The sequence below is a fragment of the Peromyscus eremicus genome, chromosome 1 (genome assembly GCF_949786415.1).
Source record: "Peromyscus eremicus chromosome 1, PerEre_H2_v1, whole genome shotgun sequence".
NCBI classification, from domain to species: domain Eukaryota; kingdom Metazoa; phylum Chordata; class Mammalia; order Rodentia; family Cricetidae; genus Peromyscus; species Peromyscus eremicus.
The window spans coordinates 1,787,133-1,930,968 of record NC_081416.1 but is presented as its reverse complement, the minus strand read 5'-3'; the positions used below and the strand labels follow the sequence as shown (position 1 = coordinate 1,930,968).

Here is a 143,836-nt window from a genome sequence, read left to right as displayed (position 1 = left end):
GTTTATGTTTTGTGCCTAGTATCTGGCATGTACTTGTTAAGTATACAATAAATATTTATTGATATAACAAGTACACATTTTTATTGTATGTGTGGTATATGCATATGTATATACAGTAGATAGCTGTTCTGTCTGTGACCTTGAAGCACCACTCCTAGAGATGCAGCAGGAAACTGCTCTACCTGCCTATGACCTTGAAGTACATGCTCCTGGGACATGGTCTCTTGGTGACCCTTAAGACCTGAGATGCATGTATGTACAAGCTCTCTTCTCTGCCTCGTGGTTTTTGGATACAGAACTGACTCAGGTGGTCGGAACAGCATTCCAGAACCTGTGACTAGTATATTCTGAACAATGAGTTTTCCCCCTAATAAATTCCCTCACCCTTTAAACAGACTCTGTGGATTTCTTGCTATATGTACATGTTCATATGTGTGATGATATGCTTGCATCTATGTGCAAACGTGTGGAGGCCAGAGGTTGCCATCAGGTGTCTTCATCTGTTGCTGTCCACCTTAGTTTTTGAGACAGAGTCTGTCATTGAACCCAGAGTTCACTGATTTGACTAGACTGGCTGGCCAGTGAGTTCTAGACACCTCCTGTCTCCACTCCTCACCTCCCCAACCCCCACATTCCCTGTCCCTGCTCAACCAGCACTGGAATTACAGACAAATGCTACCATGCTTGTCTTTTACATTATTTACGTTCGAGACAGGCTTTCACTATGTTGCCCTGGCTGGCCTGGAATTCGCCATGTAGACCAGGCTGGCTTCAAATTCAGAGATCTTCCTCCCTTTTCCTCCCAGGGTGGGATCAAAGGCCCACACCTGGCATAAGGATGCAAGGGATCTGAACTCACGGCCTCATGCTTGTATAATGAACACTTTACCCACTGAGCCATCTGCCCTGCCCAAGAGACCTTATTAATCTGCATTCTATTTTAATCTCCAAACCTTTTGAGGCTGAACCAAGATTACCTAGAAATAGGTAAATGGAATTATTAGATTACAGGTATTTTCCCACTACTTTGTGCATAGTAGGGTCCATGAGTGACTTACTGAATAGGCAGTTGTCAGATTCAAAGGAAACTCCACTTCCCCAAAGTCTATGTTAGACAAAAAGCAGCATTCCTCAAGAACTTGAGAAGCCAGTTCCTCTCTACCAAAAGGAGCCATTTCTCTTATCACTGGCAGAAGGGACAAATATGTGTGGTGGCTATTAGCATGCCAAAGTGCATGCTGGCCTCCAGGATCCCTCAGCATCACAAGTACCTAGCTCTTTTCACCCCCTCCCCAACCCTAAACTTCTGCAGCTCATGGGCTTCCCTCCCAACAGTTACTCATCCTTGTAGCCTTGCTGTCTCCCCCATGCCCTCTCTTTCCCCCACTCTCTTCATCTCCCACTCCCCCCAACCCCACCCCTGCTCCTGCTCCTCTCATGGCTAGGTCCAGTCTGCTGGCCATGTTCAGTCTACTTCTTCCTCTCTCTGCTCTGGACTGTCCCAGATGCCTCTGGCGGTTCTCTCTCTCATATCTACAATAAAACCTTCCCCTTAACCATACAGTTTATACAGCAGTTGTAAATGTCCCCATGCTAATATTCTAGAACTTAAGTGTGGCACTATTTCACTCTTAATGGCATTCCTTTTGGAAGAACACAGCACTGAGGGTAACATCCAGACCTTCCTAAGATAGTTATTTCAGTGAAAAAGATAGTCTCCAGTTATCATCCTCTCTGTACATAAGAGCAAAGAGAATGCCCTTTCATTAAAGGTGTGTAGCAGGAATCTTAAAAGTTCTTATTAATAAAATCAAACCTAAGCCAGGTATTGGGTTGAATACTGGAAGATCAGAGAAGCAGAACAAGCCACAGCTAACCTCACCTGGCCAACTTCTCAGCTGGTCTTGTTTCCTCAGACTGGAAGCTTCTGTGTCCTCATCCCAATGGCTCTCAGCTGAACTGCTGCTCGAAAGCCTGAACGCTTAACCAGCCAACTGCTTAACCAGGCCAAAATGCTTCTAGTTTCTGGTCCTCACATCTTATATATCTTTCTGCTTTCTGCCTCACTCCCTGGGATTAAAGGCTCACTTTCTGGGATTAAAGGCGTGAGTCACCATGCTTGGCTGTATCCTTGAACACATGGATTTCTGCCTCTGGAATGCTAGGATTAAAGGCCTGTGCTACCACTGCCTATCCTCTTTAATATTGTGGCTGTCCTGTTCTCTGACCCCAGATAAGTTTATTAGGGTACACAATATTTTGGGGAACACAATACCACCACAAAGGTGGACACAGCTTCTACCATTGGAGCCAATCCTTGTAGATTAAGATGCTGGTTCCCTCCTCCTCCTCATTATTATTACTATTGCTATTGTTAATATCTAGAAAACAAAGCTTGCAAATCTTTCAGCAAAGGCAGTTGAGGTCCCCATATCTCCTTCTTACATAATGAGTCCTATCATTAAGACAGCACCAGGGTGGGAGAGGGTGGCAGCTAGCCAGGATGGCCTGTAACATTTTGATAAACAAACATCGTATTTATCAGAGTGGCTCCCCTGTGCTTTCTTGTGTAAAAGGGCAGGGAGTCCTCCCTAGGCCTGGATATAGTTTTCTCTGTATGAGCTAAATCTTTAGGGCCACTAAAGGAAAAAAATATGTTTGTACTCTGCTCCCTGGTTACCTAGGCTAATTTACTACACTAAGAGGTCTTAGAGCTGTTAATAATATACAAATACAAATCAAAGAAGAAATTGTCTCTGTTAATTGACTTTTGTGATGCTAATCTAAGACTCACTGGCTCTCCACATCGCAGAGCAACTATTTATTCCACACTGGAACAAGTGACTTCAGAGAAAGCAAAAAGGCACCAGAGTTGGGGCTTGAAATCACTGCTGGGTTTTTTTTAAGACATAGCCCATCTTCCCTTGGCTCTCGTTATGAATTTGGAGACAAAGGACACAAAGAAAGAGACAGGGAGAGACTCAACCATGGCAGAATAGTCCAAATGTGCTCTCAGGGAAGGCCCTGCTTGGGGATGCCAGGTTCCTTGCCCCAGAACTGATGGCTATGACAAGATTGGTTAGAAACATACGGTTAGATTCTGTACTGGGTCCAATTACAAGCTACACTCACTCATTTTAAGAAAGAAAACGTGTATTCTGGCAAGGTGGGATGAAACTTTAATCTCTGTACTCTGGAGGCAGAGGCAGGCAGACCTCCGTGAGTTCCAGGCCAGCCTCTTCTATATAAAACAAGTTCCAGGTCATCCAGGGCTACATAGAGAGATCCTTTCTCAAAAAGCAAACAGAAAAGGCAAATACATCCAGTAAACATTGTTCATTGACATCCCTGGTTCAACTCTTGTTGTCTGTGATCTCTGCCCACAGAGAAGGCACTGATCTTCCATCAATTTAACAACAATGAATGGTAGAGTTCAGTGATAGGGTTTCTCAGGCCAGCTTTGACCATCAAAAGGATTTGGCTTTGACCCTTATCCATTCCCTCTCACTGGAAGCCATTAGTCACCTATAGCAACAAGTTTGGGACCTGAAGATACAAGTTCATGACTGATCTGAACATCTGCAACCTCTCAGGTTTGGGCTCAACCTTTGCTCTTTCCGACTTGTCCTTAGTCCACATGAGTAACCTTTGACTCTTCCTTGAAGATGTCAATCACAATCCCCACAGGAACTGTGCAGAGAGACAAAGGGTTGAGGGTCCCCTGCATTGCCTATTCCAAAGCTTCTAGTATGAATAGTTAGTTCTCAAGAAATTCCTTTTCCCAAAGTCCGGCATGTAGACAAAAGTCAGCATTCCCTCAGAGACTTAAGAAGATAGTTCCTACTTGCTAAGAGAAGCCATTCTCCTTGTTGCTGGCAAAACGGACATATGGCTCTTCTATTAGTCTATGCCTATGGTGCCTATTAGCATATCAAGGTCTATGCTAGCCTCTAGGCCCCCTCGCTCCCTACTCGCAAGTACCTGTTATAAAGTCATCCTGGCTGGCACATCCCATCTCCTACTCTAAACCTCTCTATCTTCTGAGCTTCACTTCCCTGACCCTAGCTACTCTGATTCCTATTTAACTCAGCCATTTTGGCTCTGAGCCTTCTTGGGTCCCTTGGTTTCCATGTGCTCTCTTTGTTCCCTCTCTCTTTCCTTCCTCTCTTGCTCACTCCCTACCCCCTCCTCTCATGGCCTGGATCAGTCTGCTGGCCCAGTTCAGGCTGGACTCTTCCAGATGCCTCTGGCTATGCTCTCCCTCATGTCTACAGTAAAACCCTTCTCCTTGGAGTGGTCATGTCCTCACTGTCACTCATCACTATCATCCCATTGTTTGAATTTTTGGTTCTTCACAAAATGTTTCTTTCCCTTCCCCTGCCTCCTTTCACACCTCCCCTCTCTTGTCTCTTCAGTGATTGGAGATCAAACTCAGGGCCTCAGGTACACCAGGCAAGTGTTCTACCTTTGAGCTACAGCCCCAGCCCTCAAGGTTCTCCTTGACTGAGTTTCCTCTGGGACTTGGTGCTTTGGAGTTTCCTTCCTTCCTTCCTTCCTTCCTTCCTTCCTTCCTTCCTTCCTTCCTTCTTTCCTTCCTTCCTTCTTTCCTTCCTTCCTTCCTTCTTGCCTTTCTGTATGAGAAGAATAAGAGAAGTCAGGCCTGTAGTGCATGCCTAGAATTCTAGCACTTCAAGGATCTTGAGGTCATGGCCATCCTCGGCTACAAGGCCAGCTATGTGAAATCCTGTATAAAATAAGTAGATAAATAGAGTAAGAGAAGGAAAACTTGGACTTAGAAGGTGAAGTTCAAGATTTATTTACCTATTCTGTGAAATGGAGGTGATGATTCCTACCTTAGAAGGTGAGAGGAGATTAGATGGGAAGTCAGTAAACATGAATTCTAAAGCAATGTTCCTCTACAATCTGTGAACTCAGCTTACTGGGTTGTTGCCACTAGTATTCAAATGAAGTAAAATGAAACAGAATAGAAAAGCTCGACATACGTTGTGCATAGTAGGAGGGAGCACTTACCTGCAAATCTCTTCTTTGTGTCTCACACACATATGTGGATAAATGTTTGTAATCACTGGCATTGGCAGCCTAAAAGGACCTTCTACAGTGGATCATAGAAAATGTTACAAAAGTCTTTCTCTAAGAGTTGATAGGTTAAAGTATTTATCGTTAACAATTCTTTTCAGTTTTGAGGTTGAGATCTCTGAGAGACTTAGTAAGTCCCCCAAACTCTAATCTAAAAAGATCAGGGACCTCAGGTGGGTGGGTGGGGGCAGTGACACCACACTGAAGACAGCCTGGGAATTAACATTTTTGTTCGACTTACGTAACGCTTCAAAAAAAATTAAAATAAAGTCTGTCATTTGTAAATGACAAATGTGTATGGGGGGAAATCTAAATTTTCAACTTCTTTCCAGGATTTGGAGATTGAACACACAAGGCAGCTGCTGTATCCTTACTCCTAGGCTGCCTTGGTTCTGGACGCCACTGAAACTCAGCTGCCACCCACTCCTTGACCTAGAGTCCTTCCCCATCACTCTATTTTGTTTCAAGGAACTACAAAGATGGACTGTCCTCATGAGTGATGAAAGAGGAGCCAAGGTCTCTGTGCCTGTGGATTAGGACCCCTGTTCCAACACCAGCCCTAGGAGAAATAAAGTCTGCGTTAAGAAATGTATTCACTTTGCTTGAAAGGTCATTACCAGCCCCAACTTTTCCACTCTGGTCTCAGGTCAGATGTTTTCTTGGCCAAAGTAAAATTCCATCCTGAATGTTTCCCAGTTGTCTTGAAAAGTATTTGATTGTATCTCTTCTCTGTGATTTCTCCTATGGAGTTGCCTGTCCAGAGTAATCTCTATGGGAAGAAGACACTGGGCCAATGGGCCTCACTGAAGTGGGCGTTTAGAAAAGACCATCGACACTAGGTGGCAGTGGTGCAGATCTAGAGACAGGCAGGTAGATCTCTGTGAGTTTGAGGCCAGCCTGGTCTATAGAGGGATTCCAGGACAGTTAGAAATGTTATACAGAGAAACCTTGTCTTGAAAAACAAACAAACGAATAAACACCTCTTATATTTGTTTCTACAATAGTTGGAGGTTAGAGAAAAATCGCTTGGGATACATTTTGCGTCTAGAATGGTCACAGGCAATGCTAGCATCCATAGCATGGCACGTATGTCATATCTCGACTGTTCCAGACAAAAGGTGTAGGTAGCTCTGGTGAGGCTTTCTCCAAAGTGTTAGGGAGCCAGCTGGGAGCCAGGGGCTATGCTGACTCTTTTTTTTTTAATTATTGTTTTAATTATAAAACAAACAAACAAACCTTTGCATAGGGCTGGAGATACAGCTCGGTTGGCTAAGTGCTTACCCAGCATGCATCCTGAATGAAACAGATGTAGTGGCCATACTTGTAATCTTAGCACTCAGGAGACAGAGGCAGAAAGGTCAGAAGTTCAGGGTCATCCTTGACTACATAACGAGTTCAAGGGTCAGAGCGGGTGTCTTAGTAACTTTTCTATTCCTGTGCTAAGATTCCATGACCAAGGGAATTTATAGAAGGAACATTTATTGGGGGCTTACAGCTTCAGAGCATGAGTCCACCACCATCATGGCAAGGAGCAGGCTAGCACGGCACTGGAACAGCAGCTGAGAGCATACATCCTGATCCACAAGCACAAAGCAAGAGAGCTAACTTTGGAATGTCAGTGCCATGGGCTTAAGCCCGCCCCCAGTAACAAACTTCCTCCAGCAAGATCACACCTCCTAATCCTTCCCAAACAGTTCTACTGACTGACGACCAAGCATTCAAATTTATGAGCCTACAGGGGCGTTCTGTTCAAACCACCACAGTGGGCTACTAAGATCCTATCTCAAAAACAAACAAAAATACTTATGCATAATAAAAATGTTCAAACAAGGTAGAAAAGATAGCATAAGGAACCTTCACGAATCTATTACTCACATCTGACAGTCATCAAGGCTTTATTGTGATACATCTTTCCCTCCCTTGTGTATAATTTATATACAGCAAAATGCATCAAGCTGAGGGGACAAGATTGATGACTTTTAAAAATACTTATGCCAAAATAATTTCAAATTTAGAGCAAGCTAAAAAATAATACAAAGAATTCTCATATCATGTTTAGACTAAAATTCCTCAGAATGTTAACATTTTAAACTACACTTGTTTTCTCATATTTTATAAACGCATAATTGTTAACATTTTTTCTAAACACACAGAGCTATTATTATTCTGGACCCTTTGTAGGTCAATGACTTCTGAGAAAGGTTTATGAGCATGTTATCATTCAAATTGACTTGAGTTGTAGAACACTTTCCATATTCTAGAAAGTTCTCTGGTGCTGTTTGCCAAAGGCAATCGTGTTCTTACTTATTTTTATCACTATCGATTACTCTTGCCTATTCTTGAACTTGATGTAAATGGAGTCATCCTTACTTTATTTTTACTGAATTATTTTAAAGTAAATCCCAGATCTTGGGTTCTTTCGTCTCTGTGTACCCTGCATCTCTAAAAGTTACGGACATTTTCTTACATAATCATGATTCTGTTGTGATTATGTAAAAAGTTTTCCTAACAAGGTACTTCCCTCTTACAGAGGAACATGCCAGCTTAAGCAAGAGGAATGACTTGCCTAAGGTCACCCAGGAAGTATCTTGAGAGAACAGACAGTTTCCCCCCTAACTCTGCAGGGCCTCTTTGGTCTGTTTATTGTCTGTGGGGGTTACCTATTCAGGCTCCTAGCAGGGCTCTGGCTGCTGAGGAATAGGAAAGGCACCGTTTGGTCTGACCTGTTGTCTCTTGGGGGTGCTCTCTACTGCACCCCATGGAGCATCCTGTACTGCTCAGCCAAAGCAGTTTTTTTGATGGATGCTGCCTGATGCTTCCGGACTGCCTTTCTACAGACAGAAGAAAGGGCACCCTCAACCCCCAGTGGCCAAACAGATGGAGACTTGCAGACCAGGCTTTTTGAAGGCTGCTGGGTGCTTCACTTTCAGCATGAGCTAGACTTCAGAAGCCTGCTGAGACAATGCATTTGAACGCAGAGTTGACAGACGCTGTTAATATTTCAGATCATATTTGCAGATGAGTTCTAATAATACACAAGCTTACATTTGAACAAAAAAGAGGAAAGTAAAACCCCCAATCAAGCTGCTCCAGTGGGAGATGGGAAGAAACAAACTTAAAAGAGTGGATTGCTCCTTGGAAGGCCAACATCAGACTCTCTAGGAACAGACTTTCAAGTCTCTGATCAACTCCTACTATTATGCTTGTATTGTCTCATGAATTTCAAGGGCCATGTAGCCACTGAATAAGTAAAAAAATGTATTCACAAATCAAACCTTATACCTGTCCCAGAGGACAGTGAGGATGTCTTGGTGGCTTGTTCCTAAAATAGCTTTGGATGGGGATATTTGTATGGAAATGGATTTTCAGAAAAATATGTACATCCTAATTACTTAGAGATAACTTTTCTCTTCTGCGTATGATGGGTTGGCTACTACAAGGTTTTCAAGTTGTTATTCTTTCTAGACAAAGAGATGATGTAGAAGTAACCATCTTATTAAATAAAAAAGACACAGAGCCAATGTAAAGATAAAAGCCCAAGAGGTCAGAGCTAAGAGCCTTACCCTTCCTGCTTCAGCCAAGAGAGAGACCTACTTCCTGTGTGTTTATCTTTATATAGACTTTCTCATTGGTTATAAACCCAACCACATAACCACCTTGTCACTGCCTGTCTGTACAGACCTCCAGGTCTTCGATGGTTGGTATTGAGATTAAAGGCGTGTGTCTCCAATGCTGGCTGTATCCTTGACCACACAGAGATCTACCTAGCTCTGCCTACCAAGTACTGGGATTAAAGGCATGTGCCACAAATGCCCAGCTCTGCTAAGGCTTGCTATTAGCTCTGACCCCCAGACAACTTTATTTATTAACATACAAATAAAATCACATTTCAGTACAAATAAAATATCACCATAAGATGAAGGGAGGACCTCAGGCTGGGGAAATGGCTCAGCTGGTAAAGTGTTAGTGTTGCAAGCCCAAGGACCTGAGTTTGGTCCCTAGAATTCATGTTCAACCTAAAAGAGGGGAATGTAGTGAGGTGTACTTGCAATCCTAGTACCTGGGGGGCAGAGACAGGCAGACGCCCTGGGGCTCACTAGTCAGCTAGCCTAGCCTAGTGAGCAAGATTCTGGCCAATTGCAGGTCCTGTCTCAAGGAAAAACAACTGAACAGTACCTAAAGAAGGGCACTGAAGGTTGTTCTCTGGTTTCCACATACATGTACCTGTACCCATGTGCATGCACGTCCTCCACCTTCCCTCTCTGCATACACAAAGAGGACTGTGAGGACTAGCCAGGGTGGGATTGGGGAGACTGGAGGGGAACAGTTGAGGCTCCAGCCCTAAGATTACAAAATTTCATTTCATCCTATTCTTCTCCCTCATTAGGAAGAAGCTTGTTCCCCTACTCTGCAAATGAAAAGCATGAAGCTCTGTGGGAGCCCACAAAGATTCCAACCTGTGGTTTGACTCAAGGTCAAAGTCAGAGTTGATGTTGCTCTCCAAGGCTGCATAATAGGGTGCAAAGGTATGCATGGTTACTAGGTGTCTTATACTTCATGGCCTAATCACAAGATGCTTTGCCATGGGGCGTGGTTACCAGGTGTTTTGAAGGGTCTACTCTTGGTTGTATGCTGTGCTTTGATCTTGAAAGGGGGAGGTCTTTTGCCTCTCCCCTTGCTAGTATATAAAAGGCCCATTAGACATAAACTCGAGGCTGCTGGGTCTTGACCCAGGGTCCTCCCGAAGCTATCTTGGGTTTTTGTCTTTTCTGTCTATGTCTATATTTCTCCTTATTACTTCTCAATTCCCCACTCTCTGCTTCAAGGGACCCTTTGCTAGATTGGGGCTGAACCCCAACACTGGACTCTGACAAAATTCATGGAAAGTCTGAATAATTTCTCAAGGTCACCGGGTGGAGACAGAACTCTGTCTCGAACCCTTCTCTCTACCTGGGTTCTGTTGACCTGTATCCCAGTTTCTTGGCTGTGACTCAGCTGCACGATGTCTCTACTTTGGCCTGTCACAAACCTCTTTCTCCTAGCCGCTAGAATTCTTTCTTCACTAAAGGCAAGGACTTTAACTTGCCTGTTCCTGGTAAAGGAGTCAGCAACGCATCCTCCTAATCCTGCCCAACACCAAAGAGACGAAGGAACCCCTGGTACCCCAGAAAGGACTTCGATCCTCCCACAGAATGATGGCATTCAGAGACACAGGGGCCCAGAGGACTGGAGAGAGGCTTTGTACTGTATTTCATTTCACAAACACAGTGAAAACAAATCCTGCTAATAGGATTGCAGACTCTGCAGGCCTAGGCAAGTAATTCTAAGGAAACAGGAAGCATCTTGACACACCTGGGGATTGATTGCAAGTCTGAGACAAGGACAGGCACCCAGAAATTAATCAGGAGAGCTGCCTGCCACTAAAGAGAGGAGTGGAGGCAGGGTATGAGGCTTCTGGTTTGGGGACTAATTCTCTTGCTGTCCCATGGTTCCCAAGAATGAAGAAATTTCTAGCTGCTCTCTTTTTCAACCACACCAGACCTTCCCCAAGGATAGGGAATTCAGCTGATAGCAAAGGAGGGGCTTCCCCTGGTCCACGTGTGACACACCTGTGGCCCTATGGCTTTCCCTGTGTGACTCCCTGAGGAGGCACTGTGCCTTCCGGACCCGAAGAGCTCATTCTTCCAATCTTGGCCTGGTCTGTCACCTGTAGCTCTAATAAGGCCAGCTTTGGTGTTTCTCTCTGGATGCTCTGGCGGATTTGTCACCATGGACTTCTTATCTTTCACTTTTGCCACAGCCTACTGTGGTAGGGAAGCTGGGAATGAGCAAGCCGGGACCCATGGAGCTTGATAGATGCGCTGAGGAAATTAGGGGGAGGGGGGTGTAGGCCGCCTGTGCCAAAGCACTTGTGTAGCTCGCAAGCTCTGGATCTTTCAAGTCCCCACATTTCTATGTAAAGAAATCTATTACAAGAAGCCCACCAGAGATGACCACTCAGGCACAGTTTATACCCAATTGGAAGTCTTTATTCTACCCAGCCGGGACTATACTCAGGTATTTGGGACCAAGTGTTGTGTTTAGCGTAAGGGGTTTTTAAAGACAAAAATCTCATCCTGGTATCTTGCTTGGTAGTTGCAGGGGGAGGTCTTACGCAAGCAAGCTGTTTAACAGAAGCTAAGTTAGCTGTGGTATCTTGACCTTGGGTTCCTAGAAAAGAGTTGGGTAATTTTTCATGGCATTCTCCATCAAGGAGATTGAATTCTAGTTAAACCTAAAATGGCCTCAGCAAGAATATAAGATGGAAGAATCTCTTCCATCTTTCCCTGTCCAAGATCCATGAATATGAAATCCTCAGGAGACATCCAGATCATCATGAGCTTACCTTTGACTTTCTAGCCTATGTTAAGATTAAGTTTTCCAGAATATTCCATGCTCATACAAAATTTTTCCTTTCCTGTCCTTTCTTTGGGTAATGGCTACAAGTCTTAGCTCTCTCGTTCTCTCCCTGCCCTAGCTCTGGGGAGACCTTCTCTGCCTTGTCTGCCCTATGGAATCCAGATAAATATCGCTCATCTGTTGGTATCTACTTTAAAACTATTTTATTTATTTTTATGTGTGTGGATGTTTTGTTTGCATGCATGTTCATACACCACTTGAGTGCCTAGTGTCTAAAGAGCCCAGAAGAGGGTGTTGGATCTCCTGGAACTGGAGTTACAGATAGTTGTTAGCTGCCATGTGGGTGCTAGGATTCAAACCTAGGTCCTCTAAAAGAATAGCCAGTATTCTTAGCCCCTGAGCCATCTCTCCAGCCCCGGACATCTACTTTTTAGCCCATCTCAGTGCTATGAACTAAAAAAAAAGCAAGGCCCAATGTGAGGTGCTTGGGATGTAGGCAGTTCTTAGGAGTGGTGAGTGCTGGGTCCATTTCTGAGGTCAGCAAGGTCTCCCTGAGCCACAATACAGTCAAAGAGAATGATTAGTTTCATTCGTTTTCAGTTTAAGACCCAACAGTAACTTCTATGTGCTGCCCCCTATTGGTGGGAAGCAACTACTGCTTCCTTAGTATCATCCATGTCTCTGTTCCCCAGAGCCAAAGGCAGAAATAAAGATGGAGCTCAAATCTTTCACAAGGTCCATCCCAAGCCAATGAAAATACTGTGTGTGGAGGAGAATTGGGTTCCTCCAGGAGAGGTGGATAGTAGTGCACATGCAAAAGTCTCCTTCTAGTGCAGAGAGGCCCCAGGCTCTGGACTCACAAGGGGACAGCCTGGTGGCATAGAGTTGAGAGGCTTGAGCTTTGCTCAGGGTGTGTCTGTAGTCCTGATGTTTCCTCCTGCAGACCATTATGCAACCCTCCTGCTAAGTTTGTTCTCTGGGCCAACTGTCTGGGTACAAGGAGAGCAGAGATAGGCTCATCTCTAAGTCAACACTGGAACTGTAGAGAGGCAATCACCTGGAAACAGAAGATAAGTAGGAGTTAGCAGGAACTTGAGAGGTTGGTTGGTCCTTTTCTGCTTTACCACATAATGCTGACAGCTCAGAGTTCTTTGTTTGTTTTCATTTATGAAGAGAACCTCTTAGCATTATGAAAGTAATTGAAGAGGCAACATGGCAATCAAGACGAGCAGGCACTGAACTGCAGGGATTCTGATGGCTGAAGGTCTGGATTACAACACCTGCCCTTTTCTCTGGGGGGACTCAGACACCCAGGAGCAGCACTCAGGCTGTGTATGTGACCCCATACACTCATGACACACTCATGCTGCTGACTGGGTCACAGGGGGGCACCTGACCAGAGTGGGACCAGCCAGAGTTCTTCCCTATTGAGTTTTCATGTTGGAACCATCTGGAGGTAAGAGGATCAGAGATGTGAATTAGAAGCTGTGTCCTGGCATGTTCTCAACTGCGTAGGGGAAACTGGGCAGAAAGTGAAGTCTTCAGGAAGAGGCAATGGAGTCCTTAGTCTCATTTGCTTCTGTGGCCCAGCTGCCATTCATCTTTTCATGCTTGGGTGAGACAACTTTTGTCTGAATTGAACTTCTGCTACTTCAGACCAAAGTATGCTATGTTAGTCATCTTCCCACCACTGTGACAAAATACCTCAGAAAGTCAACCTAAAGGAGAAAAATGCCTATTTTGGCTCAGAGTTGTAGAGGTTTTAGTCTATGGTTCCTTGACCCCATTGTTTTGGGCCTGGATGAGGCAGAATCAGAGTGAAGAGTGCATGGGAGAGCAAATCTGTTCATCTTGTTGTGGCTGGGAAGAAGGGGAAGAGAGAGAACGAGAGAGAGAGAGAGAGAGAGAGAGAGAGAGAGAGAGAGAGAGAGAGAGAGAGAGGAAGAAGAAGAGGAGGAGGAGGAGGAGGAGGAAGAGGAGGAGGAGGAGGAAGAGGAGGAGGAGGAGGAGGAGGACTAGGTTCCCAGTCTCCTGGGGCATACCCCAGTGATTCATCCTACCCCACCTCCAGTTCCCACCACATCCAGTAGCACCACCAGATGGAAACCAAGCTTTCAATACATGAACTTTTGGGATGGGGATTTAAGATCCAACCACAGGAGCTGGAGACATGACTCAGTGTTTAAGAGCCATTGGCTGCTCTTCCAGAGGACCCAGGTTATATTCCTGCACCCACATAGTGGCCCACAACCATCTGTGACTCCAGTTCCAGGGGATCCAATGTCCTCTTCTTGCCTTTTCCACAGGCACCAGACATGCATGCAGGTGAAACACCCATGCACATTATACAGCAACAACCAAACCATACAGTGCTGACTCACAGGAAAAACCCTTCCTAAGCACTCGAGAGACAAGGAGCTGTTGTCCTTCAACCCCACTACCTCCACCTGCACCTTAGAGGACCTTTGCTCCTGGAGGAAATTGCTGCAGCCACTGTGAAGTGTACATATTTAGATTCCACGGAGCTCACAGGAAGCAAATGAACCAAGTACAACTTGGTGGGTATTTCTGGTGTTCTGAAAACCTCCTTGTTGTAGCCTTTGCTCTGCTGTCCCTCCATCCGACTTGGACAGGCCTATTCTGTCTTGGGAAGCACTAGGCTGGGGTAGAGGAGTACTAGGCTTAATTGGGGAGCACAGGCTGGGATGGGAACACTGAGTTGAGATTGAGGAGCACTGAGCTGAGATGTCCCTTTCTGGTCACATGATGTCGGGTAAACCTCTGAGCCTCTCTGAGGGTTTATTTTCTCATGTATAAAGTGGGGAGAATGCTAATACATGACTCATGAATTTATTGGGAACAAAGTTCTAAATTTAAATGCTATGACTACTGCCGAGTGGAAGCAGGCCACGTGGTTTGACAGCTTTTCAATCACTGGGTCTGTTCAATACCATTTAATTGCTGAGTGGTCATCCCATGCCAGTTCTGTTTGGGGATCATGCAATGAGCAGGACAGAGAAGAATTGTCCTAAGCAATCAGTGTCTCTACGGGGACAGCAGAGCACCAACAAGTACATCAAGAAGTAAACAATTTAGAAAACCTTGTATGGAGAGAGTCCCAACAACAACAACAACAACAACAACAACAACAACAAAAGGCTGAGACAGTGAGTGCTGTGTGTACTTGAAAAGGGGACATTCTTACAAAATGTGAGGCTCTTGGTGTCCATAAATATAAGCACAGAAACTGAATGTGTTATTTGTCTTCTTGCTAAACCCCAAGAGTCACAATACTTCTGAGCACCTCTTTCTCAGTTCCATTTTGTCCTGGTCTACCAATCAGACTCTTATCCCAGCAGCCCTGCTGTGTAGCACTTCACAGTTTACATATTTTGTGCATTCTCATTTGGCATTCCCACAGACCAGTGGGGCAGGTGTCCTGTCTCAGAAGGAAGAGTGAAGTGACTGGATTGGTGTAGCTCTTGCCCCAGATCCTGAATCAAGGTTTCTAACTCAAAGTTGGTGTGACTCCTACAAAGCCACTTGTGTTTTGTTCTTTATGAGCTTGTTAGCACAGACCCGTGTGTCCCTATGAATCTAAGGTCAGCATTCATAACCATCAGTATCTTGCAAACTGTCAGGACATAAGCCTGAGCTCGTTGGCCTTGGGCCACAGGCATGCAAGTTCTCCAAAGAGAACAGCACTAGTGGCTCTCACCCACCACTCTTTTCTTATCTGAACGTCCACATGTCCTGGAAGAGAGATTCAATCTGTGACCACTGGATGTCAGCACTGATCTGTGCTGGATAACCGAACCACTGTATGGGATGGGCAGAGCCTGCTTCACCAGGGTTTCAAGTGGATCCAGACAAGCCTTGACCAGAGGCAAAGTGCATATTAGCTACATATTCTAAATAAACAGCTGGGGTTTCTCTGGCCCCATCTCTGCAGGCTGCTGTCCTTTTCTCTAGCTCTCTGGACCTGATCTTTAAGAGAATATGTTATGTGCCACCCACAGGCTTGTGTGTTGAATGCTTGGTCCTTAGATTGTGGTACTGTTTTAGGAGTTTGTGGAAACTTCAGGAGGTTGAACCTGACTGTCAGAAGTAGGTCACCTGGATTTTGAAAGTTATTCCAGACTTGGCTATTTCCTCTTTCTCTATCTGCTGTCTTCTAGAATATTCTTCTAGAAGAATCTCCTCTGCTGCATATGTCCATCAACATGGTGTTCTTTCCAAGCACATGGAACTAAGCAACCAGAACCAAACTCTCTGGAACTGTGAATCAAGATGATTTCCCGGGACCCTCCTCTCTTTCATCATGTAGTCTGAGATTCCACACTTATTCAGATATCCCCAGACTGGCACTTGAGCCTTGCCTCCCCTTACCTCATCTCCTGGGAGATGTTTTGACTTAGGGCAGACTTCCAGGCCAGCAATGTGGTGTGCACATCACCAGGGGCTCTATCCTCATCGGCTGACTGAGACTAAGCAGTATGGTGTACACACCAGCCGTGGGCTGTTGCTCACTTGGTGAATTCTGGTTTAGCCATTCCAGGACCTGGAAAGGTCTCCAGAGTGGATCTGGACAACTTCATCAAACTGCTAGTGGACCACATGGTGGGACTTCCAGGTAGGAGACGACCCTCTGTTCTAGCTAGTAATAGGCAGAAAGCCCCCATTTTCTCTTCTGTCAAATGTTAAGATGGATCCTGGGGGCTTCATGACCACCTTCCTTCAATGCGCTTTGTTTCTCTGGTAAGCTGGGCTTAGGGTATGACCTGAGCAGACCTATTATCTCCTTTGCTCATGACGAGAGAGGTGGCAGAGCCTTGGCTTCCCTGGGCAGTGAGTCAGAGAGGTTAAGTCTTAGGGTATAGACATGGACAGACTGATAGAGAGGTTGGGCAATCTTCTGAATTCACAGCCATCTTTAGGTAAATCCTTGGGTCCTGGCAGAAGGATTTCATAGGAACAGAAATATGGTGACAATTATGTGGATGACTGGTAGATCAGAGGGAGACCTAGGAATGAGGCCAAGTTGAGAAAGACAAGTAACACCATAATTCTTCTCTCTCTCTCTCTCTCTCTCTCTCTCTCTCTCTCTCTCTCTCTCTCTCTCTCTCTCTCCCTCCCTCTGTGTGTGTGTGTGTGTGTGTGTGTGTGTGTGTGTGTGTGTGAGAGAGAGAGAGAGAGAGAGAGAGAGAGAGGGGGGGTATTACAGGTTACTGCTGTGATAAGAACATCATCCTAGCCTTCTGGCTTCTTTCTGTTCCCTAACTGTCCTTGCCATCCTGTGATGGTATTGTGTTCCCCCAAATATTGTGCACCCTAATAAACTTACCTGGGGTCAGAGACAGAACAGCCACTAGATACAGAGGCTAGAAAATGGTGGCACTCACACCTTTAATTCCAGCAAACCAGAGGTAGAAATCCCTCTGGATCTCTGTGAGTTCAAGGCCACATTGGAAACAGCCAGGCATGGTAACACACGCCTTTAATCCCAAGAAGTGAGCCTTTAATCCCAGGGAGTGATGGCAAAAACAGAAAGGTATATAAGGTGTGGAGACCAGGAACTAGAAGCATTTGGCTGGTTAAGCTTTTAGGCTTTGGAGCAGCAGTTCAGCTGAGATTAATTCTGGATGAGGACTCAGAAGCTTCCAGTCTGAGGAAACAGGACCAGCTGAGGATCCGGCTACCTCACCTCGCCAGTTCCTCAGCTGGCTGTAACCCTGTACATTGCAAATCCCGAGGCTGTTAGCCATCTTCAGCCTCCTCAACTCCTTCTAGTCTTTTCCAGTCTATTTTTTTTCTTGCTTGAAGGCAGGGATGGAGTTCAGGGCCTGGAAAGGACTAGAGGCAGTACTTGGGATCACTCACCTGTTCAGCGTGGTTGGTGCTGGCCCAGAGTCAGATGCAGAAAGTCCCAGCGTGTGTTTTTATCTTCCCTCCTTCCCTGTCTTTCTTCTTCTTCTTCTTCTTCTTCTTCTTCTTCTTCTTCTTCTTCTTCTTCTTCTTCTTCTTCTTCTTCTTCTTCTTCTTCTTCCTCCTCCTCCTCCTCCTCCTCCTCCTCCTCCTCCTTCTTCTTCTTCCTCTTCCTCCTCCTCCTCCCCTCCTCCTCCTGCTCCTCCTCCTCCTTCTTCTTCTTCATCCTCTTCCTCCTCCTCCTCCTCCTTCTTCTTCTTCTGTTGAGCTGTTAAACTGTATTTACCAGGGGTGAGGAGATGGCTTAGTGAGTAAAGTCCCTTCTGTTTGAGCATGAAGATCTGAGTCCGAATCCCTCAGCACTGATGTAAAAGCTGGGTGTGGTTTGTAACTCTAGTGCTGAGGAACCAGATAAGCCTCATTCAGTGGCCATCTAGTGTATTCAATCTGTGAGCTCTGGGCTCAGTGAGAGACTCTTCCTCCAAAAAGAATAAGATGAAGAACAGTAGCAGAAAACATCAGTATCAATCTCTGCCTACCTTTGCATGTGCACACACGTGAATGGTATCCATATACATACACGCACATGTATGCACTATAACACACAGACATACATAGTCACACAGTTACACACACACACACACACACACACACACACACACACACACACGCACGCACGCACGCGCACATGCACAGATCCGTTCCCCAGATTCTCTTAACAGTTGGATGGCAAGCAAACTGGGTGGTAGGGAGGCCTGGGAGCGGGTGACGGGCGTCATGGCAGGTGACGGCTGCCCACTCGCAGCTGCACAAGTTTCATCTCATCTCACCATGAAATTGGGGTTTTCATGAGGAAATCACGTCAAGGTAGGCAGTCTCTCTTTTGTGAGACGTTGCACGACTGCTCTTGCATGCAGCTGCTTTCTTTTCAGACAATCTGCAACAGCAGAACTCCCCAACACAGTCAGTTTCTGTTTACGTTATAAATCTGATTTTGGAGGGACAGTGTCTGACACTTCTTTTTTAGAGCTTCAACTTTATTTTTCCTAATAGATGAGAGAGAGAGAGAGAGAGAGAGAGAGAGAGAGAGAGAGAGAGAGAGAGAGAGAAAGGAAAAACAAGCAGCCTGTGTACATGTTAAAGAAACCAAAAACCCGGGTTGGGGAGGATGATGTAACAGTAGGAATTTAGGCAAATATTAGATACTTTCCTCACAGCTGTGACAAAATGCCTGACAGAACAATGTAAAGAGAGGAAGGGTTTATTTTAGCTCACAGTTTCAGAACTTCTGGCCAGGGAAGGCACAGCAAACGTTATGACATTGGGAGCATGTGGCTGGGCCTCCGCACGTCTTGGTGGCCGGCAAGGAGCAGAGAACGTCCAGGACCAGAAAGTGGTGTAACCCTCAATGCTCTGCCAACTAGTGAGCTACTTCTGCCAGCGCGGGGCCACGTCCCAAAGGTCCTACAACCTCCCCAAACAGCGATACCATCTGAGGACGGAGTGTTCAAACAGAGCCTGTGCAGCGCATCTCAAACACCCAGTGGGGTCCCAAGTCTCTTGCCAGCTTTGATCAGTAAGTAGTAGAAGACTAGGTTGTTGTGTTGAGAAGGATTCTGAGAGCAAGTACAGCATCAGAGGGAAAGGACTGTGATTGATTAGTGATGTCTATCAGATTGCTCAGTGTGGAAGAGTAGAGTGGCAAAGGAACCATTCCCGTATGAATCAGAGTAAGTTTCCTCCTAACAGAGACCCCATTTCTTCACGGTATCTGCTAATTGTGAAAGCTATTTTAATGTGACTATTTTTCATTTAACTATTTTGCCAACTGGGTAAAAACAGTAGGGCTAATCCATTTTCCTATTAATGAATTTGTCTGTTTTATGTTTACTGAACAGTTACTATACCAGGCTGTGTGAGACTCCCTAAGGATATGACTACCAGTTTCTTTCTTTTCTGTTATACATGCTGCCCCTCATGTGAGAAGTGTGATCTAGTTCCTATTTCCTTCCATATGGTCATTCTTAGCGACTTGCTTGGCTCACAGGATGCAGCTGATGTGATACCCAGTGACTTCCAGAAAGTCTTAAGCAGGCTCTCACTTTCTGCCTGTCCCCTTGAAGCCTTTGCATTCTGAGATCTGCTCTGCCACTTAGGAATCAGCTGCTCTGGAGAGACCATTTGGAAAAGACTTGAGGCTGGAGGAAGGGTAAAGCTGTAGTTATTCCACTGAGGGGCCAGCTATGTGAGACACCACCCTGGACCCTCCAGCTCAGCTTCTTTGCCAGCTGAATACCACTAAGCCACTGACACAAGACGGTGTAAGACACTCTGACTCCTCTTATAGTCATCAAGGGAAAAGCCTGATGTTGGAAATGACTAAGTTTTGGGGGTGTTTGTCATGTAGAAATATTCTGTTGTGTAACCAGAACATTGACCTGGGTTTTTGTAGGGCTAAGTAAGACCCACTTTTGATCCACATAGGGTATAGTCTTTTGGGAGAGATAGACATCTGAACCAATAAGCAAAAATGTGGTGAAACCAAACATGCCAGCTTTAATGGTGACCTAAAGAACAGGAGATGTCTCTACCTAACAGGGTAGGGAAGCAGACTAGCAGGGACTAGTCTCTTTGTTCTTTGACCCCAATGATTTGGGGCCCATTGCATGGAACACAAGAAGTCATTTTTTTAAAAGGAACATTCAAAATAGGAGAGAAGGGACCCCCATCTCAAGTCTACATTAGATGACTGGTCCCTTCTGGCTGTACCCGATAGGTCTGGCTGTGGCTAAGTACTCGAGTTGAGCCAATCAAGTTTTCCTCCTGTTGAACCAAGTTTCAGAGACTGGGTGTCATTGGAACCAAGTCATGATGACAGGAGCCCTCCTAGTGCTGGGCTTCTCAACTTTGGACTTCGGCACTAGGGGCATTTGGACTGGTCCATTCCTTGCTGGGATGGAAGAAGTGATCCTGGGTGCTTTGCAGAATGTTCATAGTATCTGTAGGGCTCCACCCAGTGAACATTGCAGCATCCAACCACTAATCATGACTGAGTGTCAGTGTTCCCTGCATGGGGGTGGGGAAATCACCTCTCATTGAGAACTGTTCTTCTAGAGTGATAGCCCCCAAATTCATGAGGGATCCTCTCTTGTCCTTATTGAAAGGAAGTAACCTTTGCTATCTAAGCTGTCCCAGAACCTCCAGTAATCTGAGCCAGTGTCCATATCCTAGACCATACGGTACTGAAGGTGGGGATGGAGCTGATTACACAGCTAGGGTAGGAAGGGTTTGAGGAGCAAGAACCATGGGCGCAGGAAACAGCACCTCAGAAGCAACCCTGTGGCTGTGGCTTCATGCAGAAGTCAGGAGTGGGCTTCAGGCTGCAGGGACCAGCCATACCTTGCAGGTCATACTAAAATATGCAGGCCCAGGGACTGTGCCCCTGGGAATGGATGACAGTGCTTCCAATAGGACCAGAGGGGCTCCCACCCTCTTTTATCATCTAAGGGTGGAAGAAACATGTCTTTCTGGCTGCCCTTACGAACTCTAAAGAATGAAATTCTAGAGAAGACTGATCCCTCTTGAGGAAGTGTCATTTCTAGAGTTTAACCTTTTTGTTTCATAGACAAAAGAAAACAAAGACTTGAAGATGCATTTTGAATTGTGTTGGGTCTCACACAAAGACGAAGGGGAGCTCTCTGTCTTGAATGAGTTAGATGACAACTCAGTATCACCCACTGTGCGTATGTGAAGATGTGTGTGGGTTCCTTCAGGTCAGACTGTTTCAGGTCACAGGAATGTTGTGAGGGAGCACTGTATGTTTGCAAGTGGCCCAGTGGAGACCTTTTTCTCTTTCTTTCAGACTTGGTGTCTCTCAGCTCCTAGCTCCACATTTCTTACTACTTCCCGGGAACAGATATTTCTCTTTGTCTCAAATTGAAGTTCTGCAGGAGATGGTCAGGTTGGCTCAGATTCTGGTATAGGGAAGTTTTGGGTTGTGGGCAGTTACAAACACTACCTTGAGGACTGACTGTATTCATTCTCATGTGAGTGAGGGACAAAGCATGGTGAATCTTTGAGGAGAGAGGGTCTCAGAAAAGGCTTCCTAGCTCCCTCAGAAAGGGATGTCTGGTCCCAATAGAAATGTTGGAGTTAGAACTGTATACAATTGCAAGCTGGTGTTGGACCTAGAAGTCTAGCTTCCAAACAGCTGGCCAAATCCAGCAGCCTTGGACTAGGTGCACCCAGGGGAGGCCACTTCTGAGGAATTGGCTTCCAGGAACAAGTTCCCTTGGGAAACTCTGCAGGCAGCTTAAACCTCAAGAAAACTACTCATTAGAATCTCAGGGAGCTGTTAATTGCCCTGTCCGGTCGAGACACAGTGTGGCTGCGCCAGCCTGCTGCACAATAATGAAGTCTCTGGAAGCTCCAGACCTGGACTGGCTGCCTGGGCTCCCTCCTGCCTTCTCTTCATTCTCTCACCAAAGACACTGTGCTACCCCCAGACTGTCGCTGCCCAGAGACCCTCACTGCAGATTTCAAACAGAAGTCCCTTGGGACGTGTCTCTGTGGCAATCATATTCTCCAAAAGAACACGCAGGGAGGTCACGCCCAGCAAAGGCTTGTTTAGCTGTGTTATCCGTGTTTTCATCTCAAAGTTATGTTTACAAAGGGATAAAGATTAACTGAGAGTGATTATACACCCCTCCTCAGAGAAGTATGAAAGTCCAAGAAGTTCATCCTGTCTTGGATAAAGCTGTGCTTCTTGGTTGTCACGGCAACAGTCCTGCCTCTCGGCCTCCTAGTCCTACACTGGAACAGGGCAGTTGCAATCTTCGGGACAGTGCAGAGTGGGTAGAATGACCGTGTGAGGGGGAATTGGGAGGTCTATGTTCTAGTCTTGGTTCCAGGGCTTACTAACCAGCCCTTTGGGTATGGAAGTGACAGACTAATAGATCCAAACATCTAGTAAAAACTAGTAGAACTTTGCAAGTAAGAACAACCCAGGGAAAAGTGAAAGGAACCTTCAACCTTTTAAAGAGGATTTGGCATGCGAAACCCCTTGGCACTTGCCACATCCTGTGGGTGAAAGTGTGTGTAGGGGGGAACCTCCTCCCGAGATCACTGAGGACGCTGGATCAGAAGAAAGACTGCCTGCTTACACTTAACCAGCAGGGGGCAGCATGTAACCTATACTCAGGCAAGGGCCTGGGATTTCCAGTCTGGTAGAGGTTATTCAGGGTGGCAGCGGCTGAGTTATCAGAGCAATTGCCAGGTTGGGGAGTGCCTGTGTTTCCAACAGCGATGTCTTAACTGAGATTTACTGTGGTATAAAGATGACTGTGTTACCACTTTTAACTTCAGCGGCCTTGCCTTGTCTCTCCAGCTGTTGAACTCCATGAGCATTCTAAAATTTTCTTTATGGTTTTGATGTTTTTTCTCCAGTTGGCCAGAGTTGGTTTCTAGCAACTGAAATCAGGACCCCTGACCAGAACCTTGATGAACTAGTTAACCCATGGTCTGCTCTTCGTAACTAACACCACTTTGAGGCCTCACCTAATTGCAAAGGTCTTTAAGGAGTGCGGTATTAGTTTGGTCAGCCCTAGAGTTGCCATAGAGTTTCTCCTTCACCTTGAATCCTGCTCCATAGGTCAACGCTGAGGAGGACTCTGAAATCAAACTTGTTAGGAATGTCTCAGCCACTAAAAGCACCTGCTTCCATGGCTAAGGACATGAGTTTAGTCCCTAGGACACACATGGTAGGAGAGAAGTGACTTCCTCAAGGTGTCTTCTGACCTCCAGTTACATAATGTGGAATATGCATGTCTACACACACACCTAAACAGTTGAATTTTATTGATTTTTTTCATTTTATTTTTATGAGTATGGGTTTTGCCCACATGTTTGTCTGTGCTCCCTGTGCATGCAGTACTCGTGGAGGCCAGGAGAGGGTCTCCAATCCCCGGGACTGGAGTTACACCTGTGGTTTTGACACAGTTGCTGGGTCTGTGCTCCCTTTGCATGCAGTGCTCATGGAGGCCAGGAGAGGATCTCCAATGCCCGGGACTGGAGTGACACCTGTGGTTTTGACATAGTTGCTGGGAATACTGACTCAGTGCCTCACACTTACGTAGCAAGCACCTGGCTTCAGAGTGAGGCTGTTTAAAAATGTTCTATGGTCATGGCAAGATCAGTGCATCTCGAATCCCCTCAAGGCTCCACCTCTGCAGAAGGCAGCTGGCTTTCCGTGGTTCTCATCTCCCCACAGCATGGCCTCTCTGACAAACCAGATAAAACCCAGCACCTGTAGGATTTGCTGACACTGTCTAATAGCCCAAGTTCAAAAGTCAGAGAGTTGGGCCTGTGGTCAGTGGCAGAACTGGCAGGCCCTCAGAAGTCACCCACACCAACTTTCTCTCCACAGTGAATCTATGGCTGGAAGAGGGGTTAAGGGACTTCCTGAAGCCTCAAAGTGACTTAGCAGCAATGTGGGGATTCGCCAAACATGATGGCTGCTGGGCCACTGTTCTCCCATGTCATCTCTTCTCATCCCTGTACTTGGAATATCTCACTCATTAAACTACCCATGGCTGTTGCAGCAAATGACTGAACATTTGGTTTCTTGTAGTAATGCAAATTTCTCTTCCTGTTCTGGGAGTCTACAGCTTGACATGAATTCCACAGGGCTAAACTCAGGAGTGGAGAACTGTGGTCCTCTCTGAGGCTCTGGGACTCCCCTGAGATGATAGAGAGAATTTGGCACATGAGTCTATTAGTATTATTTACATTATTCCCTGTGTAGGGTAACCATAATTAAACTTGTTCACATGCATATGAGTATATATAAAGCTTGTGGAATGGTAGATTTCCACATGGGTTTTCCAAACATTCTTACTGTTGCTTATTCCTCACTTCATGGCTTCCCCTGCCTTACTCTTTCATCCCTCTCCCCATTTAAACCTTTGTCCCAATCATCCCACTTTTCTCCCTCACATCACCTACGTTCTGCTATTTCCTCTTCCTTCAGGAGTTTTTTGGCCTTCCCCACCAATGGTCCCTTTCAGGTTTCCCGCCAAGCCAAGCCAGTCAGTGTTCAGCATGGAGGAGAAGGGACTTATGAGCTTCCCACTCCTAACTGAGGACCTGTTAATTGCTGATGGCTTCTGAGGGAAGGAGAGTTAAGGTTTTATAAGGGTGTTTCTGGCCCCCCACCGATGAGTATATGGGTAGTACAAATTTGACTTAGTGGATTATTTAAAACAAACAAATAAACAAACAAAAAGGATACAAAGTCGGGAGAGGGTGGGAAAGGGGGAGCAGCTTTAGGAGGAAGATAGAGGAATGGGAAGAAGCCTGTTTCCAGAAAGAGTTAAGTAAAAGAATCCATAGAAAGCACTTGACTCATGTCCTGAACCTGATTTAAGTTAGCACACTCTAAATCAGACCACTGAGTAGGGACTGCAGGTCTTGGCTATCCCCGGAAGCTGGTGGGTGGGTGTGCAGCCTCCTCCTGGGCTGCCCCCTGTGCTGCCAGTCCTGCCACAGGCTCAGTTATGTGTACTTGCTCCTCCTACTCTCCCAAGTGGAGAGACCTTGCCTAGACAGCTGAATAGGTGCTTAGTTGGTATTGCTGGGTGGAAGGATGAATAGACTGGATAGAAAGATGGGCTGGAATAGACTAGATAGATAGACAGATGTAATGGATGAACAAAATGGAGGAATGGGTGGGTGGATGGGATGGAGTGGGTTGAATGGATAGAAATGATAGAGAAACTGATATGATAGATAGGTAGGACAGAATGGACGGGTAAAATGTATCGGTAGGTCAATGCAATTGATGGGACAATAGAATGGGTAGATGATGAAACAGATGGAGAAAAGCCAGTCATAGTGGTGCATGACTTTAAGCCCAGCACTCAGGAGGCAGAGGCAGGTGGATCTCTGAGTTCGAGGCCAGCCTGGTCTACACAGTAAGCTTCCAGACAGTCAGAGCTGCATAGAGAGACCCTGTCTCTAAAAACCAAAACAACAACAATAATGGATGGTGAACCAGACATATGGACAGATAGGCTGGACAGATGGAATGGCATGGAAGGATGATGAAGAGTGTCTAGCTGAAGTCCTGGAATTAGATATTCTCAGTGGCCATAGCACCTGGTGATTATACTCACAGCCATTTATTTTTTACCCATTTGACCAACTGTGCCCTAGCAGGGCAGATCTACAGGACAGGACCTCTTGACAGTTACTGAAGACTGTATGATAAAAGCCCCCAGCATTTCCCCTCCCCTTCATAAACCACTCTGTTGCTCTCTAATTGACCTTGAATGAGGTGGTGTTTACAGCTGTGACTTAGCAGCCATTGATCTTGCATTGATGAAGCGACCAGCTGAGCCAGCCCCTGCAAAGGAGAAAGACAAGCCCTGGGACAAAGAACCCCATGTCTCTAGGCACTCGCCTCCCCGCCTCCCCACCTCCCCACCTCCCCACCCCCTTTGCTCCACACATCCACAGTGTGTGCTTTTAAATAAACAAACAAGCAATTAATGAATTGCTGCAGGGCCAGAAGAGGAAGTGGGTCCAACTCTGTCCCAGCAGTAGGGCAGGCTGGCACAGAAGGCCCTGAAGGGGCATGCCTAGCCTCATTAATCTCACTGGAGAGGCCTGCCCTCCTGCAGCCAGCATCACAGAGCTGCCGGTTTGGGAAGTTGGGCAGCAGTGGGGAGCTCTTTGCATCTGCTTTTTTTTGTGGTTGTTCCAGTACTTTACTGTGGCCAGGGGAAGATCAGCAGCCCTGGCTCCCGTTGGCTGGGCCTGGATGAGTGGGCTAGGCAAGCTACTTTTGGGGCTTCAGATCACTCATCTGGAAAATGAGGAGGCTGGAAGAGAATGGCTCTTTTCCTAAACTTGTATTTATTTATTTATTTGCTTAGAATCTGTTCTTGAAACAAAACCTAACTAGGTCACCTCTCTTCCCTACAGCACATTAACGCACACTGAGTGGAAAGGTGGGGTAGGAGAGACAGCAAGCTTTTTACTCCTGCCCGGTTGACTCCCCAGTCTGAGTGTGGCTCCCTGGAACCTCTCTGCTCTGCAAGGCACTTCCCTATCTTACTCAGTTCTAACTGGGGTTGTTACTCATCAGGAAGACGGCTAGCAATAGGAACCTGACAAAAGAAGAGTTGAGGGTTTTAGTTATTCATTTATTTGCCAACAAGAATTCTGGAGGCAGGTGGTCCAGGTTTGGTAGGGCAGCCCCACAGTGCAGCCTGGGAGAAGAGATACAGGCTCCCTCCCTTTCCCTTCTGTTCCTGAGTCTCCTGTCCCTCCTGTCCCTGAGCCCACGGCTGCGGATCTCAAATTGGACTTGTGGTGTGGTATGGCTGTTGAAGCTCCAGACATCACATTCCCATTCTAGACTAGGAAAGGGAGGAAAAGAGAAGTGGATTGGCTACAGCAATCTAATCTGTGCCCTTTTAAAAGCTTTTCAGTCTCCAGCTGACATCTCCTTGGCAAGAACCATGTTGCATGATGACTTCTGGCTAGAAGAGAAGACAGAAAAAGTTTTCATTATTATTTTTTCAACCGGGTGTATTGGCATCCAGAACAAAAAAAAACAAAACAAAACAAAACAAAAAACAAGAACCCAGGTTTTGCAAATAAGGATGATGAAAAGAGTGGAGGAACCATAGGAAAAGCCAATCAAACAAGCTAGTAGCTGTTGAATGTTTGCAAAGTACTAGGCACTGTGCTGAGAATTATATTAATGCACAAATTACCTCATTTAATGCTCAACGAAACAAGCATCCACGCCCACCTTTTAGCTCAGGATGTTGAGGCACAGAGAATTTAAGGAACTTGGCCAAAATCCTCAGCAAATAAAAGATACAGATTTTAGCTCAGATGCTGATGCTGGAGCCAGAGCCATCAGGTGACACTTTTATAGGCGAGCTATGACGTCAATAACCTCCAGGACTGTCCAGTGCAGTTTCAACAGCTCTCAAAGAGAGGGGCTGGAAGTGCCGCAGCCTGTGCCAGAGCCTGCTCCGGCAGTCTCCTTATCGACTGTCCTGGTAAGAGGCAGCTCCGACGGGCCGGGCAGGCCTTGGTGCCCTGGCCAGAAGGGAAGTATTTTAGATATGCTTTGGCAGCACTGCAGGGACTTGACACGCAGCAATGATTTATGAAACAAGATTAAAGGAGCTAAATATATATGGCTGGCACAGAGAGAAGAGGGCACTGAAGGGAGAGAAGGAGGTAGCATGAAAGTAAAACAGAGAGCCTGGAGTGTTCCAGGAGTCTTAGAGAGGGCTGCAGCCTGGAATGTTCCAGAAGTCTTAGCGGAGGCTGCCACAGCAGGATCACTGCCCAGATCCAAAGGAAAAAGAAGTCAGAGTCAGCGTTGGGCTCTGTGGATCCAGTGTTTAGAGCTTGACGGGCATTCAGCTCTGATACAGTAGGGGATGCTTCTGTCCCAAAGAATAGAAGTCAGGCCTGTCACAGTGGCACACTCCTCTGATCTCTTCACTCTGGAGGTGGAGGCAGGAGCATTTTGCAAAGTTCAAGGCCAGTCTTGGTGGCATAGCAAGACCCCATTGAAAGCTCAGTAGTGCACATCTGTGATTCCAGATCTCTGGAGGCAGAGGCAGGAGGGTGGCAAGTTGGATACTAGCCTGGTATACATATGGGGATGGCTGGTGCCTAACAGTGTAGAGATCTGTCTCCAAGGGGAGAAAGTGGCGTCTGTAAGTGGAGCTTCACAGTTGTAGGTTGCAACTTTTCTTGGGGTCATCTCAATGTTATTCCATTTTTCAGATGAGAAACCTAAGGCAGGACAGCTGAAAGTGAGACAGAATAAGGAAAGCCCAATTTCCACTGGTGTTTCCACTGTTAACAGGCAGCAGGATCTGGTGGGACAAGCATCATTTATATCTTGCTCCCACCAGCAGCTTCCTTCAAAGCAAGAGAAATGGGCAAGTACAGAATGCCAGGTCCCCAGTGGTTTCTGGGGGTGGTGGCAGCAAATACCTTGGACTATCTAAGCTCTCCTCTTTATTTCCCCAGAGGGCACCCAGCAAACTCTGTCCTCTTAGCTCAAGCTTCAGGGCAATGGCATTTCTTGCCTCTTCATGATTTCTTTCTTGAACTGAGCAAAATATTTCTCTTTCTTCTCCCTCCTCTTCCTTCTGCATCCCTGCCCTCCCCCACACCCCTTTCCCTCCCTTCTCCCCCAACCATCTCTTTCTTTCCCTCTTGTACTGGGGATTCTGTCCAGGGCCTCACACAGATGCAGCAAGAACCGTATCACTGAGCTAGTCCAGCTATTACCTGTGCAAAAGTTAAAGCACACTGCTAAAGAAGAGCTGGTCTGATTGGTAGTAAAATGTCCTCAAATTTAAGAGACTTACACAGTCCCTGCCAGAATCAGATCCAGAAACACAGGGACACAGAGACACAGGGACACAGGGACACAGGGATATAGCAGAGAAAACATGGCTCCTGTATAAAAAGCCAACATCCTTCTCTTGGGACTGTCTCTTCATAGATGTCCAGGAAGTGACGTCCATGTCACATAGTCACAACTAATTCCATGGAGATGGCCTCCTGGGTCAGGTGTTCTCCAAGGGTGTCCGATGTTATGGTCAGTTTATTCACTGGGAGAAAAGGTCCCCAGAGAGAACCTGGGCTGCAGCACTCAGTGTCTCTAGGGCCAAAGACTGATGTTTCTCAGTTCTCATTTATCAACTGGAGATCGGAAGGTTAGAGACCTGGCATTTCATTTTGTAACTAAGCTTCTTGTTTGGGCATGAGGGAGGCTTTCTGGGGTCTTGGTAACATACTGTGTCTTGATCACTTTTGGGAATTAATTGTTGTGTACTTCTTATTGAAGTCTATTCCGTATATGGAAAAAAACTCTTTTAAAAGGAGCATCCCAAAACATTTAGTCTTCAGTTTTGGCTGTGGCCGACTACAGTATCTCCAATGACATTCTCTCCTTTTCCTTAGATGGTAATTTGTGATGTTTTTTGAGACAAGATTTCTCTGTGTAGCCCCTAGTTGTTCTGGAACTCACTCTGTAAACCAGGCTGGCCTGGAATTCACAGAGATCCACCTGCCTCTGACCCCTGAGTGCTGAGATTAAAGACTTGTGCCATCACCACCTGGCCTGTTTGCTTGTTTGTTTGTTTTTTGTTTTTTTTACAGTTGCAGTCCCTTTTTAATTTTGCAATATTTTATTCTCTCTCTCTCTCTCTCTCTCTCTCTCTCTCTCTCTCTCTCTCTCTCTCTCTCTCTGTATGTGTCATAGGACTTTTATTCTGTGTGTGTGTGTGTGTGTGTGTGTGTGTGTGTGTGTGTGTGATAGAACTTTTATTCTCTCTCTCTCTGTCATAGGACTTTTATTCTGTCTGTCTGTCTGTCTCTCTCTCTCTCTCTGTGTGTGTGTGTGTGTGTGTGTGTGTGTGTGTGTGTGTGTGTGTGTGTGTCTCATAGGACCTCTTTGTTCCTTTCCCCATATGACCTTCTCAAATAAGTCTCTTTACACCTGCTTTTCACTATTACTCATCTATTTAGTTGGCTTACTCTGAATGGATGGCTGAGCCTTGTTTGGGCTGTCCAGGCTCTGATTCTAGCCATTCTAGGAGCAATATCTCAAACAAGAATATTAAAACAGCTAGTGAACCATGCTTAATGCCAAAACACATATCTTAAACCCTTCAGTTCTAATCTTCCCAGCTTTCCTTTCTCAATCATAAGCCTGAACAATGCATCTGAAAAGTGATTTTATAGTTTCATTTGCAAAAGGAAATTCTTTAAGAGAAACAAGCAAACTAGTTTGTTCTACTTAAATTTAAAGCGTTTTTTTTTAAATTTAAACTTTAAACCTTTGAACAGTGTAGCTAAAACCAATGAATTACAGAGACACTTTGGTGTACTAAGACATTTAAGTGCATCTATTAATGCCCACACTGGAATCTGTCCAGTGCGTACTCTCCTTTACCTAGTAAACTCCAACTCTGCTTCTCACTGACTGGTCCTGAATTTCTTATCCATGCATAAGTCCAGATCCCAGCTGCACCTGAGTAACTATCTCTAAGGGGAGCTTCTCAGGTTCCACAATCCACAAGGTTGAATTGTGTCTCCTGTGGCCAAGGACATTTCCACACTTACCTCCCCCATAAGCTTCTAACAGGTAGTAAGTACCATGTCATTCTCTGCCTAAGAATCAGGAACAGTCTCCAGAGCAACAGCATACTGTAGGTAGGGCTGAAGGTCCCATCTTCCTTGAAGGTTTGGAAGCTATTATTTAAGGAAGAGGAGGAGGAATGCAGGAAATGGGAGGGCCAGGGGCAGAGCAGCTGGTAAGGGCTTCCTCATGTAGCTGAAAGACAGTTTCTGGGAGAGCTCTGGGTTCCCAGAGTAGGTTTTGCCTGTATGTATGTCTGTGTGAGGTGTCCTATCTCCTGGAACTGGAGTTACAGACAGTTGTGAGCTGCCATGTGTGTGCTGGGAATTGAATCCAGGTCCTCTGCAAGAGCAGCCAGTGCTCTTAACCATTGAGCCACCTCTCCAGGCCATTACCTTGTTTTCTAAACCAGTGGAAGACTATGCTGGGGATACCTTGCCTACACTTGTGGGTGCCAGATGGAAGCTAAAGCTGTCTCCCTGTGTCCTTGGATACAGGTCTCCCTTAGCAGGATAGGTGGCAGCTCCAGGACCATAGTCACCCAGGAAGTTCAGGTGCCCAATTCTCCTCCCCCACCCTATCCTTGCTTGAAGCTCAGACCAGCCTCCAGCCTCTGCAGTAATGGGTGGACCAGGGCAGGATAAAATTTGGTGGTGACTGATTTATGTACTCATTGTATGCAGATGATCTGGCAAGAACCATGGACCTCTCCCGGAGCCCTGATCCCGAGCTGGGTAGGAAAGTGCCACAGATATCTCTACCCTTCATCCATCTCTGGCTTTGAATGGCTTTTGTTTCAGGCCCACCCATGAGAAGGAAGGAGTGAGAAGTTATGGGTGAAGAAACATGAAATGCAATCTCTTCTTCTAGTCTAGGATTGGTATGATTTTTTAAGCAAACTATGCCCCAGCTTCCTTCTTGAAGCTTTGTGGTAAAGGCCAAGCACGTCACATGTAGATTGCCAAATGCATACCCTAGAGCCTGTCTCGGGCTTCCCACGACACTTCCCTTGCCTGGCCTGGGAATTTGGATTTTGACCAAACACTCTGGGCACTCCTGAACCAAACGTTGCTCTGGCAGGTTGAGGATTCCAGGCCAGTTCCTCCTTCCTGGGCTCCCTCTTCTACCAGAGGGGTCTTACGCCTGGAGCCTGGCTGGAACTCAAGGGAGGGAAGGGTCACAGGAGCAGGACACTAGAGCAAGGACAGAGCTTGTACACAGGGGAGCTGTGCCCGCTTTTGTCACTAGTAGCTAGACCGGAGCGAGCCCTCTCAGCCACCTGGGTCACCGTCCTTTCTCCTGGGGACACGGCAGAGGCAGGCTCGGACCTCTCTCTGGACCCAAGTGTTTGCAAAGAAGAGGAGAGGGGTGAGAGGGTGGATTGAGGGAGGGAGGGACGACTGGAAGAGGGAAGGAGGGGGAGGAGGTGGGAGAAGGTCAACAAGCTGAGAAAAGAACCCTCCCACAGAGAAAGACCTCTCCCATTCCCAGCTCTTGCTTGTGCTCTGCTCATCCCACAGACCTCCACCTGGATCCACCCTCATCCTCAGGACCTCAGGAAATGCTTACACTGTCCTTTTGTCCTAAAGTACCATTGTCCTTACCTTTCAGGCTGGTAAGCTGAGGTGTAGCCGAGGCGCCCAAGGCCATGTTGACTAGTAACAGTGGAGACTGGCTTGGAACCCTGCCTGGCTCATGTTCATACATTGATCCCTGCCGTCAGCTCTCTCTGCCCACTGTGACTAAAGGACAGATTCGATGAACAGAGTGACTCTCCTTCGACCTGGAGCAGCTGCAGCTGCACGGGAAGACCCTGGGATGTACCTGGCTCCCAGTGCATGGCAGGGGGCTGCTTGGGTGTTGGGAAGAGTGGGACCTGGGGGTTCTGCCCTGCTGAGGAAGACACCCAGGGTCAGTATCCTGGCTCAGCCCACAGCCTCACTGACAGGTTTATGACCGAGCTTTACAGCTTCCAAGCTTAGTCACCGGCTGAAGTCAGGCTGCTCAGAAACAAACACATAGCAAAGCTGTGACCCAGCCACCCAATCTGGGAGAGGCGACCCACCCTGGGCAGAACTGGCAGTGGGGAGGCAGCAGGCTGAGGTCTGGTGCGTTTGTGGTGAGCCACATACTTGTCCTTAGTTTTCCTTGTCTTTCCTTTGGAGCACTGAGGGTATAAGCAGCAGATGCCTGTAGCTACCTGAGACAACCTGACACTTACCAAGAGTGTGGGATGTTCTGTCCCCTAGGCCTCCCTGGGGAGCTCAGCCTGAAGCAGGGAGGGGAGAAAGAAAGAAAGAAAAAGGAAGAATTTAAGGTCCTTCTGGCTTCCAATTCATGAGCAGAGAAGAGGCTAGGCCAGGATCCAAAACAGTTCAACCCAAATTCCTTTTCCCCGGCTGCTCTTTCCCCATACACAGCCTCTATGAAAACCCGACCTTCCCAAATCTCCCTATTTGTGACCCATTGCTAAACGTGACCCAGCACTGCAGCCCTCCATCTATCTGGGTTTGCAGCAAGCAGAGATAGGGAGCCATCAGTGGCTTCTCTGCCCAACTGAGCACAGTCGGGATAAATAATACCGCTTGGTAGCAGCCCTTCCTGCTGTCTGGGGCTTCAAGGACAAGGAACTTCCCTTGCTGCTGGCTGTCCCTGCAGTCACCTTATATCCCTGTCCCAGGCTGGAGAAAGGATCAGGAGCCCAGTTAGCAGGAAATGTTTGGGGAGAAAAACCTCCAGGGAGCCTTGAACTTGCCTGATTCCTTTGGGTTATGGCTTAGTGCACATGGGTCAGGCCCTGAGCACTCAGTCTCCAGTTCCCTACCTGACTCATCCAAGATCACATCACTGCTCATTTGCCCAGGGGACTGAGTTGTCCATCCCTGACCTCCCACCCTCCCCAGATCTCTTGCTGGGGTGAGGACACCACACCAGCCCCTTGCAGCAAATAACAATCATATCTTGCTCTCTTTGGGACTTTCGCCTCTAAAATACAGTCCACTTCTTTCACTTCCTTTTTTCCCCTTTCGCAGCATGCACTGGTGTTTTTTATGGTAGAATTACTCTTGACTTTCATCTCATTGTCATGTAGTAAAAGCTGCTGTGATGCTGCTAAATGAGGACTGGATGTTCCCAGACATGAAGGCAAAGGGCATCATTGGGAAGTTTGTGACAAGGCTGGTTGAATCTGTGCATCTGGGAAGCTCTGAGATCTAGGGGACAGTTGTCACTATGTCACATCCAAATTTACATGACACATGTGTGTGCATCATTGCGGGGTTTTCCTGAAGCAGCAATAAAACCCGTACTTAGGATATTAGTTCCAGAGTGTGCTAGATCTAAATCTCGACTATGCCACTTACTAATTTTATGATGTGGGCCAATATGTAAGCCTCCAAGTCTACAGCTGTCAGATGTGAGAGAAGAGTGCCTGCCTCTCAGAGTGGCAGTGTTTCCAAGTATATTGGTCAGGAATGGCTGTGTAACCACCAACCATCCTATCTCAGTAGCATACAGTAATGAACGAGCATTTGGAAAATTTCTGAATCTTGGCCAGACTATTCACCACTTCAAGCTGAAGGTCTGGGGGACTCAAGCCCACTTGTTGAGTCTCACATAGCCCAGGACTCTTCTGACAGCAATGACAAGACACGGAAGAGAGTCAGTACCAGTGACTGCTCAAGCACATTTCAAGCCCTTACATACTTACGTTCCATTGGCTAGAACAAGTTCCAAGGCTGAGCCCAAGGGTAGAAACAGGGGCATGTACTCAGTCTACCAGCAGGACGTGGTAAGGGTGAGGATGTAGAGGTGAAGAACCAGGGATGATGCTCAACTACAGAAGAAGGTTCAGCTGGTTCAAAACCATGGTTCAGTTTCTGGCATGTGGCTGGCACTTAGGAAAGGGGACCCCCATCACTGCTGGGCTCCTTGTAGTTCCTGCAGAATATTTGCCTCAGGCTCATTCTGGTGATAGACTCTAGGTCTCACTCTGCATTGATGAAATGTCACCACCTTACCACGCTGCTCTCCTTCCTTCTGCTTTCAAGTCACGAACATTCCACAGCCTTCTCTCGTTCTCTGCACCCTACCTTTAAACCTCGTCCTCTCCTCCCACATAACTTTTTCAATGTTCATGTTTTACATTTGTGTGTGCATATGCATACGTACATATAAATTTAAATCTATATTCTGCATATGAGAGAAAACTTGATGTCTTTCTGAGCTTTTATTTCTCTGGCATAATGATCTCCATTTTCCTACAAATGTTTTGATCTAATTCTTTGTTGCAGATGAGCAAAGTTGCATCCTGCAAATGTACTGCATTTTCTTTCTCCTTTCATCTGTTAATGGACCCCTGGGCTAGTTCCACACCTCAACTATTGTGGGGAGACAAAGACATACCCATTGAATGCCACTGGTCTCAAGTGAAATGTGAGATAATAAATGCCTTAAATAAGTTTTTGGGAAGTATGAAAAATGTGGAAGGAAGTATGGAATGCCTTCCAGATGGCCTGGCTTGGGTACATGCAGCTATCTATCTATCTATCTATCTATCTATCTATCTATCTATCTATCTATCTATCTATCATCTGTCTTCAGTGATCTACCCTTAATTTCTGCCATTGGGTCCTTGAGAATATAGAGTCCAGATGTTTAAAGCACACCCGTACTCCCAGATTCTCTTCTCTTCCCAGTTCATCCTGGAGTTCCTTACTGGGCACTTAAGGTTGTATAAAGAAAGCCCTTTACTTTGAATTTCTCTTTCCTGACCCCTTCCGTGCCCCTTGGTCCCTGTGACTCAGGCAGGCTTGTCAGCCACTGGGAACATATTGCCAATGTCTCATTAAAATACTGAAATCTCTCACCAGATGGCAAAAAGTGTGAGTCAACCAGACTACAAACCGGCCAGGAGCGCTGTCCCCAGCAGCTCAGAAGAGGCAGTCATGGCAGAGAAGCAGATGAGGGCTTAGAGGGGACGGACAGTGAGAATGATGACAGACCTTCCAGCCACTCCAGAACAGCACCGTGGAGGGCAGGCAGCCCTGTGACCAGAGTTCCAAGCAACCAGTGTGATAGGAATGGCCCTGTACGTGTTTGTGACAGTCCTCACACAGAAGGCCTCTCAAGCGGTGGAAAGCCAGGAAAAAAAAAAAAATGAAAACTACCCATGAATGAGTTGCTAAGACTTCCAAGGACTCCATGAATGGAGCGTCTGTAATGTTTGTCTCAAAGAAGTAACCGGTGTAAGTAATATATTCATTGCTTTTAAAAATTGTTCTGACAAACTAACTGGCAAGAACTTAAGGCAGGGAAGATTTATTTGGGACAAAGTTTGAGCCCATTATGGAGGGGAAAGTATAGTGGAGTTCATGGCAGCAGTAACACATGGCTTCTCACATCACAGTGGTAATGAGCTTGTGGGGAGATAGTTGTGACAAAACCATGACAAGTAGCTTCACCAGCATAGAAAACAGAAGATTATAGTCTCTACAAGGCTCTGATGGGTGTATTAATCAATGACTCACAGCCTGGGTTATCTGTCCTTTGTGCATGCCCTCACCCTGACCTCTGCCCACAGGCCTTCCCAGTGTCTCCTCACTGCTCTACCTGCCCCTGCCCCTGCATGAGCCTCTGACTATCATGGGGGCCTCCTGTGATATAGAACTGAAGTGTTTTCATGCTGTACCCCTCTTTTCCCACCTTGAGTCCTGTGATGGCTGACTTTGTGTATCAACTTGACTGGGCCACTAAATGCCCAGATATGTGATCAAACCATTCTGGGCTTTTTCTTTGCATGTGTTTTGCAGAGTAAAGCAGATGACTTCCTTCATGCAGTTTGGCCTGTTCTAGCACCTTGCAGGACCGAGTGGGTCTCAAAGGTTGGCAGTCTTGGAAACAAGAGGCAAGCCTGCTGTTTGGACTTTATGGTGACTGGATCTGATCTACCTCTTCTTGAGTCTTGGGATTTGGGAACAGTGTTCTGGATTTTGTTCTGTGGCTCTCCTGGTACATAGTTGCAGCATGAATCTTAGAGAGTCTTATTAATAAAATCAAACCTGGGCCAGTTATTGGGGTGAAATGCTGGAAGGTCAGAGAGACAGAACAAGCCACACCTCGCCGGATCCTCAGCTGGTCTTGTTTCCTCAGACTGGAGGCCTCTGAGTCCTCATCCAGAATTGGTCTCAGCTGAACTGCTGCTCGAAAGCCTGAATGCTTAACCAGCCAAATGCTTAACAAGGCCAAATGCTTCTTGTTCCTGGTCCTCACGCCTTATATATCTTTCTGCTCCCTGGGATTAAAGGCTCACTTTCTGGGATTAAAGGCGTGTGTCACCATGCCTGGCCATTTCCATTGTGGCCTTGAACTCACAGAGATCCAGAGGGATTTCTACCTCTGGAGTGCTGGGATTAAAGGCGTGAGTGCCACCATTTTCTAGCCTTTGTATCTAGTGGCTGTTCTGTCTCTGACCCCAGACAAGTTTATTAGGGTGCACAATATTTTGGGGAACACAATACCACCACGTGTTGTGGGTGTGGTTGAGTTTTTTGTTAGCTTGGCACAAGATAGAGTCATATGAGAAGAAGGAACCTCTGTTGAGAAAATGCCCCTATAAGATTGGCCTATGGGGACATTTTCTTGATTAATAACTGAGGTGGGAGGGTCCAGGTTACCGTGGGTGGTACCATGCCTTGGCAGGTGGTTCTGGGTGGTGTAAGAAAGCAGACTGAGCAAGCCACAGGGAGCAAGCCACGGGGAGCAAGCCAGTAGGTAGCATGGCTTCTGCTTCAGTTCCTGCCTCCAGGCTCCTGCCAGGTTCCTTGTGTTCCTGGGCTTCCCTCACTGATCTCGTGATCAGGATGTGTAAGCCAAATAAATCCTCTCCTTCCCAAGTTGCTTTTGGTCGTGATCTTTATCACAGCAATTGAAAGCAAACTAAGAGAGTAGACCTCTAGTATCTGACTGGGGAAGTGCTGATCTCCCTGGGTTCCAGCCAGCTGGCTATGGACTCTACTCAGCTTCCTTAACTGTGTGAGGTGAAGAGATAACTCTCTCTCTCCTTCCCTCTCTTCCCCTTTCTTCATTCCCTCCCTCCCCCCCCATATTTCTCTTTTTCCCCCTCTCCCATACACATATTAATCCTGTCTCTCTGGGGCACTATGGCTCAAACAGCTCTGTTTGCACAGCCTGCCCATTGTGCCTGCAGCAAGCACTCGTTGGTGTTCAGCAAGGGCCCCCAGACCTCCTGTCCCAGGAAGCCATGCTTCAATCCTCATATTTTTGCTGCGTTCTCCTCTGCTTTTGTTGCCTTCTCATGATGTTGCCAGGCTCAAAGAAGTATCCCTAAATGGAGGGTGAAGTGGTCACTGCCTGCGAGTCACAGGGGGAAACCCACAGGGGCTGAGTGGCTGGGTTTGGTGGGTAATAATTTATGTTGCTTTTCCCAAAGACTAGAAGCCGAATGTCAGGGCTGCTAATCCATCTCCTTGTGGCTCCCAGATCAACCCACAGGATTAAATTCAGAATTGAAATGCATCAGTCATTCTGGACAGGATGGCTCAGCAGGCTTAATCTTTCTTCAGGAAAAGGCCTGCTTGAGAAGGCAGTTGGGATGGATACTGTTAGGGTGCTGGTGTCTGCGGCAAAGTGAGCGATAGGGTCCCTGCTACTCCAGGGCTTATTAAGGCATGGCAGCCTGTAGAGTGTGGAAGGCCAGAGGACCCTTCAGGGTCTCCTCTGGCCTCCATCCCCACAGGAAGCCTTCTTTGAAGTCAGGGGCCCTGACCCCTGCCCACACAGCTTCCACCTCCCTTAAGCCTCATGTTGGTGGCTATCTGTTTTCTGTCCTTTTATCCTAGGAAGTTCTATGTTCCCAACAGATAGAATATGAGATTTCTAGAGGGATCCAGGAGGGAAGGCTCTTATGCAATTTCTCAGGCCAAAGCAGGTGCCCAGTATATAACTCTAAACCTAGGGCACCCCACAGGGAGGATTCCCTCATAGTAGGATGTAGTGGTATAGAGTGGTTAATTCCAAAAGGGATGTTTAGGTCCAAATCCTAGCTCTGACTCTTGTGACTGTGGGGTCCAGGCAAGACACTACTTTGGAATGTCTTATGGTTGTCTATGAGATGAGAAGGATAGTGGTTCCTGTCATTGAGGGAGGTTCCAATTAAACCGGTAACACTTCAAGTGATTAAAATCACAAGGCATAGGGGCAGGTATTTAGACTGTGGTGCCTATTATGAATAATTGTGACCAGTGATAGGCAGGCCCTGGCACTTCTGTTAAATGAGATAGTATGTGTGTAGTGTTATCCGGAATGGGATATAGGGAAGTTCTCTGAATTCTCCTTCCCTCTTCTTCCCTTATAGTTGACCTATAGATTCCAGACTCAAGTAAGAAAGCTGTGAGAGTGAAATCAGCAGGGGAGATGGTCAGAGAAAACACCGCCTTATCTCAGGGGGCCTTATAGATAGGGGTAGCCCCATTCGATCTCAATATCGGAAGTGAGACCATGGCCCAATGTCAGGCCTGCTAATGGTTCTGGGCACTGCTGGCCCCACAGAACTGGCTGCCCTTCACATCATGGTTCCTAGGAAGAACTCATACAGTGGACTCCCAGCCCCCGTACACAAGCCCAAGGTTACCTCTGTTTTCATTTTCTCCAGCTCAGAGTGAGCACCAATCTTCCTCCTGACCTGGAGGCTACCTTTACTTCCTTCCTTTTTTTGAGGCCTGGGGTATTTGATTGAGCCATGGGGTGCCTGGATCCATGTCTGGCCATTATCCTACATGTGTTTATGGAGAGATAATTATTTAAATTGGTAGGCAGAGAAGAGCAGATGATCTTCCTTGCGGTGGGTGGACCTCACCCATCAATTGCACAGAACAAAAAGACTGCTATTTTCTGGAGTGGACAAGTATTTCCTATGCTTGTCACCGTCACTTTTTCTTTTGCTGTGATTAAACACCGTGGTCAAGGAAATTTATAGGAGGAAGAGTTTATTTGGACTCAGGGTTCCAGAGTCAATCATGGCAGGAAGCATGGCAGGAAGCGTGGCAGGAAGCATGGCAGGAAGCGTGGCAGGAAGCGTGGCAGGAAGCATGGCAGGAAGCGTGGCAGCAAGAAGCAGGCGTGGTAGCAGGAACTGGATGCTGAGAGCTCACATCTTCAAATGCAATCAGGAAGCATACAGAGGGAATGGGAAGCCGTGTTAGGCTTTAAATCTCAAAGCCTGTCTCCAGGGATGCACTTCCTCCATCAAGGCCGTACCACCGAAACATCCCCAAACAGTGCCACCAACTGGGGACCAAACACACAAATGCCCAAGTCTGCGAGGACATTTCTTATTTAAACTACCACACTGCCTTATGGCCTTTGAACTTGCCGCTCAACCTGAAGACTGTGGGACTTCACCTGCATAATCATGTGAACTAATTCCTTATAATCAATCTAGTCTTTCTCTACAGACAGCCTTTTGACTGTTTTTTTTTTTTTTTTCTTCTGGAGAATTCTGCTGATCCAGTTCCTTGCTGAGGGAATCTGGGGTTCTCCTTATAGGCCCATAGCATCCCTATCATTTATCCTTATTATTCTGTAGGGGCAAAAAAGCCCCTACAGAAGAGGCTTCTCCAAGGTGCCTGGGCTTCAGAGGGGCCCATTTTTAACATCCCTGTGCCAGTGATCTGGATACCCAGGCGTCCCGGGAGATCTGTGGGCATGCGTGGGGCACACTGCACATCCTTCCCCACTGGATGCCCAGGCGTCCCGGGAGATCTGCGGGCATGTGTGGGGCACATCCTTCCCCACTGGATACCCAGGCGTCCCGGAAGATCTGCGGGCATGCGTGGGGCACACTGCAATCCTTCCCCCACTGGCTTCACTTACCAAGAGGACCCACAAACGCCATAAGGAAAATCCAGCAGCATACTTTGACCTGCTACCTGGTACAATCCTCTGCAGGAGCAGCAATGGGGCCATTAAGAGAATGATGACCTCAATTCGGAAACAGTGTTTGTTGAGTTGAATCTTCAGCCGGCTCACTTTCCTCATACGAGTGGGAATTATATTTGGATTACATTTTCACAGCACTGAATGCGTTAGTGGGTTTCTGCTTTTTGTCTTCAGACAGGGGACATAACCTTCACTGAGGCGGTCTGCGGGGACCTGGACAGCTGGTATAGCGCAGAATGCTGGCTGACCGCAGGGGATTAGGACCAAACACAACCCGTTTCGCACTGAAAATAAGCTGATTTGTTTTTTGTTTTTAAATAAGCCTTATTAAAAACTGGCTGTCACTCATGTAGGATCTGTGGAGAGCGTCACCAGGCGTGGATATGACTTTCCGGGCTTGGCAGCCAGCAAAGCTGCTTTTAATCATCACCCCTTCTTGCTACAAGCTCAGGAATCTTCCAGAAAGTTTAACTACCCAGGGCCAGAAACTATAATCTTGTTGGTGGTTGGGTATGGGCAGCTGCAGGCCCAGTTGTCAAGTGGCAGGGACATTGTGTGCCTGCTGGTCGACTGCCCTTCTCTCTACAGCCTTCAGCCTTTTTGTGATCTCTTATGGCCATGGCCTTTTCCATCACACACAGCTTCCCAGTGCAATGACCTCACCTCATTCTTCCATTCCCATCCTCTCCACCAGAGACTCCACCTGCATTTTAAAACAGACCAGCTGTAACCACAGGGTATTTGGTTGGTGTCTGAGAGACCTACAAAGTCAGAGCTATTTCTTCCCTGTCAGTCTCTCAGAGGTGTGAATGGTTTTTCTTGGTGAGTGACACACGATGATATGTATAATGATGGATGACAGTGTCTTCCCTCTGGGCTGATGGCATGCATGTTTGAGCATTTTTGTACTAGACAGACCCTAAATTTTGGAAACATTGGGGGCATTCTTTTAATTCTTTGAAAATTTCACACAATGCATTTGAACATATGTGTGCCCCTAACGCCCCTTCTTTTAACCCTCTCAATCTTCCTGTTGCTTCCTACCCAACTTTGAGATTATTTGCTGTGGAATATTTGTTTAACTATGCAAAGATATTCTGCATTTGTTTAACTATGTAAAGATGTGTTGCATTTTCTTATGTTGCAGAATATTTGTTTAATTATGTAAAGATGTGTTGCATTTGTTTTTGTTGTAGAATAATTGTTTAACTATGTAACTATGTGTTGCATCTGTTTAATTACATAAAGATATGTGTGGTTTTTTTTTTTTTTAACTCTTTGCTCTTTGGGGGCCCACCACCCAGCTCCAAAATAAATACATGAAGTCTTATTCTTACTTGTGAATGTCCAGCCTTAGCTTAGCTTGTTTCTAGCCAGCTTTGCTAACTTAATTATCCCGTCCACCTTTTGCTTCTGGGCTTTTACCTTTCTTTATTCTATATCTCTTTTTTTCTTACTCCTCGGCTGGTTGTGTGACTGGGTGGCTGGCCCCTAGCATCTTTGTCTTCTTCTCCTTTTTATTCTCTCTGCCTGCCAGCCCTGCCTCTCTCTCTCTCCTGCATAGCTATTGGCCATTCAGCTCTTTATTAGGTCAATCAGGTGTTTTAGACAGGCACAGTAACATAGCTTTACAGAATTAAACAAATGCAACATAAAAGAATACAACACATCTTTAAACTAATATTCCACAACAAATGTGTTGGTTTTACCTTGCCTACCTAAGGTACCTGGTTGGTCTTGTAAAAAGCTGAATGGCCACTAGTGAGAGAGGAGGCATAGGCAGGACTTCTACACAGGGCAAGTTAGGTACAAGGAGGAATTTAGGTTGGGGGAGAAAAAGAGACACCAGGGAGACATGGGGGGGGGGCAGACACAGAGGAAGCAGGAATGTAGGACATACACAATGAAAGGTAAAAAGCCCCAAGGCAAGACATAGATGAATAGAAACAGGTTAAATTAAGTTAAAAGAGCTGGTGGGTCAAGCCTAAGCAAAGGCCAAGCATTTATAATTAATAATAAGTCTCCGTGTTTTTATTTGAAAACTGGTTGGCAGCCCAAAGAAAATTCCAACTACAATTATTTCTTCTTCTTCTTCTTCTTCTTCTTCTTCTTCTTCTTCTTCTTCTTCTTCTTCTTCTTCTTTCTCTGTTGATCCAGTTTGTGTTCATATGAGTCAGTGCAATGGCCAGGATGTATTATCAGATTTTTGAAAAGCAAGTTTCAGGATATGTACTATAGTTTTGTCTGGTAGGGAGGGCTGGGAAGCTGGTAGGTGAATGTCTATTTATAAGCAACCCAAAAAAAACCCCACAAAAAACCAGGAAAATAAAACCCACCAATGATGTGCAATGACAGTAATCCTCAGACGGGAAGGACTAAGAGAGGGGAAAAGCCATAGACGCATTATGGATATGTTTTTTTTTTTGTGTGTGTCTATGTGTGGAGAAAACTCTAACTTGTTCTGGGGAGAAGCTACTGTTCTAAGCAATGAGGATTATGTTCTGGGGCTCTGTGGATGCGTGTGGATTCCTAGGGGTCAAAACAGGACACTCCACTACCCAACTCTCTGACCCCCTAATCCCCAAGAAGTGCCTGCTGCTCCACACAGGTGTAGTGTTGGAGGTGGGGTAAATGTGAAAGAGGGCACACTCACATAGGTATAATATTGGAGGTGGGGTAAGTGTGAAAGAGGGCACACTCACATAGGTGTAATGTTGGAGGTGGGGTAAGTGTGATAGGGGCACACTCAACATAGGTGTAATATTGGAGGCAGGGTAAGTGTGAAAGAGGGCACACTTGCACAGGTGTAATATTGGAGGCAGGGTAAGTGTGAAAGAGGGCACACTTGCACAGGTGTAATGTGGGAGGTGGGGTAAGTGTGATGGGGGCATAGGTCCAGCCAGTCCCTAAAATCCTTGTATCTCACACCTCCATCCACATTGGATGCATGATGTACATGAATAAACAGGTTCGCAGAAGACTCAGCTGCTACAATCCAAACACTGCTGGCTGCAGCCCTTTCCCTACTGGCTAGACATAATCTCTCAGATCACGTGAAGCTGATCCTTAGGAATTTTCCCTGGTCCACAGTCTCTATTCTCTCAGAGTGCTCCCTGTCTGAGCTTTGCAGGCTGAGCTCAAAAATGCAAAGTGACTTAGGAGCCCTAAAGGGCTCTGGCTAACCCTTTCTCTGAACCTGAACAGCTTTCCAGGCTCCTGGAGGTGGGCCTCCCTCTTTCCAAGGCACAAAAGCTTGCCTCTCTTCGCTCTGGAGTGGATTCTTCCTCAGGGATCATAGCATCTGGGTCAGAGTCTTCCTGGGGATGAGTCCTGCCCCATGGGAATGAAGCTGAGCCTTGTCTTGGCAGGTGCCTCCATGGGGTTCCAGACACCGTTATCAGAATGGCTTCCATAAATGTATCCCTTAACATGGAGTGGGCCCACCCTAGGAGCTGGTAGTTAGGTGAGTGCCTGACCTGTGGCCCCTGCTTGGAGCATTGAAGATGGATTGAGTTTACATTCCCTAAATGTTTTAAAATATATACTAGTGTTTGGACAAGAATGGTGTGGGCTGGGGTGAAGGGAAACCTGACTATCATGGAGTAAGGGAGGCTCCTGAATATGTTAGGAAATTTTCATGCTCACAGGAGAGCATAGAGCCCTTGGCTTCTTCATTCCAAACAGACAGGAAGCCCATGTGGGGCTCTGTCAAGGGATCAGTGTTGGGGTTCAGCCTTGACATATTGAAGGGTCCCTTGAAGGGGGAAGTAAGGAATTGGGAAATAATAGGAAGAAATATAGATGTAGATGAAGAGAAAGACGGATTCACAGGATAGCTTTGAGAGGGCCCTAGGTCACTACCCTGCAGCCTCAAGTTTATTCATAATGGACTTTTTATACACTATGAAGAGGAGAGGCAAAAGACCTCCCCCCTTTCAAGATCAAAGCACAGCATACAACCAAGAGTAGACCCTTCAAAACACCTGGTAACCATGCCCCCACGGCAAAGTATCTTGTGATTAGGCCATGAAGTATAAGACACCTGGTAACCATGCCTTTGCACCCTATTATGTAGCCTTGGAGAGCAACATAAACTCTGAATCTCACCTTGAGTCAAACCACAAGTTGGAATCTTTGTGGGCTCCCATAGGGCTCCCTAGTGGGGTGATAGCCTAAGGACTCATGGGGTGGAAGCCTGCTTCCTCAGTGTCATGGACAGGCCTGAGGATCCCATTGTTCTTCCTCCGCAGTAGTGTCCAAGGGTGAGCTACAAAGGGCACTGCCCCAAGGCCTCCGTTCTAGAGAAGGAGTGTGAGGTCTATGACGAAGAGGCTTCTGAGATCCCTTATGTAGGTGGAAACAGGGCAGGGTTCAGAACGAGGAGTCCACTCTCTGCATTACTTGTGAAGGTGAGGGATAATGAAAGGGTGAGCAAAGAAATCTGGGAACTGGAGATGGCTGAAGGCCAAGGCATCTAGCCTAAATGCTGTCTCAAGTCCAGTGACAGGAATGGCAGGCGTAGGGTGGCACGTGGGCAAAGCGTGACATGGTATACCTGCCACTTGGTCCAGCTTCTCTCCCCAAACCAATCACAGAGCTGACTTCCTTGGGTGGTTAGGTACAAGATATTTCCCAAAATTCCACCTCCTTCCTCCCTTTCTTGAAACAGGGTCTCCCATAGCCCAGGCTGACCTGGAACTTATTATATAGCCAAGGATGACCTTGAACTTCTCTAGTCTTCCTACCTCCACCTCCTTAGTGCTGGGATTATAGGTGTGCCACCTGTCTGTGTGGTGCTGGGGTTTGAACCCAGGTCTTCCTATATACTGGGCAAACACTCTACTACATGAGCTACAGCCCAAGCTCATCACATTTTCATATTTTAGACAGATGTATTTTTTTTTAATTTTGCGATACAATTCAGTTCTACATATCAGCCACAGATTCCCTTGTTCTCCCCCCTCCCGCCCCCCTCACCTTCCCCCAGCCTGCCCCCCATTCCCATCTCCTCCAGGGCAAAGCCTTCCCCACAGACTGAGATCAACCTGGTAGACTCAGTCCAGGTAGGTCCAGTCCCCTCCTCCCAGACCGAGCCAAGGGACCCTGCATAGGCCCCAGGTTTCAAACAGCCGACTCAAGGCAATGAGCACAGGACCCGGTGCCACTGCCTGGATGCCTCCCAAACAGATCAGGCCAATCAACTGTCTCACCCACTCAGAGGGCCTGATCCAGTTGGTGACCCCTCAGCCATTGGTTCATATTTCGTGTGTTTCCGTTCGTTCGGCTATTTGTCTCTGTGCTTTATCTAACCTTGGTCTCAACAATTCTCGCTCATATAAACCCTTCTCATTCTTGCTAATTGGACTCCCAGAGATCCACCTGGGGCCTAGTCATGGATCTCTGCATCCAGATCCCTCAGTAGTTGGATGAGGTTTCTAGCACGACAATTAGGGTGTTTGGCCATCCCATCACCAGAGTAGGTCAGTTCGGACTGTCTCTCGACCATTGCCAGCAGTCTGTTGTGGAGGTATCTTTGTGGATTTCTGTGGGCCTCTCTAGCACTTTGCTTCTTCCTATTCTCATGTGGTCTTCATTTACCATGGTTTCCTATTCCTTGTTCTCCCTCTCTGTTGTTGATCCAGCTGGGATCTCCCGCTCACCCAAGCTCTCTTTCCCTCGACCCTCGCCCTTCACTACCCCCACTCATGTCCAGGCTGTTCATGTAGATCTCATTCCATTTCTCAGACAGATGTATTTTACAGAGAAAAAAATTCAGGGATGTAAGCTCCTTTGCATATGATAGCATTGTGTCACTTGTGGGTCTACTGGCAGTCAGCACTGGGTAGGCATGGTCCCCGGCCAAGCAAGCAGGCTATACGTTGTGACTTCTAGTATTTAAAAAACCAGGGGGCATGAGCCATCTGGATTCTGGGGAATGAAGGAGGCTAAGGAATGGAATGTAAGAGTAGTTACAACCAGACAAAACCAGGGTTGGAAGACTCCAGTGTGGGCAGGCATAGTTTTCTTGTACATAGTTCTCTTGTACAAGTGTGCAACCTGGCAAGACCCTCTGCCCCAAACATACCGAATTTGTTCTTTGGGTAGAGTTTCTAGCAGTAGTTACAAGACCACACCTCATGCAAAGGGCTACCCAAAAGGCACAGCTTGGTTCATGCTCTTGTCCTGCCCGAGGGCTTTGCTCCTCCTGATATTTATGTTGTGGATGAAGAGTTTTACAACCTGTTCCTGCTGATGTGGAAAAGGGGCTCATAGAAACCAGGAAGCAAATGGTTCCAACAAGAGCACATGGTTTAAACAATACAAGACAGAATTTAGTTTTCTCTTTTAGATGAAGCAAATCTGGAGACAAATCTAGACTCCAGAGTAACTCAAGGTCATCCCTAAGAAGCAATCCTTCCGTGGTCCAATACAGCTGCCTAAAGACCTGTATACAGTTCAAGTCATGTATAAAGTCTGTATAAAATCATGCATACAGTTCAAGTAGAGGCATATATGGGGAGAGTAGGGTATTACTCTCTGTGATCCTCTTTGGATGTCATTTGTGATTTGCTTCACTTGCATTTCATTGTTTAGAGTTTATCACAAGGCTGCACCTAGCTGCAGGGAAAGCTGGAGAGTGTGTAGTCTTCGGGTTTTTATTTTTGTGTGTGTGTATTAGGGACTAGGTTCAAGGCTGTGCACATGTTGGTCAAGGGCTCTACCACTGAGCTATATCCCTACCTCTCTGTTTGCTTTTTATTTTGAGACATGGTCTTACCAAGTTGCCCAGGCTGGCAAAGAAATCACAAGTGCTGAACTGAATCCTTACTAGGAGGATGTGATGCTGCTAGTGGTGAATCCGGTGGTGATGGAGGGAGGGTTCTTGACAAAAAGGGGCAGGAGCATGGGCTAAAGTAAGTGCTAGGGGACAACATGCTGTGGGGGTGGGTGAGAAGCAAGCTCAGTACAGGGATGAGGGTGGGACCCAAGTGCAGCTGACCTGTAAAACTCCTTGAACGCTGGGGAAAAGAATGACTTTTCTACAAGGCACAAAAAGGCTAGCCCCTAGAGCTGACTGAAAGCCTCTCCAGACCGCTAGATTATGGCCCCTTCCTAGAGCACTGTGAGCCACGGAGTTGAAAATGACAGCGTTGTGTTTTCATCATCCCACTCTGGTGATAGACACCTGAAAGGTGTTGGCAAGGCCAGGCTCCTGCTGAGGATGTGGGGACAGTGTCTTCATCGCCTCCACCTTTTGATGGTGCTAAACAAGTTCTGGCACTCCTTGGCTTGCAAACACATCGCTCTAGTCCCTGGCCCTCTCGGGCATTTGCTTTTTCTTCTCCACTTTGTGCGTTCCTGTACACACCACCCTTGTGTCATGAGGACCCTGGTTATTGGGTTAAGGCTTCTGAATCTGGAGTGCCTGGTATAGTTGATTATACCTGCCCAAACTTCCCTAGGAATGAGGCCAAGTCCTAGAGCTGGGAGCTTCAACTCAGAGGGACACAATTCAACCTAGAACTGCACTTTCCCTCATAGGCTGGAGCTCCCCCAGGCCACGGAAAAGACCCCAAGCTCACACTAGATTCCATAGCTCTAACCACTGTGAACCAAAAAATCCCATTTCTCCCTAATTTATTAGCTTTTCATTGATCTACTGCCCTTCAGTTCAGGGCCTGACAAACACACACTGTTTTCCTACTGACTCTCAGCCAGGTATGCAGTGGAGAGCTTAGCCAGTTGGCAAGGAGCACACCTGGGCCACGGAGGCTGGTGGGGATGTAGCCAAGGTTTCCCCTTCAATTTCTTCTTTCCCTAGCCATGGGGGCTCTTCGGGCAAGAGTTGGATGATGGGCTGGTTCTGCAGCTCTGGAGCCCATGGCTACCTACTTCTCTGCCTTGGCCTCTGTGTCTAGTTGCCACACCCTTTTCAACACTGTGTGTGTGTGTGTGTGTGTGTGTGTATACATGTGTGCACCCATGTGTGCATGCAAGTGCAAGTATACATGTATGGGAGCATATGAAAGCCGGATGTCAGCCTTGGGTGTTATTCCTTAGGAACCCAGGAGCCATTTACTTTCATTTTGCTGTTGTTTGTTTTGGACACAGTGTCTCTCAATGGGACCTGGGCCTTACCAATTGAGCTAGGCTGGCTGGCCAGAGAGCCCCAAGGATCTGTCTGTCTCTACATTCCCAGTGCTGGGATTACAAATGCTTATCATTACGGCTGGATTGCTATATGGTACTGGGGACAGAACTCAGGTCCTCATACTTGCTGACTGTTGTGGGGGTGGGGAGTGTTGATGCCCCAGCCAGCAGCAAGATTTCTTTCTTGGTGCCACATCAGTCCCCTGCTGTGTGTCTAAGCTGCATCATTTGCTAGGGCTTCTGGGACACTGTTACAGTCTAGGTGTTTAAGCAACAGGCATTTGTTAGCTTGGTTTGGGGGTTTGAAGTACAAGATCCAGGTCAATAGGACTCCTTCTTTTTAATCCTCTGTTGGTAAGAGAGTGTGGGTCCCTTGCCCATCCCCAGCATCTGCCATTTCTTAGTTTGCAGAAGCACTGCCTAGCTCTGCCTTACCCTCATGGGATGCTCTCTTCTTGTGTGTGTGCCTGTTTCCAAGTAAAAGGAACATGGCAGGTCCCAAGCAGAGACTATCAGACATGCCCAGAAAACTGAGGCCCTCAGTGCATGTGTGAATGTGAGTGTGTAGACAGGGAGTCCCAAGAAAGAGGAGACACTGCCTTTTCTTAACAAGACAAAGCCAAGTCAAGCTTGACCTTCCCCAAGGTGAGAGATTAGGCTGGCCTGTGCTGCAGGGGTGTCTGGTCAGGTCATCTTATGTAGGGTGATTGATGCTTACTCTTACTGGGGAGGGCTGAGGTAGGAGGTGGAGATGATGCTCTCTAAGCAGCCACATGGGCACAACATCAAGGCATGGGTCATTATCACCAAGATGCTGAATTAGATCACATCTGCTGTGATTTTGTGTTAAGTTGGAGGTATACAGAAGTATGCCCAAACGGAGCTGGTATCCTCTGACGTCTTGCTACTTATCTAAGTGTGTCCCACGGGTCTGCAACATCGACCCTGACTAGGGGTGGCCTCTTCTAAATGCAGAGTCTTAGGCCAGGCTTAGGGAGTCGTTACTTACTGTTCCATAAGACTGTAGGCATGTATGCTATCAAGTACACTGAGAAGCTCCAGCTGGGTCTTCCCTGAAGGAAAGTCCAGCTCTTAGGAGTTGCAGAACATGTATCCAGTAGCTGACCAATGGGGCAAGGCTTGAGGGCAGTCCCATTCTGCCTCTTCTTGCCTTCTTATGTTTCTCCTCTACCACTCATCACCAACCTGTTTTTTCTTATGAGACACATCTCTGCTATGTGGGGAATGGACGGAAACAATGTTCATTTTCTTGTTTTCTGAAAGAGCAGTTTTCGTTTTCATGAGAGCTATTGTCAAGGCAAGCTCTACTGCAGGGAGTTTATCAGCCCTCTGCTTCTGCGTGGTGAGTACTAGCCCAGGCCCCAGCATGTATCCTCAGCCTTCTAAAGCATCTGGCCCCCTCCTCCATGCCTTGTCTCATCCTCCAGCTGTGCAGGGCTGGCACACAGGCATACCTGGCCTTCCTTTTTCCTGTCTTTCCTACTCTGGAGAGAACTTAGCATGTCACCAGTGGCAGTAAAATCTGATGACAGCCCAAGTACTCCTAAATCTTCCAAATTACCACCTGAGCTTCCTCTAACTCTGCTTCTTGGCATGCCCAAACTTAACCTTGCTGGGATCCAGAGCCAGTATGCACCCCGTTGTCTGCACCTCCAGATGCTTCTGGGAACTCTAGGACTTCTGGGTCCACCTCCTCCTGGGGCACCTTCCCAGAGTAGGTGGAGCTAAGGAGTGGGCTCAGGGTGGAAAGTGAGCACTGGCCTGGAACTCTTCCAAGCCCAGCTCCTGGCATCTTCACTGTCCACTTTGAAAACAAGCCAATCAATGGAGAATTACAGTGAATATTCTACTGGACTCCCCAAGGGGACTGCCAGGTGGCATCTAGGCGCTAACTCCTTTTCCAAGCACCTTTGATCTCTGCGTGGAATTGCAAAGGAAAGGCCAGATTGTCCCTGAGCCGTAGAAATTAGGCCTGTGTCCCCAAGTTCAAGTTGAGCACAAGCAGTTGGAACCCTGGTGTCAACTATGGCAGAGAAGGAAGCATCGGGGAAACTTCTCAACTTGATGATGACCTGAAATCCTGACTGGTCTGTGTCTCCGGGATTTGTCAAGAGCTGTGTTAGACCCAGACCCTAATGATGGTCCCTTACTTGTCCTGGGTGGAAAAGCCACCACCTGTTCCCTGTGCTTTTGTATTTTAAGAGAAGACCTTTTTAGTTCATGTGGGGAGACGCTCAGCCCTGTAAGCACTCATTTCTTGTGTAAGAATCAACACTTCTTCACATCTCCTCCCCCATTACCAGATGCACATTTAATTACACAGCAAAGCAAAGTCAAGAAAAGTGAATCAGGCAGGGGATGGATGGATGGGAGGGCTGCCAAGCTCATCTCAGCCCCTTCTCACACTGTCTTTAAAAGAAAAAGTATTACATTTAGTGTGTGTGTGTGCATGGGAGTGTGTGCAAGTGTGTGCGTGTGTGTACGGGAGTGTGTGCAAGTGTGTGCGTGTGAGGAGGGAAACAGAAGGCCACTCAGATGAGTACCCTATGGAATGCACTATACAAGAACCGTTTACAAGTGCTCAGATATGGCATGGGGACTCCTAAGGTGTTAGGAGTGTCTAGAGCTGGTAACTCATTATGGGCCTTGAGGGACAAGCGGGGAGAGAATTACCTGAATCTGGAAGGAAACTGTTATGAGGAGAGGTGATCTTGAGAGAAGCTGCGACCTTCAGTAGGAGTGGTGAGTGCAGTCAATCTGAGACAACTGGAGAAACGAGACAGAGGAAGAACAACCCATTCTCACCCTTCTGCCCTGTGCCATCTGCCCTGGCCTCCACTGGCCAGATTAGCCAGGAACCTGTATGTGGTCCACAGGGAGAAGGAGTCTTTAATATGGTATTCAGGAAGAGGAAGGAGCCTCTAGTGTGGTCTACAAGGAGAGGATGGAGCCTACAATGTGGTGTACAGAGGGCAGTTTCACAGGATAGAGAGCCAATTAGAAGGGTCAAGACTGGATGGGGCTGGTAGGATAGGCCACTGGGTAAAGGTGTCTGCTGCCATTACTGAAGACCTGAGTTTGATCCCTGTGTTCCACGTGGTAGAACTGGCTCTTGCAAGTTGTCCTTAGATTTCCATGTGCCTGATATAGTATGTGCACACACACACAAGCATGTACACACACATTGTATAATTTTCTTTTAAAGACTGGGTCAGGAGAGCTTTGAGAAGCTTGGTGGCATCTGAGCTGAACTTCCATCCATCCTGTCTAGTTTCCTTATTCCTTTTTCTTGACACTGTAGCTGCTTGGGGGTGGGGCTAAATGGAAGGACTGTAGGCTGTGCTCTACAGGTGGAGCATGGGGCCCTAAGCCCCTTTCTCTTCTCTTCCCTCTCTCTCCTTTGATTCCATCAGCTGAGCAGTTTTTGTCTGCCACTAGCTCTGACATAATACGCTGCCTCGTCATAGGCTTCCAAAACAATGGGGTCGACATAGACTAGAAACTACAAAGCTGTGAGCCAGAATAAACCTTTTTTCATTATAAGCTGATTATATTAGTTATTTTGCTACAATAATGACAGGCTGACTAGCACAATCATTGTGTGTTGTAATCATTATTATACAATGCTTAGGAATTTCATCTGCCAACTCAGCTGGAAAGATTTTGGGGACAGAGATTGTATTTATGATGAGATTCCCTCCATGGTTCTGGGTCCCTCCTTCGCAAAACATGTTGCTTTTGTGTGTGTATGTGTATCTGTACATGTACCACTGAGGTAATGTTACAAGATCTCAGTGATTTTTATGTGATGGATGTTTTTTCTCCTGTTCACATTACCAGCTATCTTGATCCATTTTCTCTTGCTATAGTGAATACCCAAGACTGATAATAAAGGGATGATTTTGATTGTGCATGGTTCTGGAAGCCAGACATCCAGAAACAGAGACCCAGCATCAGCCTGGATCCTGGGGAGGTAGAGGGACAGAGGAGATCATATGGCAGAAAGGGAGAAAGCAAGGCAGTGGAGTGCACTTTTAGAACCAGCTAGTTAACTAGCCCCCCTCAGTACGGTCAACCTGCCCCTGACTGGCAGAGTGGCACAGGCCCTTCTGAAGGACTTGATTGCCTCCCACAATCTCTACAATGGCCACCAAATTTCACATGTGGCTTTGTGGCTGGTTGATTGCAAAGACTTAAAAAGATATCCTGAGTGAACACTAACTCTCAGGATGTCTAGGGACTTTGCACAGTGAGAACAGAGGGATGAGCTGGCCTGCCAATTAGATGGACATGCATGACCTCTGTGGGGCAGCAACCACGGCAAGAACCGCACATGGCAATAATTTGGGAGACTAGCAGGCTCCTTACCTGAGCAAGAGTGTGGAGCAGTTTAGCTCTAGGATCTCCTTGGGGTCGTTTTATGGCCTCCCTGTTGGCTCTCTCAGTGATTCAAATTCTGATCAACCTGCCAGGAGAGAGTGAAAGCAGTCAGTAGCCTGGCTGTGAATGCTGTGTCTGCTAGGACAGAGAGTGTGGAACCCAGAAGGAAGAAAGCATGAGGCAGCTGTATTTCCTTACCCAGGACAGTCACCGTCAGCATCCTGCCATCTTCCTCACCCCTTCAGCCTGCAGCTCTCTCTTCATTGATTTTTAAGTTAACGTGCCAATCATTCACTCATTTTTATTTATCAAACACATATATCTTGAGCTCTGCATTGTGACATCGGGATTGAATACATGGACCACATGCTATACAATGCCCTAGATTGTTGTTAAAATTCGGCAGGCAGAAATAACAGGAAAACTTCCAAACACTTAGACATCACAGAGCACACCACTGAGTCATTCATGGGGCCAAAAAAGGAGTTTCAAAAGAAACGAAAACTGCACAGAATTCTGGGCACAGCGACCGCAGTGCCAAAGGGAGTGCTCACAGCACGGAAGGCTGAGATTAGAAAGGAGGAACACTTTAAGCCGGTGATCAGGGTTTCTCCCCATAGGAAACCAAAAAACAGTGGGCAAAAGCACCCCAGAAGGAAGCAGAATAAAGGAAACCAAAACAGGAGCAGAGATCAGGAAAACAGAAAACAGGAAAACCAATGAAACAGAAAGATGGTTCTTAAAAAAAAAAAAAAAAAAGATACGTCTCTAGCAAGACTGACGCAAAGTGAAAGAAAACACAGGGGCTGGACATACGCCTCAGGGTTTGAGAGTGCTCACCCCTCTTCCAGAGGGCCAGTGTTCAATTCCCAGCATACATGTCAGATAGCTGACAACCATCTGTAACTCCAGGTCCTGGGGACCCGTGCCTGTTCAGGCCTCACTGAGTACTCGTGTATGGGGCTCTTTTTTCTTCAAGTTCATGGCCGGCTTGGGGCATGTAACAATTGTATTACATAATTACACACCCTAGTCAAAGCAGATCGGGGATCTTAGGAATGCCTCTCAAACAACAATACTGGTTCCAAGGCAACTTCAAGTGCTGCAGAACAGGGTGGAGTTCTCAGAACAAAGATACAACCTTTCTCACCTTTCTGCTGAAATGGAAGCTGACAGAAAAATTTCAAGGTCTACTCTGAACCCCCAGGTCATTATTTAAATATTTAATACAACAGCAGAAAGATCACTTAAAAAATCATCTGTATGTGTAGTGTCTGTCTGTGTGTGTGTGTGTGTGCACACATGTGAGTGCATGTGTGCTCATTTGTGAATGAGTGTGGTCATGTGTGTAGTGGATAGCTATCTTTTTTTATCCTTTTCCACCTTATTTTATAGTGTTTAATTCTTTGAGAGTGTCATACAATGTAATGTGATCATATCTATCCCCTCCCCTCCACCTTATTTTTTAAGACAAGGTCTCCCACTGAACCAGGAGCTCATCGATTGTCAAAACTTTCCGGCTAGTCTCCACCCTTTTATGCTAGGGTGATAGATGTGCACAAACATGCAGGGCTTTTTAACATGGATGCTGAGGATCTGAACTCAGGTCCCCATGCTTGCATAGCAACAAGTTACTGATTGAGCCATCTCCCAGGCCCAGAAAATTCACTTCTTATTACAGCGAGCGATTGACCTCTCAATGGTGGTTTTATTCTCATATATTCAGCCCCAGGGCCCCTGGGTCATTTTCCCAATGGCCATGCTCACTTCCAGACTTGAAAACTTTCATGTCCTTCTATATACTTCTTTCACTGGTGGTAGCAAAATACAGAAGCATGTTGGGCCAATGTCAGGAGCACACAAACATTCTCAAAAAGCAAAGCAAATGCAAGCATAACGGCTTCTGCCACCTGTAACCCAAGGCCTAGATGGATACCCCCACCCAAAATCAAACCATATGATATCATCTTTTTTGTTTTGTTTTGTTTTGTTTTTTGTTGTTGTTTTTGTTTTTCGAGACAGGGTTTCTCTGTGTAGTTTTTGGTGCCTGTCCTGGATCTCACTCTGTAGACCAGGCTGGCTTCAAACTCACAGAGATCCACCTGGCTCTGCCTCCCGAGTGCTGGGATTAAAGGCGTGCATCACTGCCGCCCGGCCCCATACTATATAATCTCACAGAAAAACAGTCAGTGGCATATCCCTCATTGTGCAATGGCACCAATAGACTAGTGGATTGAAAGCTCCTTTGCCTACGTGTGTGTGTGTGTGTGTGTGTGTGTGTGTGTGTGTGTGTGCCATTGACACCTGTTGGTTATCTCAATGTCCTTCATGACATTCTCCCCAAAGTCTCAAGCTTTCTATGACAGTCACTGTTTTTCTTTTTCCTTTTATATAAGTGTGTGTGTGTGTGTGTGTGTGTGTGTGTGTGTGTGTGTGTGTGTGATGTGCCTGCAGGGTTCCGAAGAGGTCACTGAATCCCCTGGAGTAACAAGTGATTGTGAGTTACTTGATATGGGTGCTAGGAACTGAACTCTGGTCCTCTGGAAGAGTAGTTAGTACTCTTAACCCCGGAGCAATCTCTCCAGTCCCTCACTTGAAGTTGATTACATCTAGAAAGAGAATTGTACCTGTTCCTTAAATAAATGGATGGATGGATAGATGATGGTAGACAGATAGATAGATGATAGAAGATGATAGATGACAGATGATAGCTAGATAGATGTTAGATAGAAGATAGATGATAGAATATAGATAGATTGATAGATGGCAGATGATAGATGACATGATAGCTATACAGAAGATAGATAGATGATAGATGATAGATAGACAGACAGACAGACAGATAGATGACTCTGAGGCTGACTTCCATCCCCAGTCTTGTTCCTGTTCTTGGGTCTCCTTCTCCCAACTTGGACAATAGCTTGGTACAAAAGCAGCAGTTTATCTCCAAATCTGAGAAAACCATTGCTCGCTCTATTGTGTGACCTGCACTTATTCTGTGGTGAAGACAGGCTGACAGGCCAGGCATTAACCTCAAGGAGCTGTTTATCAAGCCCTGCTAGAGACTTCAGGCTCCTCCCAGCCTCGCATTGTTACAGATGACATTAAGGAAAACAAACAATAGCACAATCTCTCTCCTTTTTAAAACAATGGCCCTGGATCTAAAGAGGCAGAGACTTGAAATCTAGAATAAACTCTCAGATCAGGGACTGGAGGGTCATGCAGGATGGGAAGCGAGGACTTCCTACGCACAGAGGCATTCATGAGTTTCTCAGGAGGGACTGTATGGAATGGGAGACCTGGGGTTCTAGAAGCACATAGTCCTTCAACCACTGGGATCTGGAGGGGAGGGGGGAAGAAGGTACCAAGCCTCCCGGTGTGCAGGGAAAGGAGGGGAAGAGAAGCACAGGGAAAGGGAGGGAAGAGGAAGGAAGTGACACAGGCATGGATGTCATGGGCCAAGGCAACCCATCCCCAGGAGATCTGAAATTTTGACACTGACACAACTTGACACTGAAACAGAATACCTCCAGCACACATGCCAGAGCCTGTCACATAGAACGTGCTCAGTAAATAGCAGAGACCCCCCCCCACACACACACACAGCTCCTCCATGAGATGGAGACACTTTTCCCAATGGAGCAAAAGCTGGGGGATAGGTGACTAGGACAAAGGGCGTTATCGGCTCCTCCAGTTCCTGAGCTGCTTCCCTGTTGCACTGCAGCCCCCAGTAGCCAGGTCTCTGGGGTGCCAGCAGATGGGACCTTCCCAGCTGTCACATCTGCAGAGCATCAACAAAGGGCTGGGTATTACACATAAGTGTGGACACAACGTCCACATTTCACATAGACACACATCCACATCCCACTCACACAGACACATTCACACCCTCTATAGGCACACCTATCCACACTTACATTCACACAGACACACTCACACCCCCATACTCAATACACAAAAGAAACATACCTTCACACACACAGACACACGTTCACACCTCTACACCTACATTCATACTCCCACACTCACTGCCCCCCCCCACAGTGAGTCACATCATTTTCCCCTCACATAATAAACCTTTCAACATTAGCAGTCTTCAATTTGGGGCCCATTTTATTTACATCATCACTTGAGTGAATGAAGTGACTCACGAGAGTATCTCTGGGTCTCCACTTTCCTGTTGTCTTGGCATCATGGTCCTCCGCCCCCAAAAGCACCTCTGAAGCAAAAGCCAGTGGGCGGAAAGCTCATGTTCTCCCCTACATTCTTATGTAGAATGCTGCATGCCTGTGCCACCTCAGTGAGGAAACAGCCAGGGGCAGCAGCCTGAAGGCAGGAAGACAGTCCTTGAAAAAACAGAATTGGCTGGCACATTGATTTTGAATTTTCACCCTCTAAAAACGCAAGGAAATATACGTGTGTTGTTTAAGCCACTCAGCCATCAGTCAGAGTAGTCACAGAGGTGGTCTCTAAAGCTGGCCCAAGAGGCCCTGACATCTGACTTTCTTCCTCTCTCTGCTCACCCCTCTGGCTCCTCTCTAACTCCCTCCCTCCAGCCACCCTATATCCCACATACACTCCCAACCCAGGGCCTTTGCACCCACTTCCTCTGCCAATCACACTCTTTCCGTGTATGTACATGTGTGTGAGTGTGCATGTGTGGTGTGAACAATTTGGCCAGAGATTAACCTTGGGTGTTCTTTTTTGGGAACTGCTCACCTTTTTTTTTTTTTTTTTGAGATAGGGTCTCTCATTGGGACCTGAGGTACATTGATTCAGCTAGGCTGACTGGCCATGGAACCCCAGATATCTGCCTGCCTCTGCCTTCCCTGCCCTGGAATTCTAAGCATGAACTACCCTGCCTGGCTTTTTAAAAATATAAGCTCGGTGTTCTGGGGAATCAAACCCAGGTCCCCACGCTTACACAGCGAGTTGGGTAGCTTTATGTTAACTCGACAAAGGCTAGAGTCATTTAAGAGGAGAAAACCTCAAATGAGAAAATGCCTCTTTAAGATCGGGCTGTAGGCAAGCCTGTAAGGCATTTTCCTAATTAGTGATTAATGGAGGAGGGCTCACCCCATTGTGTGTGGTGCCATCTCTGGGCTTGTGGTCCTGGCTTCTATAAGAAAGCAGGCTGAGCCATCAAGAGCCATGATGAGCACACCAGTAAGCAACACCCCCCACGGCCTCTGCATCGGCTTCTGCCTCCAGGTTCCTGACAAGTTTGAGTTCGTGCCTCAGCTTCCCTCAGTGGACTGTGATTCAGGATATGTTACCCAAACAAACCCTTTGCTCCCTAACTTGCTTTTGGTCATGGTGTTTCATCGCAATAGTAACCTGACTAGACACACAGCAAGCACTTCGCTGACTGAGCTATCTCCCTGCCACTTATACACTCTTACTTCCAAAGCAATGCTTCTCGCTTTCTTCAAGTCTTTGGCCGGAAGTCACCTTCTCCGTGAAGCTGACTCTGAAAACTAAGTTGCAACTCGCTTTGTGTGTCACCCGCTCCCCTGCCATGCATTACATTTTGTTTATATTTTCACTCCCTGCCATTTCACACAACCACGATGCAGGGGAACAGGATATGTGTCTGTTTTGTTCAGTGACAAATCCCAAGTGCCCAGGACTATGACGCATGCGCGTTTTCTTTTCAATAAATATTTTTTGACTGAGTACCTGGCCTCATCCCTTGTGAATTAGCTTGACTGCCAGGAGACCACGTCATACCAGGACTTCCCAGAAGAGGGCAGCCGAGGAACGCCAGAGACCGCTGAGCGGCGGCGCTTTGATCTCAAGATTCTTGGAAACCTGAGATAACAGCGCTGGGGAGGAGTGAACTCCCGCCCCACTTACTTCTAAGGCAGGCTTTTCCCCTTAACAAAAGGGTTTGGTGTAGGAGGCCGCTGGGGAGCCGATAAGTCCCCTATCCATGGCACAGGAGGTTGTTTACCAAAATTCAGGTGTAAAAAATTGAAAGAGCGTTGAATAGAAACAAGGTCAGCCTTTCTCCCACGGTGGGAGGAGGGTGGAGAAGGCCTGCGGAGAGGATCTGCGTCACTCCTCCAAAGGACAGAAAATGTCGTTTGCCCTCTACTATCTAGGGAAAGAACTTAGCCCCTAACCCACCCCAGCTGCAAAGCCTCTAGTCTTATTCTTGACACCCCAGCAGATCCACACCCCACACCCACCCCGGGCCAGTCAACCCTCTTCACGGGCGATTCTGTTACCCATTCAATCAGGGAATTGAGTTGCAGTGGTAACAAGAACTTCAAAAGCCAAGTTCAAGGTGAAGCTGCCTCAGATCAAATCACCATTTGAGTGTGTCAGGTTGGAAGTTGGGGTGGGGCTTCAAGATGGGCACTGCCAGAGCACCTGAGTCTGTTGACCCAGAACTGGCCAACCAGCTGGTCAGACTATTACTGTTTGGATGACCACACGAACCAGCGTTTATTGAGCGCTTCTTGTATGCCAGACACATGCAAGATATGTCAGTGGCATTTTCCCACGAATTCTCAGAGCAACCAACTCTTAAAGTCTGGGCTCTTTGTTCTCATTTACAGGTGACATGAGAGAGGTTATCCCTCACCAAAAGACCCAGTTAGCCCTGAGGTCACTCTCAATCATGTGGAAGGAGGCATCTCCATGGATCCCTCAGAACTGAAATAGCATGTAATCTAGCTTGGTCTCCGACAGGTGGAGAAACTGAGGCCTAGGGAGTGGACAGAAACTTCCCAAGTTCACACAGAGAAATTAATCCCTGCAGCTTGCCTGATCATGTGTGCAAGGATAGCTACTATAGCTTCACATCCCTGGCTAGTGTCAGATCCACTCAAAGGCTTTTATTTTTCCTTCCTTGATTCCATATTCTGGGTATGATGGTAGGTATTTGTAACCCCAACACTCACAGGCAGGGGCCTCTGAATTCAAGGTCATCCTCTGCTACATTACATGAGACCCTGCCTACAAAACCAAACCAAAGCTTGATTCCCAGTCTGCATCTGTTACTGGAGCAACTCTTCCTACACCATGTCACAAGGGCAACAATTTGTGTCTTGGAGTTTTATTGACTTGTGGGCTGCCTCTGTGGGCACTGCTGGCCCTTGTGATGAGACTTCTGCCTTCTCCCATTGTTAGTTGTGTCTGTGTTCAGACAGCATTGTTCACATAAAGACACAGCCAGGCTATAGAGCGAGGCCCTGTCTCTAGATAAATAAATTAATAAACAAACACTTGGGGCAGGTGATCAAAGCATTTGATGTGAACCATTATTGGTTTTTATAAGTTATCTCATGTAACATCTTCAAACTCACATGCTGGTGTCTGGTGAATAGCTAGGTCTCCAGGTCACTTACAGTTTGATTTCACACAGTGTCTTCAGAGTCTGGTGCAGTCTACCCTGACTGACCTCAGTTTTCTCAAATGCTCTATAGCCTCGAGTGGCCATTGTTCACTGTCCAGGTGGACAGTCTTGTTCTTGGCTTTTCCTTGCTCTCAGCGGGTCACCAACAACCTTTGATAATCTTTCTTTCAAGTACTCCACACTCTCTGTAAATATTCCTATGCCATCTGCCCTGCAGTGATTTTTCACAAGCACAGTGATCTGAGATGGGATGAGGTGTTGATGGAAGAGTTGCTGGAACCATATTTTCCCTAGAGGACCCTGGAGCCAGGATCCTGGCCATCTGAGACAATGATGCTGTTTCTGCATCAGACAACTCCATGGCTGGAGTGAACGTGCCCTCTGTGGCTATAGGTACTACTTGATCATTATTAGGGAGGCAGATCGTAATTGTGAATGAGCTGTTTTGGAAACATATAGAGGCTCAAGCCTGGCTTTACCTACCTGGATGGAACAAGAAGTGGGACCTTGAGTTCTCCCAGCAGCAGCCATCCCTGAGGCTCCGGAGGGGGCACAGAGCTGAAGCAAAGTGTCACCAGTGAGATGAGGGAGGGGCCCTATATGCCCGGGATGAGATACATAGGCAGTCTGGCACAGATTCAGGGCTTGTAAGCATCGTAGTGCGTCTGAGGACATCAGAGACTCATCTGTTATCTCTTTGTCCCTAGCTTCTTGAAGGTCCTTCCCTTGTTCAGAATCCCACTGTCAGGCCACCTGGGTTTGTGTTCTGGCTCTGTTGTGAAGCATGTGGATCTGGACAGCATCTCTCTTTGTCTCAGTGTCTTCATCTGTGAATGGGGACATGATTCCTTAGGTTTTTCTGCACATTGAATGAAAGCATGAGGCTTGGCATCGTGCCAGGCACCATGGTTATACTTCACTGGGAAGAACTGGTTCTCCAGCACCCTGCCTGTCCAGAAAAGAGGCACTTTGTTATTCCTCTCTCTCTCTCTCTCTCTCTCTCTCTCTCTCTCTCTCTCTCTCTCTCTCTCTCTCTCTCTTTTGTTGTTGTTTTGAGACAGGGTTTCTCTGTATAGCCCTGGCTATCCTGGAACTCACTCTATAGACCAGGCTGGCCTCAATCTCAGAGATCCACCCGCCTCTGCCTCCTCAGTGGGCCACTAGCCACCACTGCCCTGCTTGTTATTTCTCTGAATTAACTCATTTTATATGTTAAAATCAGAGCAAAGCATGAGTGTAGGTCTGTGCTTAGGGAGAACAATCTCTGAGGTGTATGGTAAGTAAAAAACCAAGTTCAAGGTAGTCTGGAATAAACACCAATGTGCAGCACCTGCACTTAGAAGGTACAGGTAAGAGGCACTAAGAAGGAAACCTGGGGACAGGGAAGATGTCCAGGTGACAAGGAGGGTGTCTTCTGTGAGTCAGCCCCTCTTAGTAGTGACATTTTACTGGAAGAGTATTTCTGCCTTTTTTATTTTTTTAATTTTGAGCACACATTACCTTTTCAATTAAAAACAAAAATAAAAACAAACAAAAAATTCAAATATCCAACTTTGCCCCAACCAGTGATAATTTGTCTTTTGGGAAAAAGTCCGAATTTTGAAGGGGTAACATAAAAATATGGTGCTATTGCATTGCTGGGTAGTGGAAGGCCAGGGCTCCCACTGTGAAAAGGATTTGCTCCTTAGCTCAGTGTTCCTGTGTCAACATTTAGGCACCTGTCAGAATATAACTCAAGCAGACGGGGGGGGGGGCATACATTAGGTGATGCATGATATCCTGTGAAGAAAATGTCACACACACACATACGCGCTCACACACACACACATACACGCGCGCATACACACACACACACACACCACCACCACCACCACCACCCCCCCAATAAAACAAAGGGATTCACACTTATATATCCAATAATCAGAATACTTCTAATGCCCACATCAATAACCAAAGGGTGTCAACACACACACACACACACACACACACACACACACACACACTGCCCAATAATGCAAAGTCTTCATACATACACTCAATAATCAGAGCATTTCATTATACCCACAGCACTAACCAAAGAGCTTCACACACACACACACACACACACACACACACACACACACACACACACCATATGAAGGGCTTCTTCTAGATACCCAATTATCAGCACTTTATACTCCCATACCAACAACCAATCATAACACTCCCAACAGCCACAGCATTTCATAAATATACATGCATACTTTCCCAACACAAGTGATTCCACAGCCCCCACAAACCAACTGTTTCATTCATGCACCCCAAACACCAAGAGCTCTCTGTGAGACATCCCTCACCCCCATCCCCAAGCTCCTGGATTTGCTTGCTGCTGCAGCAGATACTTGAACACTGAGACATTAGCCGTGACTTTCTTTTCAGATTAATGAGCAGAAAAAGATTGGAAGAGGGAGGGGGCGAGAATGGCGAGAGAGAGCAATTACACCCAAATCTTTTCTCTGTTGATTAGGGATTCCTTCTCCAGGCTGCTTTGGCTCTGGCTAAATCTTTTTCTAATGAGATGTGGCTTATCCAGATCAGGGCGCTGAGAAAAAAGTTGCAATTAACTTTAAGAAGAAAAGGAGTGAGTGAGAAAGAGAAGGAAACGTGGAGGGGGAGGCAGGGCCAGGGAGTGGGGGCAGGGACTGGTACAGTGGGCATGGCCAGGCATAGCCACCACAGAGCAGGCTCTTGGGCAGGTGGCAGGCCCTGGCTATCCTCACTGAGAGTCTACAATTTGCATCTTGGATTCTAGTGCTTAGGAAGGGTCTGATGAAGGCCCTTCAGCCTGGCTTGGGTCTCTTGGCTACTTCCAGTTCAAGTCAAGGAGGGGAAGTGGTCACCTCTAGTCTAGGGCTTTTCGCTTCCTTGTGTCACTTTTTCATTTGTTTTTCTCCCTTTTGTGTACTCAGCCTTGAAAAGACATAGGTCTTTGACCACTCATCAGGTATATCAGGTCCAAGCCAGTTCTTATCTCAGGGGCTTCTGGGAGACAGCTGTCCATTAGCAGCCAGAAGCTACCATACTTAAGTGTGCTTCAGACAAGAGAACTGTACTTCAGGGTCTCCCTGGGCTGCCTCACTCTACCTACATAGGAATAGGGTCCAGAGCCACTTAGAAGGTCAAGGAAGAGGAGCTGAAGAGCGGTTCAGTGGTTAAGATCACATACTGCTCTTGCAGAGGACCTGAGTGCAGTTCCCAGCACCTATTTTGGGAGGCTCACGACCCCCTGTAATCCCAGCTCCAGAGAGATCTGAGCCGTCCATCCTCGACAGGACCTGCTCTCATGTGAACACACGTATACACATGATTAAAAAATAAATCTTAAAAGGAAAGCAGAGAAGAGCTAAGATGGAAAAGGACACTTTACAGTGATGTGAAGAGAAGCACACAGGTGAGATGTCCTTCACACACACGGCTCTGTGTTGCTAGGTTAAGCTTGGCCAAACCAAAGCTATAGACTAGTAGTTTCTTCTCTCTGGGGCTCAATTTTCTCTGTTAAGGAAAATAAAGGAAGAGATGGTAGACTCCAGGGCCTTTGCCCTCCCTGGGTTCAATGAAAAGCACAGACATCGAGTTACTGTGCCTCTGTCCCCTGAGACTCTCGTGCTGTGCCTTGGGCATTCACAGGACATTGTACCTTCCTGTAAGACTTTATCCATAGGAAGATTGGGTTTTTCCCCTGCCAGAGTGATGACTATCCAGCAGGGCATCTAACTTGGCACTTGTGGTGGGGTCTCAGATTAACAACTTGTTATCTATGTGCCAGCCAGGCTGAAAATGTCAAGTATGGGTCAGCTGGAATTAGGCTGGGGTGGGAGGGGGTGGATGGAAGGGCACAAAGGGGTGTAGTTCCCATTTTCTTTGTCCCAGACAGACACACATACCCACATATGCTAAGGGACCCAGGCAATTCATGCAAAGCCATATTCCTTTATTCTATCCATTTCATACTGCCTTACTAAACCTGAGGGACTCCCTGAGTAAGTCAAGGGATTTCAGGCACAGAGCTGTTGTCTCCAGGGGAAAAGTGAAGCTGGACCTCTCTAACTCTTGCCTCATTTGAGTAGCTTGTTTGCTGCCCAAAGAAGAGGGGCTTCTGAATGTGAGAGGCTACCCCTGTGCTTCTTCCTGGAGGGGATTGTTCAGGTGATGCCTCATCAAAGAAGCCAAGGAGATGAGCCCATACTGGGAGACAGATCAACTAATCTTTCCTGTCCCTAAGTTCCAGAGAGGTCACCTTCAGGCCTCAGGAATCTTTTCAGAGCCTGCCACTAGGGTCCCAAGCCACTTCCTCACTCTGTCCCCTCCCTCTACCATGTTAGCCTCTGGGTACAGTCTGGATCTTCTCATGTCTTTCTGTTGCCAACAGAGTAAGCAGATGTGCTAGAAATTCTAGCTACAGTGCTAAGTTAGACATTCTTCTTAAACATATAGTAAGGTCAGATGAAGGGAAAAAATAGAAAACAAAACACAAAACCCCCGAAACCAAAATTGGACACAGAAGGGCAGATGTAGACTGAACAGGAAGTGCTGGCCCTAGGCTAAATGAAACAGCTGTCACCATTGTTCTGGACGGAGAACTGCCTTTGCAAACTCCATGCGAGCTGGGCTCAGAAAGCAGATGTTAATCATTACAGCACATGAAACCAAGGGCACAGGATTAGGAAAGTGACGAAAAAGAAATGGTACCAGTAGATTTATAGCTGGCCCAGGCAGATCTTCTCAGGTCAGTAGGGAGGGGGTGGGAGGCAAGTCAGCCTGGCTACAGAGGCCCCCACCCACTTCCTATCAAATAGAGCCTCTCAGCCTCTCTGATCGTCCTAAAATTGAGAACTGGTTAGATTATTTAACGGTGGTAGGCTAGAGAGGTTGTTTCTAGCTGCCTTCCAGGAATCCCATGCTTATCATATCCAAAAGCCTCTGACCTACAGGATCCTAGCACATAAAATCCCCAGTACTGGAGATGCTGTGGTAGGCACTAGGACTTGAGTTCAAAGTCCCACCACTCACATTAGAAATGAAGCATAGTGGCGTGTGTCCGTAACCTAGGTGTTGGGGATGAGACAGGCAGATCTTGGGGCTCATTGGACAGCCAGTTTAGCCCAAACAGTGAATTCTAGGTTCAGTGAAAGATCCTAGTTTGAAAATAAGGTGGAGAGTGCCAGGGAGAAGACATCTGACATTGACCTCTGGCTTCCACGCACACACACACACAGGCAAGTGCACCCCCACACACGCATACAACACACAGAAAACCCCAAGTGCCACACCTGGTCTCTGGACAGACAAATGGCTAGGGGAGTGGCTGATCTGCAGAAACTTTGGAGGACACAAAGCTAAGCAGCAATCCTCAGAGGTTGTTATTGCCAAGTTCACGTTTAAAATCCAGGAGCTCTGTGCAGCTGAACTGGATTCACGCGGTCAAGTTAGCTACGGAGAGGATGGGGAATCTGGGAGAATGTAAGGACCTCTGCGGAAAGCCAGCTAGGCAACTTTCTTGGGCTAATTACATAAGTAGAAAGAGCAGTTTCCACACGTTTGCTGAATGTCCCTCCGTGCTTTTCCATGTGAGCTTGAGTTGTAAAACCAAACAAAACAACACACTCACATCCAAAACAAAACAAAACAAAAAACAAACAAACAAAAACCTTCCCATCCCACTACCCATCAGAAAGAATGCCTCTCAGAAGGGTTCGAAGGAAGGTAGAAAGCATGTGTTTGCCATCTTTCTGCCTGATATGGAAACCATATGCTGAAATACACTAGCAAACACACTTAATATAACACTCTCTTTTATTAAATGTGGTTTTATAAACGCTCTCCCCAGCCAGGGCACCTTTGCCGTGCTGGAGGCTGGAACTTGGCAAAATACTCTTCCCACTGTTACATCTATTGATACACATTTTTTGAAAATGAGTCTCGGACCCTTGGAAAATAGGCTGGTTCTGATTATTACTGTGAGAGGGAAGGGGCACAGGAGGGCATCTTTTTTCCTCTGATAAATTAAAAGGACTGTAACGGGTGCTTTCTGTAACCTGTAAAAGGGCAGAGCCATCTGTGATTCATTTAGCAGCTCCTTACAGAAGATTTATTTGATTAATTCAGGCAGAAGAGAGAGAATATGGATTTTCTCCTTCTCAAAAGGCACATACACCCTCGCACATGCACACACGCACCCACCCATGGGCAGATATCTCAGGAATGAAAAATGACTAATTGTGTTATTGGAACTGGTGAGCGTGGGGCCTCTGTGGTGAACAGCAGGCTGCTGCCCTGCTGGAGGGATGGCCCATTTCCGAACAGTTCACAGGCCCAGGCCTTGTACCACTGAGGACTGCGTGGAGAACAGCACCAGGATGCTGGGTTGTTTTGATGAAGAAGGATCACTTAGTGCCAGGTACTCCCCCAGTCCCCTAGTATGGGTTTCTCATTGCAGGGTCTCAGAGACCCGTCAGGGAAGAACTTACCCTCACTTTACTGACAGCGGCACTGCACATGTCCATTCTGCCTTTGCTTCAAACTCTCCTTGCTTTTTCTATTCTTGCTACCACTGAGCTACATCCCAGGCCTCTCTTGCCACTTTGTTATTTAGCATATGTGTGTGTGTGCACAGGTATGTTCACTTGTTGTATGTGCGCATGTACATGTAGAGGCTGTGTACATCTGGTGTCCTGCTTCAGGTACTGTCCGTCTTGTTTTTGAAACAGTCTCTTACTTTGCCTGGAATTCACCAATTTGGCCAGCAAGTCCCAGAGACCCCTTTGTCTTTGTCTCCCCTGCACTGGGATCTAAGTGCATGCCACCACACCTGACATGCCACCACACCTGACACGCCACCACACCTGACATGCCACCACACCTGACATGCCACCATACCTGACATGCCACCACACACCACACATAAAATCACATGAGGGCTGAGAACGAGAGGACTGTGCATGGCAATGCCAAGAGTGGCAGTATGCGGGGAGTTGAGGTCCCTGCCCTTTTGTCTTTGCTCAGAGCAGACATTTGCTAACCGATCCAGATCAGAATCTACATGGGTTTTAAGGATCTAACGTAGGTCCTCATGCTTACACGAGGACCTTATTGGCTTAAGAAGCTCCCAGCCTTCATTTTTGTTTTTTAAAGGTGGAGTTTACTTTCTCAGTCCTCCATGATCTGTCTAGGTGGATGGAGGCAACAGCATGCATTTGTCTCATAGTGAACAACCTGATGACTGGCTCGTCCATGTTAGCTGCTTCATGACCTGTGAGATTTAACTGGTTGATTAGCTTTTCATGCTAATTTCTGATAATTTCTAGGGTACCTCGCCTCCTCTATCCTGGCAGTCTCTGACTTACATGGCACAGTCCTACTCTTAATTATCTGTAGGCCACTGTCACTCCAAGAAGACCAATAAAGAGCAAAGGCACGAGGAATCATAAAATCACATGAGGGCTGAGACCGAGAGGACTGTGGACCGCAATGCCAAGAGTGGCAGTATGTGGGGAGTTGAGGTCCCTGCCCTTTTGTCTTTGCTCAGAGCAGACATTTGCTAACCGATCCAGATCAGAATCTACTCAACACAGCCCTCTAGACAGCCTCTGCTAATGGATTGTAGTCCCCACATGAGTCGAAAGTAGTTCACAGTGCCTTCAACTGAATGTTTCACTTTGGAGAGGGATAAACAGGAACCCAGAAGTGAAAAACCAGATATGGACTAGCTAGGAAGTCAGACCCACACCTAGGCTCTCTGGCTTTTCCACCCAGTGCCTTTTATATTCACATCAGCCAGGTACGAGGGTCATAAACCCCTGTATTTCAATGACTCTCTGCTTCTGCAGTCGAATCTCATTGACCCTGCTGTCAGATGGATAGAAGGGGCCTCCTGAGAGACTGCAGAGGATCAAACCGGGGTGGAGTGGGGTGGCCTGAACCTGCAACATTGCAACTCAGAGTCTAAGACACTAGAAAGAAGTGTGAGGTCTCTGTCTGGACACTTAGATCATGAGTAGACACTTCCCACTCCCACTTGCAGGACCACAGAAAATTCCTGGGTCAAAGACAACCAGAACTCTACCAGTTTAAGGTACGAGGATTTGTCTCCTCCTGCTCGGCCTTAAACATTTCTGTTTGGTGGGATTTCCCTGGGGAAAGAACAACAGGGTTTTGTGAATGGGGGACATTTTTTCAAGCTTTAAGGTCAAGAATTCCCTCTATAATCCCTTCCTTCCTGCTGATTTGTCAGCTCTGTTTGGTTGTTTGATTGACTGAGAACAACCTTTCTGTAAAAGGAAACTGTGGTCCAGAGCTCTGGCCCCAAGAACCAAGGGTGGATCTGCAACATGGCATGCTTTGAAGGAAGGTCATTATGGCTTGATACCAAGGGCATTTTCAGTGCTCTGCTTAGCAAGTCTGTTGAGTCTGAGATGGCAGTTTAGAGTTTAGCACTTCCTCTCAGCCGAGTTGCCCCGCTGCTCCTGCCTGTTCCTGCTGCTTCTTGCATATGGATGTGTGCATACGTGCATGTGTGTGCAGGTACCTCAGACACCATCTGACTTTCTTTTTTTTTTTTTTTTTTTTTTTGAGATAGGGTCCCTCACTGGCCTGGAACTTAGGAGCTTGCCACTGAGTGAGCCCAGGGATCAGCCTACCTCTGCCTCCCCAGATCTGGAATGACAAGTGTGTGTGAGATTGGTTGCAAGGCATATACTTATTGAGATCTCTCTCCAGCCCTTATTTCTGTGATTTCTAAGGAGGCCCGAGACCATTTTCTTCAGTTCTGTTTATACTCTTAATGTTCACTTCATATCAGGAAAAGATTACTAACAAAATCCTGATGTAGTATAGCTTAGCCTCTTGGTAAAAGTGAGATGGCTCAGAGGTTAAGAACACTGGCTACTCTTCCAAAGGACCCAAGTTCAATTCACAGCAACCACATGGTAGCTCACAACCATCTGTAATGAGATCTAGTGCCCCCTTCAGGCCTGCAGGGATACATGCCGACAGAACACTGTATATATAATAAATAAATAAATCTTTTTTAAAAAAGCATAAAAACAGTTCTGTTGGGACCTAAGGAATGAGGCCTTTATCGGCTTCAAACTATATCCCTTCACAGGTTTTATTAATCACACATCATTTGTTGAATAAAGACATTAATCTGCATTTCAGGAGGATGGTTTTCTGGAATGTCATTCCTGGTGTGCCATATCCATACAGTGACATGTTGTTCACCCAGTGGTGTATGGACACATCTGCAATGTCTATGAGCTTGGAAGAGAGATTAGATTAAAGAAGACAGACACAAAAGGCCACATGTGTGCTTTTTTGTTTATATGAAATGTATAGAATCGGTAACTCCATAGAGATAAAAAGTAAATTCGTGGTTGCTTCAGGTTGATGGGGGGAGGGCAGGAGAGGGATGGTTGCTGTAGGGCACTGGCCTTCTCTTTCAGGTGACGGGAATGTTCAAGGGCTGGCTGCGGTGAGGGTTTCGTACACCCGTGTGTGTAAAAACCCCAGCACAGTTTGCGTTACTTTTTTCATCGCTGTCACAAAATGCTTGACAATAGCAACTTAAGGAAAAAAGAGAGGGAGGGAGGGAGGCAGGGAGGGAGGGATGGCTTGCTTAGGCTCGTAGTTTGAGAGGATGGCAGGCAATACATAGTGGAGAAGAGTGAGGTGGTGGGTCACATCATGTCCACAGTCAGAAAACACGGAGACAAATGATGAGCTTAACTGGCTTTTTCCTGTTTCTTTTTCATTCAGCTTAGGACACCAGTCCATGGAATGGTGCCACCCATGTCTTCCATTCTCAGTGAAACTTCTCTGAAACACCCACACAGATACACCCAGAAGTGTGTTTCCTAGAGGACTCCAAATCTAGTCAAGTTGACAATGAAGGTTTTCACACAAACTTGAAATGAATAACTAATGCAAGATGTAGGTATCTCAATGATGCTATTTTTAGAAGTAATTCCTTACTTTTTGCAATGAATGTGGCTATAGTGACAAGAGATAATGACACTGTGGCCACTGAAGAGTGCTTGTTCCACCCAGAGGTATTCTGGTGAGAAAAATCACCTAAGACCAGTGGACCAAACTTAGATAGATTCCTCCTTGATAGAGGGGAAAGAATGCCCTCTCCTAGAGGGTTGTTGGGAGGAGAAATGAGATAAGGTGTTCCCAGCGTTTAGAGCCTGGCATGTCACAGGCTCTCAAGAGGTGGTAGTGGACATTGTCATTATTTTGCTAGAATAATGGAATGGCCCTGGGGCAATCTGGTTGGAAAGGGAAAGAGTCACTGGAGGTCACTCCTGAGGCTGTAACATTTGCAGATCACCTTCATTGCATCATCTTAGGTCCTGTGTGACAATGAAAATGTATTTGCACTTCTCCAAAGATGCTTTTATTCACACCTCTCACAAGGCTGTGAACATATTTATGTCAAATAATAACAGCATTATTGTTTTTGAACAATCTGAAGTGTCTTCAACGAGTGGTGGCAGAGGAATTAAAGTTTCCCTGATTCCTGTAAACCACCCATAGGTGCTTTTAGAAATTGGAATGTCCATGTATGAAGGAAACTGGGCAGAGTCAAGGGCTGACCCTGGTTTTGACTCTGCCATTTATCAATGGTACAATGTAAGGAAATGATTTCTCAGGACTTCAGTATTTTCACTTATAAAGCAAAATGGTGATGGCTATGATGGGAGGTGTCTCTGAACAGCCTGTGACAATGATGCAAGCCCACAGCCCAGTGAGCAGGACTGGACATCCTGGAGAGTCTCCTGCACTAGACCTGCTTCTGTTCCAAGGACGTGGAAAGAAGCTGGCAGCAAACTGGCTGGAGAAACAGCTTGCTATTTGTTCCATCTAATTATTGATTCTCCACGCGGTTCTGGTCTCCAGCATCTCTCTTACCCCAAATTCACTTGCATGTGCCCTGGCTTGGAATCAGAGTCCATGGAGATGTATTCCAGTTTGCATGAGATCGTTAGTATGGCTCTTCCTAGGATGAGAAAATTTGGAAACAGAGACACAGAGAGGAAAACACCATGGGAAATGGGGGCAGAAATTGGGCTCATGTTGCTATAAGTCAAGGGACACCAGCAAGTGCCAGAAGCTACAAGAGAGGTTTGCAACAGAGCCTCCTTCAGGGGCTTCCAGAAGGAGCCAACCTTGGCCTTCTAGCCAAAGAGGTACCAGTCAGGTCTTCAGGGCTGGTGAAGATAGTCATGTGGCAGAGACTGTCATGTGTGTTGGAATGATGATGAATGTGGACACTCCCAAAGAGGCTGTTTGACACCCGACGCCTCCTTCATCTGCAGTGCTTTGAAATGATACCAGCTGGACAGGATGGTGGTTCTCATTCTCTTGTGATGACCAGAGCTGCCCAAATGATGACCCAGCAACTGGACTTGGCTTTTTGTAATAGGAAAGCAGAACATACTAAGTGTACTGTCATACTAACTGTCAAACAGTTCTTGAAATGCATAAATGTGTGTGTGTGTGTGCATGTGCATGTGTGCACACACAAGTGCAAAATAATTGACCACATTCTCTGGGAGAGGAAAACCCTTTATTTTCAAAATACCATTGGATATAACCTCTGCTAAGACCTGTGGCTGGTTTTACTAGACAGAGGAGGTCCACACTCACTGCTAGAGACTGACAGTAGATAGGAACACAATATGCATCTTCTTTCTTTAATAATAGTAGTTATCAACTGGTAGCAATTTAAGTGTCCTACAATAGGGCCTCCTGACTTATACCCAGACTGGCCAGGTCAGCCCTCTGCAGGAACATAGACCAGCCAGTCTTTCTTTGGGGCCACAGGAGGAGGACCAAAGCAATGCACTCTGCCTTGCATTTCTCAGTGCATGTGGCTGTCAGTGTGCTTTGCGTGGAATCTTGGGCCTGAGCTCCCTGGACAGTGCTTTTGCTAGGGGTGTGTCTTGCTTTTTGTTTGTTTGTTTGTTTGTTTGTTTTTGTTTTTTGTTTTTTGTTTTTTTGTTTTCGTTTTTTTTTTTTTTTTTTTTTTTTTTTTTGAGACAGGGTTTCTCTGTGTAGCTTTGCGCCTTTCCTGGATCTCGCTCTGTAGACCAGGCTGGCCTCGAACTCACAGAGATCCGCCTGCCTCTGCCTCCCGAGTGCTGGGATTAAAGGTGTGCACCACCACCGCCCAGCTGTGTCTTGCTTCTTAGGACATGTCCCTGCTGACTGATTTTATTGATCTAGGGATTTAGGAATGTGTCTCCACTGAGCATGTCTGAAGACTTCTGGAAGACCTACAGTGTGAGTGGCATTATGCTCACAGCCACTAAGAGTGTGACAGACAGCACCACGAAGGCTCCATGTATCACCCAGGATGAGAGAGTATCAACGCCTGAGCACGTGTCTGTGTACTGAGCCCCAACAAGCTTCAAAGTAGCAATGGCCTGGGTGAAGGAGGGTATGTAGTCATAGAACCCTTCCCGATCTTTATATCCTCAGCCCTGGAGTGGGGAGATCTTGGCAGGCCTGGGGACCCAAAACTCTGTCCTGCAACACAGGTTGGTGTGTCCTAGACTTTTGAAGAGGCCTGTCCATCCCCACAGCCACAGGAATGATATGGAAGCAGTCTCAGAGGACCCTACCCACTTTTGTTCCTTGTTGGAACCACCCGCCTACACCCCCTACTGCCTTTGATCTTCATCCCACTTGGCTTGGCCCAGCTTGGAGGTCTCCTGCTGCGTTGCCCCAGGATGGGTCCCCAGCTCACAAGGCTTGGCTTCCTCACTCTATCACAGCTCAGATCTGACCTCCTACTTGCTTCACTGTGGCAGCAGGAGCCCTCTGAGCCCCCCAGGAGGGAACAAAGGAAAAAGGTAACTTTGGGCTGAACTGGTGAGGGTTTTGGAGGCTAGGAACAATCGAGGTAGATGTATTTTGATGGTCAGTGAGAACCCCCCCAACCCGGCCTTCTGAATTATGCAATGACAGAGTGATTGTGGACAGTGGTCAGGGACTCAGGCTCTGGTCACTTTCCAGCTGAACCTGTTTCCTGCCAAAGAAGGCACAGCCAAATTCATTAACCTCTTGGTGCCTCAACTTGCCCATCTTTAAGATGGCAGAGGTAAGAACAGCTTTGCTGTTGGGTTGTTAGGTGGCCCAATGACATCATGTGTGTAAGAGCTCCTGGCTCTGTGAATCTGCCCTGAGCTGTGGCTGCTTTGGAAGCTGCCATCAGTTAGCTTTGGAAGAATGCCAGCAGCCCTCTAGATGCGCAGCTGCAGTGAGTCTTGGAAGCTCTTTCCTGCCTTCTGCACGACAGGCCTCTACCTCCCTTTTTTGCATTCATCTTTTCCTTCCTCCCCTGGCCCCTGGCCCAGTTTGGCGCTGACGACCTCAGAAGGAGCACTCTAGCTGCTTCCCTCAGCTTCCTGCCCATGCCTCTTTCTGCTCCAGCATCCCCTGCGTATGGTTGCCCTGTTCCTTTCCTTTAATTTTGAGACCCTCTGTAATCTGACCCTTGTCTGAAGTTCTCAGCATAATGAGAACTTGGGAAGTCTGAGTCCAGGTTCAAATGTGAGTCACATTACAACTAAGCTGTGGGATTTTGATTTTCCCACTTATAAAAACAACAACAACAACAACAACAACAAAAAACAAACAACAAAAAGACAGACCGTACCTGCCTTGTGGACCTGACAAGGATGCTTGAGGGGGTGATGGGCAGGTGAGGTGTGGATGGTTGTAACCCAGACAACAGCTTGCTATTCGGGACAACACTGTGGCCTCCTTTCTTCTGGGATTGGTCCTTGTCTCTCACTTCCCTGCAGGGCCTTGTCACCCTGAACCACTGTTGTCCCAATCAGTTTTTCATTTAGAGCTGGGCACACACACCCCTGTTTCCTCCACTGGAAGCCATTTTCTTCTTGTACTTAACTGTTTCTGAGACAACCCTACTCTCAGACGCTCCTTCCTGAGTCTGCCTTCAGCCCTTCCTCACTAGAGCTGCTCTGTATTTCCCATGTATCACAGACCCACTCAGCTGGTTCTGAGGAACCCTTACTCAAAGGGTGAGAAGGTATAGATGGATGCATGGCCTGAGGCAGGATAGGTATAAAGGGATGGATAATGTCCTCTGTAGTCTCTCTAAAGACCTGAGATGACAGATATCTAATAGGCAGTCTCTCTCTCCCTCTCTCTTTCTTAATTGCTTTTTTCTTGCTTTTTGTTGTGACAGAGTCTTTGTAGGGCAGGCTGGCCTCAAACTCAAAATTTCTATGTAACCAAGCATGATCTTGAACTCACAATCCTCTTGTCACTGCCCCCAGAGTTCTGGGATTACAGCCATGTGCACCACATCAGGTTTGTGCAAACACTGAGTGCTGAGGAGTTAACCCAAGTCTTTGTGCATGCTAGGCAAAACACTCTACCAACTGAACTATATCACCAGTCCCTGGGTAGCCATTTTCAACATGTGGCCCAAATGTTACAGACAGGATGGATCCAGAGTGCCTGGAGAAGAGAGGTGTGGTGCAGAAATGGAAAGCACACTTAGAGAGGAGCCTTATCTGGACCTTGCCATGTGCAGACCAACCATATACTTTAAAAATGTATAGTGAGTTCACTCCTTCTTAGGACAGGAGGTTGACATGCTCCCCACAGCGAGATCAGAGACCGAGGGTGTTCATGCAGCAAGGCCCTCCTGCTGGAGAGTCTCAACAGTGCCTTCCAGAGTGGGATATGGAGGTTGGGATCCCATGGGAGTAGGATGTGGAGAAGAGTGACTCTGACACAGACCAGGTTCCACATACAAGTATACCCAATGGGTTGTTGGCAGCTGAAGCACAGGATGGAACAAAAGGCCTTGGGGACATTTGTGACTCATTAGTTTCTTCCCTGGACCCAGTAAGGCCTATTTCCCCAGCAATTCTTAGATCTGTGTATCCTGGCATGAGCCCCTCTTCACTGCCCCCAACTCCTGTTCCTAGGCCACACATTCCTCCAGCTGTGCTGTATCTGAAGTATTTTAATGCCTGATGTCTATCTCCATATGGAGTTTTGTTTTACCATGAGGCCATTAGAAAGTGGTTTCTATTTATTTATTTATTTATTTATTTATTTATTTATTTATTTATTTATTTATTTATCTCTTTGAAACAGATGCCAGCCAAAGCTCAGGGCCCAAAGGGCAGGTTCAACGCTTTGAGATGGGTCTGAATGTCCCTTTAACATCGCTCCATCTAATACCCAAATATACCTCAAGTCATTACCCTGTTTTTATAAGACATTCTGAACCATATGTTCGGGAACTAATTAGGCATACAATTCAAGCCCTAGGATCAGGTGGCACTCTGTTGAAATATCTTAACCTTTCATGATTATCTTAATTTAGAGAAAATTCAAAACACATTCAGAAGTCTTAGAAAATGAAGTAAGTAGGAATTTACTGGCTGGCTGCTTTTCTTGATGTTAGGATCCTTTCTGTACAAACCCAGGTCTCCTGGGAAGTCCTCAGGACCTGACTCACTCACAGCTTGCAGGGATGTGATAGGGACCAGGCCTCAGTGGCTTCTCTCAGCTTGTGCCTGGCCATGCCCAGCTCCCAGCTCCACTGCCATCCATGAATGAACCAGAGGAAAATTAAAAGAGTGGGCACTGCTCTTGGGAGTTTTACCTCCTTTTCTGATAAGGCGTAAAATAAGTAGGTGGCAAATAGCCCTGTAGTCTGTGTTGTTTGGGAAGATTCACAGCCTGGGCTCACAGATCTAGCTCCCCATTGGGTGCAGGGAATGATGGACATGAGACCTCTCCTTTTTCTGGATTCCAGGTTTATTCTGGGGCACTGGTGGGGCTGGTGTTCCTTTGTCCTTTGCCTCTGAATAGTATGTCTGCAAAGTATATCACATGGGCTTGCCACAAGTTCTTTGAGCTGCTTTCTGGACCTGTCTTTCCAAAGCCCCTACTCAAAGTCAGGTCTGCTCTGTGTGGCCTATGCTTTAAAGAGCTCCTGACACAGAGGCCTGGCTAGTGCTGTACGACTGGGTCAGGTCTCAAAGGTCACTCCTTTTTGATATTCTTTTGACAATTAAACTTGTAGAATAAAGTTTCCAGACAAAGTGCCTGGTCAAATTTAATTTTTTGATAAGTATGCATATGTACTTTTATAACTCCAAGTGTATTCTAAGTACTGAACATGACACAATTACACTAAATAATTGCTGAGTACAATCCAAAAAATCTCAGGTTAACTGGAAATCTTGTATTTTATCTGTTAGATTTTGTAGACAAACTTCATGACACAATATAATGGAAACAATAATTTTGAAAGTTGCCGTCAAGGAGCAAAGTTGGATCAGACCCTTCACTGGTGATATTCCCGTTAGACCTCAACACAACTCCATGAAGTAGGGTCTTTGAGTGACCTGAAGCTCAGAAATGTCAAGTGGCTCCCCTAAGGTTGCCCAGCTGCATGGCTAGCCCAGCTTTGCTGGACTTCAAAGCCTGGACCCCTTCGATGCTACCCCAGTGCCAAGCTGATGGTTATCTTCCCTGAGTTCTCATTTTCCCAGCTTGCTCTGGCTCCTCTCAACCTCTTCCCCATTTTTTCCACAAATGTTCAAGGAGAGATTCACTCCCGTCAGATCAATGTTACTGCCGTAATGAAAACCACCATCCAGACCCACGGAGGACGAGGTTTGTGGGACCCTAATGAGAATGGTTCCGATTATGTAGAAAGCAACCTCGTGGTTATTCTAATGTTACAAGTAAATATAAAACATTTAGAAATACTTGGCCTGGCTTTTTTTTTCAAGTACAGATGTCTGACTCTCTGCCAGTTTGTTATTAAAAATGCTATGGTGGTTGGGTACAAAGATTGCTGTAGAAATAAAAGCTGATGCACTCTGAACACTTGTTTTGACTTTGCAGAGAACCTGGTGATGATAAGGTCAGATGGTGGCTAGGAGGGGTTCTCACTCGGAACCCTGATATTCAGGACTCAGTCACTGCTCTGCTAAAGACTCACAGTGGCTCCCGTTGTCCCCTGAACCCCAAATTTTGTCCTGCCACCTCTAGCCTCAGCTGCTGCCATTTTTTCCCTCACTCTTCAGGGCATCTTCTGACTCACCCTGCATTTGCACTCGGCAGACCCTTGATTAGGGGGCTTGTCCCCTGTTCTCAGTCTGGATGGTCCCTCTTCTTCCTCCTCCATCTTCTCTGGTGCACTCTTCCCCCTCCTGACTCCAGTCACTGTTGTCCCACAGCTCCACTTGACTCTTTGATTTCCTGTAACTCTCTGACACTCTCTTCTTCACTTTGTGTCTTCCCACCAGAAAGCAAACTCTACGAAGGTTGTGTCCATCTGCATCGCCCCCCAACACCAGGGCAATGGGAAGTAGATGCAACTTGCTCAAAAAAAAACATTTGCTGAACAAACAATCCATCAGAGCACCCGATGTTCTGCACTCCTCATCCTTTCTGAGGTCATAAGGGAAAGTAACAACCTCTACAAATTGCACCACCCACTAAGAAACCCCCAAACAGAAGAAGCCTTATTTCTGGGAGTGTGCTCTGAACCACATCGGGGACTCCTCATTGCAAAAGCACTTCCCTAGTGTAAGAGGATAAGCATATAACAGAAGTTTCAAGGTTCACATGCATCAACATGACCCTAATAATCTTCCCGTTGCAGGTGGGTGTGTTGATAAGACTTGGAAGGAGACACTGCTGAGTGGCTTTGCACCATAGGACGTCTGAGGCTCTCTCCACACAGACTTTGCTCTTCCCTCACTGATTCCCACTTGTGCCTCTCTGTGCAGCTACCTGTCATTGGTCCTTAATATTTTGTTGCACACAATTTTCCTCCATGCTGTTTCCTCCCTGCCTGTTATCTGGCTGCAGAGAGCACCCTGCCCTGTTAGCACGTCCTCAGACACTAGTCATCACAGGGCCTAATGCAGAGGTCACTTCCAGTCCAGGTTACTTCCCCCACCTCCTTTGTTCTTTGTCCTCATTACCGTCTGCACAAGCCTGATTTAGAGATGCTTTGAGAGCAAGCACTGGGCTCATTCCTGTGTCCCCAACATATTGTCCTTTTTGTTGACGATGAATGGGACACACAGTCTCACAACCTCAGGTCTTTAGCTCTGAGCCTAACACTACAGTGCCGGGTGCTATGGTTGACAAAGCAGCATGGTTACTGGATCAGGCATTCTGTGTGTGTGTGTGTGTGTGTGTGTGTGTGTGTGTGTGTGAGAGAGAGAGAGAGAGAGAGAGAGAGAGAGAGAGAGAGAAAGAGAGAGAGAGAGAAAAAGAGAGAGAGAGAATGCCATCTTACACTACAAGTGTGGAAGACAGAGGACAACTTGCAGGAGTAGATTCTCTCCTTCCGTCACATGGGTTCTGAGGATGAATTCAGAGCACAATGCTTGGTAGCAAGCACCTTTACCATTGAGACATTTCTGTGGCCCCACCTTGTACTTTGAGACACAGTGTCTCTTTGGAACTTGAGAAGTAGGTTAAGCTGGCTAGTTCACAGGCCCCAGGCATCAGACTGTCTGTCTGGAAGCTCTGGAACTTTAGCTGTACAGTATCTTGTCTACCTTTTTACATAGGTTCTGGAGATGAACCCAGGTCTTCATACTTACAGGGCAAATCCTTTACCAGTGGCTCACCCCAGCCAGTGTCTTCAAGACCCTACTGCTCTAAATTTGTTTCATTCAGATGCTTCCCTGTTGGGCGGCCAACAGCCCAGGACAACTGAATTCCTAGACTTTCTTTGCATGCATCTCTCCTTCACAACTTGCCCAAATGTTTTATGACAAAACTCAGTCTCCCCCCGGCCCCGAAAAAAATTCCTCCAGAAATTCAATTGCTAACACTGAACACATGAGTTGGAGAACCAGAGATTGGAGTGGAAACAACACCCCATTTTTGCCAGGTAAACGTCACAAACACAAACATGCATTAGCATTTATCTCAAGTGGGTCATAATCAGAGCATGCCGCTCATACAGGGTCCAAAGCCACTTGGAAAAAATGGCAACAAGTTCCGTAGAATCACACATCTGAAGCCAAGGATCCTCTCTTTCTGCATAATCTGGGAGACTCAGAATTATTCTGCAGGCAATGTGGCTTGACATGAAGCCTGGGGTGTGCAACATCATTGACGCCACAGGCTAAATTTAAACACTCCTCTGTGTGCAGAATCTGGACCTGTTATTTGGAGACGCACATATCTTTTGAATTTCTACATCTATGACAGGTAAGGTGGTGAGCTAGAATCTAGATTGTTGACAATTTTTCTAAGGCTGCTAACTCAAATGTGGCCTTGGTTAGCTCTGGGAGCACTGTCATATTTTCAACAACTGATGACTGTCAAGGAGAGCACTCATAAAAAAGTTTCCCCAAACTCCTCATGGAGGACAGCAGCAGGAGGAAACACTCCATCACTAACAAGTGACACTAATGTATTCTATTAGATTTGCTTATCATGTTAAAGAGCATATTAGAAGGAAATGTTTGGAAACGGGCTGCCATGCTGTGGGATGATGGATGGAGAGTTCCTAATTTGGAAAAAATGTGCTAAGACGACATGATTGATGTGAGTGACCTACTTTATTTTATAAGAAAGTATGAGTTGCCTCGGGCCCATTGGTACACATATTTGGAAAAAGTTGTTTTTTTTCCACATTAAGTTTTTATTAACATTTTCAAAAGAGCAAAAGCACCATAGAAGGATGTAAGTTTCAACTTGTCAATGCAGATGTGTTTGTAGTCACTTGCTTGCTGGAAGCGGTTCTCAATGAGGCATGTTTCTTGCCAAGAGAACACCTGATGGGAAGAAATATGACACCCCTTTCCCTGATAAAACTGACAAGGAAGAGGTGTTATTTATTTATTTATTTATTTATTTATTTATTTATTTATTTATTTATTTATTTTACTTGAAGCTCCAGACGGATCTTCTGGTACTTAGAAGTAGCAATCCTGGAGTGACTTACATCTCCCCGGGGCTCAGACACCTTCTGCTGCAAGCAAAGATCACGGCTGAGTTAACCATTTTAGTTTAACCTTAGATGTCAGAGTCCAGAGCAGAGCTGAGGATCCATCTCTTCATGAAATAGATCTTCAGTTGGGAAGTTGACACTCTACGGCTTATTTCAGGCTGTAGATGGCCAGAACACAGCTGGTGGCAGAAAAAAACACTGCCACTGTTGACACCAGCTGGCTTAAGAACCTAAGAGACATCTTTGGTGTAATGGAGAAGGCAGAGTCTAAAAAAAAAATCCATATTAAAAAGTGGAGGTGGGAGAATTAATGTTCCTCAACTTTCTCAAGGGCTACTTGTCACCTGGTCACAAATGCCTGAGATTGTTGGATGCCTTAGGTCCTAGAAATTACACTTCTAGAAACTTCTTGTAAGGAAATCATTTATGAAGAGACAAAAAGATGGAGCTTCTAAGATGTTCTCTATGTAACTATTTACAATGTTAAAAGATGGACCAATCTAAATGTCTGACATCAGGGGATTAATGCTTAATGCAGATTATATGAAAAAAGTAATGTTAAGAATAAAACAAAGAGAGATTTATAACACACCAAGTGGGGAAGGTATGCAATAAGATATGTGTATTATGTTGCTCTTTGAAAACTATGTATATTGCATATACTATATGTAATATTGAGTATATTAAAATTCTCTCTCTCTCTCGGTTTTTTGAGACATGGTTTCTCTGTGTAGCTCTGGCTGTCCTGTAGGTCAGAACAATAAATATGGAGTCTAGAATGAGTTAGAGGTTGATTTCCTACACTAGAACAAGGTTAGACGGTACCAACATGGTGTTGGAGTAACTGTTTACTTGTCTGAAGGGGGAAATGTTTATTTTTTTGCTTTGTGACCCATTCACAGAGAAAGAGATCCAAGTGCATTAAAGGTGAGCCCGTTGCTTGAGGACATAAAGTGTGCAGAACAGGTTCAAGGGCAGAAGATGTCCAGAGCCGGAGACTGAGACCTGAAGAAAGACAACCCTCAGGCTCCACAGCAGACTCTTGCTGCCTGCCTCGTCTGACCACTTGAGTTCAATCCCTGGGTCCACATGGTGGAGTGAGAGAACTGACTCCTCTTCTATCAATCCATCAATCAGTCAATCAATAAGTAAATTAAAAACGCAATCTGAAATTTTTTAGAATAAAAAAGACCATCAAAAACCAGGGGCCCAGAGTTTATTTCCCGCGTCACAAAAACAGAAAGCAAAATAACAAATGAAACCAAAACAAAGGCCGTCACCCCAAAAGAGACGTTGGAAAGACTGAAGCAAGCTTTCTACAAAAGAAATACAGAGCAACACTAAGCGTGACGGTTATCAAACAAGACCGAAAAAAAACATTTTCACTCACCAGCATTCTAGTTTCTGTCTAACAATCATGTGTCTGTCTGTCTGTCTAACAAGCATACATAATTGTCAACAGTAGCAAGATGGGAGAGGTTTCTTTTAAATTTGGCTTTTGGTTCCTCTATCACATATTTTCTGATCATATAATATTTTGCTGTGGTTGTTGAGACAGGGTCTCATGTAGCCCTGGATGGTTTTGGCCTCAGTATGCAAGTCAAGGATGACCTTGAACTACTGATCCTCCTGTCTCCACCTCCTCAGTGCTGGGTTACAGGTGTGCACCACTGCAACCCGTTTATGTGATGCTGAGTCTAACCCAGGGCTTCCTGAATGTTGGATAAGAACTCTACCAGCTACACTGTATCCCAGCCCCTCCTATACTATGTTTATAATAAAACATTGTACACACATGGCAAATTTGTCTGGAAATGTAGGGCAACTTTCTCAGAGTGGCTGGCATAGAAGACCCAGAGCTGAGTCTACTGATGCTTAGGCTCCTGGGGTCTCCTAAGAGTCTATTCTTTCTACTGAGAAGCCCACAAGACCACAGCATAACCTTTCCATCAAAGGAGGCCCCAGTGTCCTGAAAACATCATTCCTGAAACACCTCACAGAACTGACCATTGGTCTTTAGGGTTCAGCTGGAACAGGAAGACATGCCTCTCCAAAATTACAACAGCATTCACGTAGGATCCAACATGTCTTATACTTGACTTTTATCTTTGGTATTTCCCTCTGAAGGAAGAACACTTGTAATTGTTATTATTCTCATTTTGTAGAAGGAGAAACTGAGTGTCTGGCAGTTGAGCATTTACCTGGTCATCTGGTCACATGGCTTGAAGATAAAGAACAGTTGGACCAGCCTCTACTTCTGCCACATCTCCTTTTTTCCTTCTGTATGAACACACCCCCTTAGTGCACGGATGCAAGTTGCTCCTACTTGAGCTTGAACAAGAGTGTTGTGGAGTCTCCTGCCACAGTCTCCTCACTTGGTGTTTGGTGTTCCTGGGCTTCCTTGCTACTTGGAAACAAGCTTGGCCAGGCCAATTCTCTGGTGGCCCAGGAAGAGCCTAGGTCTGGAGACTCCACCAGAGGGGACTGTCCTCCCTGGGAAGTTGTCTACCCTCCACACACTTGTCAATAAGCTGGAGGTTTCTTTGGTCCCCACCCACATTCCCCCAATCCACTAAGGGCTTTGTATACAGAAGGTGCGCACAGCATATGACAGTTTGCAGAGTCAGTGGGCTGGCCAGGGAGACCTGGAATCCTATCTCTAATCCTCTCAGAGCTCATGCTGACCTCAGGCCATTTCTGTTCCCACTGGAGGCTCTCTTTTCCCTTTGCAATATAGGTGTGATGTAGTCTGTAAGGACATGAAGCCATTTGGCATGGTGAGGAACACGGCCAGGTTAGAACCAAGACACTGAAGATTAGAGGCCAAATGTGACAGACAAATAATATTTGTCTTCTAGAATCACCTAGAAGACAAACTTCTGGGCGTATCTTCAAGGGAGTTTGTATATGGCTAAATCAAGGTGGGAACACCTACCTTAACTATGGGTTGCAACCTACCATAGGGTTTAAGACTGAATAAAAGGGAGAGAGCTAGCTGAGCACCAGCATCCATCTCTGTCTGCTTCCTGTTGACCCTGTGCCTTCCCCACAATGATAGTCTGTACCCTTGACTGTGAGCCAAAATAAAGCTTTTCCTTTTTAAGGAGTTTTTGCCAAATACTTTGTCATAGCCATGAGAAAAGAAACTAATGTGTGGGGAGATCCAGAGGCAGATTATAGAGGAGTGAGGAAGAGCACATCCAGACTTCTGTTCTGGATTCATCTTCCAAGCACCTTCATCAGCCTGTGACAGATGCCCAGGAAGGAATGGATGGATGGTGACATCCTTCCATAATTTTCCACAGTTGAAATCAGAAGTGTAGGACTAGAAATGACTTTATAGGCTGCATTGTCCAATGCCTTCTCTCAGAAACCCAGAAACAGCAACAGCTTGCCCAAGGCTGCAGAGACCATGCATTAGGACAGGTTGTATGAGCTTGCTTGACATCAGCCAAAGCGAGGGATAGCTGGGTTGGCATTGTTTAAGAGACAGGGGAACCCCTAGGGAGAACTGCCCCACATCCAAAACCCCTACATTGATTTCTCCAGCTCAGTCACTCCTGGGAGAGGCCTGATGCTCTTATAATGAAGTCATATCTATCACAAAGATCCTTGGGGCTACTTAGCTGAGAAATAATTACATGTGTCTCAGAACTGGGAGAGCAAGGGTTTCTATCCAACAATCCATGATGCTCTTTAAAAAAGGGTTTCACTATAAACTGCAGCTGGGGAGGGGAGAGGCAAGATTTTCAAGCCAGGATGCCATGTCCTAATTCCTCCTTTTATGTCTTGGCACCATCTCGTCTGTATGTCTATATCACTGTGTAGACATATTAAAGCAACATTAAAGGAGATTAAAAGAGGAACAACCGCCATCTATAATCATATTGCTGTAACTAAACTGGTCACATGCCTGTTCCTCCTTGCTTAACTGCACAGGCAGGGCATGAATGCACTCTCATTGTCAGCAATTAAACAATCAAGAAGTACATGGCGTCACCAGGAAAACTGCCCAGTTTACAGCGGACTCTCTAGGTCCCCTTTCCTGTCCTCGAGTCAGTCTGCTGCCAGCTTAGTGAAAATCTCTCCAGAAAGTTTCTCCAAGTTTCCATCTAGGTCTGTGCGTGCAGCTGGACACACAATGGGTGTTTGTGTTAAATATTAACAGAATCATATCATGTATTGTTCTAGAATAGTTGTTCTTAACCCTCCTAATGCTGCGGCCCTTTAACACAGTTCCTCATGGTGTGATGACCCCCAACCATAAAATTATTTTCATTGCTACTTCATAACTGTAATGTTGCTACTGTTTTGAATTGTAATATAAATATCTGTGTTTTCTGATGGTCTTAGGAGACCCCTGTGAAAGGGTCATTCAACCCCCAAAGGGGTTACAGCCCACAGGTTGAGAATGCTGTTCTAGAACTTGCTTTTTCCTCCCTTGATGGGTCTTAGAGATCTTCCCATGATACTTCAGAAAACTACTTCCATTTTCTGTAGTGAGGAAGCATCTTTTTTTCTGAGGCAAATCTCCCATGAATGGATATGTAAGTTGCTTTTACTTTTTCAATATTTGAAATAGTGACTGCATACTATCCTGCAGCCTTGAGATTTCTGCTTTTCTCTCAGAGCCTGTCCTTCATGGAATTAGCCCATTGATCTGTTGCACAATGTCATGAAGAGATTTCTTCTCTTACATTTCCAGTGCCCAGAACTGTGCCTCATGTGGCATTTTTACGCAGAAAGTATTTGCTGAATAAATAATTGATCATTAAGAGGAAGATATAGTTGCAAATTATTTTTACAGTTAATGCTTGTCAAAGGCCCACAGTTTACAAAGGCATTTTGATTTCCTAATCATATTCAATCCTCAGAACTACCTCATGAGGTCATGACTTCCTGATGAACTGTGGCCTGAAGTCAGGGATTGGGAGACAAAGGGTCAAGGTTTGAATCCTTGTCCTGAGACTTTCTGTATTGATCTTTGGAGAATCTACTTATCCGTTATGGGCTCCAATTATTACTATTTTTCAAGTGTTTATTACTATTATTATTTTGTGTATATGGTCTTTGATTCTCTGTGTGATTTTCTGTTTCTGTGTGTGTCTATCTGTCTCTCCCTCTGTGTGTGTGTGTGTGTGTCTATCTTTCTCTCTCTCCCTCTGCGTGTGTGTGTGTGTGTGTCTATCTTTCTCTCTCTCCCTCTGCGTGTGTGTGTGTGTGTGTGTGTGTGTGTGTGTGTGTGTGTACAAACTATAAAGCCCGTGCAGAAGTTAGAGGACAGGAGGCTGGGATATTGGTCCTTGCCTTGTTTGAGGCAGGGTTTCTCTAGCTGTTTTCTACTCTGCTGCACATTCCAGGCTAGCTGACCCGTGAGCTTCCTGTGGATTCTCCTGTATCTGCATCCCATGTTGCTGTAGTGCTGGGGTTAGAGTTAGCTATTACCACAACCAGTTTTTATATTGGTTGTTCCAAGGATTCAAACTCAGGTCATTAGGTTTGTGCAGCAAGGGCTTTTATGGGACAAGACATCTCCCTGGTCCCAGTCCCAGTTTTTAAACATGCAAAATAGGGATAGTGAACACACACACATACACACACACATACACACACATACACACACACACACGTATACACGTACACACACGTACACACGTACACACACATACACACATATATACACACACATACACACACATACACACACACACACACACACACGTATACACGTACACACACATACACACGTACACACACATACACACACATACACACACATACACACACATATACACACACACATATGCACGTACACACGTACACACACACACACACACACACACACACACACATATCCCTTCCTTGAAGGGGCTCATGATATTTAAATGTGACAGTCTATACCAACTACCTCATGCCCAAAAAACTCAATAAATAATTGATCCCATCTGTCCCTTGCCCCACATGTCCTTTCTACCTGCCTAGAGTCAGTCACCTACATACTCGCCAAGTTTTGCAGCCCCGAGATACCTCACTGCTTTCCGTAAAGAATCTCCTTCATGGCCTTCCTTCACCTCCAGGAGTGTCTTGGAAATGCCACAGGAAGCATATGCTTGCCTTGAATCATTCAAATGTAATAGCGGTAGCTTTCTTCTGAGCACTTTTCATTTGGACACTGATCCCATTTAATAACAGTTAGCTGTCTAGTCCCCCAGCTAGCTCTTGAGGGCCAGCACTATGATTGACTAAATTTGTTAATTGCAGGTCAACTACAAATTTCCTTGTAAATGGTAAATGTTCCATTGGTAGAGTGAAAATGACCTAAAACGTCTACAAATACCTGATTTTTAAGTGATCCCATGCTTCCGTGTTTCTAAGGGCCCCTCTTAATCCACTCTGCTCCAAGTCAGTGCCCTAGCCACCCTGCCAGCTTTACCCTTTGGGCTCTCAGGAGGAACTGCCTTTTCTTTCTTCCTCAGAGCCAGGTTTTTTGCTTTAGTCTCTGCCTCTGCCTAACCAGACCCACCTCAGGCAGCTCTTCCGGTAGAGTTCACGTGGCCTTTATATTTTTCCCTTTTGCCTTTTGTAGTGGCAACTTCCCTCACATTACCTTTCAAATAATGCAAAAGTGAAAACAATCAACACACCCAGCAGCCTTGGAAAAGGTAAAGTACTCCTGGAGAGCAGGGACAATAGGGACATCGCCCACCTGTAAGGTCTCATTGCATTTACTATGCACAAGCTGGGTCTCCTCTGGCAGGCAGTGCGCTCTTCAAAGGTGGAGCCAATGCCTGTCACCGGTCACATACAGATACATTGGGGGAGGGGGCAGTGGAGGAATGTTGCTTTCATTTTTTTCACAGTTTCTATTAGTATACTTATGCTCCCATCAAGCTTAAAATTCTATATTTTATAAGGAGATGTTTAATGGGCCCGTGGTGAATTCTTAACCACTTCATATAATTTGTTTTTATGAAGGACGACACTGTGTATGCCAGATACTGACTAGAAAGAAGTCTCTGGATTCCCTGACAGTTGAGCCCTTCTGTCTTCCTACTCGACCTGACTTGGACTCTTTATGGAGAAGTGCAGTGTGGGGTGGAAGGTTTGGGGAAAGAAAGCAAAGGAGAGGTCTGGCAGAGCAGGGAATTCCCCCTTTGAAGGATGCGGCACCTGCCCTCTCTGCTACTACAAGGGTGGGGTAGCTTGTCAGAGCCTAGCATCTGATGGGCTAACAGTCTTCTCCTCTGTTTAGTCTTTAATTTTCCAGCATGTTCTTTTGCTATAGTATTTGTCTAAGATTCTTTTCTTTTGCTAAAACACAAAGATCTGCAGTAAAATGTTCCAGCGTCGTAAGTGTGATGAGTTTTGGCACCTCGTGCACATCTGCTACCATCACCCGAATGAGTGGAGTGAGAAAGTGTTTCCAGCCCCTAGGAAGTCCCCCCGCGATTCTTCCCAGTCAGTCCTATTCCAGAGTCCGTAGCATCAGTGGGGTTGCTGGGTATGAGCTTCATGTAAGCAGAATGACATGTTCCTTTCCCCTCCTTCCTTTTACCCACTAGAACAGTAGCAAAAGTTGCAGACATAATCTAATTTATTTTCCAAAATGTCAAAAGTTAACAACCTCAAATGTAGGGTGGTGGTGGCTTCTGGGTAGGGGGAATTTCAAGGACAGTTAATGATTTCTTTATTCAGTTTTGTTTAATATAAAACTATACATCTAGTTTTATAATAACAAAGGAAAATAGAGCTTTCTCACAGGGTCATGGCTCTTGTGGAAAAGTGAGCACCGAAGAACATCAGCCCACGGTCAGAGAGCTCTCTGACTGTTTCCTGTTGGGATTCTTGGTTTTGTCTTTGACCAAAAGATTCTGCCATCTTCAAGCTCTTTACTTGTGAAAAAATTATTCACACATATGTTTTAAAACCTTGACTATACATTTGAGTTTTAGTGGTATGTTTGAGTCTAACAGTAGCAGAGAAAAATATACAATTTTCTGTCAAACTGGTAAATTTCCCTGTAGGTCAGCTGACAGCAGGCAAGGGACAGTTTCCTCTCCTGTGCCCTGTGTCTCTGTAATACAGACGTGTACACAGAGGAGTGACAAGCAGAGGCATAAAAGCTTTGCAAGTTTGGAATCCTGACACAGTGTTTGTAGGAACACTCAAAACATGGAGGAGGAAAAACAGCCTCCTGATTTCTTGGCAGAATGGAAAGCCCAACTCCATTGGCTAAATGATCCCATATGTGGTAACCACCAAAACTGGGGTGGGGGGTGGGACTTGACATAGGCTGCAGGGAGATGCCAGCACTCTGTGTAGACTGGCTAGACAGTGGGCAAGTTGAGAACCTCATTGAGCCTGTCTCCACTTCTCTAAAATGGGGTGATGATGGGTAGTGGGAAAGGTGATAAAAATGGTATACACTATTCATGTACCAACAGCTCACTGACTCTTCTGGACCAGGAGTAAGCGCTCTGGGATCCAGGCTCTATATCTTAGGATCGCTGACTTTCAGAGAGGGTCATGAATTTGATCAGGTGATCTTTCTTTACTCCATCTTTATAGGCTTTTACTTTCTTATTGAGGAAACAGGGACATTTTGTTAGTGAATTAGAGGTGGAGAGAAAAAGGGAAAGCCATTGGAGTCATACCAAGTTGGGTAGGGATTCCAACTCACTGATTTATAACTGTGTGTGTGACCTGGGGCCAGTATGAACATCAGAGCCTCAGTTTTTCATGTGGGAAATGGGAGTAGCTTCCAGTGGTTTTAATCATCGCTTCAGCACATTGCTATGTGTATTTTGTGAGTAGCACAGCAACTGAGACAAAAGCTATCATTGATAGGAATGGACTATCTCTTGCATGAGAGGCCCTGGCAAGGACAAGAAAAGAAACTGACCCTACTCTATCTTCCAGCACACCTGAGCAGCTGCTCTGTAAACCAGGGTCATGGGGGCTCAGAACAAGGGGCTTTGATGCTTACACAATTAGAATGGAGTTTTCCACCATGCTGGACATGGACAAGATGGATCACCTGGACTGAGAAAATGGGCCAGATATGCCTGAGGCCATCTGGGGGAGAGCTGCAGCCACATGGTTGGCACTACGCAGCCCTCCTCATCTGGAAGGCATGTTCTGATGCTCCAAAGCAGCTGGGACCAGAGACTGTAGCCCAGGGAAGTAGGGGTTGTTTGTTTGTTTTTAGCAACAAGAAGTCACAATCCTCTCCCTTCCCCCAGCTCATTTTAGTACATACCTAGGGGCCTCTTTAGAATCTCCTTCACATCCACAGAAACCTTTCCCCAATTCTCAGAGGCAGGCTAAGGGTTTTGCTAGACATGGGAGCTGAAGCCAAGTGGTCTGGGGTTTAGCCAAATTCACTGTTTCCTGGTACAAAATGTTTGCAACAGGTAACCATTTGAGAGAGGGAATACTTTTAAGAAAAAGCAAGTCGGCTAACACGGCCCCTCCCACCATTTGCTCTTTGGTGAGGGTCCTCAGCTTTCCAATCCCACCCTAATTTCCCTTCACTTAGGCCTCTGAACTACCACTTTGCTGTTCATACTGGAATGTTGGGGGCTTTCTCATGCTTGACAGTCTTGACTGCCTCTCCTGCTGCGCAGCCGAATCTTTTTGAAGGGTTCTTTCTCATCTTTTGAAAGGGTTTACCCACACCTGAACTCCTTACTCTTTTCCTTGGGTCCACCTGTCCCTGCCCTTGCGGAGAGGGCACTGTGGGGGTGGGAGTAGGGGGTAGGGCCACCGTGTGCTCAACTCTGATTTTAGCCTTCAGTCTCTCTGAAAGCCAGACTGGAGTTGGAAAGCTTTAGAGTCAGTCCTCAACAGGCATTACAGCTTGGGGTCTAGAGGGCTGCGAGACTGCAATGGGGCCGCAGCAGACTCTTCCACAGCTTGGAGCCCAGCTGTTTGTTGCCTGGAGCTGGGAACCCGAGGTGAGAGACCTCCTCCTCTGTTTTCCCAGATGCCTGAGCTGAGCATATGCTTCACTCTTCTAAGCAATTTTTAATTCATAGCATAACTTTGGGAACCTCTAAATAACCGTCCTCAGAACCAAAACAACGCCTACAGTCTCAGCGAATAGAGGAGGCTACCCCAAGGAGCGGGTATATGGGAGACCAGAGTGGCCCTGCTGTTCCTCACTGCCAAGTCTTCTTCCTGGAAATGCAATTGGACCCCAAGGTATTTTGTAGCTGGTATCAAAATGGTTTCGGTTAGGACTTTGTAAAGTTAGATTAAAACAAAACAAAAACCAAAACATCAAATACGTGCTTACAGAGATTAAAGGCTACACACACACAAACACACACACAGGCAAATACATAGAGCATGCAAATATATACCAGAACAATGTACAATTAATATAATGTATATAATAAATATTAGATAATTAACATGACTATAAAATAACATAGGAGCTAGATGCCATAAATTAAACAACACTCGGTGAAAATCGATACATATTATACTGTAAACAGTATATAATGCAACCAAAATAAGTTGTAGATCCTGTGTATGAAACACAATGAACTCTTCTGAAATACACAAGGTGTGTTGGAGTTTTATGTCTGCAGCATGGGAAAGGAAGCCACCGGTGATCTAGGTCTGCTGTGCATGCCGAGCCTCCAAATCTTTACCTATCCTAATTCCCCAGAGCTGACCCGGTCTTCAAGACGGATTAAAATATCCCTCCAAAGGTCAGTTTCTTCTTGGGATAACGGAATCGCAGGATTTCTTACAAGGGTCAGAATCTGACTGGGGGGAGGGCGCAAATTTCACAAATGACGCAGAAGGGCACACTCACATGGTCACTGTAAGCCTGTTCGGTCCCGAGAGCGAGAGCGTATGCCTGAGTGTTCTGTCTCACTCACGCAAAAACAGTTTAACTCGCCGTTTACCAATTTAGGCATTTACAGTCAATTTAAACCTTGAAATGAATCTTCGTTTGCGAGATCTGAACGCTGGAGAGGCCCTTCAGCACGATGGTTGGAAAGGAAGTTTCGAGACCCATGGACGAGTTGGAGATTTAAAGCAAAGTAAAACACACAGTTAGAAAAATTATATTAAGGGCGCTCTCACAAGTAAAGCAGTTTATTAGTTGCTGCATGCGTTTACTCTTCCCAGGAAGGAGAAATTAGAGAAACACTTCCACGGAATGTTACCCGAAAGAAGGACGCAATCTGAAAGGAGGAAACAGCATCGGATGGGGTTTGCAACCTGAAACATTGGCAATTAATTTTCTCCGAAGTCACCCAGGTCTAGAACCTCAACTTCGGTTGAAAGCTGGGTGTGTGCGTTAAGCAAAAGCGGTCTTCTATTTTCGAAGGGAAAGCCGGCAGGCCTAGAGCTGCCCCGGGGCTGGTCGGCTGCTGGGCTGGTCCGCTACCCGGCTCCGGAGTCTGAGGCCCCAACGCGCTGCTGCGGACAGCGCCCCGGCAGCGAGAGCAAAGAGCGTTTATTTGCAATCACTTTAACTCTTGGTGGCTGGATCTTTCCAGCGCCCTGCGGCGGGCGGAGTGTTAGACAAGCCCTGAAGTCTGTAGCTCTCACCTCAGAGTCAATATTATCTCAGATGGGCACAATAGACTGGAATGAAAAGCTAATATTGAACCAATGCGGTCCCTGCTCGCGCTGCTACGATGCCACCCTTTGTTGCGCAGCCCCGGGCGAGCCTCTGGTAGCCCAGCTAAGCGGAGGGCTGCGGCGGTCGGGGCCCTCGTCAGCCTCAGGAGGACTGCAGCTGCTGCAGCACCCCCGGAGGCCCCTCAGCACCCCTACTCCCTGGCGGCCTCTTCTCTAACTGCCAGTGGCTGGTTTGAGTGGAAAGAGAGCCACACCGCGCTTCCCTGCTCTCCAACAGGGTGATGCAAACAGGAAAGCCAGGCCTAGTGAGTTCGGCTTGTATGTGCCAGGGGCCCCTGACTGCTGTGTTTCATGGGGGCATGGGCAGCTTGGCCACCGGAGCTAGAGTCATGAGCCCTAGAAGAAGCCATTAGACTACCCGTTTCAAAGTCTAGAGTTGTTGGCAAAGGGTAGATACTCGAGAGGGTGTTTTCGGGCGTCACAGGAATCTCCACGATAGGTAGGTATGCAGAACTAAAGCTCTAAGAAAGCCCCAGATACTCCTTTTTGCCTCATGCTTAATGCTGACGATGTTCTGTGGCCACTAGAAGAGGTTTCAAGACTTCTTTGAATCTCCAATGTGGAAAGACATGGGGAGGCACACAGGCGACAGGGCTGCTGTCCCACCCACAGAAGCACAGAGGCCCCTACCCACATCCTCCACTCCCAACTCCTAGTTAGGCATTGCTAGTTCCGGGAGGGGAATGTGGCTTTCAGGACAGATGGTGGGCCAGCGCAAGCAATCAAGAGCCAGGGTTACAAAGATGCAAGAAAACATCAATAGGCTTTGTGGCTTGGGTCAGTTTGGGTGACCCATCTGAGGGTGGGGACTCTTTGCTGACCTTTCAAGTTGGCTGGAGTGTGCGCTCTGGAGACTGGGTGGGAGAGTGACTGGGTTGCTCAGAGTTCCTAGGGGACCAACAATACATCTTGTTAGGAGATGGCAAGGTGGCACAGTGAGTGAGTGTAAACCTCTCTGACCCTCAGTTTTCTCACCTGGAAAATGGGCATCTTACCATTCACCACACTTTGAGGTTCACTGACTCATGGGTGTGAAAGGACATGCTTAAAGCCCAAACTTCACACGGGAGAGGAGCTGTTTCTCGAATTTTTCTGGCATTCTCCCTAGCTTTCAAGGAGTTGGGAACAAAGCTGCGTGAGAGCCCAGGAAGGTGCCTGAAGGACTCCATGCACACACCCTGGACCTAGACGTGCCTTGGAGGAGCAGCTTTGGGGTGACGGGTGGAGGTGGGGGGTGGGGTGGGGTGGTGCCACACCCTGTCACCCAGGAGTATCTGCGGACAAGGCTGTTTCATGTTCTTCTGGGCAGTCACCTAGGAAAGCCTGTCCGTGTCCCCTGGCTCCTGTGTCCTTGTGTGTGAGAACATCTGTTTTCCTTGCCTTGCTTGGCCTTAATCTCTCATTTGAAGGCAGCTGATGGAGAAGGAAATGGTGACACCCCTCCTCTCTTGATCATTTCTTTGCTTTCAATAATGAGTCATCAGGGCTGTGTGTGCTGAGGATCGACGAGTTTCAGTGACGGCAGTAAAGCCCAAAGGCCCTGGTGTGTCTGTCTCCTCGAGTAGTGTGGAGTTCTGGACTGGAACGCTGGGTTTAAAAAAGAATGGTTTCCAGAGACCCCGAAACTCACAGGCTGTCATTGACAACGCATCTTTCCCTCAGTCACCCAGCACAGCAGAAGCCAGGATCCGGGAGAGACCACATACATCCAAATCTGCAGTTTGAGCAGTAAAGCAGAGGGCAACACTCCAAGGCCTCTATATACCAGCAGGCTCTATACGGATTCTACTGCTTCACCTCAAGAGAGGTGCTAGGTTGCTCCGTGAAAGATGAGGTCTGTGCGTGTCTGGTGGCAGGGACAGGAAGGGTCATCATGTGGGTTTGCAGTTAGTGATACGCTGGCACCTGCGCAATAATCAGAAGACTCCCCCCATCTCGGACTGTCCTCCACCCGCCGCAAGGGGGCGCACATCTAGGAGAGCGGCACCTGGCAACCCAGTTCTAACCCTACTCAGGACCACCACAGGACCATTCTCTAAGCCGCAGTGGTTGGGCAGTGGTATCCGGGTCCTCAGGCATGGAGTTGTGGTCGCCTTTGCGCAACAACTGACTGTCTCCCTGGCTTAGGTGGTCCCAGTCTCCAAGTCCTTGTTAGAGCGGAACCTGTCCACTCCTCCCTGCTCCCTTTACAGGAAAGGCTGGCTCCTAGAGAAAAGGAAAATACAGAGAGGAACTCTGGGGCTGATTTGAAGCCGAAGGAAGCAGGTGAGACGCAAGGTCGTCACCCTCCCTTCTCAGTAGCCAAGAGCCTCCTCAGAGGTCCTGCTCTGTTTTGAACCGTGATCGGTGGCGGTGGGCGGCAACCCCTTGCACTTTCAGCAAACTCCGAGGGTGTCGCGCCCGTGCGCGTCGCTTGCCACTAGGTGCCGCTGCGCACACGTAGATTGCGGCTCTGGGCTGCCTTGCAGGCTCCGCGAGAGAACTCTGGGGAGGATGCCAGAAAGGGATTTACCGTGATAATTTTAAAAAATGTTTTTAAGGTCTTAATTCTCCTTTTTGTTTTCCCACAGCCGCCCTAGCGTTCAGAGACCAGAGGGACTGGGATCACAGTTACAGAGCTGGAGAAACTTTGTAGCCAACCCTAGGTTGGTCCTTCTCAGGACACCTTACACAGTGGGGCTCACCATGCTAGGGCACTACATGATCCTAACACTAAGGAAAATGTAAAGAATGCTGAAAGTGAGCTCATCTATACCCAACGGCCTGTAAGACACTGATTCTGCCTTGTGTGATAACCACGCACTAGTCACCAGGCACCCCGACCCACTAGAGCTGCATGATGTTATCCACCCACCCCAGATACCCCGGCCTAGCACCCACACAGGCGGAGGCGAGGGCTCTGCTTCTCTGCTAGCAGAGACCTGGCAGGAAAATCAACACAGCAGATGGGTATCACAGATTCCCAGAAACCCCTGCCCTTTGATACCTCTAGAGAGTCAAGAATCCGGGCTGATCTCACCCCCAGCACCTCCTGAGCGAAGTTCACGGGCTTTGAGGGGAACATGAGGGAGTGTGGCAGGAGTGAAGTCAGTGTGAATGCCTTTGTACAACTTCATTGATCATTCTGTGAAGCCCTGGCTGGGCCAGAAAGCGACAGCAACATCCGCGAGAGGAGCTGGCTTTTATTGAATGAATTAATGTTCATTATGCGCTAGACACTGTCCTAACAATTTGCTTTGTTTATCTCTTGAAATAATCCCAAATGCTACTGCATTATTATTATTCCCATTTAGAGGAAGAGAAAAAAGAGGCAAAGAAGGTAGGTGACTTGCCCAAGGTCACACAGTAAAGCTATGAGTGCGATGGGGGGAACTTGATTAGGTATGATTACAAATAGAAAAATTCACTTTGTACTGTACAGTTTTGAAAATGGGTTGTGTAATTATCATCACTCTGACAAAGAACACTTTGATTATGCAGCCATCCAGAAATTTACCGGCCACTGCTACTGTCTGCTTCCTAGACACAAGGGCTGTATTTTACATACAACAAAATGAGGTCAGGGGAGATTGAGATGTTGACCCAGGTCGTTCAGTAAGAGACAAATACATGATCTTGATCACATGTGCCTTCTATTCCTCTGCCTGCAAAATCTATGATGTTCAACCCTCAGTGACTTGGGGCGCCCCAACTGTGTGTACAGGTACTTAACCAAACAGCACCTTCTTGGGTCTTCAAGGAACAAAGGAGGTGCGAATTCTGGTAGGCCAGACGCCAGATGGAGGGTCTTCATCTCTGAGCTCTGGGTCCCAAGCTGGACTTGAAGCCCAGAGTCCTGGTGCGCCTCTGCTGGCCAGTGTGGTTAATAAGTTACTCTCTAGTTAATTCCTCCACACTTCGCCTGGGAGGCCAGATCCTCGGGCCAGATCCTCGGCCAGCACCTCGGGCTGAAGGCATGAATTAGCATAGATTACTGGGCTTCCTGGGCTTCTGCTCCCTGCCGGACTCACCGGAAAACCGCCTTTCTTCTTCGGTAGAGGTGGGGTGGGAGCGGCATGGAACCCCCTAAGGTTCAGGTGCTTGAGGCAGAGGTACTGAATACTCCGGTTTCCTTCAAAATTCAGGGACCAAACCCATTGCATGAGCGTGGGCCACCTGCAGCCCACCCAGAGCCCACCTCCAGTGTCAATCCTAGTGGTAGATGAGCAGTTTGCAAGAGGTTGGTGGCTTGCTGAGGATACCATGAAATTGGTGAAATGTCACTGCCTCAGGCAAGAGACTGGGGGCCCTTGTCTGAAGCTAGGTGCTCATTCTCTTAGGACATTTCCCTGGTACATCTTGGTACAAAGAGGTGAAGCATTAACCAGTACCAACTGCACACGAAGCACCCAAGGATAAACATTTTAAACCCACACTATGGGGGTCCAATCAAATCTCCCAGACAGGCCTGGATTCCTCGGCCCTCAAAGTCAGTAACTGTGATACCCTCAGCCAAGTTCACAAATGCTAACTGGGTGGAGTTGGGGGTGGAGGCACCCACATTTGGTCCCACAGCCTGAGTGAAGCTTTTAGTGGTCCTAATTTGGAGCCAGAGTTTCAGGCCCCTTCTGGAGGCCCAGGCCCACCTTCTTGCCCTCCTCCAGAGGATTTGTGGTGTGACATATGGGAGTGTTTGTTTCTAGCTTCAGAAGCTCCCAGTTGCCCCCTAGTTCCTCTGAAGCTTGCTTGGCTAGGCATGGGCCAAGACTTCTGCCCTTCACTGTGTTTCAGACTTCAGAGACCTGAGCACTGAGAGGCCTCTATTTCTACAGCCCAGATAAGACCAGGGAGAGATTCTCATTTGGGGAATGGTTCAGGCCTGAAAGAGCGTGGCCTTCAAATGCACACCATTTTCACAGTGCTGGATCTAATGCCTATAGCCGCTGGGCTTTCCAAAAATGGGTCAAAGGAGCAATGCCATCTGGAAGCGAAGGTGAAAACGGGCCAGGACCAAAGACTGGTGGTTCAAGGTCTGAAGTCCAAGGCAAGGTCAGATTTATATCTCTGTGAGAGCAAAGCTGGGCAGGCTCATGCCTGTCTGCTGGGTTATCTGTGAGAGTGTGTTTGCACACGCTGGAATACTCTTGGGGGATTCAAAGTGAGGGGGCAGCAAAAATAGCTCCCGTGGTCTCCAAATTAATCTGTCTGGAGCCTCAACAACACCAGAAACTCTTTTTTCAGCTCCCATTCTACCTAGGGGTCCCCGAGCTTCTACCTTCTCAGAGGTAGAACACTATACAAGAGACACACACAACCTAAACAACAGCAGATGAAAAACAGGGAAAGGAACCCTTTTTTTGCCGGACTTCCTGGAGCGTCCTAAGGCCCAGACCCCTGGTGGAATCAGATGGCTTTCACACTCCCTCTAGAGGACTTCACATCTCTCTTCTGCAGATCTACTTCTCCCGGGTCTCAGGCACCTAGTCACCAAACACAGACATTTTATCCCTCTTAAGATAAATGGCTTCGACCTGGGAGTAATAGATTTAAAGGACGCCGGGAAAAATTTTATCATTAATTGTAAACGTGCAAAATACCTGCTGGTACTCCACTTTAGAAGAATGTAATTGGCAAAGGGTGGGTGGGTGGGGGAGGCGGCTGATGAATAGATAATAGATCTTTAACCACCAATAAACAGAGAGCAGCGCCAGCAGGCTAGGGGATGTGATCATAATTATGCCACAGCGTGAGCCAATGGGGACTGGAGAAGTCGGCCCTAAAATCATCCCAAAACCGAAGGCGAGCTCGAAAATACGGACAGGGCCTAGGACCGGAGACGCGATTCTAAGTGCCTAGTAGTGAAACCCAGGTTTGCAGAGCAACTCAGCCCGGGGACCACAGATGTCAGAATAAAAATAGGTACAGTAATAATAACAATAATGGTAACAATGTCAACGCTACTAACGACAACGGAGCGATAACACAATCACCACTTCAGCTTTTGACCCGAGACTCCTTTCCCAAATATCCTCACATATCCCAGAGAGAACTGTTTTGGGGAAGGAGGTGAGCGCCCTCGGGACAGGAAAAGCAGACACTCTAGGGTGAGAACTGGAAGCCCACCGCAACCGCGCAGGCACGGCTGGCTTCTCAGGTTTCCACTTGCAACGAACCAGCCGGGTCAAAGACTGCAAACGCGTGGACCCTGGAACCTCGAAGCTACGCTTGGTTGGAGGGTTGGGAGGACCCCCCTCCTCGCGCGCCTAGGAAACCTCGGGAGTTTTGCTGGGGGTGGGGATTGGTATGAGTGAAGCGGGTTAGCCCTCGCCCGGAACCAGTCCCCGCCCGCTTACCCTCGCCGGACTCCCGAAACCGTCTCAGTGACCCGGACGCCGGGCGGCAGAGGACAGCCGCAGCGGAGCTCGGGGCGTGAAGAAATCTGCGCATCCGTCGGTGCTTCAGTCCTAGCAGCTCCCGCCCCGCAGGCTTAGGATCTAGGGGTCCGCAGCAAAGGCTGCGCGGGCCGAAGACTCTGCAGGGACCTGGGTGCCCCGGAGGGAGTGGTGTTAGTGCAGTAGGAGGCGGTGGCTGAGGGGGAGGAGGTGGGGAAAGAGGAGGAGGAAGAGGAGGAGGAGAAGAACGAGGAAGAGGAGGAGAAGAGGGGAGCGGAGGAGGCGAAAGAGGAGGAGAGAAGCCGCAGCGGGCGCCGAGGGAGCGAGGGAGCTGGCCCGGAGCGACGGGCGAAGGCACCGAGAGGTCCGCGGCCGAGCGGGCGGCTGGAGGCACAGCCGGGGCAGCGGCGCCGACTCCGTTCCACTCTGGGCCGGGATCCAGGCCTCCGGGTTCCCAGGCGCTCGCCTCCCTCTGACGCACTTTAAAGAGTCTCCCCCCTTCCACCTCAGGGCGAGTAATAGCGACCAATCATCAAGCCATTTACCAGGCTTCGGAGGAAGCTGTTTATGTGATCCCCGCACTAATTAGGCTCATGAACTAACAAATCGTTTGCACTACTAGTGAAGAAGCGAACACTTCCATGGATTGTCCTTGGACTTAGGGCGCCCTGCCCGCCTTTTGCAAAGGAGAGAAAACTTTTTTTGCCTCCCCCGAGAACCCCCCCTTCCCTGCCTCTAACTCCAATCTCCCCCCCACGCCATCTCGCTCAAAAAAAATTACCCCAATCCACGCCTGCAAATTCTTCTGGAAGGATTTTCCCCCCTCTCTCCAGGTTGGGCGCGTTTGGTGCAAGATTCTCGGGATCTTCGGCTTTGCCTCTCCTCCCCCTCCCCCTCCTTTCCTTTTTCCTTTCCTTTCTTTCTTTCTTCCTTCCTTCCCTTTCCTTCCCCCCACCCCCACCCCAAACAAACGAGTCCCCAATTCTCGTCGGTCCTCGCCGCGGGCAGCGGGCGGCGGAGGCAGCGCGCTGCGGTCGCGGGGAGCAGGGAGCCCAGGGCGCCCGCTCCTCGGCGCAGCATGTTTCAGCCGGCGCCCAAGCGCTGCTTCACCATCGAGTCGCTGGTGGCCAAGGACAGTCCCCTGCCTGCCTCGCGCTCTGAGGATCCCATCCGTCCCGCGGCGCTCAGCTACGCCAACTCCAGCCCAATAAATCCGTTCCTCAACGGCTTCCATTCGGCCGCCGCCGCCGCCGCCGCTGGCAGGGGCGTCTACTCCAACCCGGACTTGGTGTTCGCCGAGGCGGTCTCGCACCCACCCAACCCCGCCGTGCCGGTGCACCCGGTGCCGCCGCCGCACGCCCTGGCCGCCCACCCCTTGCCCTCCTCGCACTCGCCACACCCCCTCTTCGCCTCTCAGCAGCGGGACCCATCCACCTTCTATCCCTGGCTCATCCACCGCTACCGATATCTGGGTCATCGCTTCCAAGGTACGTGCCACGTCGCGGAACTGAAGCGCGCCGCTCCGGTCGCCTCCTTCACAGTGCCGGGCCTGCTCCGGGTGGGCGCTCCTCGAGGCCTGGGCGGAGGTCAGCCCGTGTGCCGGGTTCTGAAACCAGGCAGCGAGGGGCCCGCGTGGCGTGGGTCCCCAGTTTCTGAAGCCGAGGTTCCTTTGGCTTATTGACTTGTCCACCCCTTGACCTTTTGGAAAGGGGCGCGAACGAGGTGTACGGTGGTATGCGTCGGGGTCGGGCTGGCTGGAACAAGCTACTGCTGTGTCAAGAAGCCCCGAGCCCACGAAGTCCCCAGAACCCTGGTCCCCTGCACCGTGTCCCCAGCCAATCTGCCGTGTCTCAGGGATTCAGACCGGGCCACTCGGCCAGGTTCATCGGACTGTTGAACTCCGCTCTACACCCACTCCACGCCCCGCTAGCCCATATCAGAGACTTTTAGGTCTTCAAACCCCTTACGGAGGCAAGGGGACCCCCGCAACCTCAGAGCAAATAGTTTCCTTCCTCCAGCTCTGGAGGCCCAGGGAGGGGCGGAACAGAGCAAGCGGACCCCTCCGCAGCTCCACTAGCTCTCCTCTCGACCTGTTTAATCCGGGGGACCCGCGGACGCGGCGGGAAGGCGGGTTCCGTCTGGTTTCTGTTTGGTTGATTTTTTTTTCTTTAAAAGAGAAAGAAAGAAATTAAGAAAAAGGAAAGGGAAAACCTAATCGAAAGAAGGCCCAGCAAGGGAAGACCTGTTTGGGTGTCTTCGTTTTTTTCCGATTTATTAATTTTGTTTGCTTCGGGGTAGGGATTGGTAGGGAAGGTAAAACTTTAGGAAAAAGGTTCGAATATTTAGTTCGTCGACTGGAGTCCGCAAAAGACCCACCTCAGGCGGGGCAGGATCAACACCAAGGGGCTTGTCCGTTCAATAACACTTTGCATTCCTGTCAGAGTCTAGAATCGGGTAAATGCCACCTCGTCGCTGTATAGAAAATGAAAAAACAAAACAAAACAACAAACAAACAAACAAAAACCCAAACCAAAGTAATACACCTTTCTCCCTTAGTTCAGTACTGAATTTACCTCCACTCCCGCTGGAACTACCGGCTGAGTTTTCATTGTTTGGGTTTTTAGTGAATAGATTTACTTTCTTTAATAAGAGAAGCCGAAATAACCCAGCCTTGGTTTCAAAGTTTAGATCTCAGCTTCCCCATTCTCGGCCAGCCTAGTTCTTGGTCGCCCACCACCTTCAGGAGCAGCCTGGATCTTCGTGGCCGCAGACTATCGCGGTCACCTGAGGCTCGGTCCCTCCACTCTGCTCTCCTAGCTTTCTGCAACCTGGGACCCCCAGAACCGAGAACTCTGGAGGCAGATGCCTTAGAAACTGGGCGTGCTCGCCTCAAGATTTCTGTCCCGGCCCGGCTGCAACGACTCGGCCGGCCTCTGCTGTTTCCCAGCGAGATAGACAAAAATTCTCGAATAAATCCGTGAGAAAACTAAGGCTAGAGTCCCGCTGTTCTTTCCACGCTTAAGTAAAAAATTTAAGTAGACTAGAAACTAGACAACCTATTCTTATTCTTATTTTTGGATGGTGGGCACCAATCTCCCGGCCGGGTCTCTGTCGTCCTGCCTTCTGCTCCCGACACCCCGCATGGAGGTATCCCGGCCTGCGGTGCCAGGGCAGTTGCGGAGCCCGCGGAGGTCTGGAACCTGAGGAGTGGCCCTTCAGAGCGACTGCTATTTGGGTACCGCCCAAGTTGGAGCCCCGGGGGCCAGGGTCCGGCGGTTCAGCCGGTGTCCTTTTCAAAAGCCTAGGGAGAGCCACCAGCCCGGCGGGTCTGGTGCTGCGGACTCCGCAGAGGCCCAGGGAGCTATGCTGGGCCAGCCCGGCTCCGGAGAAGCTGGCGACTGGGGCCTGGGAGGCCCCCTAATGGTACTTTGCTGTGCCCCCTACAGGGAACGACACAAGTCCCGAGAGTTTCCTTTTGCACAACGCTCTGGCCCGAAAGCCCAAGCGGATCCGAACCGCCTTCTCGCCGTCCCAGCTTTTAAGGCTGGAGCACGCTTTCGAGAAGAATCATTACGTGGTGGGAGCGGAAAGGAAGCAGCTGGCGCATAGCCTCAGCCTTACGGAAACTCAGGTGAGTGTGGCCCAGCGCTCGGATACCCCCTCCAGACGCAGGCTCTCAGCGCCCAGCACACCCACTAGTGCCGACCTCGGAGAGGGCTCGTGGAGTTTATTTCCACGCCAGAGCTCCGGATCTGTAACTTTCCAGGTGCTCGGCGTTGTTAGGGCAGTATGAGTTGCAGGGGTGAGCTCGTTCTTCTGCTGTGCTGCTCAGGCCCGGGCAACTCCAAGCCAAGTCACCTCGGTACTTCTGCTGAGAGTTTTGGTGAGAATCACGGAGACTCAACCGGGGTCCGAGATGTGGCTAATTGCGGCAGGGTGTTCTGGTGACTGGGGTTCAAGACCGGAGAGGGTAGGGAATTGTTCAGATACACGTTCTGAAAGACTCCAGGGTCCACTCGATTATTCTTCTTAAGGGAATGCCGGGAGTCAGAAGCCGGAGGCCAGGCAGGCTGGGCGATCTCGAAAACTAGACAGTTCACAGAGAGCTACCCTTAGGGGACCCGGCCTTCCTGCGCTTCAAGTGTTGGCGGCCTGGCTTGGGTTAGTCCCAAGGCGGGGAGGGGGTTTCGGTCTACAGTAGGCGCTACCGTACTCCCAGCCGCGAGGCAGGGTCAAAGTTCCCAGTAAACAGTAACGTTTGGGGGCAGAATAAGTTGTACCGCTTTTTCTAAGAAGCTCAAATCGAGGTTTTTGTTTTTTAAAAGTTCTCCTCCACAGGGGCAAAATAATAATAATAATAATAATAATAATAATAATAATAATAATAATAATAATAATAGTATCTTGCGGGTTTGTGCAGGGCGGGCACAAGGCAAGGCCCAGCTGATTCCTCCTGGACTGGCGAGAGGCAGCGGTGGTCTTTGTCCGCCTCGCTGCCCACACTGCCTAGAGCCTTTGTGTGCCTGTCAAGCCCGGAGCACACCGACTTGCGCTTTGGGCAAACGCAGGGGTTGTGGGGGTGGGTGAACTGTCCTCCCCCTTAATTAGCGAACTCAAAGCAAATTAAACTCAGCCTTGTTCCCACTCTGCTTTTGCTTGGGGACACTTTGGGGGACTGGGGCATTGGGGAGAACAACAGGACCCTGTGGCAGTCTTAAAGGTGGGAGTGGAGTGGTATCTCAGGAGCCCAGGGGCTCTGACTGGGCCACCTGGTCAGGACGCGGGCTACAGCCACTACTTCATCTGTACAGTCTTCTTCATCTGTACCACACTGCTGGACAAACTTGGGCAGTGCTGCTGAATGGAGGACCCACCGCCCAACTTCCCCAGGCGGCCATTGATGGCAGCTGACTTCAACCTTACTGCTTCCTAGACTCTTAGCTGTAAGCTCTGGGGAGGCCAGGCTATCAGACCCTCTCCAGAGGAAAGAGTTGTGGCTGAGGTTGAAGCTGACCCTACCCTGTTTGGGGGCTGGATGGCAGCGGAGAAAGAGGCTCTGTCCTTCTCCCCCCTGTTCAGTTTCTTTTACTTCCTTCCTAAGTCACAGTCTCCCTGAAGCTTTCACTTTGGCCAGGCCCCGAGTGAGGCCTGTAAAGTCGCTGTCCACTTGGCTTCCTCTGGGCCAGGCTGGTCCCTAGTCCTGCTCACCTGCCACTGTCCCCCAGCAGGGCCTGAGGACAGGCAAACCCCTATCCTCTCCTCAGGGCCTTGGCCTGGCCGAGGAGGCGCTATATTTAGACAGCTTCAGACTGGCAGAAAATAGAAAGCACATTAGGCCCCGCAGAGACTGAGGTCTTTTCTGCTCTCACTGGATGGGCAAACAAGAAACATGCTTTATTTTTTCTTTACATTTTTCCTTACTTAATTATTTTTTACAAAGTTTTGCACGCTAAAAAAGCCTTTGCTCTCAGTGGGGATGTGCTCTCGGCGGGAGAAACAGCTTCGGCCCTTGGGGGAAAGGGTCCTTGCTACATTCTCACCTGGAGTCCTGCTCTCAGGGAGGAGACCATGGAGCGGTCAGTGCTTAGAATGCGTGTCTGGGGGTGCTGAGGCCAGGCCTGGGCAAGGGACAGGCCTCTGGCATTTGATAGGAAGGCACTGTGAAGCATCTAACGATGCCCGCTTGCCTCTCCCCACAGGTAAAAGTATGGTTTCAGAACCGGAGGACGAAATTCAAAAGGCAGAAGCTAGAGGAAGAAGGCTCAGATTCTCAACAGAAGAAAAAAGGGACACACCACATTAACCGGTGGAGAATTGCCACCAAGCAGGCGAGTCCGGAGGAAATAGATGTGACCTCAGATGATTAAAAGTACAAACCTAATTTCACAGAAATGGACAGCATGGAGCAAAAGAGACAGGGAGAGGAGGGGAAGAAAGAAAAAACCCTACAAAACCAAACCAAATTGCACACACATTCACCAGGAAAGGGAGAGAGCGAGTCAGAGCAGCGGTTCACAGCAGACTTTGGACAGCGAGGGCACTGGACCGGGCACTGCGCACGGAGGAGATGGCAGAGGACGGAGGCCCCTTCATCAACATGCAACCCTCGTCTAGAGAGGCAGCTGAGTGAGTGAGAGAGACAGAGACTGGGAGGGAGAGAGAGAGAGAGAGAGAGAGAGAGAGAGAGAGAGAGAGAGAGAGAGAGAACACGATCCGGTCCTTGTGAGGCAAAGGCACATTCTGACAAGAGAAGCTGTCAGTCAAATGCCAAACCAGGGAAACAAGATGATTGGCAGGTATTCCACTTATCAAAGTCCATTTAGAAATGATAATGATTTTTTTTTTAAAAAAGGCACAGGACTTTTAATTTTGCACTTCACAGTGTTTCCCCCATCTTTGTTTAGAAATAACATACAAAATTCCATGTCTAGTCCCATCCTACACCTGTTTCAAAAACTTGAATTGCATGTAGCAGTTATTGGGCGAATGGTGTCTAAAAAATGAATTGTAATTTTATTTTTCTGTTAAAGACAGGTTCTGTGTATTTTTATTTTTTCTGAGAAATGTGCAGTCTGTAAAAACACTTTTTGATACCTTCTGTTGTCAAAGTGATTGTGAAAGCTAAATGAAGTAGGCTCGGAGATAGTGGTCCTCTTACAGAAAAATGAGGGAGCAGCATTGGGATGGAGGGTGGGGGAGGGTGCCCCTGAGAAGAATCAGGACTTGTGCTGGGGGGTTGAACAACAGGAGCAGCAGCAACAACAATAACAACAAAGACCTAAATTAATTCTATTTCTTGGATATTTCCTTTCCTAACATTCTAAGACTTAAAACCACCAAGTCAACGTCTCCTTTCAGTGGCTGGGGAAATTGACTGCATCCAGCCACTCAGAGTTATGGCCATCAGAACTTTAAGACTGTCTATTGCAAAAGTGGAAGGAAGGACGGTAGTTAACGGGGTGGTAGTGTGGCCAAGGACATGGGAGTTTTCAAGCACTGAGTTTCTCTTCCAAGACCATAGACTTATTAAAGAGGGTGACAAATGCTTCCTTAGTGTCTTCTATACCAGAATGTAAATATTTTTGTGTTTTGTGTTAATTTGTTAGAATTCTAACACACTATATACTTCCAAGAAGTATGTCAATGTCAATATTTTGTCAATAAAGATTTATCAATATGCCCTCAGAGTAGTTGTCTTGGGAAACTGAAGTGGATCTTTACAAAAGTAACTCTCTAATTCCAATGTAGTTTTTCTCCAACCAGGCTTGCGAGACCCTGACTCCCCACCCACAAAAGGGCCTCACTGATGGCGTGGGGGGCGATGTATTTCAAAGAGATATGACTGGAGAAGGGAGATGATTAAGACAACCAAACTCTTTTAGAAGAGGGAAAGAAAGGTGAGAAGTTATTCAAGCAACTTGGTTGAAGGAGTTTAGTTTCAACTCTTGGCTAAAAAAACTAAAAGAAAATTCTTCTCTTTATCTTTGTTTTTTTTTTTCTTTTTTCTTTTTTAAAGTTTAGAATGTAGTCATGAATTGAAGAACATTCTCCAGGAAAACTCTTAGAGCCTGAATTCCGAGGCTTCTAACTTTGTTTCTGACTTCAAACCCTTCAGGACTCACTGTCGACCTCCCTTTCTCTTCTTCTCCTCCTTCCTTTCCTTTCTCTTTTGGCTCTAATCTGCCAAAAGTGATGGAGATGAGCTCAAAGGTCCCAGATGCCTTATAAGGCAAGCATTCTGAGAAATCTTCCACTCTTAATTTTAACATAGAAAAGAAAAAGTTGTAACCATTCTCAAAGAAAACTTCACTCTTTTCCATCCCTCCCCCTCCCCCTTCTGGGGGTATGAGGTTGTTTTTGCATGCTTCATTTGCTTCCTATCCTGATAGGCTGCATTAATCAGTTTTATTTCCATTGATAGAGAAACCTCGTCTGTTCTGTTCGAGCTACAAAGCGTCCTGTGAGCTTTTGTGAAAGTGCAAATCAGTTTAAGCAATTATCATACCAGGAATATGAAGGGAAAAGAGGAGGCCTTGCCCAGTGGTCTCCTTTAATCTCTTAATCCACGGATCCAGGGGGGCTGCCTGGACATAATTTAGGACAATCTCCCCCACCCTTTACACTGTGATAAGGCCAAGTTACAATGCAGGGCAAAAATACAAGCTTTGTTAACATCCTGCCTTGAAAAGTTAAGATTAGACATTCTGTGCACGTGTGGGGACTATAGGGCACTATGGAATCTTTTCTTTCTGTTTTTCCTCCCCTCCTCTAAAGTAGAATTCATTCTCTACTTCTCTCCCTATCTTTTGGATCCCTGTATCTCAGTCACCCTTGTATCTTGGTCCCTGGGTAGACCTGGCTGCTCATACTTTGAGCTCACGAAGACCCTTCCTCAGAACTTCATGTTATAGGGGCCACAGGCAGAGAGAGGAAGTTTCAGGAAGATACAGGTGCAACTCGGGAATTCCACAGACTCGCGGGGGCTTAGGCTGCTTCCACAGTAGGACCGACGGTGAGTGTTAGTTCTACTCAGTGCTTGGCAGTAGCGGCTCCTGAAGGATACATCCTGTTCGCTTGAACAAGGGCAGGTTACCTTTTCATTCTGCCCACCTTCCCAAACCTAGAATGGCTTGAGTATAGAGTATAGTCTCGTTAAAATTGAGGCTGACCCTTCCATAAAAAATGTCCCATCTTGATAAAAAGCTTTCTGCAGTAACCATATACTTAAATTTAAGTACAAGAAAGGGAGGTGTGGTGAAGAATTTTTTTCTAAATGTCCTATACAGTGTGACAGCAATAAAATCATCAGAGAATACTATTAGCTTTGAGGGGGAAAAAAACCTAAAAGCTTTATTACAAACCAAGCTTTGAAAATAGGGGGGATTAGGCGGCTGAAAGGGTCCCACAATGGTAGGAAGAAAAGGTTTCATGCTAATGAGGTTAATGCCCTTTGTATCTCGGGCCTCCACATCTTCATTACGCGCTATCTCCGGCTGCACCGAGCGGCTCAGAGAGCCGCAATCCACTCCAACGCCCCCCTTCCCGGCCCAAAGAAGGATTTGATAGCCGCTCTGTTCAAACTAGATAATTATATCTTTTCAAGTCGGAATTAAGATAAAGAAAGTGAAGCAGAGGCGGCTCGCCTTGATCCACTGCAAACAAATTTGGCGCACTTTCGAGTCCTTCCCCCCGCCTCAAAAAGGCAGGACAGTCAGCTTATTAGCCGCTCGTTTGCTTTATTAATTCATCTATTTAAAGTGGCAGGATTAGAGCGTCTAATGTGGGCGCGGGCTGCCGTGGCGCTGAGGAATATAAATATTTGCGAGATGCCATCCCACGATGCCTATCTGGGCGTAGGGCTGGGGCAGGGTGAGAGGGGGGCGCATATGCTTCGCGGCCCGTCCCCTTTTCTGTGCACTCGAGCTTGGCTGTAGCCCGCGGGAGCTGTGTGCCCACTCGTGTTCCATAGGTGCCAGGTCTGGATGCTCCTGGGCAGGGAGCTCTCTATGTGAATGGTATTCAGGGCTGTGTTGCTGTTCCAGAGCACAGCCAACTGTATGCTGGTTGTCCTGTGTCTTGCTTGTGACTTGTAGGCTGTAAGTTGATGACATGTTTGCGGGATTTTCTCCCTGTGAGTCCCAACTGTGCCTAAAGGATGTTCAGGAGTCCAGGTTTTCAGTTTCCTTTTTCCTAATAGGGTCAAATGGAAGCGGGCCAGGGCTACATTCTCCCGTGATATACACCTGGGCGGAATGGTGGTTCTTCCTTCGAACCTATGCCTTCTCGAAGCAACTCAAATCATCCGGTGCTGGCCGAAACTTTGGATTTCCGGCTGTCACCGTTCCTAGCTAACGTTCTGGATGTATGCAGTTCCAGCTCCCTGGGACTCTGCTCCTGGCAGCAGAACCGAGCCGGAGCGGACGCGTTGGCTGAGGCCCGGAACCTGCCGGGCTACTTTTGTAGTAGGGGCGGATTGTGGGAGCCTGAGAGGCAAGCCAAGCCGGCACCGCAGAAAGGGGGCTCCAGCCTGCGCGCGGCTTGGAAAACCTCGGCTCCTCCCCGTCCCGCCTCGAGTCTCAGGAAACCAAGTCCGGGACACACTGGAGGGTTGGGGAGGATTCTGGAAGTTCGGAGGCCTGGCTCTGGGCCCCCGCTCCGTGGTGGTAAGATAGGGGCCAGGCTGGGCTGTCTGCAAGTGGGCAGTTGCAAATCGGCATATGGGTGAGTTAAGTGGAGGTCTGTGATTGTACCTTTGCAGTAGGTATGCGTCTCAGTCCACCATGGGGCTGTGTTTGTGGATTGTGGAAACTCGATTCAGCGTTCCCACCTAGGGCTCTAGCCCGTGTGTGGCGGTGCCAATCGTTTGCTTTAGTCAGAAACCGAGGAGGTTAGCGTTCCCTGCATAGATTGTGCCAAGATGTCCGTCTTCCCTTGTGCCTCCAGTCTGTTTTGGGTTAGAACAAGAACTTGCAGTCACAGTGCTGCGGATGAAGTGCCCATTAAGGTGTGAACACGCAGCCTACTCGGTTTGTGACCAGGTCTGGTTGCACAGGATGTCTGTGACTCCTGTTCGTTTGCATTTTAGAGGATAGTATGGAGTGTGTGACTTGTGGGGACACTTCTTCCTGTTTGAGTAGGGGGGGTTCCTTTGATGAGCATCCACGCCCAGCACTTAGAGTAGTATTTTTGTATCCTGAGGTCTACGCTTAGGAGGAGTGGCGGCTTGGGTTGGGGTGGTGTTCCGGAAGTGCACCACCAGCTCCAGGAGTTCAGTAAACAACAGCGCATCTTTTTCTAGGACGGTCTCTATTATTTCCGGAATCAGCGCTTGATTTATTTGGGTGCTGCCTCAGAGCAACTGCGGGCGGGGTAGAGGAGGACGCAGGCCTACAGTGCTGGGCCACCATGCCGAGATACCGAGCCTGGATGCCGAATTTGCAGTTCAACCCCCTGATTTATTTTCCCCAACCAGCCCCGTAGCGAGGGGGAAGTGGGAGTTTTGAGAACCCTCTGACCCCAGCAGTGACCCGGCTCTGGGAGGCAGTTTCTCCAGGCACGACCCTGTGCGCCAGGAAACCCGAAGCGGTGCCACGCTTGAAAGCGAAAGGTCCATTCATCAGCCGCGCCCCAGCGTCTAATTGGTCTTTTGTTCATCAGAGCCTGCTGCCCAGCGGGGGAGCTTGGGAGGGCCCCAGGCTGCAAGTCGGGGTGCTTGGTGCCGGCTGGGGGACGGTGCCTGTGTCCCAGCTGAGGTCTCCATAAGGGCAAAAGCCGTCGCGCTCCTCCGAGGGGGCGCCAGAGCGCGCCAAAGATCACAACCACGTGCAAAAATGCGTTCCTGGAGGCCAGCCTCCAGGATTCCCAGCCGGCCGATCCTGGGGCTGCGGAAGCTCTGGCTTCCTCTCCATGTCTCTTTCACATTCCTCTGCAAACAGAGATGTCCTCTTGCCCCTTGGAGATTTCAAACCTGCCTCCCGGCCGCTCACAAGTTTCCAGCCCAGACGTAGCTGGTGTGGCTGGATCGAACTCACACCCCGCCTTTCGCCATGCTTCCATTTCCTTCGTCCCGGCTCACCACTCACCCCAGAGACTTTGCACTCCTCTCCCTAGGCACCAACCGGTACTGTCGTGGAGCCGGCACCCCACTTCACTGAGAAGGGGACTGGAGAGGAATTTTGACACAAGTCAGGGAGGTGGAAACAACCCCAGATGGGGGAGGAAAACTGGGCCTCTATCGTTCCAAATTCTTTGTCCATCTCCAAGTCAACTCACCTAGCTCCCATCCCACGCATAATTTCCAAACCGAACCTGAGTGCCCCACCCCACCCTTACTGTCCCCCTGCGCACTCTCCAGAGGAACTCTAGACAGCACGGGGCTTCTCAGAATACACCCAAGGACCAAGACGCACCTGAGGGGCCCCAGTTGTGCTAGGCTGGGGACTGGGGGTCGCTTTTGGAAAATGAGCCAGAAGGACCAGCTTTGCCAGGCTGTGGACTGGCTGTCTGTAACCTCCCCGATCTCGGTGACTGAACCTATATATAGGACCCGGAACTGCTCCTGTCCCCAGCTACCTCCGGGTCTATATATAGCCCGGGTCTCCGCAGCCCCGACTGGACCCTGACGTCAGGAAGAACTTGATCTTGCCTGCTTCACTCCTGCTTCTGAAACTGATCCTTGAAATGAGAGAACAGACTCTACACAATTCCCATGGCCTTGACATAAGGTACAGCGATAAATATACACCACTAATGAGCAATTACCATATAATCACCTTCCAATTAGCTCGCATAATGATGAATTAAACATTCTAGCAGGCGGGATTAGGTTTCTTACTTTGTATATTATTTACGAAGGCTATAGCTTCTGCAGAGAACCAAATATCAGATTAGATGGGAATTTTCACTTGGGGGTTATTAGGTATTCAGGCCAACGGCTGTATTCTGGTCACTCATCAAGTGAGGCTTCCTGCAAGGTACTGACCAGTTCCTTTGGCCGTTTATTTGCTGTTTCCTCTCTCTTTCTTTAGGTTACAATTTCTTTTCCTTTCCCCCTTTACCACCCTGGTCCTTGGGGTGGGAGACTAAATGGCTAAGGAATGCCAGGGCCAGGCACAGGGAGCGACCTCAGTCTAAATGGAGGATGGTAACGCATAGTCCCTTCCAGAGACTGTCTCCGGGACCCTGCGCCGCTCTAGTCCCTGGTTCCGATTCTCCGCAGCCCAGGATGGACGCCCCGGGGGGCCCCTTTGCGCTGTGGGAGCTATTTGGGAACAAACAGCGGAGCACAGGCCCTGGTGGCTGCTGCCGCTCCCAAGGAGGGCTCCCCTAGGTGCCCCGGCCGTCCTAAGGTCCCTTAAGGGCCTGCGAGCTCTCCTTTTCGCCCTGTGCTCGCCTTTCCCACCCCAGGTACTGGGAGGGAAAGGAGGGTGGGAATAAGGAAAGAGACAACAAACCTCCGCCCCGCCCGCAGCCACCTCTCCTGTTCGGAAATGAATTTGGGCAAGAGATTAGTTCCTAATCTGATCTAGCGCTGCTGACATTTGGGAAGAAGATGAAAATGGCAGCTCAATTTCATTGTGAAACGGGGTCACTTCGCGGGGCTCTACTCTCCAGAGAACGTGGACGTCCCTCCTCCTCCCCAAACCGGAGGAGGAGGAAGAGCCAGGAGAGGAGCTATAGAGGTCAGCCCGCTGCTGGACTGGAGGCTCTGGGTTCAGCGTGGAGTAGTAGGAGGCAGCCAGGGCTGGGCCGGCTTCCTCTGTGCATCATCACCTGCCTGTAGGGCACCTGTTTGTGCAGGGTGGAGAGCTGCGGTCTCTCCTTCTGGAGTCAGCTGGAGAGCCTCTTTCTTACAGGGGGTGCTCAGGGGAGGTGAGGAGTTTTCAGACTTCCCCAGGAAGCTCATTAAAGTGTAATGTCTTCAGGGTATTTAAGATGCTTCTCCTGTGTTCCTTGGGCAAGTAGGTCCTACCTGGAAGGGATGGATCCTCTGATAGTCCCTCCTAAAATTGGCTCCTGGAGCTGCAGGGTCCTAGGAGGTAGGAGCTAGAACTTCCTCAAGCAGAGCTTCCCTTTTCTCCCAGACAAGCACACTAATTGCAGACCAAAAGCTGCCCTGCCATGTTCTTGATCACCCAGCAGGCCCCACAGTGTGTAGTCTCTACCCTCAACCCCAACTACCCAGTAGTGGTCTCATCCTGGATGAGGCAAGAGGGAGCTGATGGAGTGTGTTGCTTGAGGGCCTCTCTGTTTCCTAAATCCTGTGCTCAAGGAAGGACCCTTGGAGGTCTAGGTACTTCTGAGGAAACACCCATGGGGTGCTGATCCTGGGGTGTTAGCCTCATCTTCTGTGCAGGTCAAGGAAGAGTAGGGAATCTGTGTCTGGTCTCTGGGAACTGAGTCTGATGACAGGAGTCTATGCCTGAGTATGGCAATGTGTCTTGCATGCTGCAGACTGAGCATGAAGATGTATCTGTACCTGAACATGCTTCTGCAGCATGGAATACTGAGTATGTGGAACATATGCCACATGTATGAGCATGTATATCGTCCCAGAGGACAGTATTCACGTTACTTGCATGATGTTTGTGTGCGCAGCTTAGAAACAGGTGTCCTTTATTCCCGGTGGGTGGTTGTCTTGTGGCCTACTAAGTGACTGGATTTCTGTGAAGACCCCCCCCCCCCCCCCAGCAGCCTCTTGGTTAGGCTTCTTACACTGTACAATCTGAGCTGCAAGAGTGTCTGTGTTGGATGTAATATCCCCAGCAGGTGCCTGGCTTACCGAGATTTCTTCTGAGAAGTCCTACCCCCCACCAGTACACATCGAGCTGAAGACTGTCCCTTGCCCCTTTCACAGTAGGAATATTCTAAATTGCAGCTGCCACCACCACCTTTGACCCTCAGAGTTCCTGAACATCATGTAAGGGCTGAGTCGCTGGGCATGCATGTACACATAAGAATAATTAGAAGTGAATGTTTTGAACATTTTTTTGGGGACACAGGTGTGATGATGGGATGGGGCATGACTCAGCATGCTTGTGGGAGCCTCAGTGAGGTTCACGGGGTACACAGTTAGTTTCTCGTACTACACAGTGCTCCTTTCAGCAAAAACAGTCTGTCTCTGAGGGCTCACCTCAACCCCTCCTTGCTTCCTCCTCCCTCATTCCACACGACTGCAATTATACCCTTCCACGAAATCCAGAAGTGGTGTGTAATACTGTAACTCACTTGAAGTGGCAGGCTGCTGCTTGGTTAAGTAAACGATGCCATGCTGATTCAGATGGTGAAGTCCTACTTGCTGTAAGGGAACAGCATGGGTGGGGCTTAGTCCAAGGTGGCCGCAGTGGAGGGGAGTACCGAAGCTTAAGGAACTGGAACACTTTGAGGCTCCCTCTTCTTGCTCTGACTCTCTGCATCTCCACACTGTGCTTTCCCCAAAGCTCTATTTTCACAATTGAAAATAAGCTATTTAGAATATGTTATGTTTGCATGATGTAGAATATAGAGTGTGGCAAAGGAGGGTATGTATTCCCCTATATTCTCATGTGTGATGTGTGTATATAGGCTGACGCTATAGTTCATTCCATCAGCTCTCTGTGTACAGCCCTGGAAGACAGAGTTCAATTTCTGTCCTCTGAAGGGGATAGGTTGGCCAGGAGTCTCTGTGAACATCCAGGCTGATGCTCATCTCACAACCATGTCCCCTCTCCTGGACCCTGAACTACAAATAGTCATTGCTTCTGCTCCAAGCACCTATTGGAAACCAGGATTTTATGTTATCAGTTCTCTGGAGTCGAACAATGAGGTGATGGAACATATCTGGGGGACATCAAGAGCCTTGGGGCTAGGAAAGCAGCTGTCCCCAGGAAGGGTGGAAACCTGCCTTTCCCATCTCTGGACATCCCTCCCTTGTTTCTTTCCTTCCTTCTACAATACCTAACATTCCTGAAGCTATTTAAATGTCCAATTATAGGGAATTGGTAAAGATTTATATGCCAAGATGGGTGTTACACATCAGTTAAAAGAGTAAGCCGTAATTGGAGTTCTAAAATGGGAGGGTATTATAGTTGCATTTCTGCTGCTGTGGCAAATAATTAGGATTTATTTAGCTTGCCATTCCAGGCCATAGTCCACAAGAGTGGGGAAGTTAAGACAGGGACTCAAGCAACTGGACACTTCACATCCATAGTTAAGAGGAAAGAGAGAATAAATGCATGCATTCTTGATTGCGTATTTCCTAGCTTTCTCTACCCTTCTACTGTTTAGGGCCCAGCCTAGGAAATGGCATCACCAACCATGGGCAGGGTCTTCCTACAGTGTAGGAATGTAGGACCCACATCAATTAACAACCAAGACAAACACCTATATACAGGTCCACAGGCCAACTTGATCTAGATAATTCCTCATTAAGATTTTCTTCTAGGTGATTCTATGTTGTGTCAAGCTGACAGTTAAGACAACCAGCACAGAGTGCCTAAGATACATCTATGTTAACTGATAAAAGGAACATATGTGAACCATTGTCAGTATAGAAGAAATCACACACACGATGTGTATATTTATTGGCACTTGCTTTGAACCGTTCTAGAAGAACACAGAGGGAACTGGTAGAGGCATGCTGACAGTTTGATTTGAATGCAGAAAGGTGGCTTCCCATCTCCTTCAGCCCCTGAAGATGTAGCTCAGTACTTCTTGAACACTAATGTCTCCTTTGTCACAGGGGTTTCCACCAGTGGAGGCCCAGGGTTCTAGTGGTCCTTGTCCTGTTAAGTGCTGAGTGAATTCAGTTCTCTTGTCTCTGAAAACTGCCCAAGTGTCATGGGCTTAGTTGGGGGTGTGGCCAACCCAGCTATCTCCCCAAGAAGGATTCCCACAAAAGGTCAGCTGACCTTCAGTGCTGAAGAACTAAGAACTTCCAAAGCTGTCTGTCTCTTCCCCAAAAGCTCTGAGTGTGGTGATTTGAATGAGAATATCCCCCATAGGCTCATATATTTTAATGCTTGGTTCCCAGTTGGTGAAACTACTTGGAAAGGATTAGGACATCAGTTCTTAACCTGTGGGTTGTGACCCTGTGAAAGGGTCACCTAAAACCATTGGAAAACACAGATATTTACATTAAGATTTCTAACAGCAGAAAAATTATAGTTATAAAGTAGCGACAAAAATAGTTTTATAGTTGGGGGTCACCACAACATGAGGAACTTTATTAAAGGGTTTGTAGCATTGGGAAGGTTGAGAACTACTGGATTAGGAGGTGTGGCCTTGTTGGAGGTGTGGCCTTATTGGAGGAAGTGTGTCATTGGGGTTAGCTTTGAGGTTTCAAAAGCACACTCCAAACCCCAGTCCCCCCATCTCTCTACCTTGTAGTTATTGTCTCCACATGTAAGCTCTCAGCTACTGCTCCAGTGCCATGCCTGCCAGCTTACTGCCATGCTCCCTACCATGATGATCATGGGCTCTACTACCCTCTGGAACTATGAGCCCCAAATCAACTGCCTTGTTATATAAATTACCTTGGTTGTGGTGTCTTATCACAGTAATGGAAAAGTAACTATGACAGAGTTTTAGGATTTTCACTGAAGTTTAAACAGGTGATATGATGGTTGTTGGAATCATCGTCTGTCTGCTGCTTTCCATTGTTTTGGAAAAAAACCAATCAACTAAAATAATGACCATTCAAACAGTGTAATACACAGCTATCCACCTTTAATATACTGTGAGTTGAATTGTGTCCTCCAAGTTTATAGACTGAAGCTCTAACTTCTACTAGCTCATAATGGGACTTTGTTTGGAGGCAGTGTCATTAAAAAGATAATTGTGTTGAAATGCAGTCATTAAAGTGATCATTTATGGGCTGAGGAGATGGCTCAGTGGGTCAAACATTTAACACACAAGTATTTGACATGCAAGCAGGAGGCTGGAGTTCAGATCCCTGGAACTTAAGGAAAAGCCAGCTAATCATAGCATCTGGTCTCTAATCCCAGTGCATGGGCAGCCGTGACAGAAGACCTCTGACCTAAGCTGGCTAGCCAGACTAGACAAAACAACAAGTTTACTTTTCAGCAAGCGACTGTGTCTCAATATATCAGGTGAAGATTGATCTAAGGAGATACTCAGCATCAACCCCGGGCCTCCACATGCCTGCTCATACACACGTACAGACATGTGTGTTCCACACATGTGAATGCACACTGTACACACATACATATGTAAGAAAGTGACTGGTGACTTTATAAAAGAGGAAACATGGCTTGGGGATACAGCTGAGTGGTAGAGCCTTGGCCTGGTCTGTACGAAACTCCGGACTCCATTTCAACCCTTGGAGTAAGGGAAGAAAAGGAAAGGGGAAGAAACGCAGGCACACTGAGAAGAGCACGTGAAGACAGGGCTGTGTAACTACAAACCAAGACCTGGAAGAACCCTCCTTCAGCTGGACCACCCCTACTGCACCTTGATCTCAGGGTCCAGCCTCCAGAACCACAGTAAATATAAATACATTACAACTAAAATATATCACTGTTGTGCAAGCCACCCTGCCAGCCCCTCTACCTCATCACGGTGACCCTGGCCAACCAACACAGACCGTCAAGGTGAGTCTTGCTCTGTCTACCCTTCCCACGCCTTCCCTATCTCACGTTATTCTGAAGTAAATTCTGAACTTATGTATTTTCCCTGGTAACAATTTTAGGATGCATCTCCTGCAGGATTATTTTCAAATAATGCTGTGATTCCTTAACAATTCTGTCCATGAGGTGATGCATTGATCTGTGAACGAGACATCTGTGTGGTGACTCTTGGTCAACCAGTCTAGGTTCTGGAGTCTTCTCAGACTCTGGAAGGATCAGCCTGGTGATAGAACAAGAACCTCTGTACCACCTGTGGGTCTTCCTTCATAAAATAGTCTCAGAAACTTCCAGAAACATTGCTCAAAGTAGCAAATCCTGTTCAGCACTAACGGCAGCATGCTGGGAAGGACAAGGGCACAAACAGACCTGGAGGGAAGATCTATTGCATGAATCTGGAAAGTCAAGAATATTATCCTTAGCAAAGAGAACAATGCTAGAGTGTAACAATACTTGACTACAAGCAATACTAAAGAACCAAAGTGACAAAAATATCATGGTACTGGCACACAGAAAGCGTGTAGACCAATGGAGTAAATGATTCAGAAATAAATTCACACTTTACAGCCACCTAACTTAAAAATATTTAAAGATTTTTTAAATGTGTATGAGTATTTTGCCTCTATGTATGTCTGTGAACCACTAGTGTGCCTGGTAACCTCGGAGGCCAGAAGAGGGTACCAGTCCCACAGAACTAGAGCTATAATTAGTTGTGATGTAGATGCTGGGAATCAAACCCAAGTCCGTTGGAAGAGCAGACAGTGTCCTTGACCACTGAGCAATCTCTCCAGACCCAAAAGCCACATTATTTTTAACACATCTGTCAAAAACATATATTGAGAAAAGGCCTCTTCAACAAACTGTGTTGGGGAAACTGGTCACATGCAGAATGAACATAGACCTGTGTCTGCCACCCTACACAGATACCAGTCAAAATGGGTCAAAGATTGGAATGTAAAACCTGAAACTTCAAAATCACTAGAGGACTCATAAAATACTTCAAGACACCGGCACAGGGAAGGATTTTCTAACCAGGACTTCAATAGCACAGGAAATAATACCAATAATAGACTGTCGAGTGGCTTTAGATGAAATTAAGAATTCTGTACAGTCAAGGAAACAATCACCTGAATGAAGAGATGGTGTCTCTGCCAGCTATATACCAGGCAGGGGATTAGTATCCAGGATATATAAAGAATTAAAAAAACTAAACACTGGGCTCCACACAAATCATCCAGTTAATGAATGGGCTTGTGAACGGAATCAACAGTTCTCAAAAGATGAAATACAAGTGACCAATAAATACCTGAAAGAACATTCTGCACCCTTCACCATCTGGGAAATTGGAATAAAAAATGCTCTGTGGTTCTATGTCACCCCAGTCAGAATGGCTATGAACAAGGACAAGATTATGTCAACAAGTGCTGTTGAGGTTGCAGGAAAACAGCGACACTTATTTGTGGTGGGAATACAACTATAAACATGAAAAAAAAAAAAAACAACCAAATACAAACATGTACAGCCATTGTGGAAAACAGTATGAAACATTATGGAAAACAGAAAAAAAAAACCTGAAAATAGAATGACTCAGCATATGATTATGGTGCATATCACAGAGGCGCTTGTGGACTCATGTTTATTGACACATTATGAACATTAGCCAGAAGACAGAACCCATCTAGATGTTCATGAACAGATGAATGGATAAAGAAAATGCGGCACACACACACACAGTGGGATTTTATGCAGGTATAAAGAAAAATGAAATCTTGGTATTTGCAGGGAGGTGGTGGAGCTGGGAATCATTATGTTAAGTGAAATAAACCAGAATCAGAAAGAAAAATACCATGTTTTCTCTCATATTTGATTTGGAACCTAGATTTAAATGTGTGTGTGTGTGTGTGTGTGTGTGTGTGTGTGTGTATCTGTGTGCATGTCTGTGTGTCTCTCTGTGTGTGTCTTTGTCTGTGTCTCTGTGTGTGTCTCTCTGTGTGTCTCTGTATGTGTGTGTGTGTCTGTGTGTGTATCTGTGTGTCTGTGTGTGTGTGTGATAAAAGTGGAAGTGGGGTCATGAGAGGGAGGAAGAGATCTTTAGAGAGGAAGGAAATAGGATGATGGAGTACTTGTAAAGAAGGCAGAAGGTGGGACTGACTGAGGTGGGGGCAGGTAGAAAGGGAAGAGGCTTAGGAAGAGAGGACAAAGAGGAGGGCAGTGGGGGAGGGGAGGAATGAGGACCGAGTCTATTGCACATGCGCTTAAAGATGCCATGCAGAGCCCATTCCTTCGTATGCTAACCAAAAACGTTAATTTAAAAAGAAAAAAAAAATAAAAGAGAGAAAAAGATAGGAGAAAAAACCCCACAAGTACCAAAACAAATGATGAAGGTGTGAGAACCCACTTCAGAACCTCAACTGCTGATGACCCCTGTGTGCCAGGTGCACCTCATATCCTGAAGCCATGAAGTAAATTCATAAGATGATTCCTGTCTTGCAGGTAAGAGACTAGACCAGAAGAGTTTCTGGCCGAAGGTCTCAGAGCTGGAAAGGGCTGGCTAGCACCTGGTTAGAGGGTGGGAGTGATCTCAGGGTTTATTTGGTTTCTGAACTGTGGTCCTGGGGCCCTGGCTCTGAGCTGATGTCATGACTTGCACTATTTCACTCAATCTTCACAGTAGTTCCTTGTGGGAAATTCTCTGAGAAAACCCATAGTGTCAGTTCATAATGACTGCCAGCTTGACAGGATCTAAATCACCCCTGAGAAAAGCCCCTGATCACACTTATGAGGAATATTTTGATTAGGGAATCTGAAATGGGAAGACTCACTCACTTTCTTCTGGCAGCCTACCTATGAGGAAGTCTGAGGGGAAAGCTCTTGATTTTGGCTTGCTTGCCTACATGTTTCACTGGAAGGTTTATCTACCCTGTGGCTGCCATTTCTGCTGGTGCTGCCATCCTTTGTGGACATTGGAATCTTTTTCTGTCTTTCAAGACGGACAGAAGAACAGCAGCTCCCTAGGAATTTCACAGACCTTCAGCACCGGAGTGGGACTGTTGAGGCTTCCAGCCCCACAGATTGGGCAGCTACCCTAGCTGCTGTAGCCACTGTTGGACTACCAAGACAGCATTAGGTAAACCAGTCTAATAAATCTTCCTTTTATATACATTCATTCCATCAATTCTGTTCCTCTAAGGAACCCTGCTTAAACACCCATTTTATAGATGAGGTCCATGAACTAAGCGAGGATCTCAAGATGCCCTTGAATAAAGTGGAGACCTCGGATTTCAACCCATGATAATCTGACTCTGATGTCCAGATGTTTTGGTTCCAAATCCTTTATGCTTAACCTTTTATAGTTCAACTCAATCTATTTTCTGTGACTAAGTGACTTTTGGGTGACACCAGGAGACAGTGACACAGTTTAGAGCCTGCATTTACCCTCGCTAGGTGGTTGATTCTGTGAGGATGTGACTGAAAAAGCCTCCCGCACATAGACTCGAACACAGAAAGCAGGGTATTTGGTTGCTAATCCTTTCTGGACAGAACAAGAATTTCCTTTCCATAATGATGTATGCGCATGTGTGCATGCATCTGCACACTTGTGTATGTGAAATGCTTTATTTTTCCTTTGTAGACTGGGATCTCACCATGGCTACTATGCCCTTCTGCAGACATGAACAGGACTTCCTGGGTCTCAGGAGAGCTTTGCTTCCAGACCTGAGAACTTGCATGCCAGTGGCTTTGCCTCTGTCCCTTTTCAATGCCAGGAGCTTTAGCTACTACCTCCCTGCTCTGCCCTAGCTCAGATCACCCATGGGAGTATGTACCAACAGAAGTATCTAGCCTGGGATATCTGAGAGCCTGGGTAGAGCTGCTTGAACCCCAGATTCACCCCCCAGGGAGGATCATCCCACGAGTGTCCTGCTAACACTGAACACCTTGGAATGGACTTTTCTGAGGTCCTGGCCTGCATGTTGCTTCCTGGGAGCTACTAGGCTCTTCTGGTGCCCTGGACTGCCAGTGTGCACAGCCTTGGCATGTGACGTCATGACCTGTCAGAACAGAGCCATGTGAGGCTCTCCATTTCCTCTGCTGTGGCTGCATTGTTAAGTAGTGTCCCTGGCAAGTAATTACATCTGCAGCAGCTCAATTGCACCCTCAGCAAATGAGGTGCTGATCTGAAGTAATTAAGCAATAGTGTGTGCAATTTAGCTGTTGTGGGTGCCTCTCCTCCCCAGTGCTGTGCAGCAGCACCCTGAAGAGTTTGTTCCAAGGCCTAGGCTAGGCCTTTGCTGAGATACCTCAAAGGCAACTTCTCCTGGGTTCCTAAATATTGGGGAGAGCTCTTAGATGTGTCAGGGTGCTGAATGTAATTACCATTCTTTAGGAACAAAAATACACAATAAGCTTGCTTATTGTTTCCTTAATTATATGTTTTGGATATAAAACAACATCTTGGTGGTGATGAAGTGTTGATTAATTACCCCAAACATCGCCTTTGGGTAGTTAGGAAATGTGTCTCTGACCCCTCTTTCCAAGAAGCCATCCTATCCCTTTTCCTCTGAACTGCATTGAAACAGTGTGTCTTCGGGCAGTGGGTACCTCCGTTGTGGGGCATGGATTTAGGGGGTTGTGTAGGCCTCAGGTAAGGGGAGACAGGCTGAAGTCAGAATTGCTACCTGGACTGGATGGGTGAGGGTGCAGATAGGTGGGATGCCTTAGTGGCTTAGGTAGCCATCTCTTCTGGCCCCTGGAGAGCTGTAGGAAACACCCCAAAGTCAGCAGCAGATACACAAAATAGGGCTGGAGAGTTCACCAGCCTTAGGTGTGACCTAGGACACTGTGTGGGTGATGTCAATGACACTGGGTGCTGAGGGAGTGGAGAGGCCCTCCAAAGGGTTCTGAAGGGGTGTGCATCTACCAATACATGCAGGATGTATTGTGTATGCATAAGGGTATGGATATACATTTATTTATAGAGGGATCCTATGTGAGTGTATATGGTATATTTACTATGGATATTTGTATGTAGGTATACATGTATATGGGTATGTATATATATGGGTGTATTCACATATGATTGTATATGTGTACATGTGAGTATGTGTGTGGATGTGTGTATGATTGTGCATAGATACGTGTGTGAACATATATGAGTATTTATGAACATAGATATGTGTGTTTATATGATGTTCTGTGAGTGTGTGAGGCATGTGTGTACAAGAGAATATGTGGATATGCATAGGTTATGTATATATGTATGTATATACATTTATATGTACACAGCTTTGTGCATGCATGCATATTTGTAAGAGTATGTATATGGGCATAAATATGTACATATGGATTTATGTATATTTGTAGAGTATGTATATAGGTGTAAATTTGTACATATGGATTTATGTTTTTTTGTTTTGTTTTGTTTTTTTGTTTTTTGTTTTTTGTTTTGGTTGTCCGAGACAGGGTTTCTCTGTGTAGCTTTGCTCTTTTCCTGGAACTCACTCTGTAGCCCAGGCTGGCCTTGAACTTTATGTTTAAGTGTGTATAGTTAATGGTGAATGTGTATGGGTGTATATGCATGGGCAGGAGTATGGGGAAGGGTACACATATATGGGGTGTATGTGTATGTGAATAGGTAATACATAGGTAATAGGTGTGTATATAAGCATGTATGTGTCTATATGTGGGTGTGTATGGATAAGGATGCATGTATATGGATTTATACATATGGTTGTGTGTATGGGCATGGGTGTGTGTATGTGTAAGTGCATATTTAAGTGTGTATGTGTGTATGAATGTTAGTATGTGTATATGTGTGTAGGTGTGCATATGGGTGTGCATATAACGTCTGTGTGCTGGGGAAATGATGATGATGGGGAACTCTCCTGTTGTGTGTACGGATAAGGGTGTGTGTTTATAGGTGTGCATGTGTGTTTAATGTGTGTATATACAGGCATGCATGTGTATAGGTATACATATGTGTGTATGTATATAGGTGTGTGTATATGGGTGTGTGCTCAGGTGTGTGTGCATAAGTATGGATATAGTGTGTGTGTAATGTGAGTGTAGATAGTTGTGAGTATGGGTGTGTATGAGTGAGTATGTGTGTGTGCATGTGTGTGTAATGGGTGTGTGCTAAGATGAGTGATGATGGGGAACTTTCCAGCCAGGTTTCAAGGTCTCAGCTGTCACAGGGGTCTGAAGTGCCACACTTTGCCTGTTTGTGCTGGGGCCCTCTACCTCCAGGGATGCAAGGAAGCGTCTTCAATACAGCCTACAGCACTCCCCCTGGCTTCCTGCTTTCTAAACAGGTAGGTCAAGTCCCCTCCTCCTGCTCTCCTGGCTTCAGCCCTCCGTCTTTTTTGTAGCTCTCTTCCCTTCACTTCTATACATCTCTGTGTGCTCCCTGCTTGCCTGCCTTTCCTGCCTCATTACTAAAAATACTCTAGGTGGCCCACAGGGAACACATGTAAACTTAATTAGTGATGCATAAGAGATCTACATACATTGTAAAGGGAAATAGAACATGCTTGGGAGAGCATATAGTGAAGCATGTAAGCCAGAGGGGCTGGCAGCCAGTCAAGGCAGAGGAACCTGTCAGTCTGTGTATTGCCCTGACAGTGACAGCGACTGAGGCTACAGTTATGAGGTGCTCCCCGTGCTGGGCTCTTTACTGCACACGCATGATCTCATCTGATCCTCTTGCTAATATCCCTGGAGGTCGGGACTCTCATTAACCTCATATTAAGAACGAGCACATCAGGCTCAGAGTGGTTCAGTGTCTTGCCCAAGGTCACACAGGTGGTAAGTGACTGAGCAGGGATTTGAGTGGAGTTGCCATCTGGTCTCAGGACAAGATCGTCTGTAAGTGGCACCAAGGAGTGACAGGTGATGTCCTTGGATGCACTGTGTGCCAAGGAGGCGGAAGAGCTCACTGGGAGCATGTTGGAAGCAAAATGTTGTGGTTAGGGGCAAAGAAGAAAGGTGGATGGTCTTGCCAAGCAACCACAGGGAGCTATGGGAAATAAGGGGGGGGGGGTGTCTCAGAGGTTAGGATTCAGACTTCAGGACTCATAGCTTAGGATCAGGAACAAGGAGATCCAGGCCCAGGGTGCTGGGAGGCGAGAGCCCCACAGTGGATCCCTCCCCCAGAGGCCTCTCTGAGAGGAAAACAGTCTTGTCTTGGGCACACCTGGCTGCCCCACCACCTGACTTAGATTTCAGAGGCACCAGATAACACGCTGGGGCGCTCCCTAAGGAGGAGCCAAGTATGTGGCTCTCTGCCCATGCCCGGGTCCCCTAACTGGCCACCAACCAAAAATCTACTTTCTTTCCTGAAAACAAGGCTGGGAACAATACACCTGTGTGGTATCGTCGTCGGGAGGAATGGCTGCTGAATTAACAGGGCTGGGATGGTGGGAAGACAGGGTGGAGAGGGTGTGTGGGGAAGAGCCTTTGGGGAGAAAGAGAAGAAGGTGTCTGGTCTCCAGGGGAGCCGCGGGGCAAAGCTTAGAAGGTAGAAACATGATCATTTCCTGCCCCGCTGGGCCCAGAGCAGCAGTCTTGGGGAATTTCTTAGTGAGATGGGTTGACAATGGCAGCTGAAGTTTGTGACCTGGGCAAGAGCATCAAGGAGGAGACAACTGCCTTTCACAGGAGGGCCAGGCTGCAGACTGCGAGCGAGATGAAGTTGTGGTCTCTAGGACCCCTTCACACTGGTCACTGGACCTCTGATGATCAGAAGGGCCTGCAGATCCAGTTATTTATTTATTCACATATTCAGTGTGCACATGTGTGTATTACTATGTATTTGTGTGTTTGGGTACACCTGTGAGCATGTGCGGCATGCACGTGGTGGTTAGTGTGTTGGCCTGGGACTTCTCCATGTAAGCCAGTTAGCTGGCCCACAAGCTTCCAGGGGTCCTTCCATCTCAGCATCTCTGGGAATGCAGCACATGTTGCTATGTCCAGGCTCTTATGTGGATTCTGGGGATCTGAAACTCAGGTCCTCATACTTACAGGGCAAGCATTTTATAACCTAAGCCATCTTCTCAGGGCCAGACCCAGGTTAGCTGGTGTGAGGAAGCTGCCTTTTGCCCTTGGCTCAACAAACATGTCCAGCAAAGAGGATGGCTCATCTTCCAACTGTGTGTGTGTGGGGTGTTCTCAGGTTTGATTTCTTTATCTACAAATGATAATAAAAGTGAATATATTTTTTAAGAGTTTAGTTTTGGCTTTAATTTTGTGTGTGTGCATGCGAGTGCACCACAGTGCACATGTAGAGGTCAATGGTCAACTTTTGGGAGTCTTCCACTTCATGGGTTCTGGAGATGGAACTCAGGTTGTTAGGGGTGGAAGCATGTGCTTTTATCTGGTTTGTGGCAAAAGCTCAGTCAGTGGCTGGGCACTGCTGTCTATATTGTTGTGGTTTGGGGCGCTGTGGTGCCATTGTTTTTCCATGATGCTCTATGTTGTTGTTCGTTTTTTACTTTTTTTGGGGGGCTCCCAAATAAATTCACACATGGAAGCTTATTCTTAATTATGAATGCCCAATTAACTTGGCTTAGTTTCTAGCCAGTTTTCCTTAACTTAAATTATCCCACCTACCTTTTGCCTCTGGGCTTTTCCCACTCTCTTCTGTACATCTTACTCTTACTCCGTGGCTTGCTGTGTAGCTGGGTGGCTGGCCCCTGGAGTCCTTCTCCTTCTCTGGCTCCTTCTTTTCCTCACTCCTCCATCTCTTTTCTCTTCTATTAGTTCTCTCTGGCTGCCAGCCCCTCCTATCCCTTCCCCTGCCTCAGTTAGCTGTTTAGTGCCTTATTAAACCATCAGGTGTTTTAGACAGGCACAATAACACAGCTTCACAGAGTTAACCAAATGTAACATAAACAAAAGTAACACACCTTAAAATAATCTTCTACTACCGCTCCGGGCTGTGTTCTGTTGCTGCTACCAAACAACACCAACTCATACAAGAAGACAAGCCCTGAGCAAGAAGACCTCGATTCTAGATCCTCTTTTTCTCTGCATGACTCTGAGCCAGTCCCTTTTGCTCTCTGAGATTCCGTTTTGTCCTCCTCATGCGAGGAGCCTGACCAAGGGACCTTTCCAGCCTGATGGGTCTGTGATTCTCCTTTGCCACATGGCTGGTTGGGGGCCCAGGCTAGATGAGAAACCTCACTGGGAAGATGGCTGAATCTTTTCTGTTAGCGCCATCAGCCTGATTCCTGGTCATTGGTCGTCACCCTTGTGCTTCCCAAGAGCTGGGTGGAGATGAAGCATTCCCACATTCTGCACAGGCCCACCCTAGCAGACACATAGAACACAGAAACCACACACACAAATGCACAGGCTCATGCAGAGCTACTGCCATGAGATGTTTTGTAGGAATCGTGGCTGTCTGTCCCATCCCCATCCAAGGTATGGATGGCATGGTTGATCTCGGACTACCTGTTCTCTTGAGTGGCATTGCAACATTTCACAAATCAGAATATATGATGATGTCCTCTTAAATTAGAAAACAACTTACCAGAAAATTTGTAATTTCTGGATGAAAGCTTTCGTATGGAAATGCATCATGGGCCACCCTGACAGCCCATCCAGGATGGCTGGCAGGCTGTCCCTGCGGGCACAAGTCTGTGACGAGTCAGACTGGACATTGTGGAAAGCCACCTGATCAAAGCAGCTCACCCAGGAAATCATAGTTTAGGATTAAGGATGGAAGGGAAAAAGTAAAGAAAAAGGTCCAGGGCAGGGCTTAGAGCTGTGTTGGGGATGGAATCCGATACATTCTCTTCCTCCCTCACAAGCAGAACCCAGAAGCCTGCTTTGCAACCATTTGTCTGTGATTTTGGGGACAGCTGCCCACTGTACCCCAAACCCCAAGCTAGGACAAAGCTCTTTCTTGTCCCCTGCTCATCACCAGCCTTGCGAATGCTGTCCATGTAGGCTGAGGAGACTCTGCTTTAGGGGGCTATGTGGAACGAGCCCTAGTTGAGCCTGCACTAGACAGGCTTCTCCTGGGATGAACTGTGCTTGGGGCCCTGTGAGCTGCAGATCAAGTATAGAATGCTCCTTGTCCCCAGGTGTGGCTGGAGTTTTCTCTCCAGGTCCCACCAAGCCCCGGCAGTCCGACAGCCCACTTATAAAATAAACACACAGACGTTTATATTATTTACAAACTGTATAGCTGTGGCAGGCTTCTTGCTAACTATTCTTATATCTTAAATTAGTCCATTTCTATAAATCTATACCTTGCCACATGGCTCGTGGCTTACCGGTATCTTCACATGCTGCTTGTCATGGCGGCGGCTGGCAGTGTCTCCCTGACTCAGCCTTCCACTTCCCAGAATTCTCCTCTCTCCTTGTCCCGCCTATACTTCCTGCCTGGCCACTGGCCAATCAGTGTTTTATTTATACAGAATGATATCCACAGTACCCAGGATTCTCTTAACAGGCTGGGTGAGGTTCTAAGCAAGCCACACATATCACATTATCGAGTTAGTGATGGTGTGTGGCTTGGCCTTATAGGCAGTGGGTAACAAAACTATAAGGGTCATATTTCAGATATCCTGCATATCAGATACTTACATGATTCATAACAGTAGCAAAATTACAGTTATGAAGTAGCAATGAGATAATTTTATGGTTTGGGGTCTCCGCAACATGAGGTTGCAGCATTAGGGAGGTTAAGAACCCCTGTTTTATAATATCGGGAGGTTGCAGAGGAGATGCTAGAAGAGAGTAGGGAATGCTTCCTGGAGGAAGTGGGTTTCAGGCTGTGGTCCCAGCCTGACCTTGGCCCCGCATGTCCTCTCTTGCACCTTGGGCTTTCAGGCATGCTGCACAGGGGTATTCATGAGGAATGACTTGGAGCTGTGCCTGTGGACTGTGACAGAAGGGAGAGTGTGTTTGGGGTCCCCCTGCTGTGACCCAAGGAGAGCAGCATTCTCCCGACAGGATACTTGCTAGAAGGTTCCTGAGCCCTCCATACCCTTCACAGCACCACCTGATATCCGTCATGTCAATTTCACAGCAGAAGAGTTCTGTGGCATGGTGGGGCTTCAAGACCTTCAGAAAGCAAGGTAGAGATGGGCTTACACAGAGATGGCAGCCAGGCAGGCTCCGTGTCCTGGGGGGGGTCACCTGCTCTGTAGTCATTAGAGACCCAGATAAGAAATCATAGGGATGACCCAGGTATTGGCCACTTTGAAAGTCTTGGTTCCTCCTTACCCTAGGTGCCTGCCCACTATAGTGACTTTTGTCCCTCTGCACAAGTACGGAGAGACCCTTGCCTTGTCCTGGGGATTCCATTTGGTTTTGATTTTCTTGTGCCACAGTGATGGATGCTACTATCCACACCATGTAAGGGTGAGACAGTCCAACCTCTTCCCATGTATCCCTCGGTGTTTTGTTGTGCTGCGTCCATGCCTTCTGTCCATGGTGGAATCTGTCATTCTGAGGCCATTAGCTCACATAGGGAGCCACACAGCTTCCAGGGAGAAGCTGTGCAACGGAGCTCGTCCTCCTCAAGGCTGTTCTCCTCCCAGGCTCAGCCTCCACCTATCTGGGCACTGCGTCCCCTTCTCTTGGGAGGGAATCTTCCTGAAGGCTTGCACAGGACCAACTCCCTTATTCTATCTTCTAGGTCAAGACATTTAATTTTTTAAAATTAGCATATGCAATAATGGGTTTTGCCATTTTCATACATATAGATCATGTACTGTGGTCATATTTCCCCTCCATGTTCTCCTCTCCCCTCCTACTCATAGAATAGATTTCTTCTATTTTCATGCGATATATATACATACATACACACACACACCAATCTATTTCCTTTGTATGAGAAAGCACACAGCATTCTATCTTTCTTGTGTTCGCTTTGCCCTCCTTCCAGACCCCTGTTTTCCTCTTACAGTGCCTGGGATGGTTGGTGCTAATGTCTGAGTAGGAAGCCTCTACTGTGGAACTGTCCTGATGGCTTTGTTGGATGTGGGAACCTACCCCAGACATGGGCGGCACCTGCTAGCAGCCAGATAAAGGGGCATGGCAGAAGGGAGATGATTGCCTTTTGTCCACCCGGCCTTCCCTCTTGCCGCTGAGTTGGTTCACCCTGCTGCTGGTACCTTCCTTAGTGCCAGAACCGTCAGTTCCCGGCTTCCGCCTTTGACTGTCCAGGAATCCTCCAGGCTCTTGGTACCACATTGGGACTGCCAGGACAGCGACTTCCTGGTTCTGAGCCTCTCATCTGTGAGACAACTGGTTTAATCAATTTTTTTTTTTTTTGGGTTTTTCGAGACAGGGTTTCTCTGTGTAGCTTTGTGCCTTTCCTGGAACTCACTCTGTAGCCCAGGTTGGCCTCGAACTCACAGAGATCCGCCTGCCTCTGCCTCTCGAGTGCTGGGATTAAAGGCATGCGCCACCACTGCCCGGCTAATCAATTCTTCATAACCTATTGATTCTCTTCCTCTAGGGCAGCAGTTCTAACCTTTCCTAATGCTTTGACCTTTATACACAGTTCCTCACATTGTGGTGAGCCCCAACCATAACATTATTGTTGCTACTTCACAACTGTAATTTTGGTACTGTTATGAATTGTAATGCAAATACCTGTGTTTTCCAGTGGTCTTAGATGACCCTTGTGAAAAGGTCATGACCCACAAGTTGAGAATCATTGCTATAGCAGCTCATAACTAATGTGGTATGAGAAAAAACTTACATATTTTGTTTCTCTGGTCTGGCCTGTTTTTCTTAGCATGATAATCCCCAGTTACACCCATTTCCCTAGGTCAAGACACCAGGTAGTTAAGAGTGGAAGAGCAAGTCTAACTCTTTTTTTTTTTTTTTAAAAAGAATAGTTTATTTAACTTCATTTTATGTGCATTGGTGTGAAGGTGTCAGATACTCTGGAACTGGAGTTACAGATGGTTGTGAGCTGCCATGTGGTTGCTGGGAATTGAACCCAGGTCCTCTGGAAGAGCAGTAAGTGCTCTTAACCGCTGAACCATCTCTCCAGCCCTTTTTTTTTTAAACATTTTATTTATTTATTTCATGTGTATAGCTGTTTTGCTTGTTTGTATGTATGTGCACACAGTGCCTGAAGAGTCCAGAAGGTGTTGGATTCCCTGGACTGGAGTTACAGATGGTTGTGAGCTGCCTTGTAGGTGCTGGGAATCGAACCCAGATCCTCTGGAAGAGCAGCAAGTGCTCTTAACCACTGAGCCACATCTCTGCCCCCTGCAAGTCTAACTCTTAACAACTTGTAGATGGGGAAGCTGAGGCCCAGTGGGTAAGGACTTGCTTATTACCGACTGTGTTGGAGGCAGAGGGGTTACGGACAAGTGTGTGGGTTCTGGTGACAGGAAGATACAGCTTTGAGGCCTGCCTCTGCTCCCTGATGGCTGTAGGACTTTGGTCGGGGAGGATGGTGAGGACAGGATTAAGATAACGGCTGTAGGACTTGCTACTGTCCACAACACAAAGTAGGCCCAGAACTCAAGCTCAGCTGTTCTCTTGTCCCTTTTAAGATTATTTTATTCATTCATTTACTTACTTCTGTGTGTGAGTGTATGTGTGAATACATGCACCTGTGTGCAGCTGTGTGAATGGAATCAGAAGAGGACATTGGATTCCTCACACTGGAGTTGTGTTTGTATGACTCCCAGCTGGCTCTGTAGGTGCAGGATTGGAACTCCTATCCTCATAACTGCATACTGAGTCATCTCACAGGCCCAGCTACTGCCATTCTGGCTACTGTTGCTGTCAGTAAACCTGGTTTGTGCTGTGTCTCAGTTTAGAGTGAGTTAGTTTCCCTGTTTCAGCGATGCTTCCAGCGGAAGTCAAGTACAGACTATGGGGATGGAGCACTGAGGAGATTCTGTGCTAACCATGGCTGGAGATAATGGTAGAGGCCTTCCAATGCATAGGAAAGTGGGGCTTCAGTAAGGGATGGTGCTTTCTGTCAGCGGCAGTGTGTGTCACCAGCTAGCACCCAGCAGCTGTCTTCAAGATACCCTGGCTGAATGAATGAATGAATGATAGACTATTTGCCTATGTTGGTTTCTCTAGATCCAGACCCTAGGTCTCTCCATCTGTACCAGGGGTATCACATGCCCCTTGGGCTCAAGGAGAAGGTATATTCATTTGACACATAGCAGGTAGTCACAGAAAAGATGTCACCAAGCCTCTTCTACCTGTACAAACTTCCTATCTTGGATCCTCGTGGTACTTTTGGATGTATGCGTGCCCACATGTGTGTGATGAGCTTGTGTGCATGTAAGCACACCTGTGTGTGTGCCTGTGGAGGCCAGAGGTTGCAGTCAGGATGTCTTTCTCAGTTTTGAGACAGGATCTGGGTTTGAACCTGGAACTTGCATCAAGTTCTGGAGATCCACTTGCTTCTGCTCATTACTGCCCTGGGGCAGTAGATGCAGGCAGTCACGTCTATCTCTTTACGCAGATGCTGGGAATCCACACTTAGCTCTGCCCGTCTTCCTGGTCCCTCTTGGCGCATTTGACAGGCAGGGGTAGTGTGCTCTTCTCAGGGCACAGGAAGGACACTGAGGCTTGTGGGATGGTAAGGGACTCTGAGGAGTCATCAGCAGAGCCTAGGGCCTGCTCTCTGGCACTACGGCAACACTCACACCGCTTCTGGTTTAGCGGGCTGATACGAATGTGGACAAAAGCAAACAGCTCAGCCGTCTCTCGGCCCACTCTCCACTGGCCCTGGAGATCAGCTGAACTTGCATATTATGAGGTGCAAAAAGCCCCCACAGTTGCTGGTGCTTTGGGTCCCCACCTCAGGGATGCATGCCAGACAAGAAGGAAAAGGATGGGAAAGAGAGCAGGAACCTGCGACCTACGGCTGGGGTCCTTCCCTGGCTAGCATTGCTGCGGATGAGTTGATTTCCTCTGAGCACTTCTGGACAAACAGCCTTCTCCACCTGGCCTCTCCATCAGCCCCCTGGTGATTAGGTCTTAATGAGCTGGCTGCAGAGAGCTGGAGGCTGGGGTGAGCTTTGCTGGCCTGTGGAATGTACCTCTGCTGTGCTGGGGCCCTGCATTTTGTATTTGGGGCCAACACAACCCTTGTATATCTATTTGGAAGCAGCAAGTCCCCCCAGAGCATTTTATCAGGTTATTTTGAATTAGGAATTTAACAGTGCGCAGTGCAGAAGGAAAAGTCTGGGAGGAGAGCTGGTAAATGAAGTTGGCAAGGGAGAGCATGCAGGGGAGAAGGGAGGAAATCCCAGGCCAAGTGCTGGAATAGGACTTGACGGTGTTGGTGACAGCAGGCTGCATCTTCCAGGACAGGAATCCCTCTGCGATTTACCAAACACTTCCACCACGTTATTCTACTTAAATCACACTGTAATGCTGAGAACTTAGAGAGTTTGCTTGTCTCATTATTTTACAGATGGTGAGGAAGGTTCAGGGAGGTGCTGGGACCTGCTCATAGTTACAACGTAGAGAGCGGGCTGGGATTCCAGTTTCAGGCAGCTGTTCCTTCTTTTCCTGACACCACAGTGTTCCACAAAAGGTCTTTGCACTTTCTCTGAGGTGCTGTAGCAGCTGCTCAAATAGTCTTCCCAGTTCTATGTGAGTTCCTCGCTCTAGCCACATGACCATCCCTAACTTTTCTGGCTCTCTTTCTGTGGCTGGCACATACAACTTCCCTCGAGGTTGGTACTGAGTTGGAGTCATGTGATTCACACAGGTGGTTAGGGTGCCTGAGAGCTCATGGCCACAGTCTTTGGTGTTCTGGAGCAGTCAGAAGTCCCTGCTCATGGGTCTGAAGAGATAGCTCAGTGTAAGGACCTACTACACAAGTGTGAGGACCTGAGTTTGACACACAGACCCACATTAAAAAAAAAAGGTTCATGATTGTAATCACAGTTCTGGAGAGGTGGAGATGAGAAGATCCCTGGAGACGACTGAGCAGCCAGCATAGCCAAACTGATGATGCCCAGGTCTCACTGAGAGAGTCTGTCAAAAGACAAAGTGTGGAGGAAGGCGGCAGGGTGGCTCAATGGGTGGCTCAGTGTGTAAAAGAGCCTGCTGCCAAGCCTGACAACCTGAGTTTGGTTATGATGTGAGGCCAAGGAGAGGATTCAGTGGATAAAGCACTTGCCACACAAGCGTAAGGGCTTGTGTTTGGATTCCTAGAACCCACAGAGAGCTGGGCACAGTAGTGTGTGTCTGTAACCCCACAGGCCCCTGATATGGGAAGGGAAAGACAGCTGTCAGGATTACTCTGTGGTCTAAGGAAGAGAAGCTCAGGGCCTGCTAGTGTGGCGTGTGAGCAAGAGGCCTTGTCTCCAACAAGGTGGAAGATGAAGATCCACACCTGGGGTTGTCCTCTGACAGTCACGTGTGAGATGTGCACACACACACACACACACACACACACACACACACCCCACAGACACAGGCATATGCACACACATATGCACACACACCATGGTTGTGGGGAGGAGGCTAGGGAGACAGGGTGAGGAAGGGAGAGGAGCCCTGTGTTTCCACTGGCAGGAAGAACAGACCCAGAGCTGTGACTGGGGCCCAGCACCCCAAGACTCCCAGTGAGAGCTGGAAAGCTACCTGGAAGTCTCTGCAGAGTTCCTAGGACTTTCCTGTCTTGTGCTGTACCTCTGGTTTCTCTTGGGAGCCCCTCTCTAAGAAGTTACTAAGAAATAAATCCCCGTGTTCAGGTCTGCTTCTGACACCCCCACCAGACAGGGAAGGGCTTGAGGGTCAGGAAGGTGACAGGAGACGGTGGAGTGGGGGAAGGGATGGCTGTACAGGAGCAGGAAAGAGGTCTCCTGAGACATTGCTAGTTCATGTGAGAACAAATCACACTCACAGATGATGGTGACGTCTTTGGAAGGACGCAGATCTGCAGTGGCAGTGGGCAGGGCTAGGAAGGACCTTAGCCCGAGACAGAGCTTAGCACAGAAGGCATACATCTGTGTTAGAGGATGCTATTTTATTTATATTTATGTTTTCTGGGACAAATCACTTTACTCAAATTACTGGTAGCAGTGGAAGGAGAGTTACATGGAGATCTGTGTTACTGGTCTGAAGCTGTCTGTACCGTCTACTTACAAGATGCTGATCCATACGGTGTGACTCCCCGTGACTTCAGTTTCACACATTTAATTGTTGGAGAATCGTTGGTGACACAGCAAAGTCAAGGATCTACTCAGGAAGCGTGCTGTCTCTATCCACACTCCAGAATGTGTTTATCATTCATTTTGGTGGTCTGTGTGGCCTGTCCACTGCGGTGTGCAGACAACTCAGACAGCCACAGGGTCCGTAGTGCTCTTTAGGACCTGCAGTGACTCTGTCTCATCCCAGGAGGTGCACTTAGGCACAAGCAGAAGGGGGAGGGAAGCAGGGTGGGGCAGAGAGAGGCGACAGGCCTCAGGACAGTCATAACTGAGGCCACAGATGACTCCAGGGACCTCTGGAGATGAGGAAGCCCTTCAGAGATGCTGAGAATGGAGGCTAGAAGTCTGAGTCTTTGTACTCCATGCCTAGAACACTGGCTATACAGGGAAGTGTGTGACCTTGGACCAGGCGATTCTTCTAAGTCAAGGCATTTTGAGACTGGGTCTGGGCCGAGCAGCACTGGTACTTTGGATGCTGCCTGGCTGTGTGTTGACCTGTCCCCTCTGGCATGTTTCTATCTCTGCTTTGCCCAGCCTTGTGTATAGAAGTCATAGACAGGAAGGGCATGCTGCTTCCAATTGCATTTTCATCAGCAGATACTTCCTGAGGACTTCCTGAATGCTGGGTCCTTCTGGTATCATGGAGGGGTATCTTTGCAGTCTGTTCCATTCCACTTTTGCAGTGGCTACCACATCTTAGCGGTCACTTGGTGGTACGGCTTGCTTGGCCCTGGCTTGTGTTGGCCAGTTTCTGAGGAGTAAGAGTTTCTATCCAGCTGGCTGCACAATGTGTATGATTGACCAGTGTGAGTTGGCTCTGGGGACTGCAAGTAACTTCTGTCTATGACAAGGCCACATTTGGATCCAGGGAGACAGACGACTACTTGGGCACATTTGGCCACTAGGTCCTGGTTTAATGGGTGACATCTCACATCCTTAGACTAACAAGCTGAGGATGAAGGCTCCATTGAAAGCCAACATCACTACCCGGGCCATTGTGCTGTCCACCCTCCTCTTCCCACTGTGTCTGGGGTCTGTACTGGGTCTGTTCCTGCTTAGATGCCTCAAAGCCCCTCATATATGAAAACACTTTTCAGGGCATGACTCACAGCCACTTTATCCTCTGATCCTCCCAATAGCCCTTGAGGTCAGAGGTCAGCTGATTAGATGGTGGGTACTATACAGACAAATAATCCAAACCCAGTGAAATTTAAGACTGTCGAGGTTGCACTGGCTGGTACATAGTAGCAGAGCAAGTCCTAAACTCTGCCTTCAGACCCAGTCTAGTGCAGTTTCTTCTGTTCTGCACAGATGGAGAATCATGAATATTCTAGAACACATCGCCAGCTAAGCTGCATGGAAGGCTGCATGTCTGTAGTTATCATTTTAATTTAGAAATATTAACTTTAAAAATTCTGTCAACTAACACATGTTCCCACGTTGGTTTTCACACAACATTGGATGGAAAATGACACTGATTAGAGGGGTCTTTCCCTGACCCACTTGTCCTCCTTGGGCTCAGCATTAGCCCAGGTGAACATGGACAGGAAGGCAGAGGAAATACCTCAGCACAAGGTGTTTGAGATCAACAACTTCTTTAGTCAAGACAAGAGAAGTATTTATGACAGGAAATCCTTGGCAAAGACAGTCTAATGGTTCCCTGAGACAGCAATAAAGGCACTTTTGCCTGGAGCATTGGACTTCTGAGGTTGAGCTGCCAGTATCTGATTAGGCGCCTTCACATTCCTAGGAGGGGCGGGATCTGCTCTTTTGATTGGGAAGGTGGGAACAACAGACACCCACTGCTGTTGGGCTTTGGCAGGAGGGAGATTTATACCTGCGACTTACTATATGCTGGCCTCTCTGCTCGGGGAGGGAACAGCTGTTATGTTTGATCAGCTTTCAAGAAAGACAAGGCTGCCATCCGCCAGACACACCCACCTGCCTGCCTCCCCACTCCAGCACTCTTGGTGAAGTGACTTCCCTGCTTGCTTCCAGCCCAGGGTTAGCATGGGAACAGCTTGGATGAATGTCCTAGAACTTGCTGTTAGGCAGTTAAAAATACTGATTCTGAGGTTCTCCCTGCCTTTCTCCCAACACGATTCAGTAAGTCTGGAGTGGGGAGTGTTGTTATAATTAGGTAATTTTTGGAAGTAGCAGGTGTGGTCAGAGCATCTAAAACTACATTGGACATGGGAGTCAGCCGCAGGTTGTTTTTTTTTCCCCTTGTGATACAGGGGATGGAACCCAGGACCTCACGCATGGGAAGCAAGCACTCCACTACCACTAGGTCACATCCCTGTCCACATATGGATGCTAAAATGATACTCCATAGGAAGGTATGGAAGGATTGTAGTAAAGCACTCATGACAGAAGATTTGGAGTCCTCTTGAACTTGGTATGTTTCCCCATGTCATGACCCCTTCTGGCACACTCTGTCCCACCTAACAGGTAGCCTTTCCTTCTCAAGCCAAGGGAGACACGCTCAAGGAAGAATAGCAACCTTGACCCATGTCCCTATGCTTCACATGGTGGATACATGAACCTTCTCAATAGTCAAGAGGACCTGTAGGCAGGACATGTTAAATCTGGCAACTGGGACAACATGGCCTCACTAACAATCTTTGAATGGGGAACGTCTGGGGGTGTAGGAGATAGTCTCCTAAGAAGCAGAAGGAGTGATTCCCAGCAGGGGAGACTCAGAGAAACCCAGATGAAACCTCTCTAAGGGTAGATGAAACTTTGGAAATCCATGATAGCCAAGTCCAACTCTCAATTATGTCTGGATTCACTTTGGGAGAGAAGTCGGGGAGAAGATGGCTTCTCCTAAAGGGTTCATGCAAGATGGCAGGATCACAAGGTTGTGAACCAGAGAGGAAGCTGCCTTGTAGTCCCTATCCCATGCTGGCCTGCCCCTGCCCAAGGCTGGCCCAGCCTGGGGAGAACCCTGGTGTGTGTAAAAGTTGGAACTTACTGCGAAGATACACTTATTGCTGAGAGCAGACGGTGGGGGACTGACAAGAGACTCCGGGCTGTTGGCTGTTGAAGGGTGATTGGAAAGGTTGTGGGAAACACCTGAGACTTTTCTTCCCAGGGCAGAGAAGGCACAAGCCAAAGATCTGGTGTGCTGGTTGGGGTTAGGAGGAGGGGAGCTGGAGAAAGTTGTCCAGTAGAATACTACATAATCACACTGACATTAATGCATGGAATGCTCTTCTCTTGCTATGCATGTATACCACAGACTTCGATTAGTACAGGGAGGCAAGGATGTAGCCATATGGGTCATGGATGTATCCCAACAGAGTGACTATTTTTCTTGAGAGCCATTACTGCACGTACTCTGGGCCACACATTTTTACATATTTGAGTTTAACCCTAAAATAAAATATAGATACCATTCCTATTTTGCATGTTTATTAGGGCTAGGTGTCTTAATGGTAACAGATGGCCTGCAGATTGATTTACTCTCGTGTCTATAAATAGAAGCTTTATTTTCCAGACGCAGGTTGATGAGACATGCTATTGTGACTGACTGATACGTCCTTGGCCCAGGTAAAGGATCCTGCTCACCTCTTCTGAACTTGGTTGGGTCTTAGGTGATGAACAGAAAATCACATGGCTAATCATAGGAGGAGGAAGGTGTCTGAGCTTTCAGAGACTCGGAGGCCCCAACAGTGTGCTCATAGGGGATGAAGAAAAGGCCTGCATCCTGGTTATCAGAGTGTACAACACTTCTTTCCTTCCTCACTTCATGTCTTTCCTGAGTTCTGTTGTGTGGTCAAGAGAACTCCTCTATCCCTGTCACAGCCACCTTCTAGGACCATGCACACACGGCTATTTATTCTGTGCTACTTAACACATGCTGGGCATCTAAATCCAGCCTGTTAAGCAGCTGTGGGGAGCACTGATTGCCCAGAATGCACGTGTACACTGACAAGGCCTTGTGCCTGATTAAATGCTTTGACTTTTTTGAATAGTGCCTCTATTAGTTAATTTTTTCATCTCCAGGAAAGACTGTTTAGCAGAAACAACTCAAGGAAGGAAGGAAAGAATTTTGGTTTTGTCTTACTGTTTCAGAAGGTCAAGTCTGTTATGACAGAGAAGGTGTGGCTGACAGAACAGCTCACATCATGGTGGCCGGGGAGCAGAGAAAGGGGAAGGGGGGCAAATGTAGCCCCCAAGGACACACCCCAAGTGCTACATTTCCCCCAATAGGCTCCACCTCCTACTTTATACCCTCTCCTGATAATGCCATCATATTATGAATCCATCAAAGGATTATTCCATTCATTGGGCCAGGGCCCTCCTGCTCCAGTGTCCTTGGAAATCAGAACCTCCTCCAGAATGTGCTTTGCTAGTCTCCTAGCTCTCTCTTAACCCAGTTAACCTGACAGTTAGATAACTATCACAGGGCAGGGGAGATGACTTAGTGGGTAAAGTACTTGCCATAAAGCAAGAGGTCCTGAGTTTGTATCCCCATAACCCCCATAAAACCTGGGTGCAATAGCATATACCTGTAATCACAGGGTTCTGTGAGGAGATGAGTGTGAATTCACGGAAGCTCTCCAACCAGCCAGTGTCTCAAACACAGAGGCAATCAACAAAAGGGGACCCTGTCTTAAACAGTGAAGGTGAGGACCTGCACCCGAGATTGTGCTCTGATTTCCTGTGCAACCAGGTGTGTAAACACACACACACACACACACACACACACACACACACACGATTAATCACTACAGTGCTCTATATTTTCAAGTTATGCTGTCAATTCCAGAAGGGCACATTTGTTGGACAAACTCTTGTCTACCTCCTAGAACCCAGCACCGTGTAAATGGAGTGGAATTTACATGTTGTGTGTAAAATCAACAGCAGCAGGCCTGAGCTTTGGGGTGTAGAAAGTGTGGGGTAGGAGGGTGGAGAGGTGGTAACTCTGTTATACAGGGAAGAAACACGGTGTCCAGAGCTCCGCCCAGAGGTGAGAAGGAACTGCCATAAACAGGAACCTCATTCAGGAAAATCGATCTTCTGTATTAAAGGATAGTATATTCTCTATCCTCCTGCCTCACCAGCAGAGACGAACTCCTAAGCAAATGCCCAGAGCCGGGCATCTGGCCGCAAAGCCTCGGAAGCATCCTCTAGGGTAATAAGTAATTAGCAGCACGTTCTTTCCTAAAAGGACCAGAGGATAAACGGCTTCCTGAGCAAAGTGACTGCTACAGACTGGCACTTACAGTGGGCCCTGTACAAGTGGGGAAGCAATTACAACAAACCGTCTTCAAATCTCAAGGGCCCTCCATACCAGGTGACCGGCCATCTGTGTGGTTAAGCCGACCAGGGAAGCAGCAGCCCCACCAGCTACTCAGAGCGGAGGGAATGTGAGACAGGGACTTGGTTACACGGATGGTGTGGAGGAGCCCAGCAGGCAAAGAGGAACTTTTGTGAGGAGGTTGAGCCAGGACAGGAAGCAGTACCTACCCATGGGGACTAGTGAAGCGAAGGGGAGAGAGGATGCTGCTGATGTTCAGTGTGCTCTGGACCCGGGCAGGCCTGCTCAGTGGGACTGCGGCTCAGGAGGAGTTGCCCTGAGAAGCAATGCCTCAGGCAGACAGGTGGGAGAACTCTGGCTTCTCCTCTTCCCGCCCTCCCATTTCTCACTCATGCCTCCCACTGGATGGCACAGCTTGGAGGGTGGTCCCTGATGTGATAGCGAGCAGGGCAGAATGCAGAAAGGATCTGGGAACAGAGAGGCTCACTGCTGTCATAAGCACCTGGCACAGAACAGCAAGTTACAGCTCATGAGACTAGCGTAGGTCCGCAGACCACAGGAAGCCAGACAGGTTTATCATCGATAGTCACTTGAGCCATTTAGGGAGAATGGAGCCACATGCCAAGTGATCCTCGATTCACAGGCTGTTATGACAATTCTGTAAGGGGAATGGTCCCACTTCATGCAGGAGGAGACAGACACACAGATGTTATGTAACTTGTCTAAGGTCTCAGCCACTCCATGGTGAATTTTGAGTTGGGGCTCAGGCCTTTATTTTTTTTTTATTATTACTGTGGGAGCCCACAAAGGCTTCCTAGTGAGAACTTACTCAGGGTCAGAGAATCTAAGCTTGCGTTACCCAGCAGGGCTGCATAATGAAATGATTTGGTCATGGGTGTGTTTACCAGGTGTTTGGAAGGGTCTACACTTGACTGTACAGAGTGCTTTGATCTTGCAAGGGGGAGGTCTTTTGCCTCTCCCCTTGGCATGTTATAAAAAGCCCTTTCCAATAAAGGACAAGGCGGTTGGGTATTGACCCAGGCCCTCCTGAAGCTATCCTGTGTTTCTGTCTTTCTTCTCATCAGCTAGGTCTCTCTTTCTATCTATCATTTCTTAATTCCTCTCTCCTCCACCTAAGAACCTTTCAAAAGGTGGGAGCCAGACTCCCACATATTATTATTGTTATTGTTATTATTATTATTAGTGTGTGTGTGTGTGTGAGAGAGAGAGAGCGAGAGAGAGAGAGAGAGAGAGAGAGAGAGAGAGAGAGAGAGAGAGAGAGAGAGAGAAGCATGTATGCCATGGCATCCATGTACAAGTCCAAGGACAACTTTCTGCCATGGTGGGTCCTGGGTGGTTGGGGATCAAAGGCAAGTAAGTCAGACTCGGTGGCAAGTGTCTTCACCCATCAAGGCTTCTCATTGGCCCAGGAACTTTGCTCAGAAGTAGTTCTTCCTAGACTGAGGGGAAGAAGACCATGGTAATTTCAGAATTCTTTGTAAATTGATCATTGTTTGTGGGTGCAACTGTAATCATAGGAGCTGAGTTGTGAAATGTTTTCATGTTGTGAATCGGTGCAGCAAATTCTTCTCATTTTCAGCAAGTTCTCTTACTGACATCATCCACATCTCAGACTAGTGGTCACATTAGGTGTTGTTTTGGCTGTGTACCTAAGTTGGGAAAGATCCCTTTGTCAGTTCAACGCAGTTCTAGTTCCCTAAGTGGGAACTCGTCAGGAATGGAATCCCAACTTAAACAAGGCTCATGCCATAGTCTGGTTTGTTCTTGTTTAAGATTGAAGTGAGTGCGGAGGGGAATATCACTGTCATTGTCATTTGATTTCCCTGATGATGATAACGTTGAACACCTTTTCATAATCACATCATTTATTAGTCCTCCTTGGTGAAACATCTATTTGAATCTTTTGTCCATTTCCCCATTGAGTTCTCTTCTTATTGAGTCACAAAAGTTCTTTATATATTCTAAAGTACATTTTAAAATGATTTTATTTCTTTTTATGTGTGTGAGTGTTTTGACTGAATGTATGTATTTGAACCCAGTTTATGCTGGGTGACCTTCCTCCTCAGAGGTCAGAGGAGGAAGTCTCTGGAACTGGAGTTATAGAAGGTTGTAAACCACCATGTAGATGCTGGAAACTGAACCTGGGCTTTCTGCAAGAACAAGCGTTCTTAACTGCTATCTCTCAAGGCCCTGAGTGTACATTTTATACATACACACACATATATAAAAAATACATTATATATATATATATATATATATATATATATATATATATATATATATATATCCTTCCCTTTTACTAGTTCTTTGTCCCTTAGGCAGTGTTGCTTCTACATTCATGTCATATGTAAATGTGTGGTTTTTGAGACAAAGTCTCTCTGTAGCCCAGCTGGACTGCAATCGCAATGCAGAACTGGCTGGCTTGAACTCTCAGAGATCCCTCAGACTCTGCTTCCCCAGTGCTAGGATAAAGGCATGGGTCATCATTCCTGGGCTGTTTGGCTTTTGAAACAAGGTTTCCCTGTGTATGCCATTTGGCCTCAAGCTGAAAATTTCCTGCTTCAGCCACCTAAGTCCTGAAATAAAACATATATGCCACCATGTCTGGTCATAAGATTCGTATAAAATAACAGATGGGTGGGGTCTGTGGAGATGGCTCAGTTGGTAAGTGCTTACTAGGCAAGCTTGAGGACCTGAGTCTGACTGTCCAGCACTGGTGTCACAGCTGGGCATGTGTATATATCCCCGTGCTGGGGAGCTAAAATGGGAGAATTGCAGGGCCTTGCTGGCCAGCTATTCTAGCCAAATCAGTGAGCTCTAGGCTCAGTGACAGACTCTGTCTCAAAAAATAACGTAGAGAACAGTTGAAGAAGACATCTGAAGTTGGCTTCTGGCGTTCACACAAATGTACACACACACACACACACGTATGCACACACCTACACACCCCACACACTACACCCACACACACACACACATGCACACACAATACACACCACAAGCCACATACACCACACTCACTCTCACATAAACACACACATACACATATGCGCACAAACTCACATTTTTTTTTAATTTTTATTTTGCAATACAATTCAGTTCTACATATCAGCCACAGATTCCCTTGTTCTCCCCCCTCCCGCCCCCCTCACCTTCCCCCCAGCCCGCCCCCCATTCCAATCTCCTCCAGGGCAAAGCCTTCCCCACAGACTGAGATCAACCTGGTGGACTCAGTCCAGGTAGGTCCAGTCCCCTCCTCCCAGGCCGAGCCAAGGGACCCTGCATAGGCCCCAGGTTTCAAACAGCCGACTCATGGCAATGAGCACAGGACCTGGTGCCACTGCCTGGATGCCTCCCAAACAGATCGGGCCAATCAACTGTCTCACCCACTCAGAGGGCCTGATCCAGTTGGTGACCCCTCAGCCATTGGTCCATATTTCATGTGTTTCCGTTTGTTTGGCTATTTGTCTCTGTGCTTTATCCGACCTCGGTCTCAACAATTCTCGCTCATATAAACCCTCCTCATTCTCGCTAATTGGACTCCCAGAGATCCACCTGGGGCCTAGTCATGGATCTCTGCATCCAGATCCCTCAGTAGTTGGATGAGGTTTCTAGCTGGACAATTAGGGTGTTTGGCCATCCCATCACCAGTGTAGGTCAGTTCAGACTGTCTCTCGACCATTGCCAGCAGTCTGTTGTGGGGGTATCTTTGTGGATTTCTGTGGGCCTCTCTAGCACTTTGTTTCTTCCTATTCTCATGTGGTCTTCATTTACCATGGTCTCCTATTCCTTGTTCTCCCTCTCTGTTGTTGATCCAGCTGGGATCTCCCACTCACCCAAGCTCTCTTTCCCTCGACCCTCGCCCTTCACTACCCCCATTCATGTCCAGGCTGTTCATGTAGATCTCATTCCATTTCTCTGTCATTGGGCGATCCCTGTGTCTTTCTTGGGGTCCTGTTTTCCAGGTAGCCTGCCTGGTGATGTGAGTAGCAGTCCAGTCATCCTTGTTCCACATCTAGTATCCTGTTATGAGTGAGTACATACCATGACAAACTCACATTTTTGAACTCTGTGTCTATTCTTACTCTAAGATCACACCATTTTAATTACTCTAACTTCTATGTAGACCATTTATACATATATACACTTGTGTAAGGCTTATGTAATTAGTTGCATAATAAGAAATCAAGTAACATGGCTCCTTTATCATATTCTTTATATTCAAAATCATTTTTCCTGTCCAACACTATCTCTACATCAATTTTAAATATCGACATTTCAGTTTCTAAAAAAAAAGACAGTTGGGAGTTTTATTAGAATTGCATTAAGTCCACAGATTAATTGGGGTGAATCAACACTGTAACCATATTGAGCCTTTCAGCTGTGAACACAGCACATCCCTTCATTTAGTTAATTTCTTTCAGAAGTTCTTGATTTCCTTTGGCAATGCTTTATACATTTCAACACATCCGTCTTATGCATTTGAAAATTTGTATTTTTAAGTAGACTTGTTTTGTGGTGCTATAATAAATAAAATTGATTTTAAACTTAATTTTGAGGTGTTTCCTGCTAATCCACTTGGTTTATTACTTTATTTTAGTGAATGACTATTTTTCCTGCATGTATATCTGTGCACCACTTATATGCCTGATGCTTGAGAATGCCAGGAGAGGGTGTCGGATCCCCTGGAGCTGGAGTTATAGGCAGTTGTGAGTGGCCAGTGCTCTT

General features: G+C 47.3%; 2 protein-coding genes across 3 annotated transcripts; one reads left to right on the top strand and one right to left on the bottom strand.

Annotated features, from left to right (window-relative positions):
- Positions 1-51,480: 51,480 nt before the first annotated feature.
- Positions 51,481-99,617, bottom strand: LOC131898085 (uncharacterized). The gene is made up of 4 exons (XM_059249161.1): positions 99,510-99,617; positions 98,499-99,042; positions 53,105-53,201; positions 51,481-51,502 (listed from the first exon to the last, which is right to left on the bottom strand). Exons 1-3 carry the CDS (start codon positions 99,615-99,617, stop codon positions 53,197-53,199), a joined length of 657 nt encoding a protein of 218 aa, XP_059105144.1. The 3' UTR covers positions 51,481-51,502; positions 53,105-53,196.
- On the top strand, positions 98,837-105,714 carry Emx2 (empty spiracles homeobox 2). Of its 2 annotated transcripts, XM_059255818.1 has the most exons (3): positions 98,859-100,024; positions 101,984-102,168; positions 104,237-105,714. In XM_059255818.1, exons 1-3 carry the CDS (start codon positions 99,616-99,618, stop codon positions 104,402-104,404), a joined length of 762 nt encoding a protein of 253 aa, XP_059111801.1. In that variant the 5' UTR covers positions 98,859-99,615; the 3' UTR covers positions 104,405-105,714. The 2 variants fall into 2 exon arrangements, with proteins under 2 accessions (XP_059111802.1, XP_059111801.1); XM_059255819.1 differs by lacking the exon at positions 101,984-102,168 and having other exon boundaries at positions 98,837-100,024; positions 104,237-104,340.
- Positions 105,715-143,836: the final 38,122 nt, after the last annotated feature.

What these genes read in the sequence shown, in the direction of transcription:
- Emx2 (XM_059255818.1), top strand. Translation starts at nt 99,616, where the DNA reads ATGTTTCAGCCGGCGCCCAAGCGCTGCTTCACCATCGAGTCGCTGGTG. An exon ending in TCTGGGTCATCGCTTCCAAG is followed by an intron (nt 100,025 to 101,983) that starts GTACGTGCCACG and finishes TGCCCCCTACAG; the next exon opens with GGAACGACACAAGTCCCGAG. An exon ending in TCAGCCTTACGGAAACTCAG is followed by an intron (nt 102,169 to 104,236) that starts GTGAGTGTGGCC and finishes CTCTCCCCACAG; the next exon opens with GTAAAAGTATGGTTTCAGAA.
- LOC131898085 (XM_059249161.1), bottom strand. Translation starts at nt 99,617, where the DNA reads ATGCTGCGCCGAGGAGCGGGCGCCCTGGGCTCCCTGCTCCCCGCGACC. An exon ending in CCGACGAGAATTGGGGACTC is followed by an intron (nt 99,043 to 99,509) that starts GTTTGTTTGGGG and finishes ACTCGCCCTGAG; the next exon opens with GTGGAAGGGGGGAGACTCTT.